This window comes from Anarhichas minor, unplaced genomic scaffold, assembly GCF_050575085.1.
Source record: "Anarhichas minor isolate MPS153535 unplaced genomic scaffold, ASM5057508v1 ptg000011l, whole genome shotgun sequence".
Taxonomy (NCBI): domain Eukaryota; kingdom Metazoa; phylum Chordata; class Actinopteri; order Perciformes; family Anarhichadidae; genus Anarhichas; species Anarhichas minor.
Genome location: NW_027466457.1, coordinates 1,245,664 through 1,367,559, shown reverse-complemented (window position 1 = coordinate 1,367,559; position 121,896 = coordinate 1,245,664). Strand labels below are relative to the sequence as shown.

General features: G+C 43.4%; 2 protein-coding genes across 2 annotated transcripts; one reads left to right on the top strand and one right to left on the bottom strand.

Annotated features, from left to right (window-relative positions):
* Window positions 1-2,393: 2,393 nt before the first annotated feature.
* On the bottom strand, window positions 2,394-20,090 carry LOC142947319 (SITS-binding protein). Its single transcript, XM_076088823.1, has 10 exons — window positions 19,620-20,090; window positions 18,287-18,458; window positions 9,646-9,853; window positions 9,282-9,432; window positions 7,260-7,457; window positions 6,606-6,874; window positions 6,324-6,460; window positions 5,650-5,771; window positions 3,625-3,804; window positions 2,394-3,530 (listed from the first exon to the last, which is right to left on the bottom strand). The coding sequence occupies exons 1-10, from the start codon at window positions 20,088-20,090 to the stop codon at window positions 3,357-3,359; spliced, it is 2,082 nt and encodes a 693-aa protein (XP_075944938.1). The 3' UTR covers window positions 2,394-3,356.
* A 6,605-nt stretch (window positions 20,091-26,695) lies between these two features.
* mrpl23 (mitochondrial ribosomal protein L23) lies at window positions 26,696-57,785 on the top strand. Its single transcript, XM_076088822.1, has 5 exons — window positions 26,696-26,828; window positions 27,560-27,682; window positions 36,290-36,372; window positions 40,555-40,628; window positions 56,798-57,785. The coding sequence occupies exons 1-5, from the start codon at window positions 26,809-26,811 to the stop codon at window positions 56,960-56,962; spliced, it is 465 nt and encodes a 154-aa protein (XP_075944937.1). The 5' UTR covers window positions 26,696-26,808; the 3' UTR covers window positions 56,963-57,785.
* The last annotated feature ends 64,111 nt before the right edge of the window (window positions 57,786-121,896 follow it).

Here is a 121,896-nt window from a genome sequence, read left to right as displayed (position 1 = left end):
TCAACACCAACCATATGACAAAGTCATTCATTGCACACGGATTAAATGGACATTATTTTGGAGTCTGAATAGACAATAACATTAAATCATATAGTAGTGAAGGTCACATAAGGCTCTCTCACCTCTGCTGTTCTCTGAAGCAGAGTTCCTCCAGGACTCTTAACACTGTAACTTCATCACCTCACAAACCATGGAGCCACACTGGGCTTGTGAATTTTATCTGGCTGAGAACTGCGCCCGGATTTAAAAAAAAGTGCCACATGAATCGAAGTGATTTAGGCGAGGATGTAAACGGAGATGGGTGAGCTCGGTGACTGGCGTGGAGGCCTGCCACCAAGGCTGGCCTGCTGCACCTGTCTAACTGCCCTAAAGGAGCAGGGCCTGGGGCCCCCAAGGTGGAGCCCAGCCAAAGGGGGGCAGCAGGAGAGAAAGGTAAGGAAGAGAAGCTTAGCGGAGGTTGAGCTGAATGTGATTCCCCTGAAGATCCTTCCCCCTGCGTGCTCACCGAATCTAAAAATAACCTTTGTTAGGTTTAAGTGGAATTAGTGGAGATGTTAGTCGTCAGCATGTTCACGGATACATAGACATAGACTTTCTGACACGGAAGAGTGACACGGAAGAGTGAGGGGTGTTAATAATAAGAGCCTTGCAGACACACACACACACACACACACACACACACTCACACAGGAGCGTGCACATGTGCAAGCTGGCACGGACATGGATGCAACAAACACCACAAATGAAAAAGACGATCCTCATGTATTCACTTCCCATATTTCTTTTTAGGGTCATTTGTGCGTGTTGGAGTCTATTCCACAATCCATAGCATAGACGGTCAAACACACACAGAGGCATATTTGGGCCTGGGTAAAGAGTAGATAAGAGCTTAAACCGTAAGGCTGATTTCTCCACTTGAAAACTGGTCTCCCTGCTTACCTGTCCACCCTGCTGCCCCGTTGTGTTCACTGTCTTGAAATAAGCATGAACTGAATTACTCCAAGTGAAGTAAGAAAATGTAAACTTTATTGCAACTTTGTCATTCTAAGTTCTCTGATTTACAGAAGAGAAAAAAAAACACTTGTAATGGCACAGTCATCGTAATATGTACATTACTGCAATAATCCAGACACGCGTGTTGTCCAGATTTAAGAGTGGCATATTAAGGCGCATGATTCGCTCAGTCTGTAGAGGGAAGGAATTAACACGTCAAAGCTTTTCCTGCAACTTATACGTGAACATACCGCAGCATGACTTAAAAGCATTCGAACGGGAACTAGAAAAGCTCCTCGCACGAAGGGCTTGGTTGGGAAATCACAGTTTGTCTATTGTACATTCAGCTCTGGGAGAGATTAAGACGTAGATGTGTTCACAACATACTGCGTTGCACTAAGACATTTGGTGATTTGATAAGCTTCAGTAGACCTGAGTGTTCAAGTTGATACAGTAAACGTGTTCGATCAAAATTACACAATTCATTTAGTGGTAAAGCATTCACTAAGGTTCCAGAGTCTGTATCATCACTGCTGGCCGGTTAAGATTGTCTGGTGAAGAGCAAATCAATAAAGAAAAGCCAACTAGCTAATTAACTCAATGCATCATGGTGGTAAGTTGGTTACATTTCTCCATGGGCTAGTTTTGAATATAGTCGTTATCTCATTCATATACAATTTGATTAAAGCATTAATCATCGTTGAAACCAAATAAAAAAAAATATCTTCCATAAGTAATCCTATTGAATTTAGGCAAGCGATGGACGTGAATGTGATTACAATTACTCATCAAGGTTCATGTGCCCAATACATCTCTGTGGCCTTTTATTCAATTATCAAGTATTCCTTTCTGATGAATTCAAGATGGCTACAATAAGATGCCTTACATAGAAGAGCATCTTATTTATGTATTTAGTCTGAAGAGCTCTTTCCCCATGTCGTCCTATTAGAGGAGTAGTTCGTCATTTTGGGAAATGCATTTATTCGCTTTCTTGCTGAGTCTCAGATGAGAAGATTGCTACCACTCTTGTATCTGTATGGTAAACAGAAAGTCTGCAACCAGGAGACGGTTAACTTAATATAAAAAACGGAGAAGTCACTGCCTCGGCCCAAGAAATAGTCCATCACTTAACCCCTCGTGAAGTCACAACTCTTTGTTATTTTGTACGAATTAAATAACCGAAATATAAGCTGTTTAGTTATTGAGTATGATTTTGTTAGCTTTGGACCAGACTAGCTGTTTCCCCATGTTTCCAGTCTGTACACCGCTGATAAGCCAAGCGGCTCCCTGCGCTGTCTTAATATTTACCATACACATGTGACAGCAGTATCAGTCTTCTCACCTATCTCCCTGCAAGAAAGCGAGCGAGTGTATTTCAAACTGTTAAAAGTCTCATTTCGAGCTGTGGCGTCGTCAACAAGGCTTTCTTCTTTTCTTCTTCAACTTCATTTTGGCACTGACTTATGAAAGAGCCTACCAACACAACATCCGACAGACTTGGTAATAAAAAAAAGTGCGGCCCATTTAAAAGCCCTTACTACAGCAGGTTAGTAAAATGGTAGCATCTAATCTAAATTCAAATATAGCCAGAGTTACAATTACAGTGGCTTGGCCTCAAGTTCATCTGGCCTACAGTACTAAAGGACATTCAGAACTGTCCAACAGATATGATAAATTAAGTTGAACTCCTCTAAGAATAAGTGCTAAGGGTAAGTTTGTTGTGTCTGATGACAGTAGTGAAAATCCATAATATGAGGTACATTCAAAAAACATCAGCCCGTTGGCCTGATAGGTTCAAGTACAAGTACTCTCTGACGAGTGAGCAACACATAGGGTACCACGGTGCGTCACTTTCGGTACGAAGCTTTCTGTGAGCTAATTTCCTCCCAACAAGCCTTTGTCCTTTGTCCTTTGTCCTTTGTCCTTCTATATCTTCATTTGGTCTTCTTGAGAGATTATTTTTAAGCAACAAGGGGCTTGCTTTGTTCCTCCTTATCAAGAGAGCCAGCAGCGATTCAAAATTTAAAGACTGTAGAAATGCAGTACGTAAACGCAGAGATTTCTCCGGAACTTACATACAAAAAAAGCAGAACAGATCAAAAAAAAAGTCCGGAAACAAATCAGCAAAGAGGTAAAACCGATCATTTTTTTAAAAAGGAAGAAAAGAAAAAAAAAAATCATTTTGAACTGTAAAGTGCAAGTATAAAAAAAAAAAAATTCTTTCTACATATCATCTCAAGCCTTGAGACAGGGTCAATGGTCTTTAGTGGAAAAGTGCAAGTTGAGAACAGCACGAGAAAAAAAGAATCTGATTCAAAACAGTAACGGGATAATTCGGGTGACTCATGGATCAGTCATGTGACTCAGCTTCTCCGTAAGAAAACAGCCACCTCCTCCAAGGGCACAGGGTAGTCCTGTAGGAACGTCCCCCCATCGAACACCTGAGCATTCTTGCTGTCCTGCCACTGGAAGCCCCCGTCAGGTAAATATATATCCCTCTGCACTGCCCCCTTCTCCACCACCGGTGCCACCAGGACCTGGAAACACACATCGGCTTGGTTAAAAACAAATTCGGATGCCAAGTATATATTGCAACTTGATTCCTTCCCATTGAGAACATCATTAAGTCACCTCGTCTCCGATGAGGAACTGGTCATCAATGGTGAAAGTCATGGGGTCACTGGGACTGAGCCACCACATCGGCCGGTAGATGGGGTTGCTCGTCATCAGCCACTCCTCTGCATACTTTTCTATCAGTGGGATCACATCGCTCTGGTGCTTTGCTATGTAGGCCCGTGTCAGGTTTAGCACCTATGGGTCACCAATGGAGAGATGAGCAATAACGTAATGAGGATTAAAAGTATTTTTGTATAATCATGCATTTTCATAATTAGGAGTGTTTCCGTGTCCAAAGTATGCTCAGGAAGAAATCTATTCAGAGTCATTGTCTTCCCTGTTCGGGAGCCTTTTTTTTTTTCCACTCAGAACCACTTCTAGAGCAACAAGCTGAAACAAAAACAAACCTCTTTCCCGAACTAAATCATCTGCCTCGAGGATTCACGACAAGAATAATATTGACAATGCGCTCTGCTAAAGCCATTTGTGCCATCTCTACACCCAGACGTGCAAACAGAACTTAAAAGCATCTCACTGTTGACTTAGTGGTTTAACACTGTCCAAGTCTTTCCCCTGTCACGCTCCGTCCAAACCACTTCAGCATTCCTGGAAAGGTCACATCCTCTCCGGTGTCCCATGACAAAAACAAAAACTTGACCGCATCTATAAAAAAAAATTCTTTTTATGAGTTGGGATTGAGAACATTTGTAGGAATGAGCCTGAAGTCACAGCTCGGGTTTGAGTGGACCTCTCTCTAATTGAGAAGTCGTGTGTTGCATGTGTGTGGGTTTGAGGTTTCATTGCTATTTGACTCCAATGCGGTCACTGCTGTGACCTGTCTATGACTTAAGTATCACACATTCTGGAAATAAAGGTGCGCCAAATTTAAAGTACACCCATTAAAAAAAAAAAAAAAAAAAGACTCATTCATCATTTTTAATGCAGCGGTCTACTTTCCTCTAAAATTTCTTCTCAGTCTCACTTAAGCCGAGTTTATAAATTGAAGGCCACGCAAGAGACCAAAATGGAAAACATTGCTGCTGTCAAATGTCTTGCTGTCCAAAAGGCCTATTTTCTATCTTTGTCACGCAACACAAGTCACAACCAATATATTTTGCTGCCTCCGACCTCTCCTCGTGGAAAAAAAAACAGTCGATCATTCCCACTCCGTCACACTTGTCAATTACTCATGGAAATCTTAATTGCCACAATAAAGTATTTTTCCAAGACTTGTCCTCAAATTCATTATCATTCCGGCTCTTGAGAGTGAGAGTGAGCCATAAATCTTGAGGAGAGAGTGTAATTCAGAACAGATGGACTCTTAACCACAGGTGAAGTCGGGAGGGAGCCAGGCAGTCGCTCCTATTGAGGAAAGAAGGGAGGGGAAGCGAGGGGAGCGGGGAAAATAGCCCCAAATCTTCTTGATGTTCAGGAACCTGAGCCATGAAAAGTCACCTGTATCTGTCACCGTACTCTCTGAGATGGTAGGCCGTGTTTTCTCGCCGTGCACGGTGAACCGTGCATTCCTGATTTCCAGCGGAGAGGGACAGGGTTTAGTCCTATCTCTCCTGCTGCCAGGTCTGAGTTTTGATAGACCAGGTCTCAGCAGCCCTCATGCTCCTCTGCAAACACACCGGTGGGAACTTCTCCGCACTGACCCTCAAAACTGAGGAGAGGCTGCTGGGTCAATAAACTCTCCTCTTTTCATAAGCAATCTTAACCACTGTGCAAAGAAGGAGGGATAATCCAGCATTCACACATCACTTCACTTGATCTCTCCACTGCAAATCTTCACAAGTGAAAATCTTGTTATCCAGTCTGCAAAAGAATATGCGCCTACTTGGTTGCTGCTATTGTAATCATATCTAATGGGGATGAGGGCTGATGTAATAACAGCGCCTCAGCCTGAGGCTGCAGGGTGGGCCAAAGTGTTTTCAAGAGGAAAGAGTTGCCGGGTTGGAGCGGCTACATGAGGGGCACTAACTGCTGTGTAATGTGGTTTTGGTTGTGGTTTTTCAAAATATAATTCTAGTTGTATACCCGGTCCTCTCCGCAGACCCAGGGTGGCGTGTGGAAGCTGATAACGGGGAGGAAAGCCGTGATCTCCAGCCAACGAATGAACAACTCCTCATCTGTGACCAGGTCTCCAGACAGAGAGCCACCTGAGGGCGGAGAGAGAGATGGACAGAAGCAGAGAACATTAGGATATGTTAGTTTAAACAATTGATCCTTTAGTCCTTTTCTTGCTTTTGGAATTGGCAGTTTCAAAATATATTGCGAGAAGTAGAAAGTCCACATTTTGTTTAGTACAGCACAAAGAGAAGCTTGGGAAAAGACTAACTGAAACCTGCAAAGACAAACCACATGTAAAGATTGCTCCCACCAACTTGAACCGTTCTTTTAGTCTTTGCACTGAGAAAAGATCTAAAACCTTACGGCTGAGTTATTACACGAGACAACACACTGAGTGACCGGTATCTGAGTATGAGTATCTCCAATCACAGCTTGAGAACGACCTTTTTAAAGGTGTATCATATTTTCTTGCAAGCCAATCAGAGAAGACTTGGCTTTTTTTTGGGGGGGGGCAATCAGATGCATTCTTTGTCTTGTTTTTTTGTGTGAAATAGTGAAGAATTATTTAGTTTTCATGAAACATTAAGTACGGTAACGTACTGTTAGAGGTGAGAAAAGTGACCCATAGGCTGTGGTATTACCTACTGCATCAGGAATGAGGAAGTTGTATCCCAGCAGAGTGTGGTGCAGCAGGGAGGGAATGATGCCCTTCAGGCCCATTGGGCTCCAGTCGGACTGCATGGGGGTCATCCTCACAAACAGAGGCTTGTGGTTCGACCTGAGACACAAACCGCACCACAATTATAAGACGCAATTTAAAACATTTAAATAATCCCTCTCTATAAACAGTGGCAGTTGATATTAGGTAAAAAAATAACCGTCGATGGAGCGTACAAACAAGATAAAATGGTTGAGGTCGTTACCGTGTCCCTGCTGTCACCATGGTGGAGTCTCCTATCCTTGTGGCCAGGTCGGCCAGCAGGCTGATGTACTTGTCTCCCCCGAGAGTCTGCGGCGGCCGCAGGACTTGCTCCTCAAACAGATTCCCTTCGCCCCCCTCCAGCATGACATACTCCATCCCCAAATGGGCCTGCAGGGCTCCCACCCTGTCCAGGAACCAGCTCACCGCTCCTGGGTTGGTGATGTTCAGCTTTACACAGAACTTTCCTCGCCACTGACTCATCACCGGGATCTCAAGGACAGAAGTAGAGTTCATTTTATACAACTATGATTTTCTATTATTATTTCTATTTATCCTCCGCTGTTGCAATGATAGATTTTTCCGGATTAGGCCATGCTCACACTGCTCTGCTTTTTATCAAACTGCAACCAGTGAATGGAGACCGGCTGCAAGGCAGATGGAAAGTGTTTACTTTTGGAAAAAAGTTTTTTTTAAGTGTAGGGAAGTTCAATTTTTTAGACGTGGAATAAGTTTTCTGTGAATGGACCGATCACAATGCAGAGGAAGTGGACTTTACTGTGTCCGAAGCCAACTCTTTACCACAAGGATACCCTGGGTAAAAGTTAACATGTAGAGGACTTTGCACACTGCTAATTGAGCTCCACTCAGGTCTCACCAGCTGTCCCTGAGGGGCTGAGGGGAGACTGAGCCAGTGGGCCTCAGTGCCGTCCATGAGGGAGGTGTGGAACTGCGTGGTGTCCACGCCCAGGAAAGGGGACAGGGTGATGGAAATGTTGAGAAGCTTGACAAGTGGGAGGTCCCTGGTCAGTCTCTTGGACATCCCCCTTTTCCTGCTGTTGAGGTAGTCATGGTCCTGCAGAGAGACAGAGAGATACACTGTGATATCTGCATTAACAATCATGAAATGTCAACACTTTGCATTAGTGAGGCAGCCGAATACACTCAAAAGTAATTTTCTCAATAATTGCTTGTATTGTCTCTAAATAATTATTATACAATATGATGCACTAATGGAATAATTCATTATGTTTATGAGCTGGAATGACAAATATCTTTATATTAAGAACGCTTGCTTTAAATTTGACCCATTGATCTCCCCTTTGAACTATATGACCTCTGTCAGAACGTGTATTTTAATCCTTTGGAATTGACATGGTCAAGTCAAACAGAGATTTCAGGTTACATAACTATGGAACAAAACCTTTTAAGAACACAAAGACTGACCCCAGGAGATCAACCCGCTGTGTGAAGAAAGGGTAGATTAGCACATTTTATGTAACTTCTTGGAAAGTTTTTCTTTCTGATGTTTAAATTTTGTTCTGCTTCTTTCCTGAATTTGAATCTTACATAATTGTCAAACATAGAAATGAACACAAAGAAGACCAAAACATAAGTTAGCATCTGCTCTTTTTTTTAAACTGGGGTTGCAAACAGCTGCATTATTTAGTGTCTGGGTAATAAATTTAGAAATGTGGCAAACTTATTAATAACCCAAATTTTCCACCGCCTGCACTTCCAAACTAATATGGAAACTGGGGGAAAAAAAGTGTGTGTTGCAGTGTGACTGATAATTTATGAACACTTGTAAAACTGGAGTGAAAGAGAAGCCTAGTTTTTTTAAATTATTTTATTTTACAGAGGATCGTTGTTGCCGGTCACACTTCTGTGGAGCCTCAAACGTCACGGACAACTACAAGTTCCATACGTTTCCATGCAGCGCTGTTCATTTGGCTGATTCTATATGGCTTTTATGGGGGGGGGGGGACTGGGTGACAACAAAACTGGCATAATATCTTTGATGTACAAGAAAACGTGAGATTGTGGGTGAGGGAAGATCAAATGACATCCATCAACTGACACGTGTTATTCCTCCCATTTCCACCCCCTCTTTTTAATCCTTTCACACCTTCTGATCTGGTAATGGGAACGTACTGTACGCATAATAAACTCAGTCTCTCTGATGGACAGATTGTGTGAAAGTCCCCCCCACCTCCTCGTCTGTTGCTGCAGCATCAAGCCAGTGTCAGGATCACCTACTCAAGTTAGTCTTGGCTGACATCCCGTCTAATCTCAACACACCCAATTCTTTCCCATCCCTGCGGTTACCACACTCAGAGCAACCTGAGATCAGTCGGGAGAGTCTCTGTCCTCTCTCTGCTATATGTTGTTTGTAATGGAATATCACCGGGTATTGACTTAGATCCACTTGACAGTAGTCCTGGTGGTCTTGTTTCCCGGCAGTTCCCGACAACTTTCAAGGACTTGGAGAACTGGGTAAATGTGAACCAGTGATAAACACCACCTACACCTTTTTAACCAGATATCGACCAAATCATGAAGTTTAGAATCCCTGAAACATATTACGTGATACATCACATTTACATGGTTTAAGGCAATTCAAAATGCGGCCTGCAGGTAGTGTGGTCTGCACTCAGGGAAACTAATTCATTCAACATGAAGCCCTAAAACAATCTTTTTTTCTACGTTATGACATTTCTGTGAAGCTGTCCTCCCTCATCCGCTCCCTGCTTGTCTCCAGCGGCCCACGAAAACTCTTTCATCTCTACCCTTGACGGGTTTTGAGCAGGTCTGCCGTTGAAAGATTCCCCAGTCTGCTAAAGACTTTGAGGCTGGTGGTACAGAGACGGTACGGTGAGGCCCAGTGATGAGCTCGTACCATGTCGGAGAGGAGGGTGGTGGAATGTTCATTGAGGCTGATGACTCCCTCCCCTAGCTGGTGTCTCCTCAGACGATTAGAGAAGGTCCTCAGCTCCCTCTCCACCTTCGGCCCTGAATCCACGGTGGTGAGCAGCTTCCAGAACGGCAGCCTACAGCACACACAGAGGGATCATACAAAGTCTGCTGATCTCAGGAACCTGGATGGATGATAGTTTATGAGTAACTAAATACACACAGAATTTCAGTCAGTGCTCATTGGACCCAGAGATGCACCACTGTTTGACTTATTGCTATTAGGACAAAACAGACATTCCCCTTCTGACAAGGAAATCCCCGCTAATCTCAATCTAAACGGAACTAACCACAGAGCGTTCATGTTGGGCAGCTCCCTGCTGTGGTGGAAGAGTTGTTGCACGGCTTCCTGGTGAGCAGCTTTCACATTGTGGGCCACACACACAGTGTACTGCAGAGGGAGACGCTCCATACTGGGCAGCGACTGCAGGCAGAACTGCTGTCTGCTGTCCACCCCCAGCTGCAGGGGAATATCGGGAGACACAAACACGGCAACACCTGTGTGGTGGGAAGCAGACAGGAGAGGGAACAGGATGTTAGTTTGTCAGCATTTCATTAATTGTTGTCTCAGAGAACCAGATGATAAAATGTCTCACTTTAAACAGATATCAAGTGGCCCTTGATGTAAAGCAATCAAAAGCAGTGTAAGCATGAGACGGCCCATTGCAGATTCCTCTTATATGACATCGTGCTCGAGTGATACTGAGACCAGGGCGAGTGTGACGGATGGAGTATGGGGAGGTAGAGTGTCAGCTGATATTGCGCCACTCAGATGTGAGAAAAACACTCGCTAGAATGAGATATAGCAGTATGCGGTTAGATGAGTTTACACCGGGACTGCTGGCAACTTTGAAGTAGGTAGGTTACACTGCACACCAACGAGAGATGGCTGGGATACATATCCAAAGTCACATTGAAGACAAACACTTTTTTCTCCTTCAGATTTACTATGAAGCACATCTCTTATTCAACCTCAGTGTGGAAACCAGCATTTCCTGTCCTACTGTATGTATATGCTGCCTTCCAGAGGCCGCGGGAAATTATAAGATTATGCGAAGCAGATAATTGTGTCTGCAGATGTAGCTGCCCTGCAAGGAATGCCCCGTCCCTCTCAGGTTACCCCCACCCCCTATCCTCACCACCTCTCACCCGTCGTGACTCCCACCTTCTCCCTCCCAGCTTTAACCACCTTCCTCTCCTCTCCGCTCGGCACCGCTCTGGGTCTGTCCCATCTCGGGTCAGCAGAACCCAGGCCAGTGCCCCCCTGCCCAGACTCTGACCCCGGGTCTACCTCGCTCTGCACAATCTGCTCAACAATCAGCGCAAAGTAGCCACACTGGGATTTGGTAGCTGATCAATGAACAGATTAGTGTGCAAGACCTGTTTTCAAAGCAGGCAGGCAGTCTGAGAAACCGGGCCTGAGAGCTTGGCTCACTTCAGCCACCCTCTCTAGTTTCAATGGGCTTACTGTTTTCCTGCAGGCAGGGGTACCAGGAGCAGGCAGCACACTCACGTAGCGGTCCATAATCAGATTAATAGTTTCAGAGATCAGTATTAAAGTGCTGCAAAAAGCCTAGTGAAGATCCTTCAACCACAGGGTACTTATCACGTGTTTGCAACGGATAATGTCAAAGAGATACTGTTAACTCCTCAGCTGCCCCTCACAAGGTATTAGGTCACCTCCCAACTGCTTGTTATAGATTCATAATGGCAGATAAATGTAGATTTTTGCAGAAAACACTGTTATATATTCGAACCGCAGGGGATAAAACTGCTATTGTTAATATAGCAAAGGTGCCGTGAAACTGTGCACGTCAATAATGTACTCATACAGTGGAGTAGAAAATGGGGCAGCGGTGAAAATGTTATAGCTTTATGGAAGGATGGAAGTGGAATGCAGGCAGTGGAAATAGAGGCGTCCAGAGTACACCAGACACCGAGCAACCTCGTAGAATGATGTGCAGATACAGCAGGCTGCAAACAGTGTGTTTTACCAAAGTGCACACAGGGTGGAAAGTGAAGTTTAAGTTTGCAAGCATGACTTCTTGAGTCATATTTAATTTTTTATGGGAAATGACAATGCAGGGTCTCAAGGAAATGGGACAATCTGGCTGTACCTTCCATTCCATCTTTGAGTAATCATGCAGATTAGAATGGTAAATATACTAAATCCCGTCTCGTGTGTTTATACAGTTCTACTCAAAGCACTTTGCATGTCCCGGGATGCCTTTTCAGTATGGAAGGAACTTCTGATCGAAGAGGAACTTCTAACCTCAAAGTTCAGCGCTCAGAATGACACGGACTAACATCTTTGACCGAACAGTATCTCCAGATGCATGTACCATACAGGAGCAGGAATCAATAAGTGTTATTTAAAGAAAGTGAAGCAGGTTTGAAGCCTTGAGTTACAGCCAAGGTGGGGTGCACAGGAGTTAAAGGGGAAGCGAGAGGAAGGACCCTATTTTTAGAACAAATCCTAAAACACTCCAAGCTTCCCCCGAAATATTTCCCACTAGCTCTCAAAAGCTAAATTATATGCCTGACCGACCGTATCCACTCACCTTCAAAGCAACAGATACGCAAAGGTGAAAATGAATGAAAGTTTACTGTGCAGATTTGAATGATTTGATACACACATGCCTCAATTTTTACAGCTGTTGAACGAATGCACAAATCATGCAACCTTGGGTCGCCTCTTTACACACGTATACAATGCATTCTCACACACACACGTCCTTTAATGGGAAACTGTAGACTTCCAAGAAAAAAACAGAGCAGGACTTATAGGACCATAAAGGTTCGGCACTTCCTCTGGCTCAGCCCGAGCTGAACGTTTGGAGGTGGCAGCGGAGGTGACCCCCATGCACCCTTTGATGGGTCAGGAAGGTTTTGATGTGGCGTCTAAGCCCTCGGAGAGTGGCTGGTCCGGGTGCAAAACGCCGCCGCCTGACTCCCTGCTGCTGTTGTCCAGATGGGCTACACTCTTTTACCTGTCATATTTATACTGTTATTTATGACACCTGTGCACATTTACAGACCTGACTGGGGTTATAAAAGGTGCATTCAATCGCGAACTATGTGTGTGCGTGCAAGTCTGTGTGTGTGTGTGAGTTCAGGCATGCATTTCCTTAACAATGGAAACTTAGTTTCTGTGCCCAACCTCAAGACATTGACGGCCACAAAACTGGGATCTTGCCATGGTAGTAAATTTCCAATTCCACTTATAATGAAATAATGAAACACTAATGAGACTTTCTCTGCTTCAATTCCTATCATCAATCAGTTTTATTGCTGCAAGTGTGAGACGCTGTGTTCTGCACAAATGTCCCAAGAAGAAACATGAAAATAGATCTGACAAGAAGATCTCACATTTGAATACTTTGATGTAATATCAAAGTATTTATTTACCATTTACTTCAGTCTCAGCTGGTGAAGTAAGCATACTGATAAAGCAATTCAGTTCTAGTGTTTTGCAGACAACTTCCTTACTAGATTGTGTTTTATTTTAATTTTAAAAAATGCTCACTGAAACAAGGATTTTTTTCAGAGCATTTATAAAAGGTATTCAACAAAGGAAACACAGCTGACCTGAGCGACCACAGACTGTTGATGTAGACGGCTGTGAATGAGCTGATACACACTGTAATTACATCAGTGGACAGACGCTCCATTTAAAAGGGTCAATCTCTGCTGTCTCTTGCTTGTTGTCCTTGATGGAAACTATAGATTGACTGTGGAAAATCTTGCGGGATGATTTTCATATATGTGATAGGCCTCTCATACGGGAGATGACAGCTTGCTTTTAACAAAGCTTGAATTGGCTAAGTGAGTCATTGTTAAAGTGTTTCACCTCTTGCTCGTCCTGGAAGAGTAAAGGTTTCGGGGCAGCTGCCCAGGGACCTTCTGGGGACCGATTGAGTAACAGATGAGCAGCTTGTCTTCCTTCTACATGCAAGCTGGATTTTTTTCAGCATTTATTTCTGTATACCTGTGACTCAGTGATCTTGGGTTGACATAAAGACAAAGAAAATGCGAAGGAAATACTCAACCACGAGAAAAAAACCACTGTAGAAGAGAACAAGCCTTCACTTCACCTGTGTTTTCCGTTATTATTTGGTACTAAATCTTAACTAAGCCGCCTCAATTATACTTTAGGAGAAAGTGTTGGTATTTAGTCCACCAGGCCTCAGCTTTGTGCATTCAAACAGCCAGAAGAGAAAATGCTGGGACTTTTGAATCAAGGTCCACTTAACTTTCCCTGCAAAAAATATGAAGTAACGGACAAAATGATTGCTTTTTTAGAACGTTTTGTGCTCAGATTTCTGTGTAACAGTCACATTTTTCTGTAGTTATCTAATCTAATCTAATCTAATCTAATCTTGCTTCACTATTGCTCACCAGTACGCACCATAATGGAAATGCGTTTTCACTTCTTGCTCTCATCCTTGTCGTTATAAGATCCAGTTACTTCAAATAAAGCTGATTAAGTATCATTATCTGAAAGAAAAAACAACAACAACATGACGGTTACATAACTTTTATGCCTATCTGTGTGATGTGGTTGGCCGGGCCCTTCGGAGAGAGACAGAACAACAAACGAGCAGGAGCAGTAAAGTATTGTTTCTTTGGATCCCGTACGGAAAGACTGAGTCAGAGATAGAAATAAAAGAAAAGGGGTGGGAGATGGTGAGTGGAAGGAGAGAGAAAAAAAATGATGCTCAAATGATCGATGGAGAGACCAGAAGCATAAAGGGAGAGAGAGAGAAAGAGGTAATGTGTATGCACATCCGCATATGGACTTGTGTATGTGCGTGTAGGAGGTGGTCTTAGATCTTAAGGAGATGCTGTCAAGTCTGGCAGGAATTGTATTTGATTCTAATCTCTGATGCTCAGATATGAAGAGACAGTAGATAAATTACTTTTATTGAATCCAGAGCTGTTCAAGTTAGAGTATCACACTCTCATGTATTATAACAGCTGGCTGTGAAAACAAATAGTATCTCTCCAAGCCCTTATTTGTAATGATGAGTTGGGGAAAGTTTGATGAGAGCCAAGGTCTGATGTAAACATACAGTATCTGTTTCTGTATGCGAATGAGGCCCTCTGATTATGAATAACGCTCATATTAAAAGGATATTAAAAGGATTTTAAAAGGATTTTTACACTCTCGTATTTTTTACCTTCAAATATAAAAATATATTTGAGGGTAAAAAAAGCAAAAAAAAAGTTATTTACCAATATCCCAAATAGGATGATACAATGAAATATTAGCATTCAAATTAAAACGATAATATCTGTGTGCGTGTGTGTGTGTGAGAGATACAATAGTAATAAAGTAGCCAGAACTAAAGCTCAAATTGGTACTGTAAATATATATATTATATAGTACAATAATAAACAGCAACAACTTCTCATTTTATTTATTTATTTGGACTTAGTGAATTTAAATTGAAGGGTTTTAAATACACTAGCTGTGATTTAATAATAAAAAAAAAATCTAAAATACATTATTGATGAAATGTTAATCCTTATGTAAATGTTAATATTTGTATATGTATTGTCCCTCCAGTATTGTATTAAGTCAACAGGCAGCACCTGGTTACTGTCATGTGATTTGACCAAGTGCACTAATAATTATCCAAAGTATAGCCACCTACTGTATATCTATACTATTTCTGCTTACATGTGCTCACTGAAACTTTGTGTACATTGGATCCTTAAAACTTCCAGTTGAGTAAATGTAGGCATAAGCTTTGGGACAACTTAGTCCCCTCTTATATGTTTCATGCAGGATGTAGCTTCAGTGATATCTAATCTGTTCTAAGTAGCCCAGTTGTTTTTGTATGGATAAAGACAGGTGGGGCTATGATAAGTTCCTCCAGTTGGCAACACTCTCAAATGTCACTCTACCGCACAGCTGCATATATCTTCTCCCCTTGACTCTCCGCTTTACTGTTCTACCTCTTCTTGAACTTGTTACTTTTTGCTCTCTTTGCGTAGTTATGTCGAATCTCAACTATCACAGTACAGTATGCATTCATTCTGTTGCTCTGTGGCTCCATGTTTCACTCCGTTTGTCTTGCTCTTTAACCGTCCCCAGGAGTCCCCTTAGCTCAGTCAGTCGTCAGTCACAGCTCCATGTTGCCTAGCACATTCACAATGTGCTCCTATGCCTAACTAGAGTCAGTGGAGACAGGTCACATGCACGCACACACACACACACACACACACACCTGCAACTCATTTAGAAATGGGGCGGAATTATAATCATAAATGGAAATTGGTTTGGTTAGTATCAAACATGGTCAATCGCTTCTCTCTTTTGGTTAAAAGCAGCTGAGATATTATTGACTGAGAAGTGCAAAGTCTCACATACAAGTATACAGTGAATGTTTTAAGTTAAATACACTTTTTGCGGACACATTGAAAGCCCAGCGGCTGTGCTTTCTGTACAATTTTACTTGAAAACACAACAATGAACACGAAATATGGCGAATAAAAAAACAGTTCATTTTGGATGTTGTCTTTATTTTACGTGCTGTACGTGATTTTTAGTTCTGCATTCAATTCGATGTGGTCGGTTTACATGCAAAAATAATGGAGGATTGTTTTTCTCCACAAAAGCTGCTGTAATTGCTTCCTGTCCCACAACAATAACACAGTTATGACTCTACCACATCGTGCTGTTTGTCGCATATTGCAGCTTATTAAAATGAGATTCTGCGAGTCGCTTTTGTCAGAGCTGTTGGGAAAAAGAGGATGGCAAGTGCAGCTAAGTCTGGTATTGCAGTCTAATATTCTGATGTTCACAGATGAAGGTAAGGAGAGGTAATGGTGTTCCAACCAGTCCGATGTGCACAAGAGCACAGATGCGTGTTTTTTTTTTTTTTGCAGGAGCCTGGAGCTGCTTCTACAGAAGTTTATCAACGATGAATAAATTATGATAAAAACTATTTGTCTGACTATGAAAGGTGCACAAGCAGCACAAGTAAATTTTGGTGTCAGTCTCAATGTTACATCAAAGTAGCGGTACATCATTGGATTGCACAGCCCTCTATCTATTGAGCTTATCTTCCCACCGAGGCTATTAGGGAATCATACCAAGATACCAGGTTTATGTCACTGCAGTTCAATAAAATAACACTTTTCTACCTGCAACACAAGACCCTGCAAGTCTGATGGTTAAACACTTTTGTTAGTGGTGATTAAAGATTCTTGACACATTAGCTAAATCTGAAGCATGGCAGTCTACATTGTTAGGTCTCTTTAATATTTAACTCATGAGCTGCATGCATGAGAGAACAAAGACTGTCCAAATGCATTAAAAAGATTCGTCTGTAATAATTTCCACTGATCCTAGGAATAGGAAAGCAGCCAAGTACAAATTGCAAAATGTCTTCAGTTGTGAAAAACTATTCTCATGAGGCACATTATGTAAATATCAGAGGCAAACAAAAACATCCTTGAACTTTAAAGAGAGATATCATATTAAAAAAAACTTTAATGATCCAATAGGCATCGCTGTCATTGCTGAGCATCAGTTTCTCCGTTTGGGCTATGTTCAGTGTGTGTCTGTGAGTGGTTACTTGGCAACGTTCAAACAGTTGTTCTAATCGGGATCTCATCTCATCTGTGTTTTTTCTCTCTCTCTCTCTCTCTCTCTCTCTCTCTCTCTGTGCAAAGCTAAACGGAGAAACAAAGGGTTACCGGGTCCTGGTAATTACTGCCGTCCTCTCACAAGGTGGAAAAGGGATTTAAGTCATGTGACTCTCTTGTTAAGCCTGCCACCGTGTTACATAACATTCCAAAATGTGTATGGGTGTATGTGCGCGTGCATGTGTGCATTTGTTTCTGTCAGTATGTGAATGAATGTGTGCGTGAGACTACTGCAAACAATCAGCGAAGTCATAATAGGTGATTGTTTGTCTCACCGTTTCACCCTGATCTAGACGCTGTTTGGCACCTTGACTTTGTAGCTACACACTGCACACACATGCGTACACACGGTATGCACAGGGTTCCCGAACACACTGACGAAGAAGTACATGTTGCAATGTGCATGTGTGTAAAACTGGATTTGGAAATGTCTGATTGTAAAAAATTGTATTGCATTTATCCAAAATCTTTCAAGAATGAAGAAGCTAAGTAAGCAAACTCCACACAAACACAACTTAAGCGCATAGTCCCTCGAGGTTGCAGTAATGCTATACCCGCTAGCACCCAACATTCATGTGCACACACACACGACACGTTCCTCATCAGTCACATTAACCATTCATTCACCCCCCCCCCCCCTCCCCCCCTTTGGTCCCAGGATAAAATCAAACAACTCCAAAATAACCTGATGAGTTATAAGAGTCAGCAGCGCCATCATCCAACTTGCCCCTTTAATAGAAACAAAAGGCAATTACCTCGGTATCCCTAAGAGTTAATTTAAGATGCTGAAGGTGGTTTGCTTCCCTTTGTAGTCTAATCTCTAAATTAATCAACTGAAATGCCACAGACAGTATTGTGTTACATTCTATTAGCGGGATGAACGTCCTGTCCAGTCAGTGGTGTGTGTTTTTTGGGGATGCTGGTTCGGGAGGCGGTCGAACCATTTTTCTCAGCTCAAACACAAACAAACGTGCACGAGGGGGGTGGTAAGAAAACACGACAACATCCACAGGGCTTCCCTCACACCCTGGGAGTCATGCCACACATCGTATACCCACTGATGTGGGGTCCAATTTCCAAAAGCCCTTGTGCTAACCCTGCACCAATGGCAAGTGTGGAACAACAGCTGACAATGGGTCATTTGACATATTTGAGAAGGTCTTTCTTACTGTAACGGACCAAGGTGTGAAGAGGAACTTACTGTAAATGAGATAGCCTCCAATAAGAGTAAATATCAGCTGATGCAAATAATTGTTTGCAACAACGACCTCTCACCTGAGGAGCCCAGGAAGTAGCGTTCCAGGGCAGAGCCAAAGCCAGAGGGATTGTCCTTAAGATCGCTCACAATGAAGGGCTGCGTGGTGGCGTTCTGATCGTTGATCGGCCAGGTCTGACCCCGGACACTGGCGCCGCCGTACCAGGACACGTTGGTCATGGAGAAGCAGTCCTGAAAGGATGCACAAAAACAAAAAAAGAGAAAGACACATAAGGAAAGGAAAGAGGTAGAGGAAGAGTTATAATCCGAGGGAAGACAGCAACTGAACTAAAATTGATGCTGACTGGATAAAATAGATATGTGTGGGATGTTTGAGAATTAATAGAGCTGATAGAAGAAAATGCAAGTTCAATTTGATATAAGATCATTTAAATGTTTAAGCAGACTTAATAAATCCTACTGCACATTTAATTTACGAGTGGATATAAGGTGAATTTAACTGTAGTATGTTTCCAGTGCCTGATTTCTTGGATAATTCTGGGTAAATGTAATTGACAATTAGTGCAAGTTATAGTTATTTAGTGCAGAAATGAAGGGCACAGGTCGGTATGCGATGGCTGGCACACAAGAGTGTCTCAGAAAGCATCGCACGCAGAAGGGATTGAATGGCAAGAATGTTAAGAGAAAGCGTGTCCTTCCTCAAAGCGTCTGGGAAACAAATGCGCAAACCGGCACCTCATTTATTTCACAATCAGCAAATCTGGGCTCTGCTAAGGAGCTTCATAACAGGTGCCAACTGGTCACCTGAGAGCCGCCAGGCAGGATTTTGAAAATTGGAAAAAATAAAGGCGTCTTTAGTTTGGAAAGATTTTCTGTGAGCAGTCGCGCCACATGACAGGGAGTTATGGGGAGGAATGCTCCAGTGGGGACAGATTAAACAACCCAATAGTTAAATGCCTTTGATAATTAAGCTGGGGGGAAAGTACAGTGTGTACGTAAAAAAACCACAACAACTGTGACGAAGCAGATTTTACACGAATGTCTGCTCAGTGCAGTTCAATCGCGGGTGTAGAGAGGGAAATGATGAGGGAATCACGCACATCTTTTATTTTTTTTTCATTTGGTCTGTGACAGCATGTCAGCTCAAACGAGTCGCTCAAGCGTCATCATTGTATTTTGTTTCAAATGATTTAATATGATGTCGTAGTTTCTTCAGAAATTTAATTTAAACAATTCCAACTAAATTAAATTGACCGAACATAATTACAGGCTTATTTGCTTGTATTTTTTTGTATGCAAAGTGCAAAACTACTGTTTTTGAACATAACATTGCGCGTAAAATGGCATTTCATTAAGTCTGACTGTGTTTAGTGCGACTGAGAGAAACCCTACCTTCAACTCCACTTGACAGTGCACCGGCGTCCAAGTCATACTGTAACACTCTGTCTCCGTCTCCTCATTCACCTCCAGCGAGATTTTCACCTCGGCCACCGAGTCCCACGTATAGCAGAACTCCGTTTTATTCAGCCAGCACAGGTTCCTCACGAACGGAACCTCGATGTCGGGGTTCCCCACGTTCCCGACGTCTATCTCCACATAGGTCTTGTCCTCCGTTAGGGTCTGTATGACCAGTGAGTGGGTTCTTCTCTCCCAGATCAGTCCGCTAAAAGTGCCCCTAAGGATCCAGTTCTTGTTGGGCTGGTCCACCACCTGCCAATATATGATCCCGATGGTCATGACAAAGAAGACGGCCACCCCGAGACAGGCAATAGCTCCTTTCCAGGTCTCGTTCATCTCCTTCAATCCTGTGTCCCATGTTACCTCTGGGATGGGGCTAGGGTTCCTATTTCGAGCGTGGGGCATGTTGTCTTTGAGATCAGCAAAGAATCAAACACAAAAAATGCTGTAGAAATCTCTGTGCGTAAAAAAACTCTGCTGCTTCATCATCACGTCATGGTGTTTTCAGTAAGGCTACGGGGTAAACCAGCCTACTCTTTATCTTTACACCGTTTACACGCTTGTTGTTTTGCGCAATTGTGCCTGCAACAGTGACCTGTCATGTGAAGAAAGCTGTGAGAAAAAAAAATCCAAGCGAGTAAATAAAACAGTATGAATGAAGAAGTGACTTACCACATACTGCTGCTGTTTTAAAAGAGTTGCATTTGTAAATTACATTGGCTGCAGTGAGCTCGTGAGCAGCCCCAAGCCGGGTTTGGCAGCAATGCCTACGAATAGCTCCTAAGACGCTGTCTTGCTTGCCCTGCACTTTCTGACGTAATGCCGGGTTGTTTCTTCAGAGGAAAGGTAGAGAGAGGGAAACGGGGGATCAGGAGGGTTTGGCTGAGTCTTGGAACAGCCCGCCGGGGCGAGGAGGCCACGGACAGCCTGAAAGGGAGGGATCCCCATGCGTGTTTGCAAACTCTCCGTGCGCTCTCCGTGCGTAAAGACTGTGGAGACTTGACATCCGGTGGTTTGGTAGACGGCCAGGGCGTCATTTGCCATGCCCTATCCAAGTTTGATCATGTGGTGTTCCATATTTTAATAGCAAGCGAGCAAAAGAGTGATGTCTGAAACTGCTTTCAAAATGACAAGTACCTTAGCAGTGGGGTAGTTACGTCCAGGGAAGTCTTCATGCCATGTGTGTTTAAATTAGTTGGCTACATCTAAGGGCGTATTAATCAAACTGGCCAAGAGGTGAATAATACCATGTCCAGTGTTTAATACATTGTTTTTAATAGAATTAAACAAAAATGAATCAGATAATTTAGTTGGTTATGAAGATTTGGTTTGCATACCGGGGACTTGGTTGCATGTCGAGGTTAAAATGGCTTTGAGACGGTTTGCGTTGACAGTTCTGCTCAGTTTACAAAGTGTGATGAACCACCTGTCATCCACCAAACGTCCATGCTGAAGCTCCAGGGTCAGTGCTCCCTAATCACCATGACCAAGTATCTACTGTATAACCATAACTAAGTATTATATTTGTCATTTTAGATTACTTTTATTCAATTTCACTCTTAAATCGCTTCGTTTGAATCCCGCAAAAAACACTCAAAGAAATGTCTCGTTAAAAAAAAAGCTAAACCTGAAAGAAGAGCTATGAGAATAAATATGCAATGCAGGTGGACTACTGTTTGACAATAAATGTGCTGAGTCAATGTATTGATGTACAATACAAAGCATTGCTCGACTCTTAGCTCTCACAGAATCATATCCTTTGTGATGACTTTCTGAAAGCTAAACTGTATGCAGATTATGTTGTCTCATTTTAATCACTATCCATTTATTTCAACACAGTTCTTCCTGTAACATGGTCATGGCTCTATTGGTATCCAACAACAACTCTATCAGACCCAAAAATAAGACAAGAGGAATCATGGCTTGAACAATGTTGTTATGTTTGTAGGTTAAGGTCTCTTCCGCGGTGCTGTGCACAAGATATCCCAGTGCCGAGTGTCGGCTGACATTCCTTGAAGATCAGTTGCCCCCATCCCCGTTTATGCATGTCAGCCCCCCCCCCATCCCAATCCATCACATAACTCTGGCAGGGGCAGAGACACTGGATAAGGCTGTGGGAACCTGTGAGAGCACTCTACCTAATCGTCCCACTCTGACTGCAGTCGATTTCAAAATCTCTGGAAATCAGTGCGTAATCGTGTGTGACTTTGAGGCGATTTATTGACAAACTGTCAGGATAGAACGAGACAGATGATACTATTTTTACTTTGAATCTTGCAGGAAACAAACTGTCCTTCTATCTGCACACCGACTAGTTTGAGAATGTCAGTTAATGTGTCAGTTGTCATATGATAAGAAGGCGCAGAGCACTGAGCATCTTTGAAGACATATTTATACAGCTCTTTGCCTCCAACTGTTTCTGATGTTGCATTTATGTGCATATACATGTACTATACTCGATTATTCAGTGTTTGCATGTGTTTGGGTGTGCATGCTTGAATTCGGACCCATGAAATTCAAGGTCATATGGGCTTGTGGCAGCCATGCTCCTGGGTCAGAGGTCAGGCCTATGACATCAACGGAACATCCAGGAGGGAGGGTCTAAATTTACCCGCCATCCAGATTGCTCCCAACTCCATCCCTCGCGGCTATTAATAGACAGAGGACTTCTGCGTGGCATGCACCGACTCTCTCCGGGAGTGTGAACATGGCACATGAAAAAACAGAGGAATCTGACCTGAACTGGCCACTACCTCTGACCACTCATCTAGTGTTGATGGCAAAGGGGCAAGGGTTTAATTAGGTGTGGGGTAGAGCAGCTAATGGTTTATGTTTTAGTGTATCAAGTGGACTGCTTCATTAAGCCAAGAGAAAGTTCAAAATTGCCATGATTGAAAACTTGGAATTAATTAGTTTGGCGTGTTACTATGCTAATATTTGGTAGTACAACACATAGCAGAGGATAAAGTCGCTCTCCTTTTATGTGGGTTGTTATCAGAGCTTCTCTGTGCTTTGTTTACATAGCTAGGCTGGCCGTGCATGCATTTCAGTGCATGTGAGTCTCTCTGGCTAGCTAATGGCCGACGCTCTGCACTGAGCGTTGCTGTGGAAGCGTAGTGCCCACCGTTGTGGCAATTTATCATGTGGTTCTTTTTGGATGTAACTTGTATCGCTGAACTCTGAACATTGTGGCCTGAACCTGGCCATGGTGCCTTGGCGCTAATCTAAAAGTTTGTCAGTTTGTGTGAAGCATATATATGCTCTGTTATATATATAACACCCCCCCCCACACCTGCTGACACGCTTTGGAATAGGTGTCTTGCACATAAAAACTCAAGTTATCAATATCACATATCTTAGCTGAGCAACTATTTAGGGAAAAGGATTCAAGGCGTCAATATGGTCCATTCCTCATGGAAGGATGAAGTGGATTCACAGGGAAACACTTTAACAGCCCCTTTACATGCAAAACTATTCACTTCAACTGACAAACTTTTCCATCTTCACGTCTGGATCTTCAATTTACTGTTTCCCTTATTTGTTTTTTTTCTTGGATATTCAATACCGACAACTTCTCCTCCGGCAGCCTGAAAGTCGGAGGGAGAAAGTTTCCATGTGGCCCCAGCACCCGCTCTTGGCGGGACAATCCCGCTGTAGACCGAACTGTTTCCGTCTATCACCTCTGCTGTTAGAGCACTCCCTTCTCCTCTCTCACTTTCTCCCTTTTTATACTGTGACACAAACAGCCACTTTCCACTGCCCCAGACCTGAACCTTCATTCCAGTTCTCTCTCTCTCGCTCTCTCTCTCTCTCTCTCTCTCTCTCTCTCTCTCTCTCTCTCTCTCTCTCTCTCTCTCACACACACACACACACGTGGTGTGAGTTAAGTCTCACTTAGTTGGAAGGATACTGAGGGCATTGATGAGTGTCTGAAATAAAATGAATAATTGATTGCTGATGGAACTCAACATTATCCTTACATGTCCAACCGAGTATAGATGTGTGTATGACTGTGGTCACACAATAAGTACCGTAACTATAAAGGCCAGGCCATTGACCAGAATATGACTTCTGCAAAACAGAATCATATGCAAAAATAAAAAAAATTCACAGAGAGCAAAATAACGAGAGCAGCAGAGCTCTAACAGGCTTTTGCCCCCGGTCATTTGAAAAGCAATACAACCTCTCTTACCAACTCTGTGCATTAACAAACAGGCTTGAATCACATCTATAAATGGCAGAGTTGGATAACAGTGTGAGACCGGACTTCTGGCTGAAGGTTGCACTGGTTCATGTTGCTTGCCCCCTCCACTCCCCTTAGACCTGGCCTGGACTGCACTGGCTGGAGCCTTGCTAAACATTGGCACCCTGATGGAGGTAATGAGTGCAGCTACTGCACCCACAGCAGTTGCCAGGCTTATGGCCAAGGTAGCATAAGAAGGGTCATAAGAACATGGAACTCAACCATACCCTTAATTGTGTACTTAAATGATAACTCCTGTTTCTTATTCTAAATGATCGTTCTCCCAAAACAAAGGAGTTAAATCATGTTTGGCTGTTTGATAATGCATTTATCAATGTATAGATGCTTTCAAATAGCCCCTTTTCACAAATCATGTCTTTCCAACACAAAGAGACATTTACATAGTCACAGGGGGATTAACCACCTAGTAGGCCTCGAGACAATAAATAAGCTGTGGGACCCTATTGAACCCCAGTGTTCCCCAGTTACTTGTTTATTCAAGAGTGTCAACACATGATGTCAACTGGAAAATTAAAGCTATTAGATTCACACAAAGGTCACTAGTCATTAGTAGGAGGGTGCCCTAGTAGCCTGGGGGTTTGAAGTGCCGACCACCCCAACATCACCACTGTGATGTCACCCATTGGTTTGTAGACTGCCGTTTTAAAGCCTTGAGTTCTGTATTTCGGCCGTCGCCATCTTGGTTTTTGCCCGTCGCCAATCTTGACTTTTTGTAACCGGATGTGACACTAGAGGGCGGAGCTAAGTACAACCAAACACTGAATAAGGCATATTTAGGTGACCAAAATGTTACAATTAACTTTCATGAACTGAAAAAAACACTCTGAAAGGGTCAAAGTTTTAAGACGAAAACACGGACAACACCCAGCCCTGACAACGCGTGGTAGCGACCTGTCAATCACAAGGTAGCCCCGCCCTAAAGCACACCCTGTTTTATGGTCTAATTCACTCTAAATGGGAAAATTATTTACAAAATAAACATCATGCTGTATTGAATAAGACTTGAAGCAAGCGACTGAGACCATAAACTCATGTTTACAATGTTTACTGAGGTAATGAATCAAGTGAGAAGTAGGGTCATACAATCTGACTTCTTTTTGCAACCAGAGAGAGTCGCCCCCTGCTGGCCATTAGAAATAATGCAAGTTAAGGCATTTTAGCCTTCAGTCTCACTTTTCAGACCCGGAGGTTGAAACCTGGTATTGTATTTGTGTAGGCTGACTGAGGAGGCTCTTTTTTATGTTGCTGTTTTACACTTAGGTATGGTATGCACAGACAATAATCATGAAAGAAAGGGAAACTATATTTCTGGCTGATCCACAACAAGTCATAAATTACTACTCGAATGTCATGCGTAAATGATATTTTACTGGAACAGCTTGACCGTTACAGGTGGCACTCTAACAAACACTCTACATGTATATCGAATCATCGATTTCAGAGTTAATCAAATTCAATATAACTTAATACTTTATTTTATAGAACAATCTAATGTTTTAATGCATAATATGCAGTGGCCAGTACACATTACATTAGTTTTGAAAGAAACCTCCCCACCTACGCCTCACCACCTTTATGAATCTCCAGTAGCGTATGCTCTCATATCAGCTGTCAGATCAACCAGCTCCACAGCAACAAACAAGTAAACAATCAAGGAACTGATATCAGTGAACATTTATTTTTCTTGATGCAAAAAACAAAAAAAACCTAAACTGGATAACTGTAGGGATGACATGACACTCTGATACGGTGCGATACATACCTGTTCCTACTGGTAAACATTACAACAACTGCATAATGATCAAATGACTGCCCTCCAGCACCGTCCACGCACACATACACACACTCAATGGCATCTTAACGGATGGAAACTTCCCTTCCTGGCACAGTGTGGGCTGTCAGTGTGGTCCATTTCCTGCCAGGTCTGAACCGGCTGAGCCAGGGACTCATGTTCCACTCAGGGGGCCTTCAATCACTCTTACCCCCGGCCCCGCTGCAGGCACGCCGTAGTGGCTGTGAGGTCAGACGGCGGGGCAAAGGGACTGAAACGAGAGATGGGACGAGGTCTCCCTCTGCTGCTGTCTCATCATATGTGCCCTGAGAAAGTGCACACAGGCACTTTCCCAAAATGGAAACCCATTCTTAAAAAGAGTATGAACTCTGCTGTTATCCAAGGAGAAGATGAAAGGAGTTGATCCAAATGGGAAACATGTATTTACAGGACAATTATAGCAGATTTCTGATTTGTGTCAATTGAATATTTTGCATACTAAGGCACTAATTTAGTTTCATTACCACTATCTAAATGACCATTTATGGATAGCTCTCCATCTATCAAACTGTACACAGGACATGCGCTTGCATGTGATACAATGAAACATGCCTTGATATAATCTGTATTTGCATTTGTATAAAACACTTTTTGCACGTGTGTTTATCTCAAATGGCAAGATTATATTGAAATTGCAGAATTAATATTTAAAGTGTGACAAAATGTGGAGGAATTAATAGATTTAGGAAACATTCAGGAAATTGATTTAATTGGTATTAGATTGACTCAACAGGTTAGTCTTTAATAACAAAACAACTTCTCACTGGGTTATCATTATTGTAACTGTTTATTGTTCGTGCTATAAATACCCACAGTGTAGTTTGAATTCGTATTCCAAAGCTGCAGGTCATTAATACATCCATGCTGCAGACTTGGGAAGTTTACTTCAAGGGCATGGTGCACATCCACTGCGCCTGCGCGGTGCGAGTACCCCCGGAAGTACTTCTATGCACGCGTAGATTTTGACAACCTTAAAAAGACTACAAAACAACTACCTGGCAGCTGTGTCGGAACAAACCTCTCCAGTAATGCCAGTAACAAGACTACTGTAAGTGTCCAGTTGTTTCTCCTAATCTCTAGGCGTGAATGTGCAAAAGGACGTCCCAGATAGAGATTAAATCGTTGCTAGTCCGCTTCGGTAAACTAGCAAACCCAGCTAACCTTAGCATGGCTTGGGCTTCCAGCTGCCCCCCCCCCCCTGTATGTCTGAAAGCAGCTTTTTTGCACACGTTTTTTTTCCATTTGTTGTACGCCACGTTGGAGTGCTTAAATCACTTACCTAACCTAACACTGTCTCTGTTAAAATGACGTTACGCAACAAGAACCTATCCAGCATTAGCCAGCTATGCTAAAAACATACTACTGTAAACACGTGACCATGACATCCAGTTCGCTTAATGATCTTTTCTAAAAGAAAATAAAACGTGTTTGACCAGCTGCTGAACATAGTGGAGCGTTTATCAGCCACGTGTTTCCATACGTCATGCCATATGTCACATCAAGGCGCAGCGTGTGGTTTGTGTGATTTGGATGGCAAACCGCAAACAGTGATCACATCCTGTGGGCTTTCATTACAGAGCTCTCGTTTGAAACGGATCTGTTTTATTGTATTCCTGCTTTTTATCATTTTTTGACAACAAAAGGCTACAGATAAATGTCACCACACAAATCTAGACGGTCACTTGTTCTCTCATATCCTCCCAGTTGTTAGTGGGGTCGTATCGGATACAGGATGTCTGGGAATGATACTGGAGATGATGCAAGTGTGCCTCTCCTCAGATACCCTCTCTACCAGCTGGGAAACCCTCAGCTGAGGATCTTCAGACCCAGCTGGTTCCTGACCCTGGTGAGGCCCGGGAAGGAGCAGCCTCCTGACACCGTCCAGTTTCGCATCCCAATGGAGTAAGTCTTTTGTTACAGCATTGGAGAAATGCAATGATTCTGTTTAATAACAAAGTAAAAAAAAAAAAATGGCCACCGCATTTCCCCCATCACTGAAATGATTAATTAACAAAAATGGTTGCCAATTTAATATTCTGTTGATTGTATGGCTGTTAACCATATGGTGTAGTGGTTGAATTATATTCCGTTTGAGTCATCTATTTGGTATATAATCTCTTTAGGAAGTCAAACTTTATGTGTTGTAAGCTATATGTATGTTACACCTTCCTCAGGAGCGTGGATGGTACTACTGTACATATAATGCCACCGAAAAGCCCTGATTGTCCATCATAAATGTGGCTAATGTGTGTGTGTGTGTGTCAAACTTCTTACACGAAGGTTAATAGATGTTACATTTTTTAAGCCTAAATGAAAAACGGATGGTTTGCAGATCATATTAGTCAGTCTGCAATCCTTACTGCTTCCTACTATTAACATGCATTTGTGACACAAGTGAGGTAAAATGATTATATGCTCGTGTAAGTTTACTGTGACTTAAAATAGTTTGCTTCAACTTGCATTTTGGTATTCTGATGCCACTCTTTATGGCCCTCGAGAAGATGCACAATCAGTGTATTGCTTGTCTGTTATATAATAATACTACATTACTTCTGCTGTGATGAAATGGAGATAAGTAAAGGTGTATGTGTTGATGTACATGTATATAAGAAACGTTAAATAATCCCATCATTTGGTTGTCCTGTTATTGCCAAATCATACTTTATTTACTGAGTTCTTTCTTTGCCTCTATCACCTTCTAATAACCTCCGCTTTCATTTTCAGAATACAGTTTTCAGTCCAAATTTAGCTCACATTTCTATTTATTGATAATGTCTATTGTTATTCACTACTACTTATTGCAAATATCAAATCTGATAGCAAGCATCTGATCTAATGCAATTTTACATCATGGACAATATCATTCATGGTATCTTTCTCCACTTTCCATTGAGCCATACAATACATACTGCAACATATATATATTTAAAGGCTTACTTTATCATATTTGGCCTTTTTAGCAGCTGGTATGGTTTCAGCCCCGCATGTTCGGTTAGATGATGATCATCACAGCAACCTGAACCTGAGAATGAAGCAATTCTACTAACTCTTATAGCATAATCTATGTTGCTTCTTAAGATTAACAATATAACAAGCCCTGTGTGGGCTGTACATTGTAATATTACCAGACTGCAAAATCTGTTATTTTATTTGGCATTAAAGTTATTTCAGGCTATTACTTTTGTTTGAGTGTTGTGTGCATATGGTTCATGTTTTAGGCTGCATTGATTTGTTTTTTATGGCACTGTAGCAGTCCTGCTGGACCAGAAACTGTGTAGCTGGATTTGGGCATTATGGCCACCAGGTGGCGTGACCGCCTCAAGAACAGGAACCGGTGGCTCAGTCCCTTAACAGTAAAGTCAGCTCTTACCGCCTTATGTCTTCAATGAGCTCAGTTGCAATGGTGAGGTGAGGTCAAAAGAGCTTTTATTTGGTGCTGCAGTGGAGGTTTGAGCCATGTTGTAAACAGAAAGACGCCATCTAGAGCAGCCAATATTAATATCGACACAGAAAATGAAAGCAAAATGTTCTTGTTCGTTTTCCAAAACTTGTGTCAAATAGGGTTTACTGCCTCCTTTGCTATACATATAGTGTGTGTGTGTGTGTGTGTGTGTGTGTGTGTGTATGACCACTTTATTAGGTACACCTGTTCTACTGCTTGTTACTGCAAATATCTAATCAGCTAATCGGGTGGCAACAACTCGATGCATTTAGGCGTGTAGACACGGTCAAGACGATCTGCTGGAGTTCAAGTCAAGCATCAGAACGGGGAAGAAAGACGTTTTAAGTGACTTTGAACTTGGCATGGTTTGTCGGTGCCAGACGTGCTGGTTTGAGTCTTTGAAAAGCTGCCGATCAACTGGGATCTTCACGCACAACCACCTCCAAGGTTTACAAAGAATAGTCCGAAAAAAAGAAAATATGCAGTAAATGGTAGTTGTCTGGGCAAAAACGCCTTGTTTATGGCAAATGTCAGAGGAGAATAGCCAGACTGGTTGGAGCAGATAGAAAGGCAAGTAACTCAAATAACCACTCGTTAACATCAGGAAAATGAGGCTACAATTGGCACTGGCTTTCCAAAATTGGGCAATAGAAGATTGGAAAAACGTTGCCTGGTCTGGATTTCTGCTGCGATATTCAGATGGTAGGGTCAGAATACGGCATAAACAACATGAAAGCATGGACCCATCCTGCATTGTAACAAGCGGTTCAGGCTGCTGGTGGTGTCATGGTGTGGGGGATAAGTTCTTACTACAAATTGAGCATCATTTAAACACCGTAGCCGACCCGAGTATTCAAGCCCATCCCTTTTATGACCAACGCCTACACATCTTTGGCTACTCCCAGCGGGATAACGCATTATGAGTAAAAGCTTTGTCATTTCAGTTGACGAACACATTTAGTCATAGTTTTCGTTAAAGAAATGAACACATTCTGTCATGAAACTCAACAGGAGGCCGTTACCAGTCGTCACTTGGCAGCGATGAGCTGATTTCGACTCGGTCACCGAGGTTAGCACTGCTCCTCAGGTGATGAGAGCCGCCAGAGCCCACACTGGGAGGAGAAATTGAAGTTTGAGGCAGATCATCTGTGTGTCTCTGGTGGGGTTTAGACCATAATCTGTTCATCCAGGTGCCTGGCCTCCCACTCTGATTCTTGCCTCCTCTCTGCCAAACTCCTAGGGTGCTTATGTAATTGTGAGTGTGTGTGCGCACGCGCTTGTCAGTGTGGGTTAGTCAGTTTGTGAAAATGGTGTGTGTGTATATATGCACGAAAGTGGGGTAAGTGCAGGGTGCGTGTGTGTTTATAAGGGTGTGTAAGGGTTTTTTCCTCGCAGTCTTTGATGCCTGGGAGAGGTGCATGGCTGATTGATATGCTGCTGGGTCCTCGGTGTGCACTTGAAACACTGTTATTTTTTTAATGCTTTTTCGTACACACAATGAAGTAAATGGACACCGATGGAGAGACGGTGACACATAGCAAATATCACTCCCACTCCCGGCGTATTGATGAGCTGTTATAGTTATGACTCTCGAGGGTAGGCGGCGTCGGCGTGGAAAAGTTGTATTACCGAGCAGCTGTTAATAACGATTATAATAACAGGTAGTGGCCTTTATCTCGTTGACACCTGGGAGCTAGATATAAATGGTTGTCGGTCTCTCTCTCTCTCTCTTGCTTTAGTTTTCATGCTTGTTTGCAGTATCGCTCATCTGCGCATGTCTCTCTCTGTCCCACCCGGGGCTCTGCTGTTTATTGTGCTTTTTCTTAAAACACTTTGCAACGCATCCAAAACCAATCCCTCTTTGGCACACCTTTTGAGACACCTGGACTGTGTTCTCTCATACTTCTCTTTCTACCTGCTGGAGGGACATACTTGTTTGTCTTTTTGATTGTTCTCGACCCTTTTGTGCTATGTTAGTATTCCCTCTCCGCTCTTGAAGGAACATCATCAAGTTTCTGGGTTTACACCCACACACACACACACACACACACACACCTCTTGTGCCGACACACACACACAAAGAAAAGAACACGCTGAACGTTGTGTTTGGCCGACTGCTCGGTCACATTTCATGCTACTATGCTGTCTAATAACTACGAAACCCAGACCGTGCTGCGGTTTCTCATCGTAGTCGAACGTGAACTAAATGACCCCCGCTACACAACAGTGTCTCGTCGTCTCTCCATCTGTTGGATCCAACAGTGTTATGATCACCATGGCCATCACTATGTTACTGCTCCCCCGTTCCAATTCGTCAACCCCGGGCTCAAGTTGGAAACTGGGTTATTTTCCCCGCTAATTAAACTTGGTTTATGTCACAGGAAGTCATTCAGCGAGCCAGTAGAGGAGTGTAACTAACTGTCCACGCTTTAATGACCTGTCTCTCTGTAAGTAGTGAAGTGACGTCTGGTGACCCGCTCTTTGATCTATTTCTCTTCCATTGTCGGACCAAAACCCGAACAATAAATCTAATCCATCACACGCTGCTCTCATACTCTCAACTTCTCAACTGTCTCCTCTCTCCCTAAGTCTCAGGTTCCTTAATGGCTTTCCCTCTAAACAAAGTATGCTATTATGATCTTGATACTTAGTGTTGAGCAACTTCTGTGCATGCATTGTCTCTGCAGATGGGAGGGTTAAAGTAGTGAGTGTGCGTATCTCGACCCAAACCCGACAATGGGGCAGGCTGACAATAAGGAGCGGCTTTCTTTTGCCTTTCATCTGCGCAGAAAACAACTCTCCTGTTTCATTCTCACCACTAAGCCGCTCTGACACAATGTACTTTGATGTTGTGTGTGTGTGTAGACTGGTTGGTGTACCTTAGATGTTTGTTGTGTGTTAATAAAGTTTCCACATTAGTCGAAGAGGCTTATTAGAACACACAGCGTTAACATATCGGAGGGACAATTCATCTGTTTGTTACTGAGGAATGCTCCTGCTCTTTTAAAGTCGTTACCATTGTTCGCTGTTCCTATTTGCTGATGCATTTTTCCTGTTTGGCGTATATGTCATCATATTTTTCTCTTAAACCATTACATCATTCTGCTGTATTAGCTGATACAATGGCAATTCAAGCTGAAAATGCTGCCAGCAAATTACAAAAATAACATCTATGTCAAGCTTGATGGCGGTTTGGCAGTCACTTAAAGGATTTTTCGGGGTAACGTGAGGTAAATTGCATGGAGAAAAAGGAGGCCACATAGTTGATGACATGTTGAAGGGTTGAGGCTCCTCTAAACTGCAGTAAGCGCCTGCAGCTCTAAAGCCCAAATGTAGATGCAGCCCACTTTCTATCAAACAAGGAACCACATTAAAAGCGTTTCAGTGGTTTGCCAAGTCAAGTAGCAAAAACAAGCAACCTTTCCGAGGAGGATTCATGGCCGCCACAAGAAGCACCAATGGTCACTGAATCATCCCTATACAAAGTAACTTGGAACAAGGAGGACATGTCAACAGCATTCTTTGGATCAAATGTTGTTATAGTGTTTGCTAATTTACAAGGACTGTGGCACGGCATTCAGTTTACACAGCAGAGTACACACTCCATTGTTGAAGCGTGACTCACCATGATGACCGAGATGAAACTGCCAGATTACCAACGTTTTTCACATAATGTTTTTTTTTTCAGTTACCCACTTTCCCACCGCTAAAACCAACTGTTTGTTGTTAACCTGAGAAAAGGGTCTACGTCGGTATGTCCTCCCATACTACATGTTAGGTTATTCTGGGTCATATATTGAGTACAGCAACCGTGCTAACATGTTTGTACCATACGTACACATTTGATAACGTTACCAAATATAAGACATTGAACCTTTTCTTTCTCGTTTTTGTGGATAATGTGAAAAATCGCCATAGTTGAGTATTTTGCAAATACGAAAATGTCACAATTGACCGACCGTTTCTCCTTTTTGTGGATTTTATCAACTTGTTTAGGTCACAATCATAGTATAGTATGATACTATAAGTAATATAGTATCATATATAAATAGTGTTTTCAGTCCATATTGTGTATTATTTGTGAGTGGGTGGACATATAGGGCATCCTTTATGTACAAGAGAGACGCCACTCATTCACTGGGCAGATGTTCTTTTAGCACCAGCGCATTAAAAGACAAGTGGCATGCAGTAGTCTCTGAGCTGTCAGAATACATTCACTATCCTTATTGTCAAACATGGTCAAAGCCGCCTCTGTCCTGTCATGCACGTTTTCAACGGTGCCCTTTCACCTACTTCTCTCATGTGCACAGGTGTAAATTGACTTTCAACTACTGGAACTGATACTCACAATCTCCTTGGCTCAGTGTGAGTTAGCCCTCACGTTTCAGAATGGGAAATATTCAGGAGCACGTAGAGTCACTGCAGAGGGAGGATCACATTTGAGAGCAGCTGATCGAGGTGTGCGGCTTAATCTGCAGATTCACAAATCTGCTATATTGTCGCACACAAACCGCTATGTCACAGCGGGGCGAAACGAAGGCATCAGGTTTACCCTGTGTCTTCATCTGTGCCCGCATCCCTTCAGAGACCTCCTGCTTTGAGCACTACTTGATATCAGATTTAGGTCTTAGGTCTCCCCTTCACACCTCCCCCTGAACAATGCAGAACAATATCACTTTTTGAGTTGTTTCCTAACAAGGATGTTCTTGTTTTAGACCTGCTCGGTAACAACGTACCGTAATTGAACCTAATCCGTCGTCTGCGTCGTCAGATGCCCTTCTATGTTTTGCTTTCGGAGTTCTTTCATCATCTTTGGGGCGAGGGATCTTTGTAGCGCGTGCGTTTGCATGTAAACATACACACCGGTTGCTGAGGAACGATGCCTTTTTAGCCCTGGCAGTTGCTAGAGGCAGGTTTTCATACTTCCTGTAAGGCAGAGGTGTGAAAGGTTAGCTTGTGGAGAAAGATGGGTGTTTATACTGGGATGATGATCAGATACTGCCTGCATCACTACTGGAGACACCACGCCCTTTGTCTAAGTTTAGCCTTGCTTATGTACCCTCTTAACTTGACATCTTCTCCTCAACTTTCACCCCAAGGCTTTGTATGGGACTGGATTACAGTTTCAGCTGAAATGGGGGTCATGTATTGACTCAGGTCAGAGAAAAATCTAATGTAACCCCTCTCAATCTAGTGTTCTGTATGTGTGTGTGTGTGTGGATGTATTCATAGTTAATCTCTAAATATAGTGTTCTATGTAAATTAGTAGCCGGTAGGTATGTGTGTTTGTATGTATGTTGCATTTTCTATTTCACTTACTACTGATAAAGATAAATGATCATTTATCTTTGTGTCGTGTATTTGCAGCTAACGCCGGTTCATTAAGCCTATATGTACATGCACAGGCATCTTGTGCAGAGTAACTCTACCATGCTAGTGCATATTTCATATATCTCTGCGTTTGTGGTGATTGGATCATTTGAGTGTTGAAAGCAGCAGGATTTAGATTCTCCCCATTAATCAGGATCAGTGTTTCCTCTGCTTATGATCCAGACGAGACGTCGCAGTCCCCGAGCCACTTTCCTTTCCTCCAGTTCCTCGCCCCTGCATTCTAGGGAAACCTGTCTCTCAGCGCTATCACTCTCTCTCTCTCTCTCTCTCTCTCTCTTTCTTCCTCCCTTGATCTCAAGTACCCCCGGTCGGGCGGCTCTGCTTCACTGCCCTCCAGCACACACACACACACACACACACACACACACACAGTGAGATGGGGGGGAGGCGGGTGCAAATGGAGCAGAAAGGCGCATCTGCATGCCGCATCAGAAACACATTTCTCTCTTCTCGACTGGGTAAAGGGAGCAAAATAGTTCCAACGGGACGTTAACAAGTTGGTTTACAGCTTTCTTCACACAGTGATGCAGCAACTCCCTCCCCCTAACGCCGCCAGTAGTCCTAGACCAGAACTGGGTCTGAGAGGCAGAGCTTATTATTATGCTTAGTGGTCTTGTCTCTCAAAGGCAGCTGCCTGAAGGTGGTGTTTGGTAGAAAAACCGGATCACACTCAAGAGTCACCACATCAAACCACCCTCCTTCTGTAATGGTGAAATAAAATGTGGAAATAGTCAATTAAGTATGGTAAATATATGCCGAGCTTGTTTGATAAACACAACGCAGCAGGTCAAATGGAAGTGTTCCAGGTCTACATCAGTGGAAGCTTTGCCGACATTTATCGTATTATAGAGCACAAGGAAGTTGTTTGTACGGCATGGAAACGCATATTACATCATTCTCAGGTACAAAGAGTCTTTGTGTTCACAGATGGGATTTTCTCACACAAATGTTTGCTTCACCTAATATTGTTACAGCAGCTCAAGGTATTGTGCTGTTCCCTCCCTCCCGAACAAAAATAGAGAATATTACTTATTATTCTGTTCTATCAAAGAAACGAATGAGGTGATAGAAGACGCCATATCCGAGGCACTCATGTCAGACCACAGCGTCGCTATTAAGCACTTTGTCAGACGCATTTGGGAAGTGCTCTCCACCAGGCTAATCCAATTGGCTCGATTGATTAGCAGTTAAAAGCCTTTCTTCCTCTGTTCTGAGCAATCCATTCCAAATGCTGCCCAGTGGGCGAGCTCTGGTGGGGCTGGCCCGCCGGATCAGTTGGTGCCAGGTCCACTTCCTGTGTAGGGTTTCACCGGGCGCGATCAATACATGCAGACGGCTAATTGGATGAACACGGACACTCACATTTCTCTTCTCTCCACTTTATGGTCCAGAGAATAAAAGCTGAATATGGGTCTATACAGTAGGGGAGCGTCCTGTCAGTTACAGTCGGTAATATAACGGCAGAGCTTATGGGAATGCAGGGTGGAAATAGGCTGTATCATCCCTATGTAGGTGGCAACTAAGTGAATGTGGTGTTATTTGCTGGACAGTGATCCAGCATTGTAACCTTACACTCACTCAAATCAGTCCGCCTGCAAACACTGATGCTGGATGCCTTGTTTGACTCCTGGTCTCCTTTTGTGTGTTCTTTCTCTTCTCTGCTCATGTCTGGACAGAATGACCAAGTGTGACGTAAAGAACTACCTGGAGAAGATCTATAACGTCCCCGTAGGAGCAGTCCGCACCAGGATACAGTTTGGTGAGTGTCCTCACTGCTTTGCACATGCAGAAAGCCATTACATTTACAGAACTCAGAGTGGTTGACACTACCTCCATGCAATTATTTCTCATAGACTAAAAGTACTATTGGACATAGCTCACAGGTCTTAATAAACTGAGACCCGACCTGTGACCCGAGTCAGGGCCAAGTCCAAATTGTATTTTATCAAATTTAATCCCGTTGTATTGCCACCAATCTAGGATCTGGCTGCCAATATGTCTAATACCAGAATGCATCCATGTGGACTCACAACCATATCTGACCAGAAGGTGCGTCGTCATCAAAGGAGAACAATTATTCTTTGACATGAAATGGAGATTCGGAAGTGAAGTGCCGGAATAATTACATATTGCTACATCTTTTATTTATCTTGTACGTATCCCTGTAAGGCCAATTGTATGCAGCAAATGTTTTGGTTCTTCAGGCCTGAAGTGATAACTCATTAACTGGAGAGGTCTGCGCTATCACATGGGTTTGGCTTTATCTTTCTTTCCCGGTATAGAATGTATTCTATTTGTTGCATCACATTAAGGCGACTGGAGAATAACAACAACAATACACGCAGGCATTATTGCATGAGTCACTGACCTCATGACTAGGAAAGCTAGGGGTTGGAAGAACATTACACACATCATAACTGTACATCTATGTAGGGACGTGGAGCCCGTTCAAACTGCTGAGAGAGGGTGTTAAGGCGGTGGTGAAAACACTTGATTCATGGTATGCAATACCAAGCCGCAAATATTTCATCCAAATTAAAATCCTAAAGTTGTACTGCAGCTGTTGTGAGTAAATCGAGCAAGGGGTGTACGCACACACACACAAACACACGCGCACACACACTCAAAAACAGTCTCCGTGTGCTGAGCTCTTAACTTCCACCGTGTACTAACCTCTGCCTCAGCAAACACTGTGATGTAAATGAATATTATTGATTTGATAATTTAATGAAAAGAAAGGTAACTTTCAAGCAATTTCCTGCAATAACAAATTATTATCCGACATCGATATCAAACTATTTTATATCAAATTCTGTTGGAATTTGATATAAAACTATTTTATACAGTTATACTAGACGACTCACCACAGCCCAATATTGAAAATATACTGTTAAATAAGTGTTTTGTCAATGCGTACAGTCCCGTCTTTATTTAAAATGTGTCTTTGAAGTATCAAATTTTTAGTAGCTGTGGTCAACTTCCATTCATTTTACAGCCGATTCCAGCGATGAAAAAGTTTCACAGTAGAAAATAGAAGCATCGAGTCAAACATCTCAAACTACTCCAGCAGCATAATCCCCCGATCACTATCCATCCGAATGCTCAGTGACACTTATTATCTCAATACAATTGCAATTGCCTCGGTCTTCCCATTGACGTGCAGCAGCGGGAGTGTTTTCCAGCGGCTAGCTGCGGTAGTTGTTAGCGTGCCTGACTCTCCTTTCCCCCGAACACACACACAGCTGCTTATCGGACAATCTGCTGCAGCAGCATTCCAGCCTCCAGCTGTCCCAGGACACTCCACGCTCCCTCCACACAAACACGTACCATTCACTTACAAACTTGCAGCTTCAGGGCTCTAAGTGCCCCCCCCCTCCCCTCCTGCCCCCTTGTCGAGGATGATCACAGAGCCAACAGTGTTATATCATTGACTTAATATTCCTCTCTACTTTTTATTGGGCGAGGAAACTGCTTACGTTTGCATGGACTGATTTTAGGGTCCCTTCTAGTCGTAAGATTTTTGTAAGTTCATGGGAGAACAGAAGTAGAGGACATATAGGTGGCTTGATGTTGGAGAGTCGTTGAAGGACGTGCTGAGAAGAGCAGGCACAACAGCTCCTTCTGTGCTGCGCCTGAAGGGCCACGAGGAGCCCCCTCTACCTCTGGAGGAGGGAGGACGAGAGAGAGAGGCACCTAGCTTAGCGTAGCCTACGGTTCGGAGGACCCATCAACGCTGTTTATTACAGTTGTGTCATTAAAAGCGAGGGGGAAAAGGAAAGCAGTGAACTGTGGGGGGACGGAGAAGAAGGCGGCTCGGGGCCCTCGGTGCTCCAGAGGTGCGTCAGAGAAGGTATCCCTGTCTGCGTCAGGAGTTCCACTCCACTGGCAGCACAAAGACAGCAGCGGGCGGAGGAGAGCGGAGGAACGCAAACGACCCTTTCTTCCCTCCATGGGCGGCAGGGCTATTTTGGAAGGAGTTGCCATGGTTACCCCTCCGGCCTGGGATTTGTAATGTGATAGCCGGCTGCCAAACCGCAATCTCAAAGTGGGAGAAATTGTGCTTGCGTTTGCGAGTGTTGCATGAAAGCTCTGTCTGTGTGTCTGTATGCGTTGGGAAAGGCCCATCATGTGAATGAAGAGAAACGCTTCTACTTCTGAGTGTGTGTGTGTGTGTGTGTCTCGTGTGTTTGCGGAGGGACAGGTCAGTGTCCTACCTTGCTCATTCAAAGGTTGTAGCAGTTCCCTGTGGATTTCCTCAGGAACACACAGACACACACACACTCTTCGTTACCTTTGTCTCCCACCCACACATGGCCTCCTGTTAGCCAGGCGGGCGTGTGGAGAGGGGGGGGGGGGGGGGGGGTGTTTTACAGCCCAATGCTCAGGGCTTTCCCTGAGCATTGGGCAGCCTGGCTAGTGATTACTAGCTACATATATACAACACACAGACGCACACAAATGACTCATTACAGTGGTATGGTTCCCTTGTTTTTCATGCCATAAACTGTTCCCATGGCGATGCAGTCACAGAGAGAGTTGACTTGACCACCAGCGTCTCTTTGAGATCCGAGTTCTGAGGCAGAGATGAAGCGTTTGATGCTGCGGTCGGTAGCCATCGTTGATGGTAGCGTAATGTAAAGATTGAGGCACCTGTGTGAAGTGCTTTTAAGTTTATTTGAAGCCAGACTCCTAGCCTGTCCACACACACACACACACACACACACACACACACACACACACACACACACACACACACACACACACACACAACAGCTCCCAGAGTCCCCTGTCTTCCAGACTTGCAGAGGTCTGACAGGAGAGAAGATGATGTCATCATCCTCTCCAGCTGGGGAAGAGGTTAACCTGCAGTCAACAAGATCACGCTCAAGCTTTACCACACGTACACACAACGTATTCTCTGTTCTACAGGGAGATTAACAACAATTAAAGAGGAATTAAACATAATGTGATTATTGCACAGATAAATAGATGTCATTTTTAGATTTATTCATTTGGGCTTAATGACATCAGAAAACAATGACAAATCAGTATTACCTAGAGTCCTAGATGACATCATCAAAAGTTCAAAACTCGACTACCCAAAATATTCCGTCACCGTTAATGATGGGACAAACGCTGGAACGATCAAATGTGCATTTTTGCTTGAAAAATGACAAATGAGTACTTAAATATAAAGTAGTTGCCATTTATGTCCTGTCATGCACGTTTTCAACGGTGCCCTTTCACCTACTTCTCTCATGTGCACAGGTGTAAATTGACTTTCAACTACTGGAACTGATACTCACAATCTCCTTGGCTCAGTGTGAGTTAGCCCTCACATTTCAGAATGGGAAATATTCAGGAGCACGTAGAGTCACTGCAGAGGGAGGATCACATTTGAGAGCAGCTGATCGAGGTGTGCGGCTTAATCTGCAGATTCACAAATCTGCTATATTGTCGCACACAAACCGCTATGTCACAGCGGGGCGAAACGAAGGCATCAGGTTTACCCTGTTTCTTCATCTGTGCCCGCATCCCTTCAGAGACCTCCTGCTTTGAGCACTACTTGATATCAGATTTAGGTCTTAGGTCTCCCCTTGACACCTCCCCCTGAACAATGCGTCTAATCGACTGATTGCAACTCTGATAGTAATAATGAAAAATGTTCATAGATTAAAAAAACCACTGCACACTCATTTGGAACATCATCCACCGAGACCCAAAACAACTAGAGAAGCTACCTCAGTGTAGAAGCAGTGTAGCAGTAAAGCTCCAGTTGACACTTTTCCGTCATCATCACAGTATATTGGCCAACCCATATTCATAAATGTCACCATCGTCACTTTGTCCCGCTGTCTGCTGTCTCACAACCAGAATTTGCTCATGTGTAGTCATTCCTGTTTACCAACAAGTGCAATACCTGCTGTTCTGTGTTTCTCAGGCTCCAACAAGAAGAGGAATCATCTCAACCAGAAGGTGAAGCAGCCTGACTATAAAGTAGCCTACGTTCAGCTGGTGAGAAGACACACACACACACACACACACACGTACACTCATCCTCTCACTCCCAGTCTTTTCTGGTTGGTGTGTTGTTTGAGTAGCGTCGGCTCAGTGACTCCTGTTCTGTACACAGTGGGAGGTGGAGACCCCCCCCTTCCACAATCACTTTCTCTCTCCAACACACCCAACCCTCTGTGTGTGTTTTTTTTTCTTATTGTGGGGGCGGCATTATTAAACACAACACCCAGGGGGAAAGGGCATTTTAGGGGCCTTGAGCCTTCAGCTTTTGTGTCATGAGCTATTTTTGAAAGGGGGACTTGCCGGGTGAGGAAGGTGAGACGGGTTAGTTGATGTACGAACAGACGAACGATAAAAGTGAACATCGGTGTGCACACACATGCTCCAAACATTTTTAACAAGCGCTGTTCCTTCACCTTCCATTTCAAATGTTCTCATGAGGGAATCCTCTCATGCACACACGCATACGTAGATGCACACAAATCACCCTACCTCGCGTCTCTCTCCTGTGTGGTTCACACACTCTGGCTGGCCCCCTTGAGAAAGGGGAGAAAGGGCCCGAGGGTGAAAGGTCGTCTTTGGTTACGTGCCAGACTTATTACAGGAAATATTGAGATATGTTTATCATCTGGTGTAGCTCTCCTTTCTGTGCTCGTGTGCAATAGAAGGAATGTGAGCAATCATGTGCACTTAGTGTGTGCGTGCTTGCCTGTGTGTGTGTGTGTGTGTGTGTGTGTGTGTGTGTGTGTGTGTGTGTGTGTGTTTGTGTTTCGAAGGGACACCCAGAATCCCTCATTGCATCACAGCTGTTGCCTTCACACCTGTGTTTGAGGTGAGCGTTGGGTCAGGAAGGCCCATTCCCTGCACGTCTTGACAAATGTTTGAAGTCTGTTAGTCTTTGAAATCAAACAAACCTCCCTCCAAAATGTCCAAAAAAAAGCAACTGTTTGATGCAGACGTGAAAAGCAAGGGGCCTTTGTTTTGGTGCCTGCCGTTTTGATCTCGCCCAGACAAATCAACAGCGGTGTAGACGCTTGTTTACGCCGCGCCGCCCACCCAGCCATCAATCTTGAAATGGATGAATAATGAAAATTGTCTAAACACGACATTTGAAAGAGGATACATAATTGAAGCAGCCATGAATCTTTGAACGGGGAGACTTCCTCTTCTCTGACACCAAGGAAGTGGCCTGTGATTTTTGTGTGCGTCTGGAATTCCTCGCGGAGTCAGCAGTGATGCTTCGGTCTCACCAGATGCACACGACGATGATAGGTGTGAGGATGCAGAATGACACAGACACACGTTCACACACACATCTGTGACATGTGTGCATCATTCATGCATGCACATCCCCAGAGGACTTGTGTCATTCGCTCTGTAGTCGCAATCACGTCGCGGTTTTCTGAAGTCGTGCTCATTTGATGGTGAACAGTGGGTAGAAATGCTCAGATGCAGGCTCTCTTTGTGCTTAAAATGGCTTGATATAAAACCGAATATCCAGCCTATTTCTCTGGCAGGTTTTTGGAAAAAAACATTCTCTCGCTCAACTCTCTTTCCTACCTCGCTCTCTTTCTTGTGTAAGCACTCACACAAACTCGCGCACACACACAGAGCCCCCAGAAAACCCTCCTTTCTTTTGCAGCGGTGGGTAGAAAACAAGATTGTTCCTAATTGACTCCACATGTGGGAGAGTGTTCTGTGGGTCGATGCTCACACCGCGGTCCCCCCATTCTACCCTCATCCTCCCCTCTCCCGCCTCTCTCCCCTGCTCCCTCCATCAGCTAATATTGCAGCAGTAATACTCTCCCTCTCCCATTCCTTGCTCTTTGTTTGTGGTTGAAGGGAGGCCTCCCGTTAGAGGGGTTCCGTGACTGCCATTTTCCTGAGGCTTACAGGGGGGACCCCAGTAACGGGGGAAGAGATAGCGTCTGCATGTGTGAAATGTGCACGGTGTGTGGGAAAGTGTGTGTGCGTGTGTGAGGGGATCACACGGGGCCGGTGGGTGGGGGTCGGGGGGGGTTGACTAAGGGTATGATGGAGTCATGCCAGAGCAGGGAGGTCCAGAGACGGGGCAAAGCGATCAGTGGGAAGGGGAAGAGGATGTGTGCGTGTGTGTGTGTGTGTTAGTGTGTGTGTGTGTGTGTGTGTGTGTGAGTGACGGAGGGGGGCTCAGGGTGCTGGTGCAGGTACTGGGGTGACAACAACAGCAGTACAAAATGAAAGTCTATCAGACTGCTTTCAGGTCTGGCTGCACATCAATGGGGCTGGTTTCATGCACCGCTAGGACAGGCTGAGTCTAAAAGGGCTAACTCCAACCGCTACGCTCAGGGTAACACTTGTTTTCCGATTTTCGCAGTCGACTCATACTGCTCCATCTGTTTGATGCTGTAAAGGGCTGATGCTGGAAAATCCAAATCTGCATTGCACTTTCTGACCTCTGTTGTAGACACTACTTCACGTACAGTAGGTGTAGTTACGTTTCTTGACTGGTTCGCGATGCCTTTCCGTCATATTTTCCTGAGGTTTTTAGGAATATTCTTGTATGTACAAAGTCACATAAAACCAGTAAAACCTGCGCATTTTTTGCAGCGAATCCTCTTCCTAAGTCGACTTGCATGTGCCTGCTAGAGAAGAAGGCTTTTTTTTTTCTGCAGCTAACCATGTTCATAACGCATGTCAGACCCTGTGGTTTACCCTCATTAAATTATCTTGGCCCATCTCACAGCTGAAGTGCATCGTGCCACCATTTCCAGTTAAACCTTGCTTCCATCTCAAGCCTTCGAAACCCAATCTGGTGCTTTTCATAAAAGAGAAAGCGGTGCACTTCTGAAATTATAGTCATTTCTAAATGTTTTCAGTCATTGTTCTGCAACATTATTATCATTCAAACATTTACGATACAGTACTTTCCGCCTGGCATGCGACTGGAAATGCTGTGGTGAGTTTTGGTCAGAGGAGGAGTTATTCTCTGTCTGTTGGAGTGGCAGCTAGTTTGCGAGCTTTGCTTTGCTTTCTGGTGCCAGCTGCAGCACTTCAGTGGGCTGAGTGCTCAGAGTGCATGTTGAAAGCTCCCAGAGGGCGACGCTGTGAATATATGAATGGGATGCCTACCGGTCTCGGCTTTTCTGAATGATCCAGATTAGTGCCACATTGTGCTGTAAAAGTAAAAAGCATGCTGTAAAAGTAACGACGTCCAATCAGCAGATTGTCTACAGCTGGTCAAATCTGACGGCATGCTGTAGTTCAACATTGCTTGCAGGATTTTGTAAAATGTTAATGTCATTAGCATTTCTTTGGTTGAACCGCCCTTGCATTACAGTGACGGTGTCCGTGTAAAGAAAGGAATCTCAGACATTTTCCCGCAGTTGCTTTCTGAAGAAGGTCAGTGAGGAGGAGGAGGAGCAGCAGTTCGTGTTTCTTTGTGTGTTGAGCACTGCATGGCACGTCCAGGCACCTGTGGAATGCTCGCAACCATTTAGCGTAAATATCCACGCTAGTTAACCGTTGTTTGACAGTCCGTATACACCTCGCTTGGGAGTCTGTAAGCATCGTCGTAACCTTTTGGGCTGTGGTTGCAGCGCGGTTGAGTTCGTCTGTGGACGAAAGTTGTCCTCATATGGTCTGCATGAGGGCGAAAGTAGTGAAAGTAGATGATGGAGGGAAAACTTTGCAGCAGAAGGGACAGCAGGCACACAGATGGCCCAAGGTTTTTGTCACGATGCCGACCTTTAGTTGTCATGAAGTGAGCAGCTAGTTTTGTTTACACATAAATTAATGATGTCATTATTTTGGTAGTAGTCACGATCTACCACCCAGATCCATTTACGCATATTTTAAATGCTTTAAATATGCATTTTAAGAAGTTGTTTTATTTACTTAAGCGGCAAACAAACTTAAACTCTGACATTTTTTTTGCATTTTCTGTTCTTGTGAAGACGGTTCGTTTAGCCACTAGTGGCTCTTTATTATTAGTGTCTGGTGGCCAAGTTTTCATTAAAAATAGTAAATAAGGTGTCAAGATTTCTATCTAGAGCCCTGACCACTGACAGCGATGCAGCAAACCAGTTGCACCAGTCAGATTGCTCCGTGCCCCAAAAAGCAACGTCCCGACCTCAGAACAGAACAAGATATGGGGTTGGACCAACAGTTGTAGAATAAGTGGCAGCTTCATTGAAATTGCTCATTTCCCGTGTTTCTTTCTGCTTCTTTCTCCACCCCCGCTCGATCCACAGGGGAAGGCATCACTCTGAGGGATCGAGAATGGGGAGAGAGAGACAGACAAACAAACAAACAAACAAACAAACAAACAAACAAACAAACAGAGGGAGAGACTGAGTGGCAAACATGGAGGAGTTGTGACACAGCTGAAAAGGGGGGAGAGCGCGCGAGAGAAAGAAACAGCTGTATTGAGAGTGATTATGAGAGGGAAGCTGTGGCCAAGTCTGGCTCTCCTCTCTGTTTGACTGACACTAGATGGCAACGTTTGGCTGTTCAGCTTCTCTCTCTCACCTCCCCTCATCTCCTATCTGTTATTGACTCCTTGTTGCTTAACAATAGACCCTCCGGGGTTGTGTGTGTATACGTGTGACTGTTTGTCTATGTGGCTAGGCTGAGGGGTGGTGGTGGAGAGGGGTACAGGAAAAGAGGGGGTGAAAACCCCCAGGATCCCCCTCATCCTCCCGATCATGTTCTCCACATGTTCCGACCCCGGCTCTCTGGAGCTGGAGGTGCTGAATCAGGTGGTCGGGCCGAGGGGGAAATCTTGCTTATCTGTCTGGAATTTTATTATTTTTCAAACCGTATGGATCATGAAGGCTCCCACTCTCCTTCCCTCCCTCCCTCCTTCACACGGGCTTTCCTCACAGCATTTTCTGTCTTGTTTGCCGCTCTGCTTCCTTCCCTTCCCCGTGCTGCCTCACCCTTGCTTATCACGCCAATTAACATTTTTAACTTCTGCCACAATTCCCCCAGTGCTTTTTATTCTCCTCTGTGTCTGTCTCGCATTTCTCTTTAACATAGAGCTGGACAGTTAAACGCGTGAAATTTGCTATTTCATTTCATACCACTTCTCCTGTATGCACGGCTGCTTGTCAGTAGTACATTTCAGTATTTGAAACTCTACTTTTCACAGCAAAGGGCATCCTCTTATGCTATTCCTTGTAGTTAAAATAAGCTTTAAACGATTATAATGTAACTATTATTATTTATTGATAACGTGAGCTATCATCTTCAAATAACGTGTGTCATGTTCATTTAAACAAACCGCTCTGGACTGTTGGTGACGTGACCCTGTGATGCTTTTACAGGAGTGAGCCGAAACAAAAACATCTAATATAAAAGAGAGACATTGCAGCAGTGTCATGGTGAAAACAAACAAACATTGAATTACATAAAAATAACAATATCAACAAAACCATTCAAAGAACATGTATCTAACACCAGCATTGTGCTCATACTTGATAACGGGTCATGTTTTTTCTAACTATTAATGATAGAAAGGCGCTGAGTCAGAAGCACGTACTGCACATTAAAGGCAAAGTCCTGCTCCCCAGTGAATCCCCTGAGATATCATCACAAAAACACAATGTGACGAAGCTATCAAGGCCAAGTACACTTTATCAGAAGATTGAACAGAACATCTCTGCTCTCTAACTGCACAAACTAGAGCCTTGTCTTTTGCAACACTATGTCCAGTGAGCGCGTGTAACACAGTCGGTTGCAACATTTTTATTACATGTAGAATTGTGAGAGAAAAATGAAGCACGAGTTCGAAGTGAGAAAATCCTGATTTCTCCTTTTTATCCAGAGTCATGCAGCCCGACTTTCACTTACATATATCTGTCAGCATTCGAGGCGTATAAATCTTCGGAAGGAAGGAATGGGCTGATACACTAATTAGTGTGTGTTCATATATACACACGTGTGGGCGTGTGCACACACACGCATGTATGCCGGTGGTGAGCCTAATAAAAGGAGAAGCTTTTCCTGGCAATCAAGCTTCGCTGAAAGCCCCCCCCCTATCTCCCTGTGTCTCCTGATTTGGAAAATTCACTCCTAAGTAAAATCCTGTGTGAGAGTGTATGTGTAATGTTTCATAAGAGCTCAGTGGAGAGAGAACATGAATTATAGAGAGCAGAGCAGAGCAGGGTCTTAACCATCCGGTTTGGAATCTCACACGCAAACCCTTTCTTTTTTGAATGGCTTCAGCCGAGGCTCTGTGTTTCTTTCTCAGGCGTTTTGACTCTTTACGCTTGCTTCCGCTTTAATGACATGACGTGACTATTGCCGTGGCAAATGTTGATCAGAGATGCATATCAAGAAAAACAAAGCGGGACAAGTGTGTCTGTCGCTACATCTCTTTCACCGTCTTTCCTTTTGTCGCTTTCGATTGATTCTTACTTTATCTATCTGCAGCATCTTCTCTCATCACACTCATTTCCTCCCACTTTTCGTTCAGGTTCCCCCCCTCTATTTAGATAGCCATGGCAACACACACGCATTCCAACATACACACACACACACACACACACAGCACGAGTGCATGCTCGTAACCTTTCTTGATTACCCCTGACCTCCTGTAATGACACAGCTGCCACTTTGATCAGCCAATCACCGTGCGGTGCCACCCAGGTTCTAAGCAGAGCTGCCACTGGCCTGATAAAGCCCTCTGATAGGCTCCTGCTGATGCATTTCCTGTTTTGGTATGCTTCTTCATTTTTTTATTTTCCCCACCAGCTGGTCCCCGCATTCCTCAGTCGGGAAGGGGGCAGGGGCAATGCCTGCATGTTTATGTTGCATGTGCATGTAGGGTCAAGCGTATGTGTTTTTGTGCAAGGGTCTAAGTTTGTGTGTGTGTGTGTGTTTGTGTTTGTGTTTGTCTTTGGTAGCCTAGATAGTTGGGTCTGGGGACGAGAGGGGGCGGGGTAGGTGGAGGAGATGCTTGAAATTGGGGGGGGGGGGGGGGGGATGGTACGTGAGGGTTGTTTACATGTGTTGGCAGAGAGAAATGGGGTGCATGGGGGGTTGGGGGGGTGACATAGATGGAGGGGATAATGATGGTGAACAGCTGTTTATGTGTGTGTAATGGGGGTGGGTGGTTAAGGCGGGCGAGATTTAGGTGTGATTTAAGGTACAGAGGTTGTGTTGTCGTCGAAGACAGAAGGCGTAATGATTCACCATTTGGTATTATTGTTAATATGGGCAGATTTGGTCGTGTTATTCTTGGCTGTTATTGTTTTTGTTGTTGTGATCCTCAGTGTCCAGTTCAAGACCAGATGGATGTAAACGTCTCTGTGGGTGGCTGGGTGTGTATTTAGATGGTGATGATCTTTTCCTGCTCTGTTACAAGGGTCCAACGTCTCCAGTAGCAGACTGGGAGCAGACATGTCCAGACATGAAAACTACCAAGCACACTTTCTCACACACACACACACACACACACACACACACACACACACACACACACACACACACACACACACACACACACACACACTCACTCACACCCTCTGTTTGTCTCTGGGCAGAAGTATGTACATATGCATCACTGGACGCCCTGCACTAGTATGTCAGAGGGTCCCTGCAAAAGATCCTAAAGTATTTTCAGTTGACACCAGAGCCGGTGTTCGCCCACCTGCCTGACTCCTGCTCCTTGCTCTTTGTCACAAAACGCATGTACGCATTAGGGCTGGGAATCCTTAGGTACCACACAATTACTTACGAGTTTCTGTGCATCTTAATGCATCTGAAGTTAAGTATTTTTTCTCAATGTATGACCACATTTCAATATCTTTCATAAAATCTGATTTAAAAACTCGCTACTCGGATAAGGTATTGGCTCATACTAAATACCAGTACAATGCAGTACTTCATTTTAAAACAAAGTGCACTAATGCTTCACTGCAAGGAACTGTTCCTATGTGAAAGGCTGTAACTACACATCCCTTCTTTGCTAAAAGTGGACACACACACACACACACACACACACACACACACACACACACACACACACACAGTTAAGGCAGTTTGATATTGTAATTATATTGTAAGGTTTAGAAAAGTGCGCTGCTTTATTTTTAGAACAGTGACTGAGAAACGGCGTTTAAAGGTGTAATCCTCAAAATATAATGAAGTCAAACTCCAGTTCTGATACTATTTATGGTCTGCATTTTGTTATGCAGTATCCATTTAATTTATTTACATTCTGTAATTACCTTTCTAGATTGTAGTTCTTATTGGTAGTGGCAGAGTCCGCCATTCCAGTGATGGATTCAGATTGCCTCTCTAAGCACGAGGAATTCACAGGAAAACAATGCATTCATGTTATCCAGTGTAATTGACCCATCGCTAAGCCTCGCCCCCGTCCCCCCCGTCCCTGCTCCATCAAACTGTCAGAGCTACCATGGAGCCCACACTGTCACTAACTACACTCACTGCACTCACTTTTGGAAACACCAGAAAGTGATTTCAGGTCTACAATATGCATTGGTAGGATGCCGATTGAATCAGCAGTGAAAAAGATAAAGATAGAAGCTAAAGCTTCCAGATCACTGTGTAAAAGTGAACCTGACGATCGAGACAGAAGACAATGACATTAAGGAACAACACTGTTCCCAAGAAGCCGGGTAGGTCTTTATTCACTGTTACAATCATTAAATATCAAAAGCATGTGTGTACTTCAGTATACCTTCAGTAGCTATCGTAGCATAGAAGTGCTAATGCTAGTTAATGAGTGCTAACGTACTCTCCGTAATATTTTAGAAATGTATACCTCCTTCCAACTTCTCCAGGTCCAGAGTTCATTCACAATCCACAAAACCAGCCTGAAAATGAATAAAACCTGAAATGATTGAAGGAGAGTCTAAGGAGCAGAGCCGGATATTTGCTGGTCCCTGGTCAGAGCTGACCAAAGCTCCGCTACGATTGGCCAGTTTGCGTATGAGGGCAAGACTTAGCAAAGGGTTGCTAATGTGTCGTTGATGACAGACTAGTTTACTGTTGGCATCTTAACATCGAAGCAAAGCTGTATTGAGTTGATGCCAATGCAAACGGAACATCTTACCGCCGCTACTTCACAGTAAAAGCATTCAACTTGCAAAACACTACTTTTTATTGTGAAGCAGCCACAGAAAATGCAATTTGGTTATCAAAAATGCATCTACAAACAAAATTGCTATTTCTTTTTATGCATCAATGCTGACTCAAGAATCACACGGCAGGCAGTTTATTTCCCCATGTGCACATGTATATTGTCCAAAATATTGTCTGTCTCCCTCATGTGGACCAAAGGCCATTCATGTGAATGACATGGAGACACACTGAAACGAACACTGCTGCAAGCCAAAGCTGACCAAGTTATTTGGCTGTTGCCGAGCTGTGTAGGAGATGTCCTTGTAATTGGAGGGAGGACCGGGGTCATGACCCTGAACGAACCCACGCCAGGATGCTATTGGTTAGCGGTCTACTCTCTCTGCCACTTATCTGTCTTTTACAGAGGGGGATGATTTGTCCTTTCTCTCAGCTGTTATTTTGCTAAATGCCTTTCAGGCTCTCAAGTGATCTCAACGGTTTGACTTCTTCACCAGACTTTTTAACAGATTTTTTTCATTGTATCCTCTTACGTCTTCCCATTGAATCATTGTCACCTCGCTGTCTTTCCTGAGGGAACAACTGAAATGGTTTGTACCAGGAGGTCTGGACGGAGGGACAATAGGGTAGAGTATTGTGTGTGTGTGTGTGTGTGCGCGTGTGTGTCAATGAGATAAAGTGAGAGTGAATGTGTGGCCCACCCAGGGGCCTGGCAGAGGGAGCTGTTTACAGTCATCAGACTAGTCATCATCTCTTCTCTTCTGCCCTCTTCCATCGTCTTTCCTGCCTCTCCCAGTTTGCTCAGACTATTTATTTCTCAGTGATTGCAGATAGAAAAGCAACCAGAGATTTTACAATATTAGGCTAAGAAACTGTAAAAGGTAGAGATCAACAATACGAGCACAGGATTCTCTGCAGGTCTAACCTAAGATCAATAGTTGGACTGTGTTGGAGTGGACTGATATGTTTGTCTTTTAGCCTTTCAGATAGGGAGTTAATACTGTGTGTTTGTTAGTATACACGACACAAGAGTTTGAGCTTTCACACATCACCAAACATAGCGAAATTTTTGGGAAACGCTCTGTTGGTTTGTTCATCTCATCAGTATAGTTCAAAGCAAACCTGGTAGGTCCACTTCCAAGTCAACTGAGGTACAATTTGTTAGAACAGAGAAGATGATGTCAACTAACTACAAGAAACAGCCCCGAAACCATTCTCATGAACATGTCCATTGTTTGGGCATTTTTTTTCTATGATTTTATGGGTACAAGGAGACGGATGTTGATATCGGATAGCCAGCAGTTACTCATGCTTGGAAAGGCTAGCATAACAAAGTGAACCAAGGGCAAACCACAGCCTGTACTGATCACTGTCAGCCATTTCCTTCTTATCTGGTATGAAGACCAGAGATGCTAAATTATGTCAGAAAGTGCAGATAAGTTCCAAATGCGTAGTTAAACCTAAAGGAACTGGAATCAAAGTAGTTCCCCCCCCCCCCCCCCTTGCTCCTTGGCTTCCAAAATCTGTAATCTTGTAGGATGACAGGTTGCCAAAACTCTGTCCTATAAACAAGCTACTTGTGAGTCCATCTGACTTTCATTTGCAAGCCCCGGTTCACTTGTAATTGGGCAGTGTGAACTTAAATGAACCAAAAAGAAAAATGCACAACATTTTCATCTGTGGTTAAGACCAAAGAAAACAGGCTCTCAAAGGTGTGATCACACCTTTTTGAAATCCGCGGTCTGGACTGCTCAGGCCTGTTAGGAAAGAGTGTAGTAAATGCTCCACCCTCTGGTGGATTTGAGGCGCGTAACCACCTCCAACTGGTCAAGTGGAGCTGGTTACTGGCCAACAGTAGGAAAATGGTGGCTCTTTTAATGAGCAACTCACAGCTTCTGGTGTCGATGTGTACAACTGCATGAGTTGCTGAAAAAGTGCATGATGCGTGCTGCAGTCAACATTTCCCTAGTTAAATAGGGTTTGTTCACACTCACACACACTCGCACTCAGCAGGGGGTTGCCCTCAGCTCTAATCCTGGTAACCTCATCGTGTGGTCTGTCCCTCTGTAGTCTGCAAGGTTTGCCTACCGTGTTGCGGTCATAATAGATTCTACCACAATGTGAACACCTCTCGGTCTCTTTTTCACCACCACACACACACACTTTCACTCAAGATGTCTCTGAGCTTCGCCACGGTTTACCCCACCGCACTGCCACCGCAGCTGCCATGAGCCACGGCCTCATGAGATTTCTCACCGCGTCGTCAACACCTCTCCGTTTCAGTGTGCGGTCCAGATTTGGCCGTGCCCCCACGGCCCCACCAACATCTGGTTGATTTTTACTGACTGCTTTGTGAATGGCACTGTCCTCCGATGCCTTCTGGATTGTCCATCATCAATAAAAGGGATATGTAGTTTGTCTGACAGTCTCGTATTCTCAGAACACTTGAAGCCTTTTCAGTCTCTGCGACCACATTGAGAGCTCCTCGATCAAGTGTGGTCATCCAAGAAGTCGGAGCACTTGGCCCCGACCCCTCAGTCCCATCTTATTATGCCCCACAATAACTCTAGGTTTCGAGAGAGCACAAAATAAAAGAGTCGTTAGAATGTTTTTTTTCTGATGGATTCATTTTTTTAGGTTGAATAGATTATCTGAATAGAAGTCACCATTTGACCTCAAGAGTAGGTTTACGTCTGTATAACGGTCTCTTAAGTAACATTCCAGAGGACATCAAATCTGATGCCATGGCAGCTGTCCTGTGGATTGAGGATATTGACATATTAGGTCCAAACCTACTACAATGGGGTTGAGTAATCATCTTTGAAAGCCTCCTTTTTGGTTTGTTTTTTTTATGTTCAGATTTGTAGCATAGTTCTTACTCCGTGCTTACTGTGCAGCCCATTCAGAGGCATTTAAATGCTAATGTGCATCTCATCTGTCACGTGGCGATGTCTGGTCCCGGTCCCGTCCAGTCATGTCCCGTATATATTTTAACTCTCGGAGCAGCAGGTTGAATCAGCCTTTTGTGTCCTCAGCTGCCGAATGCAATAACGATCTATTCAGCTCCAGGTCGGAAAAGCACGTGAACCGGCACCTTCCCGTTTTCATCAAAGACATTTTAACACATCAAGCCAGACCAACCATGGCTTTCATATTTTATACTTAAATCCAAGCTGATGAATAACAAAAGAGTCGCCCCCTTCACATTTCCCTCGTATTGATTTCACATGCATTCCAAGGTTACCGGACACATTCGCCCATTCTTTCAACATTCTTCTGTTTTTTTTTTCTTCTTCTTTTGTGAAAAGAAGTCCCCCCCACGGCTGTTTTTGACTCACAACTGTATGCTTAGTTTGTTACAGATCAGAAGCAACGGTCATTCAGATAGAAGGCAGTCCTTTGTGAGTCTCTTTCCACCTCTCGCCCGGTCTTCTCTCTTTTCACTCTGCTCTTTACCCTCTTTCCCTCTGGGGCTGCAAACAGGATAACTTGGTGCTTGTGTATGACTCCACATACACATACACAAAAGCAGGGTTAATTTAGGGGCATTGCACTGAATTTCGCTTGCACCATAGAGGCTTCCCCCAACTATAAGTGAGCAAATTAATACCAATTAAGACGCAAACCACTTTCTGAATGTAGCTGCTGTAAAAACAACACGGGGACACCGATCGTTGCCCCCGATTTGACAGATGTCCCCAATCAACTGGTTCAAAGTCCGACAGCGGTCCCCAAATGACACAGCCCAGACCGACATCCTAAATACACACTTCCTGGAGCAGAGCAAGACAATAAATTAGAGCGTAATAAGGAAACATAGACATATACACACAGATGGGGAAAGTGAGACGGGTTGGTCGTGAGTCAATGACAACATTTGCCTTCCCCTCTTAACCCTGCCCCCCCCCCCCAGTGTTTCTCCTTCTTTTCCCATTGAGAGGGAAACTGTGGGTGTAATGGGTTGTTCATGTGCGTAAGAGAAGTATGTTTACATCACGAGCAGTGTGGGGCCTCGTCTCAATATTCCTGGATGGCAGCTTGATTCAATTGGGAGCATGGTGAAGACGATGGCCTTACTGTTTTTCTCCACTTTTGTCCTTTTTGGCCAAAGCCCTCGGTCTTCTCCATAAATCACTCAATATGCACTCATACACAACCCCCCCCCCCCCCATCCCCTCCCCTCTCTCTCGCACACACACATTCAGAGGCACAGGAAAGAGCGTTTTTGCTCGGAGACCGAGGGGTCATTGGCTTTGCCTCTGCTTTGGTGCGATGTATATATTTCAAACAAAAATAAGAATGCACTCTGCCAGCACTTTCTCTCACTGCGGAAATGTGTCCAGCAGACGCTTGACACACACACACACACACACACACACACACACACACACACACACACACACACACACACAGGGTGCAGCCTGCTGCCAACAATAAGACTTGTTTAACGAGTCTCGGCGCTTTTGTTGATTTCAATCTCAATCTTCAACCTCTTTGTTGTTTTTGTGAATCGCCGCTCACTGAGGCCGATATCAATCTTCGCCATGTGTATACACGAGGTGTCCAGTGCTACGCCGTGTAACTGGGAACTGTCATGCGACAAGGTTTGGTTCAAATTGGGTGAAGTCATGTTGGCTCACTGGTTCGTTGTTTCCCCCCCGTTGCCAGGTCTGCTGTTTATAGTGCTTCGGTAGATCCTTTCCTCCTCTCCAGTCACGTCGCTCGCATCGCTTACCCCGATCTTTTTCCCCTGCTGCCACCTCCTCCCCGCTCCTCGTACTCCTGCGGCAAACGTCCCTTGGCCCAGTGCAGTGTTTGTGTTCTGGATTATGTGTTCCTCGATGACAGTGTGTGCGCGAGTGCAGAGAGACACAAAGGGCCTTGGCAGGGGCGGTCGCTTTCCAGGTGCATCGCTGGTGTTTGGCAGCCCTCTGGCCTGTGCCTCCTCACTGGGTCTGCACTCTTGTCTCTCTCTTCCTGCATTACTGCGCTCACTGGAAAAACCTCCTGTAGTTTGCAATACAGGCGTTACCGCAAGACAGCAACACAAGAACAGTGTTTTTTCTTTTGATTGAAGGTTGTGCGTGTATGGCTGCAGCTGCTCCTCAAAGCTGGTATCAGAGAGTTTAGACTGTAATGGCCCGGTTTTAGAGAGTAACATGAATTCAGGTCTGTCTAAAGTATCGTACCAAAATAGTAATTTTTCACAACATTTCTGCAGTCTTTGCAGGCTAAGACCCAGCCAGTCTCTCCCTCCAGGGTGTATTGTTTTTCACTGATAACCTCTATTTAGGATTAGTAAGTGACTAAGAAATACGGTGGAAGGTGGACTGCAGCCTCTCAACAATTTTTATTTTATTGTTTTGTTTATTATTGTCTTAAATGGACAGGAACTATTCAAAATCTAGAGGGAAGTTGGAATTAAAAATACCATTTGCAGCATGAACATTAGGTAGTTTTATTGTTTATTTATTATTATGCTCATTTGCATTTACTCCCCATTTAACTCTTCACTTCCTGTTATCTGAAGCATATTATATGTTATACGTTTCACGTGAAGCTTCTGCTGTTATCGGTGTTCTCTGGCTGCAGCAAACTACACTCGTTGGATGCATGGGGACATAAAACTAAAGAGTGATTTTAAGTTGGAGTTTAAAAGTGAGCGAGTTTAAAACCGGTCTGCTGCTTCTAAAAATCTGAGAAGAAATTCTGGGAAACTATGACCTTTATACCGAAACCAAATTTGGTGCAGGCTCCATTCGGTGCTTGTCAGTCTTGTTTGAAGTATGGAGCATCTCATAACGTGTGTGCGTTATAAAGCTCTAACCAGCGTATATACAGTCACCAAGCATCCATTCCCTTATTTATCTTGTCTGTTATTTAGCTTTATAAGGATGTTATAATGTTCTGACCTGGTCGAAACATTACAAAACACATGCAAATATGCACTTGAACACAGACATTTATACATGCACGAGTACAATAAGGATCCCTAAGACTCCTGCTCTCGGTTGTGTCAGTCGAGCATGTTTTGGAGTAGACGCGGCCAGCTCCATTCTGTTTCTTTGGCTGAGGGAGCTTCATGTTGTCCCCCTCCTTTGGGAATTAAACCATGCTATGTGGTAATTATATGCATGTTTTTCTTGGTATTTTGGGGGTTGGAGGCAGACAAAGTAACATTCACATCAGAGCCAGACCATTCCTTCACGCCTACACACTGACCCTAAACAAAATATTTCACATATTTAAACAGAATAGTTGATTGACAATTGTGTTCATGCAATTCATTTCATGAGGGTAGGCCCTTTTTGAATGAATTCAGAAGTGTATGAGTCACATTATGACATTTGTCACTATCAAGTGGAAGCTGCTGTTTAGTGTAAACTACCACGTTAGTAATCATGAATAACTTTTATTCGCAGTTTGCTCAAAATCCAAACAGAGTGATAAAAACGACACATGTAAGTGCAGTTTCATCATCAAAAGTTGAGTCATTTAAGGACAGCAATGATTTGCCTCCAGTTGAGACTGATAACAGTGAATTCTTGCTCCCAGGTGTCCATGGGAGAGGCTGAGAGGGATAGGCCATGGGTATGTGTGCATGCCTGCACCCACTGACCTGTCCGTGGGTGTGCAGGCACGCATGTGTGTGTGTGTGTACTGTACTCTACGGCGGCCTGACACAGACTACGGTTAGGCCAGTGATGCATTAGCCATGGCCAGAGATGGGTTGGTATGGAATAAATAATGGATACCATCCTTTCCCCCTGAATAAATCAAGACCAGAGAAATGAAGAGAGATGAGAGATTAAATATGGGGGAGAGTTGGAGAAATTGAATGCCAGAGAGAAAGTCGGCGTATAACTGGAAATAGGGATATCAAGGGAGAAACAGTGTCCTGAATTCCAAATCTGTATCTCACTTCTCTTCCGCAAAGAAAAGGAAACGGTTTAAGGAAAATGCAGTTTGACGCGTTTTGAAATGATTTAAAATAGAAAATAAACAACAAATTCCTCTCATTATTAGGTAGGAAAATGGTGGTTCCTTTGCTAATCTTTCTCTCTTTTTTTGCCTCCCAGGCCCAGGAACAGACGTTCACCTTCCCGGACATCTTCCCAGAAAAGGAGCGGGCGGCCTCAGAGGGCTCCATGGACGAGCTGCAGGAGCAGTTCATGGAGAATGAGAAGCAGAGGCAGAAACTCGACCCCAGGAGAGGAGGGGTCACGGAGTGGTTCGGACTGTGAGACGGCCCCCTGACCGTGAACTCTGAGCTCATATGGTGTGGCGTGGGTGTTTCATTGGGAGCAACGTGTATTGATTCACGCCACTGTTGTGATGTCACTTCTATTTCTGTAAGAAAGAGTCACAAGTGTGTAGTAAAGAAGAATGAGCATGTGTGTGGGAGACTTGTGTGTGTTTGTGAGGCTTCGGTCCAGTAACCCGAGCCAGAACTGAAACGCAGGAAGGAGAGTGGCCCGGCTCCATCGTTCATGAAACCAGCCCATCGTACAGAATCACCATCACCTCAGATGACCTCCTCTTCTTCCTCCCCCCACCCTTCCTGTTCCACATCCTTCTACTTTTACCCCTCCTCTTTGACAACAGTACCTCTGCACCTTTTCTTTCTTTTTCTCGTCTTTCCTTGGGAGTTTCCTTTCCTCCTCGTGTGTCTCCTCTGCTGTCCCTCCTTCACTTTGTCCCTCTCCTACGCTCCTCTTCCTCTACCACGCTGGGGAGGGGTATGCGGTGGCATCCCTAGTAGCCCTGACTCTCAGCCAGTTGGATCAGACTACCTGGACAACCCACATCCTTTCCTCTTTTATGAGTTTGCCTTGGATTAATTGACCACTTTAGGTAAACAACAATTGAGTTGTTGTTTCAGCAAAGCAACGACATGGAATTTGCCGGAGTGTTTTATTATTTTGCGGTAGCACCTCTTGCCATCAATCTTGAGAGATTGTACCCAGTGTTTATGTGTGTTCGCCTAGCATGCAGGACTTGCCAGTGAATCTGTCTAATTGTAAGTGCTGTTGGAATAAGAGCTAATAAATGGTCAGTTGTCCAAAAGGGCTCCGCTTACTTTTTTCTTGTCTTCGCCTCGCCTCATCTCCCACGGCTGCTGCGCTCAACAGCTGGCACTTCGAGACGCTTTTTGCCACACAAGCTGGCCTTGGCGTGTGCTAACGTGGTCTGGTAGCTGTTTTGACAATGTAATGATCTGTGTTTGAATCGGGCCACTGGAGGACTGAGCTCTCTTACGGTAATCTGGCCCATAAAGGGGAGGGACCTCTCCTGGGCACGCTCAGACCCTCCATTATGCTGAAAGGCCAAGGTTACAGTAAGTGTCCCCCAGCCGTGACCACTAATGCTGGCTGGCTAGTACAAAGGTCCAGTCCCTGACCTCACCCAGCCAACTCAGCTATCACTAAGGAGAATGTCAATATTGATCCTGTTGGCCCATTGTCTGCTGCCTGGAACCACTCGCCCCCTGCGTCGCTATAAAGCGATCTGATTCAGAACTGAACAAGCCTCCTGTTACACAGCCACTCTTCTCTGTCTCACTCACTTTCTCGCTTTTCTTCTTTCTCTCTCTCTCTCTCTCGCTCTGTTGCTCAGTCCGGACCTCCAGAGAAACAGCTGCTTAACCAACAGAGAGTAAGACCAAATTCCTGTTCTCACTCTCCCCCGGCCTGAACAGGCCCCACATTAAAAGTTGAGAAATCAAATTCTGGTGTTTGCAAAGCAATAATCTGTCCCTGTTCTCCTCCTGCTCCTTGTCACAGGGATACGCTGTGTCTTCTGAAGTCGGATGCACTACTGTCGACTGGCATTGATTAGTTTGTTTGGTGTTTTGGACATTTTGGATTGTCCTGGAGCGTAGACCGACACTGAGACACACTTTGCTAATGAGCTCATCTGTTGCTCATGCAGATGAATATCTCTTAGTCATTTTAGCTCTTTATGAAGAACCAACTGATAAAATGTTTGAAGGTTGAAGAAGAAAAACAACAAATGAAGTCATAGATGGAGACATCCAATGTAACACAATGTTCTTTTGATGGACACATTTCTGGGTGATTCAGGTTTATTATGGAAGTGAATCATTTATATTCCACAGAAAATAATTTAATGAGTTAGATTTCTACTCGTACTGATCATTTTGCCGACAAGATAATCTGGCATATTATTCTAATCATTGACAATGTTACATTGGTTACATGAGGATCGACTTTCCTTTTTAAAGTGATAACATCTGTGGAGGACCTGCCAAAATTGCGTAGTGTTTGGATGTGAATAAAACAGATGATTTCTTTCCAGAATAGAACACTGCTTTACCTCAAAGTGCACCATTTACATTAAAAACGTCTGAGGCGGAATGAATGCCAAATCACAGTCCTTAAGATTTGGACGCGAGCAGTTTACATGTTAAGAATATGGTTTCTAGTTGTTCCTAAAGAGGGACCAGAAGTCGGCTGACCCCCATCTCACTGCGCACATCAGCAGGATGCTCCTTAATTACAAGGGGAGGTAGTCTGATGGGATAAGTGTCTCCCCCTTTAATTAAGTGAACTCTGGAGAATAAAGTCACTTTGGAGGCAGATCATGGATCATCCTGGCTGCAGAACATGAAGAAAGACTTGAGGACCGTCAGGTGACTCCTCATGTAGCAGCCCTTTGATTTTGAGATCTTTTACAAAAAGGATGTGAGAAGAATGTGTTTAGCAGACTCCACAGAGGTAAAAAAAACAAACATATTAGAGATACTTAAACAGTTATTCAATCACATTTGAATTGATTAGCTACTCTGACTTTCAAATGCACTTCACTGTCCTACGTGATCCAGAAGTAGCCAAACCAGACCCAGGTTATTCCTTTTTTGGAGATGAGAGGGATTGTAATTCTTCCTAAGAGGAAAATGCATTTTTGTTATATTTTTCTGGCATTTTTGACATTTTTGGCATTTTGGCATTTTTGAGAGGTGATGGGAAATGTGGGGAGATAGAGGCTTTTAAGCACTCCTGAATATAAATGCATGCTAAATGTGGTATGTGTTGAATGATGCATAACCATATTAAACTATCAAGAAATAGATTAATAATGTCAGTGATAAGATGAATTTGCTACAGTTTATGTAAGCAGGTGTTTGGAGCTCCTGTGAGAGCAGATCAGACCGGTCCTTGCTGGCAGAGACCGGTCATCGCTGTCTCCCGCAGAGGGCTCAAACCTGAAGTCACAAAGCTGTGTCACAAAGTGCAGGCTCGTCGGGTTTTTTACACTTTTCCTCATGTAAGTCTATTCTAGTTTTCTCCAGTAGAGCCAAACCTATCTGCTCTGAAAATATCTTGCACCAAATCCACCGCCGTAAAAAATAATGACTACTTCAAAGGAAGGTTGTGTGTGCCTGAGCTATACACTCCTCCTCTCGATGTACTTCCCATACCTCTCCCTTGTCTTCAAACCCAATAAAAAGCTGCAAGCACAACATGTCCGCGCCACCCTCCTTGTCCGGCCTAGTCCATGCGGCTAGCAGCCTTTTCTCTGTTTGTTAACACACAGTGTTCTCCCTGCTTGTCAGATGATGCTGCATGGCTGGAGAGTGAAGGAACAGGAGGATAGAGAGGTATGCAGCGAAAGCAGCGAGCCCCGCATATCCTATTCCAGCTGAACTCGGGATGACTGTAGGTAGCTCCAGATTTATAGGGATCCGTGTGTGCTGAACATGATGCATCGTATATTGTAATGCAGCACACGTCGAGTAAGTGCAGAGAAGGGGGGGGGGGGGATCGAACATGTGCGTGCGAGACGAAGGAAGCCCAGGAAGGATGGACAGGGAGAGCAGATGGAGGTGAGGAAGAAAGTGAAGAGGGTGAAGTGAGAGTGAAAAAGAGATGACATCACTGAGAAAATGCTGAGCTGGATTCAAGGGATGAAAGAGGTCTACTCCCACAGTGCGCCATCTCTCTCTCTCCCTCTTTTCTTCTCTCTCTCATGAGATGTACAGTGCAGGCCGTGTTCCCATCCTTACATGGTTAGTTAATGGAAGGGGGGTTGAATATTTTAAACAGACCTTCACTCTCCTCTTTTTTCCCTCCTTATTCCTCTCTCCCTCCAGTGCACACATGACCCTGTTTCTGCTACTGCAGTCCACACTTGGAATCTGCATGACATCATGCTGTATTTTTGGGATGAGTGGCGCTATAGTGAATGTCCATCCTCCCTCTCTGTAGCCTCCCTACGGGGGCACATCTCCTCCTTGCTGGCTGTAGTAACTGCCCACTTGCAAGGCAGCTCTTCACCTACAGATGCTTCTCTGCATCCTGCAGCTGTTAAGGAATTTAAATCAAGTATCTTACAGGAACACTGCCCACCTTATGGCTGTGCTTGACTGTATGCTAGAAAGAAAGAAAGGGATAGATTGTAGTCTGCTTCAACTAATAACAAAAGGTTTAAATTAAAGGCTTTCTCACATGGATTCACACAATTCATCGCCAACTGTAAAATCACACACTCACACACACACACACACACACACTCATATAGTTACTCAATTACTACCCCTACCAGCCTTTATGTGCAGATGCACACACTCCCACACACTCCCACTTGTGTTCACAAGACAACCGGGGTTGCCTGCTGAGGATTCTGACGGCCTCTTTTGGACTAGCGCCATACACATTCTTCCTTCCCCAGGTTGCCATTGGTTCATCTGAGCTCAGCCAGTGCACTCTGTCACCCCATAAGTCTGTGTATATATGTGCATGTGTGTGTCTGTTTCAGTGTGAGTCCATGTACCCTCACGCACTTTTACATAAAAATAAAGTTTGCATCCTCAGTTTTTCCAAGAATTTACTACAAACGCACACATGTACACACATGTACACGTGATGTTCATGTTCAGGCCTCATCGCGAACACTCGCACACACGGTAAGTGTACCCTGATGCGGCCCCTCGGTGTGTGCGTACACGCGGTCATACTGTACTGACATCCATACGCCTGTTGGCTCAGCACCAGGAGCAACAACTGAAGGGGGACGCTGTAGGAAACATGTGGACCGGCTGTTTATTGTTGCTTAAATTACAGAGAATCCGAACGCTTCACTCTCAAAGAAGGCTCTTCTAATATTAAGAAGGAATGACAGATGATCTTCTATTGTTTGTATATATAAAGCACACACTGATTTCTTTCCAATTTGCAGCTTTTTGTGAACGAACAAAGTCAAATCTAGTGTTTCTACACTGCAATTACACATGCTGACTGTCAATGAACTGCATTATTCGAAAGGTTGAAATCAATGGGATTTAGATTAAATTGAAGTTCATAAACAAGGTATTTGGCAACTTTTATATCATCTCATTTATGACTTAAGGACAGTGATTATTATAATTTTGAGGTACCTGTACTTTACTTGAGTACAGTGGTGCGGGAAGTACTCAGAAGTAAATATATATTATAATATATATTACATTTTCTTTATTATTAGTAGTATTCATGCATTAACATTTAAACAGCATTTTAATATTGTAGATGTAATATAGTGTACTGTTGTATGTTGTGTGTAATGTTCACATATGTCTCCAATGTAACTAGTAACTATAACTATCAGATAAATGTAGTGAAGTAAAAAGTGAAATATTTGCCACTGTATTGTAGTTTAGTTTAAGAATAAAGCATGAAATAAAAACAAGTACTTTCTTTTCTACAGTAAAGTACTTAATCACTTTCCACCATTGCTTGAGTATTGCCAGATTTCATGAAATACTCCACCACATTTTGGACGGCAATATTGTACTTTTTACGCCTCTACATTTATTTGACAGCTACTTGTTGCTATGCAGATAGAAATGTTATTAATAAAGCATTGATGCATTTGTTTGACTTAAAGCATCCATCGGGATATACAGTAGTTAAACCAGCTCTATCTCAACCAGCTGCACCATTAAAATTCACCTTACATGGAATGCATCAATAATAAATCACTGTATGATGAAATGACACCGCTGACTGGGGAAATTCTGTAATAATATATTATTTTATTTTAGTATTTCTACTTTAGTTAAAGATCTGAATAGTTCTTCCTCCACTGTTTGTAGGATATGTTAACATCTTGTCCTGGTCTGGTTCGTGTGAAGCTTCTTATTGCTTCCATGCGCGTCTACACAAAGGATTAATCAGTCTTGTCTTATTCTGGTTTCTTCAGCAGTGCTGGTGCTTAATAAAAGCTGAATGCTGTTTTCCAACTTTGCGCTCCTCCAGAGACCCTACCCCTCTTCGCCTGTCACAACATCAATTAGGATCAATTTGAAGCCCTGACAATAGAAGATGGCACGTGCCAGCCTTCATCACTAAACAGGCGGTGGCGGGATCTTTGATCTATGTTTGTGCTGAAAGATTACTTTGTGGTGACCAAGAGAGAGAGGAGCCTTCGGGCAAATTATTTTGTGGCACAGTGTTTGTGAGGCTTATGCACAGACGTCTGTCTGAAAGAGGGGAAGAATTTCTCCTGACATTCCTGCTTATCTGCTATTAACACAATGCTCCTCTGCTGTCACTGCCAGCTGTTCAACAACACATACATTAGCATTTCAAACAACTTAATAATAGTGAGGCGTACGTAAGAAGAGCAAAGCAGGACAGGGGAGTTGGTTTGGTGCATTCAGGGTTACTATCCAGAGAAAAAGAAGGATTCAGTGGTTCAAATGAGTTCAATTGTCATAACAGAGTAACAGAAATCAACTGGGGCCGGGCCACCCATCTGGACTACACAGCACTGAGCCCTGGTCTACACACATACACATATGTGCACTGGTGCAGTCAGCCAACCCCTCGCTGGTGGAATCGTACTGGCTGGAGGCTTTGCCAAGTCAATAACACACACTGATCCCTGATGCTGAACTTCCTGGAAGTCCCGGCTGGTCTCAGCGCTTCATGTACCTGCTCAGCGCTCCTGCTACCGCCTGGCTGCACGGTGGGCTGGATAGGATCAGTGGGTCTATCACTGCTCTACGCCTGCCCGCAGGTCACTCCGACTTGAAACATGCTTCAGAGGAGAGGAGAGATGGGAACAATGAGCCTCGGAGATTGGGAGAATTCATTTCCTCCAAGCAATGAGATATTGTGTACTTTAACACAAGTCTCCTCTCATCATGCACAATCAAACCAGGGTCACTAATCTCTTTATATCACCCGGGGAGCAGAACCTCGAGGTTAATTGTCTGACATCCCGATGGAGACAGAATGTAACATGACGGGTGTTGTGGCGATAGTGTGTGTGTGTGTGTGTGTGTATAGGGCTTATCCAGTACATGCTAATAAGATATCTCAAAAGGGAGATTCTTTAAGGTCTGAGAATGTTGTGGTTTACCGTACAACACAAATCTCTGCCTTAGCTCTCATTGTCAAACAGACACTAGTGGAGCATCTGCAAAAATGCTGCCCGAGTTTTAGTACCCCTATTGTTTACACACAAACACAGTTACACAAAGACATTCTCAGACGTTGATCTTGGTCACCCACATTGAGCACGTTCGTGACTGATGTTCAAGAGAGGTGTGAGAGAAGGGTGAAAGTGTGGTAAAGCAGAAAGCGGTTAGGTAGAGTAGCTAGGAAAATATTTGGGAAGGTGTACCGGCGAGAGACGGATGGACAGAGAGAAAAAGAGAGCGAGATTTAGAGGCTATATGTTTGGGTTTGGGGATCAGGAAGGATGGATGACGTAAGACAACTCGCCGAACTCATCCAGGGTCTAAATGGCTGTCGGCCACTGGATGGCTCTTAAAGCGTCTTCTCTTCTGTCTTGTTTCACTGCCAGCCCTCGTTTCACTGCCAGCCCTCAGCTACGCAGTGCTTACGTCAGAGCATCCCACTGTTAGGCAATGCTTAGCCAGCATAATGACAGAACAGCTCACCCAGCCAGAGACGGATCAGACTTTTCTGGCTTGATTTCAACCGGCGCTGCTGGACTTTTTGTGGCCTGGGTTCACTAGATGGGGCTCGACTTCCCCGGCCTAGGTTTGACCATCAGGGTTTGATTAGAGTGGTCTGGGTTGAGTAGACACTGAGCTTGAAGAGTATGTTCTCATTGGCTCTATTTCAACAAAGGGTACTCAACTAGTGCGACCTGGATTTGACTGTCTGGCTGCCACTAATGTGGCCTGGGTTCAGTAGACAGAGTTTGACTTGTATGGCCTGAGTTCATCAGATGGAGTCCAACGTTTCTGGCCTGAGCTTGTCAGATGGGGCTCAACTAGTGTGGCCTTGGCGGATACAGGCCCTGAGTGATTAAGGATGTGTTTGTTTCCCAGGCAGCAAGCAGGCAAAGTGGCGGCATTGCTCCTGCACAGCCAAGGACTTGGTGTGGGGGTGAGAGATCCAAAACAAACTACTGTGATTGCCTCCCATATGCCCCCCTGACCTCTACGTTTCAATTGCCAGGCAAAGAGGAGTTGAGGTTTTGAGATGGGGGGAGGGGGCTCATGTGTCTGCGTGTCCATGGTAAAAACATTAACCATCCATCTATCTATCTATCTATCTATCTACCTAGACATTTTATATTCCATTATTATTATTGTTGTTGATGATGAAATTATAATTGTTGATAGCAGGCTCGGAGACAGAGAGAGAGAGACAGAGAGAGACGCAAAGAGGAGCAAAAATGAAAAAAGGAAAGGAAGGAATAAAGGGGGAAATGGACAGGGAGTGAGAGAAAGGGAGTCTTGTCGTCTGAGAGGTGGTGTGGTTCGGGTTAGGTTGTGGTTGAAGCCTTGAGAGAGATGGGAGGGGAGAAAGAGGGAGGCGCAGGGGGGCGAGCAAGGCAGCGCATACCCGCAGCATTCAAATGGAGCTCCCTTTGGGAGGTTTTACGCTTCAAAATGGTTTCCTGTGACGTGGATTGTGTGTTTGATTTGAGCTTTGAGGGGTTTGTGTTATTCTCGGGAGGGGAGAATCTAGCACGCTCTCATTTCCGCACTACCAACAGCCAGCAGAAAGTTGGCAGGGTGAAACAGGGGGATTGTAAAGACAGATTTTTCTCTCCCTCCTCGCAAGAACCACATTTTTTTCTGCTTTCACTTTTTTTGCCATGTTTTTCTGCTGAGCCTGCTCCAGGACTTGACCTGCATATTGATGGATTGTTCTTAATAATTGGACCTACCTCAGACCCGTGTCCGTCCATGGTTGACCCAGGCTGCCTTGTATTCTGCTGATTATAAAATGCACAAAAAATAATAATGTGTTTATGCTCAGATGTGTGCACACATTTGCACCCTGACACAGATGTGCATGCCTGCAAAAATGTACAAGCAAGTTTGCACGCATACAAACAGGCATGCTGTCAAACACATGCCCTGGAACTAATTGCAAACAATGGATGCCAGCTGGGCAGTAGGTGTAGCAGGCAACACAACTGGGCCCAGGTTGATTGTTTTTTCAACTGTGTCGGAGGGGAGGGAAAGAGAAGAAATGGCAGACGTGTGAATGAGGAAAAGTGCGGAAGAGAGAGTAGAAGAGAGGTTAGGGTCACCACAGAGGGAGGGAAGGGGCATACGCTGAGGCAGCGCGAAGCCACCTCTAAGACCATGACAGCCAGTCATACAAACCATCAGAGAGCTTACTGTTCTGCCAACTACTGTACTTCACAGAGCCAAGAAAATGACAAAAATCAACACTGGATGTGTTTTTATTGGGGGAATATCTGTGGAACCCCACTCTCTTTCCTGATCAGCAGTTTTCTCTTTCTCTCTCTCTCTCTCTCTCTCTCTCACTTTCCCTCTCTCTCACTTTCCCTCTCTCTCCCTTTTTCCTCTCTCCCTTCCATCCCTCCCGCCTTTATTTTCTCACTGTAAATACTGTACTGTGTATGCCCTCTGCTCGTGCAAGAGGACAATTATCGTAACAGCGTCTCTACTGTATGGCGCACATGGAAAAGCTGACTGCTACGGGCCAATTTTACTCCATGGAGTTATGTAAATAGTTTTGATGGAATGACTGGGCTTTCCCCAGTATGTGGGGGCATAGCCGGGTCTGAGGGGTTCCACTTCCGTCTTCTTAATCCCCATCCTCGACATCAGTAACCCCTTTGTCAACCGTGCTAGCAGAAAGCTTGTGCTTATTGTAGTAATCCCAACAGTTACGTATCCACACAATAACGTGTTGCAGTGCAAGGCCACCAATTAGATGCTTATGGGACTGTAACTGTTTTAAAGAGTCTATTGATACCTGTGCTTCTGTTAGAAGTTTCGGTTCATGTATGTCTACCAAAGCGTTCGGTACAGGGCTTAAAATTCACTATGTCTTATGAAACAAACAATTTCAGCCTATGTCAAGGGTGGTAGTGTCACTACCATTATTCTGTTTTTGCCCGTAGAACATGTTTGTACACTCGCTGCCCATCTTGATCAGGACTAAGATATAATGGTGCCTTTCCGGTTATATATATAGGATAAATACATTAGGATGCATGTGCATTGATGGCGGATGCGCTATACAGCCAGAAGAAGTAGTCAAAGTATCATGTCCCAGCCTGGGGAACATGCTTATTTTTGGGTAGTTGAAGTGTGTCAGTGCTGGAGTGATGTCCTTAAGAGCCAACAAACATCTTGCACATGCAAGTGCACCCAAACACTCACATTATGTGTGTGTAATCTTCTCTTCATCCTAGGCATTTAGGGGCAGTAGGCTGCTGTAAAGCGCCCCAGGGAGAAACTTAACTTGCTCAAGGACATCTCGTCATGTAGACAGGAGCCGGACAGCCAGCTCTACCCACTGAGCTACAGCCGTAGCAAATGCAAACAAGAATCCATAATAATCCACATGTGTAAGAATGAAAACGCTGAATATAAATTCATGCTGAAAGTGGTTGTCATCCGATTTCTCCATAGTGTGATATTTCCATTGTTGCTGTACGCGTGTCCATTCTTTTCATCTAACACCTATTGCATGTGTGTCCGTCTTGGAAGAAGGATTCCTACTCTGTTCCTCTTCCTGTGGTTTCTTCCTTTTTTTCCCTTGATAAACTTCTTCTTAAGTTTTTCATTATCCAAATCGAGGGTCTAAGAATAGAGTGTGTCGTATGCCGTACAGATTGTAAAGTCCTTTGAGGTCAATTTCGGGCTATTAAAATCAAATTGACTTGACCCTCCTTCCTTTACATACACATTATTTTGGAGCTTCAATTAGACCTATACTTATGATATATTGTCTTTCTTGTTTTACATTGGTTGTTGCTCTAGTGACATTATATCAAAATGTGACCCTAAAAGTCATCAAACGTTTTTTGTGCATCATTATACTTCTCGTTTCTGTTAATGTACAATGAATATGCATATGGGCTGTATGAACTCCCAATCCCACATTATGTGTGTTTGGTGCATGTTATGTCTGTTTAGTCGGTCTGTATTTTCCCTACACATTTCTTTTTAATGTTTTCGACTGAGATAGGCCACAATGTTCTTGTGTACATGTTGGATAGCCTCTAACATCTCCTTTTGGCCTCTTGTGGTGGCCAATGACACACAAGAGGGAGTGAGCATACATTGATGTCTAACAGTGACAGAGACCCGGCACTCGGACACGGACAAAGAAAAAGAACAGTCTCTGGCGGATCTCCCATTTCGCCTCTTAGCAAATTGATTGTTGATTGTCCACAGACATCGTTGCTGGTGCTCCCCTGTACCAATAAAGCCCTGCGTAGAGCAGAGCAGGGGCCCTCCAGGTCTTGTTATTGCAACAGGAGTCCGTTTTGGCTGGAACTTCTGTTCTCAGCACGAAAAACAACAATAACAACATCAGCCCACAGCTCTGGGAGCTGGACCTGAGTCAGAGGCAGTCCGAGGGTAGGAGGGGATGAATGCCTGTTAATGTTGCATGCCGTGGTTCCAGTCTGACACTTCATCGGTGGCTCTGAAGTGACTGGTATTGGCGCCTTACACAACGCTTAAGTGTACAGTTAGTGTAACACTCTGGCCAGTCTCGCCACTCAAAAGTGCAGCCGAACAGAGCTGGGTATATCTGCCTTTCCCTTTCACTCCTTACAAGCTTGGAACGATCAGCGAGGCAAACTTAACTTGAGATCTTTATCCTCTGTGTTAAAAGATTTAAAGTATACTTTTACGGCACGATATTGTTGCCTATTTTAGCCTCTGATTCCACTATGTTTTGTGTCTGTTGCTGTGTTTTGGTATGTTTTTCATTGTGATGTTGTCTGTCCCCGTTTGTACTTGTATTGTCATGGTGATGTTATCTGTTCGTGTTCGTGCATGAAACATTTTACTCACTGCCCATCTTGGCCAGGACTGTCTGGCAGAGGAGATATTGGGGCCTTTCTGGTTAAATAATGGACTGACCAGTCTCAAAACAAAATATTGAGGGAGATCACTCAACAACATCACAGTGTTCAAATCTATTTGTCATTAAAAAGTTTGTCCTCATCCAGACAAGAGCAAATCCATCTTGCCTTGTTATGATCGAGGCCTGCTTTCCCCCCCTCCTTTACCCTTCTGTTCTCGGTTGTTGTTCCTGTAACATAATATCTGTTTGCGTGTGTGTGAAAGATCCCTCTGTTGTGTTGATGACATCTTGAGAAGGCCGCCTACTAAATAACTCATAAAAGAAGGACTCGTTTGTATTTCTTACCCCTTTTTATTATTAGTCTCCAAGTTTTTAAATCACACAACAAATAAAAATCAAAAATCAAAACAAGGTTAATTTCCTGGAAGTGCTCACCACCTTGGCACAAAGGACAGACAAACATCATGTTCTGTGTGTTTTGATTCTATCTATGCAGAATTACAAAAGCCCCTGGTTGTATCTCTGGCCCATTTAACGGTGGTACAGTGCGTGAAAGCAGATTCTCCTGTGGGCTACATTATGGATCCATTACAGTTTGTACATTTGCAATGAAAAAAATCAAAAAGCCCCCCCCCCCCCCCCCTTTTTTTTTTGGCTTAGCTTTTCTGTACTCTGCGGTTACCTCCAAAGGCAGAGTAAAAAGAGATGGAGAGAAAGAAAGAAAGAAGACAAAAAGAAAGATGGAGAGATAGATGGAGAGAGCCGGAGGGCAGAGGCGGGCTCAGGTGACTCAGCTTTCCCCCTGGAAGCAGATTGAGGGGAGCTGTGGGTTTGAGCCCCCCAACGTTTTACTAGAACACAGGCTTTTTAACAGGAGGGAAAAACAATGTTATAGCTTCTTCCTGCACCACCGAGTGTTCCCCACCAGTAACAGGGATTGGGTCATAATGTTATGGTCTGGCATCAGGTGAATACAGCAGCCCCCCCCCTCACCTCCTCTTCTGCTCTTTTCCATGTGGAGGAATCGGCTCCAGTGTTAAAGAAATATCAGTCATCAACGTTGTTATTGCTCACTCACTTGCTCCATCTGCAACACTGGTGCTCAAACGCACTCTTTGTGCGAGTGAACGTGGTGGCTGTTCTCCCTCTCCCTCTCTCTCCGTTTCATTTTGTTAAATGCCGCTTATTATTTGCCAGTGAGGCGGACTGGAGGAAACTCTGATGTAAAGAAACCAGCTTACCTTCTTACTGTCAAGAGTGTGTGTGCATTTGAGTGTGTTTGTGTGTGTATGTGTGTGTTGGAGGAGATGCCTTTATTAGCTGTCATTAATGCACAAGTATGTACATTTCCATTAGTTCAGGTGAAGGTGTGTATTCATGTGTGTACTGTGCACAGTTTGTGTGCCAGTTTCATGATACAAAGGAGCTCTGTCAGGTTCGGCAATATGAATCAGGTTGCAGGGCAGCTGAATGTTTGACAGTAGCAGTAAAAACAAACAGAAGTTCTCCACTCTGGAAAAATCTAACGCTATGAAAATGGCAACTATGGCAATGATGGGAACCGATCCATGTTGAGTTTCCAAACTGTGTTGCGTTTGGCCGGGGAGGAAAATGGCAAGGGGTAAAATAACATGGGTATATCTGTAATGGGATACTTGCATACGTAGGGTTTATACAGTATGTGCGGGATTCAGAAACACATGTGCTTGTGTGTATTCTCACAGTACATACTGTATAACTTGTAATGCATTGTAGGCCTACATGTGAGTATTCCACCCTTGTGTGTGTGGTGACTGAGGCACGAGGATCCATCTGAGGTGAAATCCAATCTATTTGTGAGATCTTAGCAGCTGCTCTGTACTGTACAGCAATCCAAAATATCTTGACATGCAAGTGCTGTACTGCATCAATTATGGATATAACTTCTCGTTAAGTGTCATGTATGTGGAAATGGGGCTTTCCCTTGGCATAACACCAGGATTCCAGTGCTCTTCACGGAATCCACTTTCATACGCCTTTCCTCCACCTATATGAACCCATTCGACCAGACATTAAACATTACACAATACTGTGTCAGTGCATTAGCCTGCAGATATATGACTTGTTTTGTAGGCGGGTGACAGGATGTAGTGCACTGATTAATCATAGATAAACAGTAAATGAATGGATGGCATGTGTAAATTTCCTTTCGAGCATATGCAACGGATCACCCGCACGCCTCATGTGATTATGCCATGGAGCTGGGGGTTGTTTGTGTACTGCTGAGTTTGTGTAAGTTGTGTGTGAGAAAGTGTGTATGTGACATGGAGTAAGGAACAGGGGGTCGCTTTCCTTTGGTCAGGCAGACAGTCATCATTGGATCCACGTTATCTCATGTCTGGAGCTTCCAGATGAGAGTTGAGAAGGCAGCAAACACATTCTGCTGGCCTGACTCATACAGCGTGTGTGAGAGAGAGAGAGAGAGAGAGAGAGAGAGAGAGAGAGAGAGAGAGAGAGAGAGATAGAGAGAGTTGTCTGTGTGCATGTTTTCTGTGTGTATTTGCTGTGTATGTCTGTGGAAAGTGTGTATGTGTGTGTGTGCGTGTGTTTATTTCAGTTACTAAAATACCAGCACATCCCTTGCATGAAACACGCTGACCTCATCCACGGAGGGGTCTAATAAATTCCCTGCAGGTGACGAGTGCAGGACTGCGCTCTAAAACAGCAACTCTAAAAAACAACTTTGCCATTTGGTTTCATTGTGTAGGTACGTTTTTGACTGGCGGATTAACTGGTTGATTTTTTAAATATCAAAGGAAATCTCCCTCTGAGGAACCCTGTATGGTTCAGACCTTAATCGTTTTTGAAACAAAAACAGACGCTCCTACAGTGCATTTGGCGACCAATCTGTAAATGCATGATGCTATCTGAACTAAGTCAGCAAAATAGTGTTCCTCTTTTGACCTGGACGAAAGAGCTGCATGCTGGAACGGAGGTGTCAACATTCAGGAATTCCAGGAACAGCAGGCTCCTGTCACGATAGTCTAATTCCAAAGAAGAACACAACCTTCCCACAACCTTCTCAGTAAGTGACCTCATCTCAGCCTATCTTTGTTTTTCAGAGCAGATTTCCCTATCGATGGTGACATGGCAACAAAGACTGTCCAAACGCTTGTCCTGTTCCTTTCTATTTTACTTGGCTCCTCTGAGTATTCGTGGCTGTTTGGGGGGGGGGGGGGGCAGGCGAGAGGAGCTGACTGGTTGACATTGGTCAATCCAGTATCGCACAGATCATGTATTCCCTGAGGTTGTGTGTTCCTGTGAAGAATGAAAAGGCAAGACGATCAGTTCTCTCGTCCAGTGCTCACCTTTAGTTTAGACAAATTTCTGGTTAGTGACAGATTTTTGGCCACTAGGTTTGAGTGTTATGTCTCTTCATGCCAAAGGAGTTCAGAGCCCACTGTGGTTATCGAGGGCAAGCAAAGCAATATGCTTCCTCATACTCTCAAATGATTCAACTGTAAGCTACATAAAATTGAAAACATAAAATCTCAAAGTATTTTGCTTGTAATTGTGTTAATCCTTTGTATGTCCCATTCTTTACAGCCAGTAAACAAAAATCTAATAACTAGACAGTTAGAAATATGTAATGACCTGGAAATGATGAAAGTTTCAAAATGCAAAACAACTTTCAACACTAAGAGGCACTAAACATTGTCTGGCCCTCAATCAAACTGCAGCAGCGAGTCTCAACAAAGTCGGCAGGCAGCCATAGTATCCACAGGCTGAAAAGCACTGAGTCTGCTGCGAGTATTGTAATGCTACAGGAACGAATCTGACCCCAAAGCTCTCATAAGTCTCTTTGGCATTCTTCAGTTTGGAGTCGAGTCAGGTCAAGTCGAGTTGAGTTTACTGAACGGTCTCCGCAGCGATCGCATATGGCAATGGTAAGCCCCGAGGTGTCAGTCACCACCCACACGATCCGAACTTTGTCACACAGTATTGACTGAGTTTGTGACGCAGTACAAGGTTGTAATACTTTCATTTATATGGCTGGCAGTTAGTTTGGTAGAAGCTTAACATTAAGGCCTGGTAGTGGGGGGAGCCGGGAGCCTTTTTCAGAGTGGAATAGTTACATTTACCCACGCTACTGTAACAGAGTCTTTTCTGAGTATTCTGAAAAAGTCTGTAATGCTTCAGTACTATATATCACATGTATTCTACATCATTTCAAGTTGCATCCATATCAGAGTAAAAGCAAAAGTCACCAGAAAAAGTCCTGACTAACTGTGTGAGAAAGGAACAGAAGAAAGGAGAAGAATCAGCAGCATCAGGCTGCTGATATTTATAATTAAGTTGTGAGTTGAGAGAGTGCTCATACAGTTTCTTGTTGCTGATGTTGTCCCACTTTATAAGTTCACATTTAGTGCAATCTATTTTGTAGCCTACTCTTTAATTTAACAGTAGTATCATATATCCTCATCCCTTAACATTTTAAAATGTAACACAGTTAAGTTTACTCAGAGTACGTTTTAACTGACCTACTTTTTACTTTTACTTAAATGCCTTTTTACACAAGTACTTGTGTAAATGTTCAAAATATCTGTACTACTACTCAAGTACAACATTCTAGTATTCTTTCCATCTCTGCAGTCTTACAGTAGAGGAAATAATGACAACAAGTAGATAAAGTCAGTTTAAATAACTTCTCGCCCTGGGCACCACACAATCAGACCAACCACTATTTATAGACTGATGTCTGGGCTCCTCCAGGCCTCATACACTATGGCAGCCAGGTTGTATTCTGTTTGTATGTATGTGTGTGTGTGTGTGTGTGTGTGTGTGTGTGTGTGTGAGAGAGAGAGAGAGAGTGAGTCTACACAAGCGTGTTCGTGTGAGTTGTGGGAAGCCCTGGCAGAGAGGAGCTGAGTGTTTGGGAAGTTGCCATTAAGACACAAAGCAGAGACGTCCGAGGTGGGCTAATGACCTTACATGGATCTGTGTTTGGCAGAACTTTCCAAAATGCTGGGTGGAACACACACATATACACACACACAACTCCTCAAACAGATCTTTGACAGAGTTTATAGTGGAGTTGTGGGACTCTTTGGGGTTTCTGTGTTTGATTTGAGGCCTTGGTCACCCCGTGTCCCCATCTCAACTCGATTGTAGTGTGGCCCACCGCTCAGTTTGCTTCCATTAATCAAGTAAAATACTAACAAATGTATACAGAGCATGTTTAATGTATGCATTAAACATGTGCCAAACAACATTTGGCACATGCTTCATTTATTAAATATGTTTTTTGGCCCAGATTTCTTAATGGCCCCATTGGCGAGAGGAGCAGGATTATTAGCCTTTGTGTACGTTCTAATACCTTTGTATATGAGAGTGAATGTGTTTGCATGATATAGAGCAAATGGATAGTGTGTGGATAAGGAGAGCATTAGTTGGGTGGATACTGGCATCTGGGTAAAAGTTCAATCCCCAGTTATCCTGCGTCAACCCTGCAGATCTTGTGTGTCTGTGGTTTCTTACTGTATTTATCTGGCTGACGATCCGACTCTTCATCCGTCCTGCCTTGGTGTGTCTTTGTGTGTTTCATCACTGGGAGCATGTGTGTGAGTCTCTCCCCGCTGTCCTCTGTCTTGGGAGAAGCGTGGGCAATGCATTGTTAACCAAACTGAAAGAACGAAAAGAGAAACCGTAGGTTTCCAGATCGGCCATTGTGATTTCAATATGTGGATGGGAGATGCAGGGAGCGCATATCTGAACTTGATTTCCGATGCACTCCTCCTGTGTCTTCTCTGAAAAATGGCACTCCTCTACATCACTTCCAACACAGAGGGAATAGGGCGTATCACACACTGCAGATGATGGGCATGACTCTTAGATTGTTTTTTTTTTGAAGGTTATGTCATTTTGGGGCAAAACAGAACCTCCTGTTCAAGCAATATTCTCAACTTTCAGACTGCCAAAATAGCATTTTTAAGAGAGTGTACTACAAATTGGCCTTTAGGGTGCATTTAGTCCAACAATAGCACCATGTTAACACAATGCAAGGGGCTGAATTGTTGTGGGCATGTTGCACCAGGGTATGGTAAAGGATATCAAATATGCAATCGCCTTAAACCTTATGATTGACACCACAGAATTGTTTATACTCAGGATATATATATATGTATGTATATTTGTTCAGTATTGAACAACTCTAGAAAGTTGTCGTAGCAGCAGTCATTTTGTCATCTATTTCAATGCTAGAAAGGTAGCACGACAATGATGCTACAAGGCCTTTTCATTGGCATATACACTTGCATGTTTCTGGTTTACTGATGCCAGACGTTGCTTGATGATCTCACATTTACTGTTGACAAAGCACCCAGAGAGCTTCTGCAGCTTTCTGGGTGCTTTGTCTTCTCTCCTTCTGCAGCGGCACCCAGCTATGCAAATTAAGTGGTCTCATTGAACTGAATGGGGAAGCCTATATGCTTTTTTGTCGCCGGGCCATTGTCAGTCTGAAAGAGCTCATCTCGCATGCAGGCTTGTGCTATTTTCTTTTTTGCTCAGACAGTCTGATTTCCCGTGGCTATTAAAGAGGATTTCCGCTTTGCAGACATCTCTTTGGTTAAAGTGCGGCCCAGAGGTTAGAGGCCCACCTTTGGGCCCAGCTGCGTCCGTTCTCTGCTTCTCCCTCCCTGAGCATACTCCAGGATGCCAACCCTGACACCAACATGCCTGTTATTCGGGATATACTTTTAACAGCTGCTCAGTCAGTGAGGTTTAAATATGAGGCAGGATGTGTTTTTGTCCCCTTTCTAAAACTCTGAGCTTTTTTTTGCTCCTATCTGTTGATTGGCTTTCCAGGATTGTTTTTTTTTTCTTTCTAATATAGATCTATTGTGAGGATAGGCGTTGAGTTTTCCAACAGGATGTGTTTACTTGTTCATGGCTCTGGATTGTCACGTAATTACAGAAGTGGCAGCTGTGAGACGGAACACCACTGCCAAAAGGAAATTTATTTTTGTGACTTTCTGGCATGCCCCTGTGTTCCCTGTTCAGAGCAGGGTCATAGGTCGAATGGAAAATCACAGAGTTGCTGAATTCATGTTGCTAATATTGAGCACTTAGCTTCCACTTCCTCACAGCGCCCTGGTCACCTTCCCCCGGCCTTGACAAGTTCAACTTTTCCTTGAAAAGTGCAACTTTTCTCCAGATATTGTGGGTAAACTGTCCCGCTGCCTATACAGTGGCATGTTAGCTCCAATTTGTGCCTCCTTTTTATTATCATTATATTCGAGTCGCATCACTAAGCATCAGGTATCTGAAAAATAAAAACCAGGTGTTCCTTGTTCTGAAAGTATTTCCAGAATCCTCAAAGACTCTTCTTACCATCTGTATGAAAAATATGTTGCACAGTACAAATATTTTTCCAAGTTGCAACTTCCTCCATGATAGTCCTCCAAATGAGATCAAATATGTCCATGCCGTCTGGCGTCCATTTGCAGGACAACATCATTTGTTTGTGCCTTCCAAGACCATTAAAAATCACTGTTGAAAAATGAATCTGTTTTATCATGTTATCTGTGACAATGCTGCAAATAATGTTGGGTTAGTTTTAACCACAAAAATGAGTTTGTTTAGGGAAACATTGTGATTTTAAATATGAGCGCTACTTTGTTAAGATTAAGTGATCTTTATTATCATGGTTACAACAATAAAAACTTGGTGAAGGTTATGGAACGATTGAAAACAACCTTGATTTTCAGTTTAAAACAGGAAACTAACATCTGTCTCAGGTGTTACACTAATGTTTTGTTGACCTGTCCATCTACTCGTCATGGTGCTCTATACCGACTTCCCGCTTTGCTTCCATCATAATTAATACGGCTGCTAGAGGGCTTTGTCTCTTGAACGTAAACATAATTGGGAACTTGCTGAAACGGGAGGGCGAGTGACTTTGCAAAATCAGCAGTACTTGAATCTGTTTATTTGTTTTTCTATAACATTTTAATTTTGTACATTATTTTGGCTATCATTTATTTTGTGCCACACAAAACGTTCAAAGAGTGATGTCATCTCCGGCTACCTGGATAGGAAATAGAGTCTTAACTTGGGAAACTTTTTAAAGATCTTTTTATAATGGAGTTTTTGAGGAATCCAGTAATACCTTCAGAATTTAATTACATTTTCTGAGCATTAGTTTAGCAGCAAACAACTTTTTGCAAATAGTAAAGATATAGTGGAGTAAGCAGACAATGAAGTCACTCTCCTTCTGTGTGTCTTGTAATCTGAGACTAGCTCGCGGACGTTGCCCTGCATTGCTCTCATAGTTCCAGCTGATAATGCCGTCCTGACCGATGGCGACGTCGCGGAAGTGTAGCATCCGCCCTCCGCTTGCCCCCTGCTCAGCCGTTGCGGTGTTGAGAGCCGTTTAGAGGCAATAAAAAAGCTCTCAATCTCGTATTGAGCACTTTAGGATTAATTGATTGTTGCTTGTAGTGTTTTCACTAAAGAGGCTGAAGTTCTATCATTCTGTTCCAACCACTGTGAGATCCCTGCTTTAGAGCATCAGCTAAAACACACTAATGAAAATGTTTGTTCAGTTATCATCCTGGTGGGTTTGTTGGCCTACATAGGACCTGTGTTGCATGCTCATTTCCAGTCAGTCCTGTCTTGGGGACGACTGTGGCTCACTGGGTTAAGAGGGTTGTCTGGTAACGGGTAAGGGTCAACGGTTCGATAAAATACACTAATGAAAATGTTTGTTCAGTTATCATCCTGGTGGGTTTGTCTGGTAACCGCAGGGTCAAAGGTTCGATCCTCGACTGGGACGTGTCACGTGTCGTAGTGTCCCTGAGCAAGACACTGAACCCCCGGCTCCCCGGGCGCCTATCATTGGCAGCCCACTGCTCCCGATATACAGGGATGGGTCAAATGCAGAAGGCAAATTTCGTATATGTATATGACAATAAAAATGGTTTCTTGGTTTCTTTCCATAAAGGATCAGGAACAAACGGAAAAATCTAAACCATAATGTAAATGTTTAGACTTTTCCATTTAATTGCTGCATTGGTTCAAAACCTTGTCCGAGAAAAACGGCATCCCTGACTGAATAAATCTCATCTAAATCAATAACAGCAGTGTTGTGACACCAAAATAATGAACAGCCTCTGTCTTTTTTGTGCACACACTCAAACACACACCCTCACTCACGCATACATCATACCCGTGGGGGACTCCCTCAGGAAAAAACACATCTTTCGCTCCCTGACGATCGGGCTGTGTGACGGGATAGTGGCATGGGTTCATGGGGGTTGTTTTTACAGGAACCACATGTTTTGGGGATGACTGGTGACTGCTGAGTATCTGTTAACATAGCTCCCTTCTGACAGCAGCCTCCAGTTGCCACATCAGGACTCACTGTTTTGTACTTGCTCTGATAAAATCCTATCCTGCTTGTTTTTCAGGGGAAGCTGATGGAATTTAGGGGTCCCCCCCCCTCCAGCAATGAGCTGTGAGAGCCAAGCTGTACCTCTCTCTCTCCTTCATATAAGTTCCCAGTAACGCTTAAATACTTTCATGGGACCCCATAAGCCACGCATTACCAGAAGATCCCACACAACAATGTAAGCATGAACTCTGTCGAACCCACAGATTCTCTCCTTCATGTTTGTTGTGGCTTTAATTAAAAAATTCTTTAATATTTTAATAAAGAAAATCAAACAACAAATAAACAACTTGTAACAAATTATAGCTCATTTCACATTTTTTAAATGCAAAGACAAGTGATATACAGCATTTTTGACAGCTAAACACTGGAAATACAATGTTTTCCTTTTACATGTAATCTTTGTCACAACATATGCTATTAAAATGTCTTTTTGCTTTTTTATCTTTTTGCTTTTTTATCTTTTATGTTTTTTTGTTTATGTTAAAAATTGCTACATTAACCTAATTTATTATTGATTTTATTACCACATTATATGCTTTAAATTCAACACCTCCCGACCCATTTTGTCTGTGTCTCTATTGTTAGACTGGACATTGGGCCAGTGTGTTTCTCCAGATAGAGCTGCTGTGGTTATCAGGTAGGAGGGCTCATGACCCGTATCACCCTGTACCCAGCAGGCCTTCCCCGGTGGCCCTCCCCCAGCTCTCCACCTTCCCCAGGGGCTCTCCGCTAGGCACTGGCGGGCTACTGTTGGTGGATACGGTATCTATGGATGGCAGGCCCTGGAAAACATGTCTCAGTGAGACAGATGGGGAGAGGATGATGAGAGCGAGAAAAATAAAAAACAAGGGAAAGAGAATGAGAAAGATTTAGGACATAAGTGAAATGGAGAGAAAAGAGGGAAAGATCACAGGAGGGAGGATGAAAAGAGGGAGGCTCATTCAGGGGAAGATAAAGTTCTCCCTTTTTCCCCCTCTTGTTCTTGACGGCCCAGTTGATGTTTTTTTCTTTCTCTTCCCCTCTTTTTCTGACAGTTGAGACTGGATCACCGGAGTGAAACCTCCTGGTGTGTCGCCCTCTCTTACTCTACCCCCTTTTCCTCCCATACATGCACTCAGTGACCATCTCCATCCCTGGCTGCACGCCAGGTCACCTTGGCAACCCCGCCCCATTAGAATGTGAGAGGAAATATTTTGCCCATTTTTATTATCTCTTTATTTGCTGCTGACGCTGCCCTATTTAATAATGTCTCTCTGTCTGTGTGTGTATGTGTGTGTGTGTGTGTGTGTGTATTTTTCTAAACTTTCCTTGTATCCCTTTTTCGAGGCAAGAGCATTAACATACTGCGTATTCCCCTCCTCAGCACAGCGCGGGAGAGCAGAGAGAATGTGCAGCTTGCTTTAAGTGGAACTTTAAGAGTCACACAACATGCAGCTGGTCTTTATTACTTCCCCTTTGGTTCATTGAAGCATAATTACATTCTGACTTCATCCCAACCTTAGCATGACCTCTGCTCTCCTGTCAGACACCCTGGCAGCCCCACGCACACACGCTCACATATATGCATGCCCACCGCCGCACATGCAAACATGGAAATCACACGTGCACATTTTGCATGCATGCATGCACACATGCACATTAATGCAGGCGCATTTGCCCACTCACACACAGAAACTCAAAATCCCACCTACAAACAGACAGACACAGACATTAACCTCAGTCTGAGCTGAGATCATTCTGGACCAATATAATAGTGTAAGTGAGCCCAAACACAAATTGGGCTCCTGCTGGAAAACTCTGCTCCATGCGAGTTCTTTGTGAGCGTGTGTCTGTGTGTGTGTGTACGTGTTTGTTTGTGTGTTTGTGTGTGTGTGTGTTTGTTGGATGCTTGCCGAAAGAAAATGAACCTCAATGACCTCGTCCCTCCCTCCCTCTGGTTTTCCTGTCCTCTGCTGTTCTAATTGAAAACGTTTGCTAATCAGTCCCAAATTATGACTGTCAATTTTCCATCCTTCAACTCTTTTTGTCAACACTCTTTGTCAAAGATGTGTCCACTTTCTCCTTTTCTCACTTTGTTATGGGTCTTCCAGTCAGTCATTTTTCTTCTTTTGTAATTATCAAACAGGGTTTCCCCACATCCAAACAGCTGAGCTGTATCCTCCAGTAACGCTGAACAGCACCTCGCCTGCCGCCTTGTGAGAGGTGGGGACGTCTAAATGAGGGTACAAAAGCTTGCGCATGACCGAGTGTCTGTTTTTGTTACCTTAAGGCAACGTGGAGGATGGCCAGGTTAACTGGGAGATTGGTCCTATTGTACTCCAAGGTACTAAGGGTATATAAGGGTTGTTTATAGGGTGATGCTGGACTGGGTGGGCTTGTTAAACATCATTAAGGCCTCCTGACATCACCGGCCTGATATTTGGGAAACACAAAATGTCCCTGTGATGTACCGATAACATTCTACTCACAGCAAATATTTACCAGCACAAAAGCCGCACCGCTGCCAAGGCCAAGACAGTATAGAGCCAAGTAATCTGCTTGATTACTCCTGGTTTATTCCAAGACAGCCATTACAAAGATGTTCCTTCCTTCATCATATAGTTTCACTAAAAGCAGCCATGATGCATCTATACTGAACTGTACATACAGTGAGACTTATGCATTCTGATAGGAGCCCTGCAATGAAACCCTTGCTTAGATCCATCAATGCCATGTGATTAGTGAAAGAACTGGCACCAAAAATGGCGCCGTGGAGTCATGAGCTGACATCATGTGGCATCCCCTTCGCCAAGTCTCTGTAAAATCATATCAGTCAGTGTTATGAGATTGTTATCATGCATGACAGAGACGTTGGGGTGTCCTGCCACTGTATTGTATTCCAAAGTATCCATCAGGGTTTCCCTCAATTTTAGAAATGAGATCATTTTCATATGGCAACATGATTCTAACTTTAAACCAGGTTTGGTCCACTGTTTCCCACTCCACCCTTCAACCACACAAGGAATATCACTCACTCGCCCTGTCTGAGAGCACTTACCATGTGTGAGTGTGCGCGAATGTGCACGTGTTTGTGTGATTGCACATTACGCCATAAAAGAGTGAGTGTGTGGGAGTAAAATAGAGTGCGAGACTATCACACTCTCCAAATAAAACAGTGCTCAGTTTTTGAGATGGAAAAGCCTCGGTGAGTGATGTCAGACAGATTTTACGTAGGATTCAGCTGTAAGGTCACTGCTTTAGTCATGGAACAGAGCTCAACACACTTAAAAACCTTTTCAGTGGCTCTTCCACCCTCCTCATATTTCTATCACCACATTAGAAACAGCCAAGCGTTGACCATATATCAATTTTCACATAATTTTCGTCGCTTTGAATGTCAGTGTTTTTGCGAGGTCCGTAACGGGATTACAAGGATTAATATTCATGATGTTCACTGCTCCTCTACCTGACGTCTTTGTGAAGATGGTTCTCAATGCACGCATGTCCAAATTTAGCCACCTGCTACGGTTGGCTGATAATTTTTGATGGTGCTTTGTTCCTGATAGCGGGTTACTGTGAGAGTGAAGCGCCGCTACCTTGGGCTGGTAAATGCATCTGTAACTGTGTGTTTGCCTTCTCCTCCTCGTCTTACTCCTCTCCTCTTCGTTTCTTTTCTTTCCTTATTCTATTTCGAGCCTCTTACCGCAGCCTGGGCCCGCTACTGGGAGAGAAACAGCGGATGAGTGTAAAGCCGGATATATGCGTCTCTGTCAGGGCGTTGCAGGGGCTACATGTGAAGTGCTGCTGGAGCTGATGCACTACACCTCCTCAGAAATGTACCTACATGTAGCGAGCAACGAAGATACCATGCCGTGACCACAAATTGTGGGATTGGTCAAGTAAGGCTGTTTTCCGCCAAGTTGTTTGTTGGCAGAGATTGTTCATGGTGAATATGGACAAAGTTGAACAAGTGTTTACTAATCCACTGCCAATTTGATAACATAATCACATTTTGTGATATACAGCAGCGATGACTTGATCCTGGCTCTCTATCACAAAGTGGGGGAAAACATTGAATCACAATCAACTAAATAAAGAAGTTGTAGCTCATTCAGTTTTTCAGTGACTGGACAAATTTGTAAGTTGTGATTCAGTGGAATTTCCAGAGCAAACCCACCTTTCCCACTGTTGCTCTTTATCACAGGGCACAGTGGGCGTGGTTTCCTCACCAAATGCCACTCATGACGTCCCCAATCGATGGCTCCGTGTGGCATGCAAACAAACTGCCACGTGTAGCAACAGCTTTCTTAAACAATACAGACTAATAAACACCTATTTTGCGTGGCTTGTTTGTGGCTTAAATCCAAGTGAAAAAAGGAACTCTGCCATCACTTGAAATCTATGAAAATATTCAACTAAAGTTTACCACAGTGTCTCCACTACATCCTCCTCTGCTCTTGCTTTGGGTGTATATTAAATGCACATCATAACCTGATAATGTGCAATGCTTCCACCTAGTACTGCGCTTTAATATGACTGTGTACGTGGGTATGTGTGGGTGTGAAGCGAAGACTGCTGGCTTGAAAGGAGTGACGTCATCCTATGTGAGGACATGATCTAAACTATACCCTTTCAGATATTTCCCTTGCTGCAGTAGTCACCACAACGAAATTACTTGTTGGCGTATGCTCCCTCGGCTAAGTTCAGCAGCATGAGTCTACAGTATGTCACATGGTCCATAACATGCTCTGTGTATGTCTGAATTTCTCCACACCTACAGGACAATCTAGGGTCTGTGCTCCTTTCCATTTCTCGATTGATTTATTTATTCATGTATGTACTTGTAACTGTATGTACATATGTACTTCCGAAAATGCATCACACTGCGCTGTAAATCTATAGTATCCACATGTTACTACGTGAGAAACTGTATAAGCACCTGAGTGAGCGTATCGTTGTCTGCTTTTTAGTCTGCAGGTCCAGGGGCCTTGAAGGGAGCTGCAGTTCAATCCAAATGAATGTGGGGTATTATGTTAGAGCTTACAACATCGAGAAATGATGTAAATGGCTCAGTTGCTATACAACAATGCTCCTCCTGTCAAAACATAAACAACATTGTACAAATATGATGGAATTCGCCCCTGGGGTGGTATACATGATTGTACACAAGGGAAGATTGGCTGAGTTTACAAAAGGCTCCTCTTTGAAAATGTATGAATCATGGTCTGCTCCTATGAGCGCTGAACTTCAATAAAATTAACTTTTTGGCCGGCACCCACGGACTTCCATGGAACACGTTAAGAAGTATGTGTTATGAAGATGTATAAAGGGCTTCAAGTAGTTCCTAAGTGTTTGGAAAAGGGCTTGATATAGGATTATGAGTAGCTGGTCTACTCAGTTTATCTCTAATGCTGTATGTGACGTGGGGAGGTCCAGCTGTGAGCCATCGTCAAACACAGTGCTGTCCCACCTCATGCACCCTTTATGCGTCACTGGCTGTTTGAACTTCCCTGGCTGTTTTTATTTGGTTATGCATCTAAATCATCAGGGGTCAAGTAAACAGCTCTGGTGGAGGTAAACAGCCGGAGGGATAGGCTTTCCTTTGGGGCCTTCAGCAGCTGAAACACACACACACACACACACATACACACACACACACACACACACATATGCGCACACGTACGCCCTCGAATCTGGGTGCAGATCACACTGCCCCCTCCTATTTTGCACTTATGATCGCGGGTTCAGCTCCGTGCTTTTCTCGGCGCTGGAAGATCCAGAGGTGCCGTGCGGGCGCCAATGGCTGTTGCAGTCGGCGAGATGGTGTTTCCAAGGATTCACAATGAACTCTGCTTCTCATCGCACACTCACAGACCCACACAACCACCTCCTCACCAGCTCAGGGTAAGCAAGAGAGAAAGAGGGGCAGAGAGGATCAAAGCCAGTGAGTGGGATGGGTTCTCTGAAATGAATAGTGCTCGGGGATATTGCTTTAACCTTTGTCTAAAGCGCTGTGCTCAGGGACCTCCCTGTTTGTTTTAACAGCTCCAAGTTAGCAAGGGTCTCTCCAGCCGCAGAAGGAATCGAGGCTAACAAGACAAATTCACTAAATTTTAGCCGGCGTTTCATGTCACGAGATGTTGTTCATTTACAGACTGTCCTGTCTGCTTCTTCTACTATGGATAACACAAGATCCCAAAACTGACAAGGCATTTTTTTGTGGTCAGCATGATATGTTTGACATTTAGTCAACATCAAGGGGTTTGATCATTCGCTGAGGCAGATGTACAGTAGTGTTTTATTTCAGGGGTAGATCAAAAGTCTCCTCACGCTGTGTTTAACCACAACTAGGATTATATTAGGATTTATTTGTTTTGGGCCTATCCGCTTCACAGGGAGGCTAGGCCATCCACAACTCTTCTCCGCCACTCCCTTTTTTCATCAAAATCTCACAAGACTGTAGATGAATGTGAATGCATGTCAAACTGCTCATGTCTATTGCATTATGCACTTATCACTGTGGGGGCAGCTCCACTCTCGTTTTGGCGCTGAAAGGTCCCGCAGTGCTGGATCGGAGCAGGGTAGTTGTGGCGGGACCCCTCCTCTCCTTTCATCACCATCTGTGTCATCGCCCTCCGCACTAAAGGCACCAGTGGAAGGATGTTTTTACACACATTATAGAGCATGGGGAGAAGAGTGCCTATTGTCATCTGGTGGACCAACAGATACAAGACTGTGTGTGTGTGTGTGTGTGTGTGTGTGTCTGTGTGGTACAAGCATGTTGAGTATTTGCATTTTTTGAACGAGACATTGAGTGAGAGTTTGCGATATTTCAGCTGCCTGTGACTACTTCAATATCTTCAGCCTTGAAGGATCGTCTGCTTGCATGCTATACTAATCATCATAAAAACATGAAGGTCTTATTAAATATTTCCCCACATGTGCGGTTTCCAGTGGAGTTCTGTGGGTAAATGACAAAACCTTTTCTTGAAAATAACATTCTCGTTTCATGTCATACACAGCAGCTGACCTTCTAAGGGTAAAATAAGTGAGGCGGGGGGCGGGATGGTGTGCACAAAGGAGAGTGGGGAGGGTCTGAGGATGCTGGTGAGAGTGGGTAGTTGGAATAACAAAATGTGAACGCAGCAAACGCAAACACTCTCTCCTTATAGTGGACTAAATTGGTTTCTCCGACTCACCCTGTCCAACTTGAAATGCTATGGGACATATTGAAGCCCTTAGTTCTCTCTCGGTCTTACTAATAACCAGACAGTTCCCTGCCCTTCTCTTCTGGGCCTCCCTCACGCACAGCTGCACTGCAGCACACATGATGGGAAGAGGCAGATGGGGCAAGGAGGAGAGCATAAAATCTATAGATGTAAAGGTAGACATGTAGCAGGAAGAGGGATATCTGGGGATTGATAGAATGGATGAGAAAATGAATGCCGCACATCTATGGCAAACAGATGGAATACTGCTATTTGATGACAAGACAAGCTGCCTGGTTGACTTATGATCAGTAATTACGTTGTCATTGATATGGAGGCATTGCTGTTCATATGCAGAGTCTTCTCACACCCTCCCTCTTTTCTGCATCCCTCAGAGGATACTGCTCATGCCTGTGGTCATGGCTTCGGTGACTTTGGTTTCTGAATGCTAGACAGTTCATTGACCTGCCCCGTGTAATTCTGCCTGGGTGGGAAACGATTTGCGGCTGATGACATGTTCCTTACCTTCATTTGTGCACATTCGGCACACATACACACGCCCGCTGGATTCACATATCAACTTTATTCACCTTATCCCTGCCCCATAACATCTCAATCCCATTACTATACTACAAGTGCTTTAACCCAACATGTGAAGAATGTGGGACTTTATGGTTTCATATAAGTTCACCATCAACCTTGGTCTCAGAGGTTAGAGAGCGTGTATGTTGAGAGGCCTGAGTAATAACTCACCGAGGTCTCACACTCCTCTGAAAACAGCACAACAAGCTCCACATCAAGGGAGCTTTGAGAAGGAAATGAGCAAAGAAAGAAAAGCACATAGCAGGAGCCGTAGGAGCCACATTTCCAAATTATTAATAATGTTTTTCAAAGTAATCCAAACACTCTCAGGGGATTAGGGGAAGGGGGCAGAGAGAGAGAGGGAGGGAGAGGGAGAGAGGGAAGCAGGTAGATTATCTGTCTCTGCGCAATTTTTTGATTCAACTGAACTGTCAACATGTGTGAGAGAGAGAGAGAGAGAAAAGTCAGTAGTGGCCTTGGTTATATAAAGACTGAAAGCTGAATGAAACACTATCTTTATGGCAGGGTTACAGCAAGAACTGGAACTGGTGCTTTGGCTGTAGCTAAAAAAACATCCTCAGCTCTGAGCTTGTCGTTTTCATTCAGACTCTTGTTTTCTTTCAGCTAAAAGCAAGCTCCCCTGCCCAGAGAGCTGGCTAGCACTGGACACACAGTCACACAATGTGTTCCTCATTCTCCCATTGCCAAGCTACACTCTGCTCGGGCTTCAAATAGCCAGAACCAGACACATGCCGCCATGGTACTGTACTAATGGCCATAACATTAGCCGACGAAGGAAGAGACGAGGCTCAAACGCAATGCAAATAATGTAACGCAGGAGGAGAGGCTGATGTGGTAGTAAATAGCAGTCTGGAGTTGTTTCAACAATAACATCCCTCTGAAATCAGAGGGATATTAACAAACCCCCTAGATTTCCCTCTCTGAGGGGATGTTTTTCTCCCCGGTCCGTTGGGAAACACTGTTGTAGTGATAGGATAAGTTGTCACATTAAGCCAGTTGTGTACAACTTGGAGGTCCATCTTGCTTCAATTAAAAACTCCAACGCGTCTGGTTTGGATTAGGGGTCCTGGCAAAACCAAGGTGATTCCTTTCTTAATTAAAACCACTAGAGAGGCTGAGCGGTGCTAAAAACTGGTTAACAAAGAATAATAGCTGAGCGGGGAAGGTATCTCGCTCTCATCCTTCTTCCCCTGCCGTTTCCTTCCTTTTGGCCTATATAGCCCACATACCAGATGGACAGACCTAACCTTGGAGGGTTGCACAGGGTGGTGGGGTGGGGGGGGGGGGGGGGGGGGGTTTATGAAATCAATCCCTCTCCCCTAACACTTCTTTATCCACTATAAACCTTTTTTTTCTAGCTCCCTGCTTGCTTGTTCACCTCACTCTCCCTTCCCGTCCCTTTGCTCTGTGAGGATTTCTGTGAATCCGGCCTGTCTTGGCAGAAGTAGACTCATGTTTCCACTCTGAGGTGCTGAAGGTTTACTCCACAGCGGAGGCCTGTTTGCTGTGATTTGACGTTGAACCATGGCTCCCCCCTCCCTGGCCGCACAGTCACCAGTCACCTCATCCCTCATCTTGAGACCAATGGTATTTATTATTTACAAGCGCACTACATCTTATCTTGCGACCTTGTCACATTGTAAGTTCAAATTCCAGATAGATTGTAACCACAGATGCTGACTTAAAACAATTAGTGTTGCTCACATTGAATGTGACAGTGGTCTTCAGCCAGGAGCGTCAGTGGGGAGAGAGGAGCGGGGCGACTGACAGTGACAATGAAAGGGACATGCCTCTAAACTGTCATCTATGTCACAGAATACTTCAGTAGCCACAAGTGTGCCTCTCTCATGAAAATGTGATGGTCACCGAGAGTGCAGGGATGCATAAAGTGAGAGGAGCCAAATGTAGAAAATTTGGATGGGAAAGACACACAACACGCGCTGGGCGTTTCTGAGAATGTGGTCCGATCTAATGAGCGATTCAGCTGGTGACGCAGCGATTGCCTCCTTTCATCTTTTCATCTCTTTTATTTTCTTATCTTTGATTGTCTCTCGTTCCTTCCTCTCTGTGATCGGGTCCTCTATGGGGCAGCATATCTGTGTCTCATCCCCCCCCCCTCCCCCCGCCTCAAAGGAGAGGAAGCCTGGAGGAGACAGGCCAGCGAAATATAACGATGACAAATACACAGACAGGCTCCATCTGATAAAGAGTATTTCCTGAAAATGTGCGTTCATTTTGTGTAAAAGACAGAAGTGGAAAGATGTATCTTGCAAATAAATAGTTTTAATAGCACACATGAAGGGAAACAACATGGAAGCAATGTTGCTTCCATGTTGTTTCCCTTCTGTGTCAATGGGAGACAGCGAGACTCAAGTCGCTTCTATTGATGTTTTCGAATGAAGCTGGGAATGTGATTACAGGTACTTACCTCCTTTTTGTGAGCGCCTCGGCAAGCGGGACAGCAAACTGTGTTTTGGCCACAGTTGTAATGTTGTTTTTGAAAGTCTTTACAACAACAAATATTGATTGAAGTAGAATATTTTATGAGATAAAATTTTGGAAATTATTACATCTATCTTTTTTAAAATATATTTTGACTTTTGGACTGAAGACCGAGACAATCACAGAGACAAGGACGCCCGCTGCATACGAGAGAGGGAAAGAGAAAGTGAAAGGTGGACTTGTCACTATTGCACACAATGTTTCTGTCAGGCTGAGTGTCCATTTTGCATTTTTTCTGGAAGAAAAGCACTGGCAGGGCGCCAGGGTGCGCAGCATCTTTCTGAAAAGTTTTGAACTAGAAGCGTTGGGAGCGTACAAAGAAGTCGGAGCGCTGTCGCTCTGAAAAAAATACGCTGACGCAGTAAAAAAAAAAAAATTATAATTAGGCAGAGGCCAATGTAGGTTGTTTTTGCATCAAGTGAATTATGCCTGCTGACATTTTACTTTAACCCGGGTGTCATAAAGCTTTCTGCCTGCTGCCAAAACTAAACAGCATTTTCCGTTAGATGTTTGTCCTACATACACAAATATAATAAATATAATGTTCTCTTGGTCTGTCAGTAAATGGAATAATGTTTATTTCACAGAATGTGTGAAAAGTGGCTTCCCTTTTGTGGCAGGACTGTGTAAATTCTTATTTCCTATAACTATTTGTTACGGTGCCTTCTTTCAATTTTAAAATCGGTTAAACATTTCTTTAGACTCATGGTTGGGTGTCTGTGTGCATTTGTTATCTGTTACACGCACACAAATATAAAAACACAATTTTTGTGCAAAAGTCTCTGCTTCATAACCACTTAGCCTATATATTTATCCAAAGCAAGAAAAGTATGTATTTTTCTCAGTGGCATTTTACATTTTATCTTTGTAAATTGATATTTATTTTTATCGGATTCTACTTAATTATCATTGCACAGAACACAGACACTGAGACAACAACAACATGCAGTTTAGCATCCAACCAGAAGTGCAAAAGGTGCAGTGAATAGTTATATACTGAGGAATATGGAGAATAAATGGTAATATATAGAAGAAATATAGAAGAATAAACAGTAAGGCGTAGATACTAATACGCTACTTATATACAGTATATATGAGCAGTATGAACAGTGTGTCATGAATACGCTAAATTACATTATATGAGACTAAGATTAACATTTGGTACATGAGAAAATTAATCAGATTTTATGGAATGTTTAATAATAAATTATACCAGAAGACAGTGTTCTGCCATATAACGTCTCCTTAATGGAACAGTAATGATCAAAACCGCCCAAAATAGAAGTTGGGAAAACCATGTTGACTTTGACTTATACCTGTGGTGGCTACTGGTGCTTTTAGGGCACTGTTCTTGACACGTTCACGGACATCATTGCTTAGCAGGGTGGGGGGAAATCGCGTGAATTACCACAACACAGAAAGAAACTTTACTTTGTGGGAGTATTCTGGCTGGACCCCGACTTTTCCTTGTAGGTTTTTTAATTTGTGTTTTTTGTGTGTTTAAATGTTTATTTTATAATAACATTGTGCTGGCTACACAGCAAGATGTCTAATGTTAGCTCTTTTTCTCTCAGTGACTGGCTGCTCCAAGAGCCTCTTCAGACTTTTCCCGCCTTTAATAGATGTACAGCATTTATTTTAGAGATGAGCACAAGGATTTTGTTCACATCAAATACTGCTCGAATTGTATCGCACATCCAGTCCCTCATTGCTGTCTGCTGCAATCGCAATGGCATCACATCTCAGTTTCTTCCTCTAATGTCCCAGATAGGTTTTCCTGTGATCTCTGATTGAGGAGAGTGGAAGGAGTTGCATCACATCCAATATTGGAGTAAGTCCACCCATTAACCTGGAATGGTATGAATCCTGATTGCATGAAGCATACCAGGCTCACTGTGCCCGTTTACTGACCGAAACGTTCATTGCTATAGAAGGCCAAACATGAATCCTGACCAGCTTATCTAACTCTCAAGGCGACGCAATGCGTAACGCTGCGGGATGCTCAGAGGAAATGAATGATCATGACAAATGGTTCGTAGAAGTATACAAAAGGGTTTTTAAAACTTCCTTTATTTCCTGCCGGTAGACGAGTGACAGCTGTTTGCAGTGGAGGAATAAAGAATTGAAGCTGAATGCAGTGGAAGGCCGCTTGGCTCCAGGGGACAGGAGAAAGGTTCCTTATGAAATATTAAAGGAGATTGGAGATGCGGCCAAAGCACGTCTGCCCTTCCTCCTCAGCTCCTCCACCAGCCAACAATGTGCTCGCCGTGAACGGGATCTCACAGTCCTGCCAGCTAAGGTGAGTGGGTTCCTGTGAGTGTGTCCAATTCGGTGTCTATGTATGTATGACTGGTTTATATATATATATATATATATATATATATATATATATATATATTTAAGAGCAGGTCTGAGTGTGCATGTGGGATTGTGTGTGGCCCAGAGTGAGCTGCTTCACTTGGATTTCACTCTGCTGAAATAGCAGCAGAGGTTGGACAACCAGTGAGCAGAAAACCTGATTTTATTCCAATACAGAAAAGATACACGGAAAGAAAGAGAGTAAGCGGCAGATCCTGAGAGACGGAGCCAAGCGGACACATTGCATACCAGCAAGCTGCAGTATTTTGACGTTATGGTTTCATGACTTGCCAACAGTGCTGGCAATATAGCAGTTGCAGGTGTTTTTTTGCTCACCAAAATGTAACTGTATGCTTTGACAGCAAGTATGTAATGTTAACAGCCATTTATCAAATCAAAATGCTCTTTGTCCATTTAATCACTGATTATGAATAAGCAGAGGGAAATAATATTAGTTTTGCTCTTGTACTAAGTTAATGCCCTCCAGACTATAGCCAGTGTTGTTCGTGCTTGTGCTTGCCGAGGCTTAATACCAACATGAGTATCTTTTCTTATGTGGTGCCTGGAATATGAATCTGTTACTTTTTCACATATAATAATAATAATAAATAAAAATAATATTAGTAATAAGCACAAGTGTAAAAGAAATAGAGGTGGAATTGGCGAGTGGGAAATGTAAGCTTTCTATCCTAGATCATATATGTTTGTTTTTTTAAATATAATTTTGGAATGTTGAATCTAGTGATTTTATTGATGACGATACAGGTTTGAATTATGATGGTTTACATCAAGGACCACAGTGGAAATAACTATTATATGGCAGTGTCTACGGCAGAGTGATGTTACAGCACAGAACACTAATACTGGAAATATCTCCTTTTAATAATTAAAGCAACTGATGGTACTTGATTAATAGACCATTAACAAATGTACAGTCTCTCAATGTGTTACAAAGCCATTAAATGAAATATTTAAAAAATCATTAGTGTTTCATAATTGCTTGGTCTTTGTGGGACACTCATAGTTACATGCATCTAATATCGTCTGGTCTTCTCATGTTTGGATGCTATCGCCAACACAATTAAAAAAACAACAACATCTCACCCAAAAGGAGCGAGCTCGACAACCATTATTGTCGCTAATTGCTCATAAACATCCCATATCAACACTGGCACATGCAATGCAATGAACAGGGAGAATAGAATCAATAGCAGCAAAAGGCAGGCAGATGAAACCCACAGGGATAGAGGATGTATTTGTTTGGGTCATTAGGAACTCGTGGTGACCCAGTGAGCCGCAACATTATAGCAGCGTCAAGGCCAAGGCTCTTCCTTGCTGTGCGTGTCTGTGTGTGTCTGTGCGTGTCTGTGCAGGGCCAATTGGCCTGCACTGACATCCCCCTCTTCCTAGAATCACAATTGTTTGCATGCTCCAAAACACCAAATAGGAGAGGCAGGGTGAGAGCAGTTGGATACCGATGGCCATAATTGGTTATGTGTGTGCTCATTGCATAAGTGGTTTCCGTTAAATAACCTAAAAATGTCTGGACTCTGTAAACTGTCATCATCGCACTCTTGTGGAGGGCCAAATTAAAGGTTGCCGCAGCTTTTGTATTTCTTGCTTGTTTACAAGGTCATGGGGGCACCTAGGTGTGAATAACAACCTTTTTGTCTTTTACAGCAAACAGAACTTGTGAGGCCATTATCTTTGGTGTTAATTAGGACGAACAAAAACTCAGCATTGGACTTATTGTTTCCTATTCCCTAAAGGCACTTTTTTCAAATGTCACTCGTTCATGCTTGAGCTCAAATGAGTCACAGGGAATACCTTATGTTCTCTCTGAAGTGTGTATATGTTAATAGGGTGTGTTCTAGCGAGCTCTGATTCTGAGTAAACATAGGGAAGGGAAAAAGTAAATAATTTAAGGGCAAGGGAGTTCAAGAGAGGAGATGCGTATGTAGCAGAGCACTTTATCTCGCTGTGCTGCAGAGGATTCTAAAGCCTGCGGGAGCTCATCAGTCGAAGATCATTGGAGCTTTCAAGGTTAGACTGGAAGGCCCATCGACCCTGTTGACAAATCCTCGAAAGTAGAGGAACTAAACAGGCAGGACGAGTAGGCGGATGAAGAGTAAACACAGCGTTTTGCTATCCTGTTACACATTGTTGGACGGATACACTATTCCCTTGCAGCTGCACTGCCTTATAAACACACGCACTATTGTTTTCGGTTACCTCAGGTCATTGTCGACTGGGAAAGTGGCCTCCGTTAACCATTGAGGCTTTATACAAGAGTGCGAGGCCTTAACTTTAGTGTGAAAACTGAGTACAGAGGGATAGACCCTAGCTGACGGAAACCCTACACCTCCAACCCAGCGGTAGCACTTTGACAGAGGAGGTCGGTGCAGAGTCAGATATAGCTTATTTATGTTTTTTTAAAATGTTTTTCTATTACTCCCTTTCATCAATGTCCACGGCACAGCAGATAGTATCCCCACTTTGCTTATTTACTCAGAGAGCCCTACCTCTGGACAGCTCTCATTCAGCACTTAATGTCCATAACGCCTTGGGTAATTGTTGTTTTCCTTTGCCTCTGAAATCTCACCGCTTCACATGACTAAGCTCCTCTGTTCTCTTGTTTATTTTCAAAGGCCTCAACCAGGACAAATACCCTCAGGTCAACTTCAACAGGCTAGCGGCCTTGTGTGCGCCTCAAAAGTGCCCCGAAAATCTGTTGAGCTGGCATAAATTTGTTCCAGTTGGATGAAGGAGCAAGAAGAATGTGGATGGGTATGAGGGAGAGGGAAGAGTTCTGGTAGCGGGACTGACTCAGGTCTTACCCAGACTGGGGCTTACAGTAGGGATCACTCAGCTTCAGTCAGCTCTTCCCCGCTTCAAAGGCTGGGAGGAGAGGTTCTGTGAAATCATACAATAACAGGGGAATATAACCACCCTTTCAAAACACAACTGGACTAAACTGGATAGGTGGGAACGAGACAGGAGGAAGGGATGGAGTTTCACTGCTGATACAAGGAAAGATAGAAACATATTACTTCTGTGCTGTGGGAACATATGTAGCGGGTGCACAAATATTCTCACTCGCCGATTAAAGATGACATTAAAGAACTATATTTGTCCCAGACAACTTAGGCTGATCGTGCAATCCCCTTTATCAACAACGCCCTGCCTCACATTTACACATATTCTCACATGGGACCTGCCCGATTAAACTTCACTCTCTTACCGTCGGCAGCTGAGCAAATGTAGGCCGAGGTTATTTCTGAAGGGCACCTCAACAGTAGCTGTTAACTGATAAGTCTGCTGATATTCTATGTTTCTCCACCGCCCACAATGAATTGATCCTACTGTCAAGTACTGTCTGTGTATCCAAAGCATGATATAGCTTATTCTTCTTCTGTGACATAGAGCTCCATTGTCGTCCAAAAACAATTAAAAACACATCAATGAGCCACACAGCTGCACTGTGTGACATGTGCCTTTGTTATAAGGAACATGGGCATTGTAGTAGTAGTCAATCCCAACATCTGGCTGCATCCTGCTGTTGTACAAACACACATTTTGTGTGGCTGAAAAAGGTCCTCAGCGTTGTTTACTCCTGATTGAGTAAGGTTTGCTAAAAACTGTAGTGCCAACCTGTTTTGGGAAATAAATCTGGCTTTATATTTTTTGGAGAGACAGTCTAGTTGGTTTTGATGTTTTTTGGGATTATTGTTTATATGAGAGAACATTTTCAGATTTTCTGAAAAGTACTGAATTGTTTGAAGTAACCACTGGGCTGTGTCTAATCAAAATGACAACCCAAGAGAGGGAGAGACAATTTTGAGAACGATTGCAGAAGTGCAGACCGACTTGTATGGTCCACAGCAATATTGTGTTTCCCACCGGGGTAACCCATACTAAAAATGCATGACCTCATCTCACTGAATGGTTTATGGTTTCTCTTTCTATGGTGGCTTTTATGCAGGAGACATTTTGGGGGATGCCACTGTGTCGGGTTGCCCTTCCTCTTCCATGGAAAAGGTAATTCTCACCACCGATACACAACACATGGAAGCCATCAGCACGGACTGGAAGCTTGTGATGTGCCGACTGTTAGCAGGAGCCTGCAGACTCACACACTCATATAAAGTATATGGATAAATCAAACTTTTACAGAGGATACATAGTGCACAAATAACAGTGTGTGTTTGTGTGAGTGGGTGTGAACGTGTGCGTCACAGTTTGAAGTGGGTTTGATGTGTGTGAGACGCGCTCCTGTAATTCTCTCTTTGACAGCTAAATCACCCCCCCCCCCCCCCCCCATCCTCCCTTCCTTGTACGTAACCTCAGAAGATGATTAGTTCATATTTTCCTCCAATTGTATGGACTAGTCCCTGGTGGCGGGTCTGTAATGTGTTTTATAGATATGCTACAAGTCACCCCGTAAATAGGTCAGCTGTCTGAAGTGCGATGTGTCATGTGGTCCTTTCCAGCGCTGAAATGTCTTCTCTAATGAGCCCTAGTGATTTTGGAGAGGAAAACACCACAGCCCTTTTTCCAATAAAGCCTCTCTCCGCCTCTCCGAGCCTCGCATGACAGAAACAAAAGCTGTTTGTCCTTTTGGGGATTTATGTGTGTGTGTGTGTGTGTGTGTTTGTTTGCACTTTATGTGCCATTCTTTCTTTCAATTTGTGCTTCTCTGTCTTGCTCTCCTTAATCTTTTATCTCAATAAAATATTTCCTCATGACGTGGTGCTTTTAGCACTGGAGGGGGAGACTGCGAGAACCTGCTCTGGTCGGGGTCATATTATTGTCACAGCATGCCTTTTTACCATTTAGATAGGATTGGATTCGTCAAAAAAAAGAAAAGAAAAGCATCAAAGTCATTTCAAAGTTATTTTGAATCCTCACCAGTATTCTGTCAAATTATCAGCCAATTTGTAGCCTCTTTATTACTGTTTCCACCACTCGTCTGTTTTTATATCCAGTGAGAATCTGTGGTCAATTATATTGCAAACTGCTTTAGACAGATCGAGAGGACGTTAACCGTAGCAATACAAAGACGGCAATAAGAATAAAGGCAGCAGATTTCATCTTGCAGACAAACAAAGAACAGAGAATAGGAAAGAACAGAGAATAGGAAAGCACAAACAAATATTTCTGGGGTCTTGCATAGTTCAACAAATGGAGCACTGACACTGTCAATAGGACGTCATGCCTATTCGAGCTAACAATCAAGAAAATGTAGGCATTGTACCACACTGTAGTGTAACCGTGGCCACTTAGCCACCTAACATGCAGCACGTTTCTACTTCATTCACGGACTGAACTGTGAGGATTTCAATAATCAACGCACAGCCCTGATTATCACCACGCTCTCTTTGCTGATGAGTAACATTTTCTTCTTTCTTTTCCCCCTCTGTGCCTGCCTTCTGCTGTGCCATGGATTCTCAGGGCCCCATTCCCTATCTCTGCACCCGACACAGCCGGGGAGGGCACAAAGGGGGCACAGTATCACTCCAGCCCATCACCATATCAGAGTGAACACATTTCCCTCAATTTCTGTGACTCTGCAGGCCGGTATGCTCTATCTCTAACAGCTTTTGGCATGAAAATCTCATAAAGCTCATTATCATTGCCAGTATCATGGCTGCTAACTTGTATATCCTGCATGTGATACATGACTATCATTGGCCACTGGTGCTTCTGTATCGAGCGCGGTGTCGGCCACTGAATCATGACTACCGGCTTTACTGCGGGACTTATTTCCCAGAACTCTTACCATTGGCCTGTGACAGAGAGGATGATGATGGGAAATCTTTGTTTTCCTTTTGATAATCTGTGTTTTCGTTTTTCCTCTGACTTACTTTCTTTTGGGAAAGCATGCAGTATCAATCAGTGACCCACGTGTGAGCAGGGCTCCCTGGAGCCTTTAGTTCAATAGTCCTAGTAAAAATATTGCAGATTTTGTTATGATTTGCATGGAAATTTAGATAAAAACAATCTTACTGCTACAAGATTAGTCAAACTGAGTAGTCTTCATTTTGAATACAACACCTCTGAACGCTTGAGCGGCCCTTTGGGGTTCCTCCTCTCTCTTACATAATGCAGCCACACTTTATAAACGATGTAAAGATATGAATTGCTCATCATCTGATTAACAAAAACAATGTGACTCAAAACTGCTTATTTCAACATGCAAAATGTTGTTATTAACACTTTTAAAGGATTTGTCATTAGTAAGCACTCCATCTGTTGCTAGAACGTATTCTTTTACCCCAAGTTTGAAAGACATGTCATAAACAATGGAGCTCAAGGAATGGACCTGAATAGGGCTCGGTTCTGCATGATCGAGTCAGAGGAACGTGTTTGAAGTTCATGTTGAGTCATTATGATGCGGAAGATAATAAGGACCCTGCCTCTGTCATAATGACCCACTAGATGTATGGGCACATAAGGTTTTTAAGCTTTCTTTTTTTATTAAGCTCTTAAGCACTGCCCACGACATGAGATGGATGCCAAGCCAGTCAAGCAGCACCCCTCTGCCAGCCTCTGCATCATGTAAAGAACGGAGATAATTGGAACTGAGTATACGTTGCATAAAAGTCACAAAGGCACTGCCTACATTTACAAAGAGGGCACAGCAATGGTTCATTAACCCTTTCATCCCGTCAACCTTTCGTTTGCTCATCTCATTCTCATCATTCTTCAACCCTAAAGGCAATCATCTGGTGTGAGACAAAATCCTGAATTTTGATCCCAGTTCATTATCTTATAGGACGGAGCACGCATGGCTGTAACGCTCCACACCATCCTAGGCGCGCAGCCATGTTTCGGAGGTAGGGCATTTCCAGTGTCCTGGGGTTCTCACCTCACAGCACTGTTGAGCTATGCCCATTCAGTTCATTCACTGACACATTAACCTCTAAATGAGCTCTGCCGTGGGGACCTTAATCTGTCTTTGGCCACACAGACACTTTAATTCCCTCACACACGCTCACAAGCAAACACGCACACACACAAACCCACACACAGAGACTCAATGAAAGGCAGCGGAGGGGTCAAGGGGCAGGGTTTGACCGTTAGTGCTGCCGACACTGAACTCATTTAACTCCCCGTTGAATGATGTGTGCATTGTGTGTTTGTCTGCATGCATGTATGTGTGTGTGTGTGTGTGTGTGTGTGTATGTGTGTGTGTGTGTATGTGTGTGTGTGTGTGTGCCGGAGAGGAGAGGAGAGGAGACGAGAGGAGACGAGAGGAGAGGAGAGGAGAGAGGGCACTTTTATATGGGTGGGGAATTCACATATAAGATGCTGGCAGTTCCCATAGTGTTGCAGTCAATGGAATTTTTGGTTAATCCTCATTGAAACTGGGAGCTCCTTTCATGTTAGGACGCCAAAGTGACCCACCATGACCTTTTGTCCTCTCTTTTTGAGGCCTCGCTTTAACAATTAGCCCACGCTCACAATGCCGACGCATGGAGAGGCGGGGACCAGTGTTCCTACAGCTCCAATACCCCTCCAGGGTCTGCGGAGCTCCATCCTCATCACCAAAACTGGCACATCCTGAATCAAAACAGGGTGCAAGAAGAAGAAAGAGCGAGAAAAAGCGAGAGGGAAGGCAGAGAAAAGGGGGGAAAAAAACCAAGTGAATAATAGAGGAAATCCTTGAGACCGGTGATGGAGGGAAAAGAGGAAGGAGGAAGGGAAAGAAAGAATGAGAAACAGAAAATACCAGAGCAGCAGTCAGCATGGCGGATAAAAGCCACTCTTAAGATAAGGTTGGCACAAATATGTTTTTGATCGCGTCGCGGGGTCCACAGCAAACTTTGGAGAGGTTGCCAACTCACAACTACAGACGTCCGTAGATGCTTGAGATATTAATGTTCACAACAACCCACATCTAGGATGGGTGAATTACCCTACATGGTTGTGTGTCTGGCAGAAGTCTGCAGCCATATGGGCTAAATAAACCCACACACAGACACACGCATCCAAAACCCCCACTCACACAAATGATGACGGTATCAGCGTCCTGATCAACCTATCAAAAATCTTTGACCTTCCTATTTAGAGATTACAGTGGCGTGCTCAAAAATCAAGACAAATTGCCCAGAGTGTTTGTGTTTGTTTGTTGAATTCGGTGTGTGCATAGGTACGTGTAAAGCACATGGACAAAGAGAGAATGTGTGTGAAAGTGAGTGTGTGTCATTGTGCAGACGCTAACACACAGGCATTCATTATTCATGAATGTGTGTGAATGCTTGCCAAAAACATATCGTTCAAACAAAGGCCATTTCTCAGTGTGTGGGTGTCTGTGTGTGTACACTTCAAAAACACACACTCACTGAACTCCCGTCATACCCTTCCAACATATGCTATGAGTTTGGCCTGTGTCCCGAGGAGCACTGCCACATGACTGAGAGCCCAGACAGCCCCGAACAATCAAACAATCCAAACGCTGAATTGCACTCGAGCACTGGAGTCATTTGAAATGTGATACGGGGAGTATAGAATTCAACCATATAGACGCAGATCTTTAGATTTAAAATAGCTCCCTGGTCCGATAGCTTTTCATCCTCGTAGCTTGAATGCCGGGAGCATATTTCAGTCATTGGTGAAAGAAACCTCAACTTCTCCCCGGTATCAATCGCATTTTCTCTGAATACTAAATCTTTCCAAGAGGCCCTGAGGATGCTTCCAAGTAGTAATGCACAGGGTTACTTTGTTTTACAAATAAACAGTCTTCGAACACTGTTTCCTCTTCTTGCTGTTGGTGAATTGGTGTTAAAAGGCAGACGGATGCATACTCACTGTGTGCACATACTGTAAGCACACAGACATACACGCAGCAAGAAAACTGCATGAAATTTGAAATATACTGCATCCAACTTATCCTCACAGGTAGTCTTTTACTCGGCAAGGTACGATAACTATTTTCAAGTTTTTTTCAATTTCAGTATTTGAAAATATATAAATAAAGTAAATTCAAATTAAGGAATTTTCTCAGAGTATCTGTCTCAAAACAAAGACAAACCACAAGCGAGATTCAACTCATATCAAGAAAATTTGTAAAAGTTGATTTGCAGAAACTGGCATTATCTCAGCCCAGTGGCAGTTTGTTCAAATGTCAAGAGTGAATTGACTTGTTGGAGTGTATGTTTTTATTTCATTTTGCACTGAGCACACATTGGATTGGGTTAATGAAGCAGGTCTCAGAACAGTATCTCCTTGCTCTCCCGGTCACGATACTTGATACTTGTTTTCGCCAGCAGAAACAATGAAAGTATTTTGTCAGATGTCACGCAGGGTGAGTTTGTCTCTTTCGCAATTTAAACTTTCGTTCATCATGACACACACACACACACACACACACACACACACACACACACACACACACAGACAAGCACATGGGCACACACATACACACACACACTGCACCTTCCCTTGGTAACTGGGCTCTCTGAGTCAGTGCTCTCTAAGGTGTTTTCAATTACGCGCCCTCTGAACGCCCTCTCCTCCACTGCAGATCTCAGTCTGTATCCTTGCTAACGGATATGCAGCCATATTATAGGTGGAGAGAGGAAGGGAAGGATTAGAGAGGGGCTGTATGGTAATAAGGCCTGCCAAAAAGCTCTCTCTCTCTCTACCTTGCATTAACACACATGTGCACAAAGGAGCTGTTGTTTCCTTGAAGTGTAGTTTAGCAAGTAGTAATAACGCTGTTAATAACAATACATCTCCGTGTATGTCACATTTTTCTGACATAACATCAAACAGACACAAGAATGCGTGCACACACGGAAAATAAGTTGAATGGGAATGCACCTCCATGCACTTCCCCATTCACCATTCACCATTCATACCTTTCTCTCTTTCTCTTGTTTTCTTTCATAGCTTGTGAATCGCTGTATATCTGTCTCACTCGCGTCAGGATAATGTTTCACTCTTTGAGTATCTCGTCTGAGACTTCAAAGATCTCGGCACACCAAATCTCCTGTAATCGTGGCTGAGGAGCCATTTTGTTGATGATATGGTTATAACATTTATGATAAATCTCATCAATGCCAAAGACAGTTAAGACTAATCCAATGAGCACACATGCTCAGCAGCATCACTTAACTCCCTCAACAGCTTAACAAAGCATGGCCTGTCTCACTTTGCCTGTGTTTTCTAGCCTTAATGAAGGGTTACTGGCGCATCAAGGAGGCCCGCGTGTGTGTTTTTGTGTGCACTCACATGCACGCAAATAGAGGCAAGCATGCGCACAAGTTCGGATCTGCATTTCTGTGAATGAATCTGATGAATGCGCTTTGTTCAGTCCCTGGATGTTAATCAACGGCTATTATCTGAGTCAGTACAGTTTGTCTGAGAAGGAAAAAAAATGTCTAAATGTTGACTGAGCCACTTAACGTCGTTTAGAAAAGTAATCTTCTTAGCCAAGTTAAATATCTCTGTTCACATATTCAGACAATAATATTCAGCTTCGGTTTGGAGAGGCTCTCTAGAAATACATGGGCAGGAAAACATATTGTTTTCATCTACCCCTCTGCTGATTCCTATGAGTACTTATCTGTGCAGCACCCACTCTGGCTGACTCCATTGTACTCTGTTCTCCCCCTAATCCTGAAAAACCAAGTTGAGGAGTTGTAATCTGGAGGAACACCTCATTCTGCCTCATTCACAGGCCCATGTAATGAAACCCCCCTGTTGATGAATACGTCTATTAGAAATCTCTATTTATGGTAAGTTATTCAAAAGGAGTTTAGGGGGTTGAAGGGATGACTTGTTCTTAAAAGCACACACTGTACTGGGTGTTTAATAGCCAGGCCTCCCCGTCTTCTCTGTAGCCCACCCCCCCCCCCCCCCCCCCCCCACTCCCCCGTTTTCTGTTCTGTTCTCATCTTTCCTCCTCCATCAATTATTTTATGAAACCTCTTCTGACTGTCTTTATGACCTCCCCCAGTCTGCCTCTTCCCTCTCCCTGTTTGTCCTCCTCTTATCTAACTCTCGCCCCGGCAACATTGCCAAGTGAGAGCACCAAAAAACTGATTCGCGCAGTGGCCATCACAAGACAGCAACCATTCTTGACTGTGGCCGGAGAGAGATAAAACCACACCCTAAAGATGGCATTGTTCCCACTCCTGAAAACAGCCACAAGTGGGATAAATAGCGTTGCCTTTTTTCACAGCGTCATGTCATTTCCCCAAAAAGGCTGACGTGAACACTTTTTGTTCGCCTGCAGATCATGCTTTGATTGAAACCAGAGTGTCATGATAAAGTAGACTTATATATAGAATAAACCACAACACAATCTGCATCACTGTTTGTGTGCTGTATTCTTATGGCACAGACAGTACTATGAAATATTCCTAAAAATGTGCAAACATTGTAGAGAGCAAAGCCATTGTTTTAGATGGAGGACACAATTGTTTTGTCCTTAATAGCTGTCAAACGCATTGCCCAATCAATCTCGCATAGCAATGCTGATCACTTGCTTGAATGTGAGAAATAGTTGTGAAAGGCATAAACACTAATGGAAAAACAAAAATGTTACTTGAGCCTATACGATTGAACAACAGCCATTCTGTTTGAACAAGTAATATAAATAAAAAAATCCATATTTCCACAGTGTCAAATCCATCAATGCAACAACATACTCATGTCTTGCATCGTGTCTTGTTGTCTGTTTTTAACACAGAATTATTTTCACACACTTTCAGTCAGAGATCGCTTTCATATTTTACAATAAAATCCCTCTGAGAAAGGGAAGTATTTGTGTGTCCCCATTGGTGGTTTTAGGAATTTTTAACTGGGGTGCCCAAGAGATGTCTAGATGTGGTCAGTCTGTTATGAATGGACATAATTGAAGGCAGTGCAAAAAGCCTGCAACCATACTCTTCTCCTGTCTGAATGCCACTGCATCCCTGATCTCTCTCTCTCTTTCTGTGTCTTTAGCATGTCTTTGTGGTCTTGACATGATAAGTCAGTCGTTGTTGTATCTAGAACTAGAAAGGTGCACTCAGTAGAGTCTCTGCCAGGTGTGTCTGCAACGACCACTGATGTAATGTTTGATTGAATGAATACAAACCACAATTGTCTAACCTACCCACCGATTCTATTGTCAGAATGGATTTCAGACACTGTTCGTCTTTTTGCAACAAGCCCAAGTTAATGAGGCCTTAAGTATTATGTGACAAAGAAAATGATTTAATTGTCTCGGTAAAATGAAGATTGCAGTTTAAATAGGGGAAGCACGTTTTCCCTTTGCCTCTGGGAGGGGCATTCTGGGAAATTGACATTGGCAATGAAGCTGCCATACCAACATTGTACTTTAGGATTACACAATGCAGAGTTATAGAATAATCTCCAATTACTGAACAGAAAATTGCAGAGGAAATATGTTTTTTTTGTTTAAATGAAAATGAGCAGGACAAACAGTAGCTTATAAAGTTAAATACTTTGTGTACTTTGCCCGGTGTCTTGATTCAGATGAGTGTAATGACTGGGCTTCCTGAGTGCTGCATGTGTCTGCTCATCAGTTGATTGAGGTTCATAATGATGCGACCTTGGAGATCTGCCATGAATGTAAAGAAAATGGTTGGTCCACTGGTAAGGTCCGTAAAATGATTCTTTCCAGAAATCACCAGCAAAAAATGGTTTAGCCTTTGTTATGATGTGTCATTTGTAGCAGGGATGATTGTTTTCCTCTGTCTTGGATACATTATGTTGTCTCTGGTCTATTTCTGGAGGTGTGGTCGGATCCGGTCAGTTCCGGCTTGGTCAGTTGTGTGGTGTTAATCAGACCTCTCGGAGGCTGCAGAGGTAGACAACAGATGCTGGTAGGAGTGAATCACTCAGCACTGAATGTACCACATGTCTGGAATACAATGACCACTCAGTCCAGACACAATACCCACACATAAAACATGGCAAATACGCCAACTCACTGGCGGCACTCTGGTGCCTGATCGAACGCACACACCATGTACACACAAACAAACAACAGAGAGAAAAATAGAGGGGTTGCCCCATAATTTCATCGTGATTATGACATTTGTAGATACCAGACATGTATTGGTTTCTCTGAATCATCTTACACAATGCCAACTATGTCATTCTTTCTTTCCGTCTTTTTCTATTCCTCTCTCTCTTGTGTTCCTGGAAGCTAATTTGGACTCACAGCCAGACAGAAGTGAATCAGTGAGACACGAAGCCATAAGATAAATTCCAACCCATAGTGGTGTTTTTGTTAGTCAAATGTTGCTCTTGCTGGATGGGTGGGGGTGTTAGGTGGTTGGGGTGTCGTCACATTGATGTCTGCCAACACGGAAAAGACTGTTACCATCACTGAGGGGGCTCTAAGTCATTTCCAGCCCCACTAGGAACATTTCACACATTGGTTTAAAAGGGCAAAGTCACTCGCACACTAATGGAGACACACAAACACAATTGCTAACATCTTGCATCTCACTCCCCCCAGCCCTCCCTTACACACACATACAGACTTACAAGCACACACACAAACAGACACATGTGCACACGCTCACAGACATCAGCCTAATTATACACAGAAGTTGCTAAGGCCATTTCCAAGAGGCTATTTACACTTGTATTTATTTGTCTTTTTTCAAAATTCGATTTATGTCTCAGACTTACTGGAAGCGCATGCTGGCAAATGCCAGGGAAAGCATTTGGGTCCACTTTAAAAATGATATGAGGCCAGACAGACTGGGAGATGAAAGGAATCACAGGAAACAAACAAAACAGAATGAATTGCCATAATACAGATCAGAATGGGGAGGGAATACACGGGAAGGAGAGATGAAGAAAAAGGGAGAGGAAGGAATAATTTGCTGTAAACTTCTTTGGCAGTAAATCACAACCAAATGGTTGGAGAATGAGTGGCGCAATGGTGAAAGTGCTGAGAGATCCTTTGCTGTGTTGTCTGCATGGATGGATGAGAGGGAGCTGCGTGAGACAATAAACTGTAAAAAGCTTGCCCATTGCTTTCCAGGATTTAGAGCATTCAACAGTCTGGCCAAGAAACGACAGTCATTTGATAGGCTTGAATTTAGCTCAATATGTTGAAAGCGATTAAGTGTATGTGTGTGTGTTTGTTTTATCCCGTGTCCAAGCCACCACTACTAACTTTGTGTGTACTGTATTCTTGTGTGCTGTACGCTGGGTGTCTACAGCAGCGAGTCGGGTGAGTCCCGTGGCGCAGTCTCTCCCCCTGAGCTTGGCAGCGTACACACACACACACACACACACACACACACACACTCACAGGGGAGGTTCAACAGTGGCTAGAGGAGGGCAAAATCCAGCAGCATTTTCCTATTTATGGCCTATAAAATCCCATGTAATTTGGTGGTTAACTTTAATGGGTAATGGGTGAAATCCCTCTTTGTCTTCCCCTTTAATCGTTTCCACATTAAATGGGGCAACTGTCAAAATAAGATGATGTCATCATTAGGTCACCACTTGTTGCCACCGTCCAACACTTGACTTTAAGTACTTATACAGTGTGTGGCTTTTTGAGAAAGAAAGTGAGATTTTGCCATTTCTTTGAGGGATAATTTTTACAGGTAGGCTTTAGTGTTCACTGCCAGATTGACTGATAGAGAGGGCTTTAGTCTTCCTTCTGTAAAATAAAGACTGACATACGCAGCCTGTCTGCTGTGGCATTACGGCTAATGTTATTTTTCTCCATCAAACTGGGATGAGAGCGGCCCTTAGCTCGATAATGGTAACTTATATGTGGCCAGAATTCCACTGCTTGCAAGTCTGCTGCAATGGTAATGTGGTGGACAATTTTATTCATAGAGACATTCAGGAAATACTTCAGCGCAGAATTTAGTTGTTCCATCTGCAAATGGACTTTAGTATGCTAATGCTGCAAGCCCCATAAAAAACATCTGAGTGCTCTCTCCAGTTCACCGTCATAGTTGCGTGGATCAAATGGCCCGTGCTCAGACAGGTCTAATGATGAGTGTGTGGACTGAGCTATTGTATTAGACTATTGTACAACTGTCAGTTTCTGTGCTGCAGTCTACCCATACTATGGTATTGACAGTCTAGTCTGACTTTCAATCTGCAAAGTTGAATTAGTATGCTCATCAAGGTGACGCTATAGGGACACTATAGATCAGGGGTCACTAATAGGCGGACCCAGAGTCCGGACCCAGACGCCATTGTATCTGGACCCTGGACTTTTAACCGATAGATAATTGAGAATTATGACATTTTCACGGACCGCTTCTATTTTAACTGGCGCAGCTTTTCTAGCCTTTACGGCACTCGTTCAGCGGTCCAGGAAGCTCACCAACCAATTCTATGCATAGTAAACCATCTCACGTGATGCTGCAGGCAATCACACATATGTATTCCGGTAAGCGTCGCCCTCGACTCAAGTGCGATATTCACACACACAGCAGAGACGGGTCTTTAACCAAGAATGGACAGACTCTTATATGTTTATTATTCCCACAACCAGTTCAAAAGCAGTATGTCTCAAATGTTCAGAGACTGTGACGATTATTAAAAGCGGTAACGTGAAGCGCCACTACAAGACAAAGTACAAATCTTTTGAGCAAATGTACCCATTCAAAGCCGAAATAAACCTAAGAGCCCAATATGATCAGAATCCTAACACATTGATTCACTGTCCATTAATGATGTTAACAGAGAGAAGAATAGAGCTGAAAGAAGTGGTTTCAATAACCACAGATAAAGTCCCTGCACACACATTTCTCTTTTTAGAAGATGAGAATATAATACTCCGGCTCTTTTGATTGACATCACTTCACACCTGAAAAAACTGAATCTAAAGCTGCAGGAAAATTCAGTTAAATTATTTATTTAAGTACTTTATTTTAAGAGCCACATTTTTCAAAAGCTTTCTGTTATGTATCGTTTTTTTTATCCAGCCCTTATTTTCGTGAAATGAGAGAAGAACATTCATTTATTATTAGAGTATGTATTATTTATAATTAATACAGTTCAATTTGAAATCCGTAAGAATAAATATTGTTCAGATATTATTCAATTGAACTTTGACTACATACAGACGTTCATACAACTGTTGGCTAATTCAGTATACTGTATATGGGACTAAATCACAGCGCAAATTAGACGTTATTGTGATGTTCCGGACCTTTGCATGAGGAAATTCTCTCGAAATGGACCTCACTGAATTTTAATTGAATACTCCTGCTATAGATGTTAAAGCTCCATCATTCAATATTTTTATATAACAATGAATCAAATGTTTGTGTGTTAACTCAAGTGAGTATCATCTTATTTATTTTTGAACTGGAAAATCTCTTCTACCTTTTAAAACAAAAACAAATTGTTGTTAAAACAGACTTAGTGCTTCAGAGAGCATTACAAACATCACAAACAGTGAGAGTGGTTTTAAACAAGCCCAGTTCAACATCTTATTTGTAAGAGAGCATACAGGGCAAACATTTAAGTCTATTAGATCTTCAAAAACTATTTTCTTACATGCGTTCTCACCGAATGAATGCTGCTTAACTGTTTGTGGGTTACGGCACTCTGCTCTGACCTAATAAATCTCTCGGACATATAAGCATAAGGGCAGAGTGTGGTAACATTATCATTGAGGTCATCCAGCTCCGTGTAGCCTACACTTGACCTTCGTGGCAGCCATGAGGAGGCATGCGTGACCACTCCTGGGTGCGTCTGTGCCCATTGTTCCAAGGCACGTCAGCGGAGCAGGTTTTTTTTTTGTGCTCTCTCAAGTCTACATCTGAAAGAGAGAAAGAGTTTTGCCCTCAAAGTATTTCATGAAAACTGGTTCTTATAAGGGCTGAATGCATTTCATCCATTTATCAGAGAGGGAGAGTTCACTGTGAATCATTATATTGACCTATTGCAGATGCATTCCAAACTACAGACGCTTGATGTGGCCTGTGGGCAATTAGGCTGGACAATGGCTCCCTACTCACCATTCACCATTCAACATTCAACATGCACTAGTGACAGGACACTTAGGCATGACATCTGCAAAACATCCTTCTGTTCTGACCATACACATATTTACATGTGGTAGTTTTTTAAAACAAGATGTAGATACATTATATGAATCATGTGACAACAGAAGACAAGGCTGGTTAAAAATGTAATCATGATTACTGTTTGCTCTTTTTTGGGTCATAATTCACCCCATGTTTTTTACCGGGTCTTCGTATTTTCCAAGGGAGTGGAAACATTGAGGGCAATTTCAACAATTCACCAGCTTGACTAAAGACGGGTTTAAGAAAAAGACAAAACATGATTGAAGAAATGCTTTAGCTCAGTTTGCACAAAGTGGAATCAAAATTCTTCAGTATTTTCTTTACTTTTAGTTTTAAACTGCTGTGGGTTCCCATAAGCTACGGCCATTTTATTCGTCATGACAAAACTTCAGAAACCTCCTGGGACATGCAAACAAAATTCAGTGGTAAAGTGTAACTAAGTACTGTACTGAAGTAAACTTTTGAGGTTCTTCTACTTTGCATTGGTATTTTCATTTCATGCTTCTTCATACTTCTTCTTCACTTCATTCACAACAAAAAGAGAAATATTTTTACTCCACTACATTTATTTATTTGTTTAGTTTTGCACATGCAGGGCTGCTTCTAGTGGCTGTAGTTAAGACCTGAGTAAAGGAGGAAGTCAGTTGAGGTATAAAGACAGATATAGGACTTTCACTCAGGAGACTGCTGTGCGTGTCCCATGTGAAGTGTGTTATTTTACGATATATATGTTAACTTACATAACGTACTTAACTTACATCAAGTACATAATAGGGATGATAATAATTAATCAACCATCTATAATTTGGTCATGAAGAGTTTGATCGAGCATGTGAAATTTAATGAATCTACTATCAAATAAAGATCTGAAATATAAACAATGTGTATTATCCTATGAAATTGAAGATATTAGTAGAATGGTGTATTTTAACAGTATGTTTCAATGACTCGCATTCGTAACCAGAGGGCGCTGGGAAAGGCACTGGAGGTGGCCACCCACAGGGTGAAGGTTGTGCACCTGTCAGAGATGCTCACATGGCAACAGACTGTATAAGTCATCGTTGGGAGATTCCTCCGACTGGCGAAGCTGGCATACCAGTATGTCTGCATACCGGCAACATGTCATCTGAGTGGGTGTTTTCTACAGTGAGCGACGTGACGCTCAGTCTTGTCTCTATTATTGTATTAGTTCTTAGTCCAAACTTACTGAAAAAAGATAGTACAAATGAATACACAAAATATTCTGCTTCTATCCGTATGTTTTGGCTTTTAGACTTCTAGACAAATTAGCAGCAATCTAACAGCACCATAAATTCCATTTATGTAGCCACAATAATCTTTTTAGGGTGATAGCATCATCAAAGCTTCAAAATGTAAAATAAAGCAGCTGCTGGACTGATTGTGACCAGGCTGCTCTCCTCACCATGTCGACATGCCAATTTTTTTCAACAAGAACAAATAGGCGGTGGTCGGGACACTGAGATATTTGTTAGGTTCTATTCTTTTGCTGCAGCCAGACCAGATGAATCATGTATTCAACCTTCGCTTGACATACATTGTATCAAGTGTGCAGTTTGAGAGGGACAGAGAAGGAGAAAGGGAGAGAAGGAGAGAGGGAGAGAAGGAAAGAGAAGGAGAGAGGAAGGGAGGGAGGGAGAGAGGGAGGGAGAGAGCTCTGTCCCGTCTAGACAACTGTAGATGGCAGCATACCAATATGGCCTTTGAAATGAAGGAGGCATTTCACCAAGCCTTCAGTCATGCATCAACAGGAATGCCATTAATGGATTCCTAGTATTCCACTCTGACACATCATATTGTCTCTACTTTTACAAGTAAATGTACAACCTTTAATGCTGCTGCTGCTGCTGCTGCCTGTACAACTCCCACAAGACTTCAGGTCACTATGACCCAGACAAAATCCCCAGAGGCTGCCAAAGACGACACAGTCTGCATGGAAATCCTTTGGCACTTCTGTCATATTTCATAGTAAGATGAAATCCTCTCTGATTATCATTCCCTCAACGCCGACCAGCCTCAGGAATGTCTGGGCATCGTGCAGGTGATAGCAATTATGTCATCCGAGCCGCTTGAGGTCATATCCTGCGTGACATCATGAATTCATGATCCTTTGGCTGAACAAATATCTTCAAGTAGTACTGGGGGAAAGGATGACTTCATCTTTAAATATTGTTGTAATACACTCCGTAAAAGAATGAGGGCATCGATGGCCTGTGAATGACACAAAACCACAGGTGACTCTCTTCATGCAGCTGAGGTCTGTTGACGATTCTTCTTATTTGAGAGAAATTTGACTTCTTTGAATTCTTCCCAAAAAAAACAGTAATCTGATTTGAAATGTAACATTTCCAAAAAGGACTTCCCATTGTATGGTTGTAAAGTCTTTGAAATTAATTTGATTTGCTGCAGGGATCGCCAGAAGAAACCCCGACAATAAATAGAAGTGACAACAACTTCTTTAATTGGTGTTTTTTTATTCAAAGCACAGTGACAGTAAAGTGACATCATAATGAAAAAGTCTGTTGATCTAAGAACATTTCTTTCCCAGGCCATCTCTGAACCCAAGGTCCAAAATCTAGCAAATCAAACAGAGTTATCTGCTGAAGGACAACCTGTGCTAAGTAAAGTTTTTTGCTCCCTGCCTGGAATTTAAATTCACATGAAAGTGTCTGTTTGCAGTGGAAAAGTGTGTGCACGAACGGTGTGCTGATGTACGAGATTGTGTCATGTGCAGGTATTCTAGGGGTCTTTGTCTGAGTTTATGTATGAGTGTAAGGGACTTTGTGTGCATTAGACATAGAGTGGTAAGATAGAGAGAGGCAGGTGGAGGTAGAGACAGTTCAGAACAGACACCCCACTGAGTCAGTTTCCCTTTTTCAGTGTCACGCGGGTTTCGCCACTGCCCCGCCTCTTTTGCAGACTAGCGGCCGGTCCTGAATCGATTAATTCAAATGGGAGAAGGGAATATGAACCCAGATTATTGACTGATTATTTTGCTCAATAGTCACTAAATTAAATATTGGACCCATTTTCCATAAGCCACATATCTTCCGAACATTCTGGCACTAAAACAACATTTTTCGGACAGACAAATCCAATGAAAATAAACTTTGAGACTTTTCTCAGGCTCAGCACATGCTCGCACGAGATCTGGCAACTAACATTTGCGAACGCCCTAGCTAACTCGTTTTCGTAATGGCTGTTAGGTGCGTAAATATGTAATTTTGGCAAAAGAAAATACTACAGAATGCAAATATGACTAATCTATTGTCATCATTCCACACAATGCCCACAACACTTCCAAACAAGGTGAGGGGGATGGAGCTGGGGGGCAAACACGTCATGACCACGCCCACTTAGGAGACAGGAAGTGTTTACAGGTTCAAACTATTGTCGGCGCTTGTAATGCGGCATCGTCCCACAATAAAGTGAGTCCAATCACTTTATTTACTTAATTGACAATGTGGTGCCAAGATCTTTATTAGGTAAAATGAATTGTGATCAAATACATTTGAATTTGACCCGATAAAGGTCTGAGGACCGCAACACAGTTACAAGTGATTCATCGGTGCTTTTGATCTGATGCACTTGTAATGTGAAATGTGAAGGATAAGGTGCACTAACAAAAGTTTATACTTGGAAACCATCTAATAAACAAATGTATTCGCACAACGTTTGAGCCAAACGTAAGGCGCTATACAGTGTTGTGCAAGTTCACACTTTACAAGAGCTAGCTCGAAGCTCAGTTCACGCGTGTCCACAAATGCGGTCTAGCGAGCACGGGGCTGTAATGATGGTGATCTCGACCCTCCCTATGCAATTGCAACTATAAGAGTCACTTGTCAAGTTGACTTTTGACACTTTGGAGGCGAGGATGTTATAGACACCCCTGAGTTCCCCACTCCTTTGATTGCACTTGTCATGCCCAACTCCTGACAGTGCGCTCACGTTCACATTCATCAGTTGCAAATGGATACATTCAGTTCACCAAAAGCATGAGCATGTTCAATTATCTTGCTTTTAGCTTGTTGATGCACAACACTGGCAGTCTGTGTTACTAGCTCACTGTCAAATCAGCACTGATATTGTCTCTTAAATCAATAGTAATATTCAATATAGCAGAAAATGTAACTGTTATTACAAAATTTTGTCTAAATGCACAGTTCTGTGCTTTTGTTTTGGGAAACTTTTGCGGTCAAATTTGTTCAGATCTTTGTATCTTTTTTGCATATATTGAAAGGGATTTCTTTTTTTGAATAATGATATTTAAAACATTTATAACAAAGACCTTACTTCATAAGATTGTTATGCTTATTTTTAACAATGCACTTTTACTGAATTTATGAATGAAGGCTTTGGAAGATCTGATCAAGATCTGATCAAAGACCTAAGTCATCCCATTGGGAGGGAAAGTTGGAGAGTGGAGTATGGGGTTCATGGAGTCTATGACCGCGTCCTCTACTCTCTGCACCAATCATATTTAGGGTGGAGTTTGGCTTCTCCCTCTTCTGGTTGGTTCTCTGTTAATCATCAGCCCCACTGACAGCATCTCTGCTTGCACTGCTCTGCCATATGTTCTGTTCCACCACACGTCCTCTTCCCAGGAATAACAGCCAGGTTTCTGGTGTCGACCTCAGTGGCATGGATCCAGACCTGGAAATGTGTGCCATGGCCTGCAAGGGCAGATCTACTCAGTGTTTTAGCACAGGGCCAAAGAAAGTTGCCGACGGAGATGAAATGGTACAACATGTGTCAATTCTAAACTTGTTAGACCTGCTTAAGATTTTCTGTTGAATTCCAAAAGAGTTTCACAAAGATGTGGATTGGTTTAATACATTTTTTTGGTTGCCTACATAAAATGAGAAGTTGGTAATGTCATGTAGCTATTTGTACTTTGCCCATCCCAACATGCCCATTTATACAGAGTTATTTCCACTAATGTCCATCCTGGCCATGATTTAGATTGCAATCATGTTAAGAATTATGGCCAGGAAAAACAGTTGCAGCAGTGTACATATGGATATTGTTTAGAGACAGACCTGAAAAAAATATAAACCTATCCTTTTAGCTTTTTTTTATAAACCTCTCCCCATTCATTACAAAGATGGAAGTTGTGGTACTACTTTAGTTTACAAAAGGTCTCACTGTGGTGATTTCTGTTGATTTAAAAACATTATACAGTACTCTGGCAACCACATGGATACCACATCTACTATGATAGATAAACGTAGTATGTACAAACTATGCATTCTTTTTTGGTGCTGTTTACAGTTATTTTAGTTAAAAGCAAACATACAAAACATGACGTTTGTGAATTCAGTTTATAAGTGACTATCGTTCTACCATCTATGCTTTCATCCTGCATCCCATCAGCTCCAGTATTTTGAATTATGAAGTCAAATGCTTAATTTTGATCAGGCAACACCTCTTTTGTCCAGTAAACAGAGAAGCCCCCATCTCTATTTTTGTGCAACTTGCATCTTCTGATTTTGCAGAATTGACTCATGATACCAGGTACCATTCATATTCTGGTAAAGGTTACTGGATGAGAGCAATGGTCAGGTAGCATATCTCACAAAGCGAGAGAGAACCGGATCAATCAATCAACCTTCCACTTCTGCGAATAGGAAGCATTGGAGTTTCATAATGGTGTGCGATTGTCAATGATCTCCTTTTGTGTTTGACACAAGAGGCCTTATCAGCTCAGCCAACAGATCTTATCAAGACTCTGTTAATCAGTGATCAGCCAGTTGGAGCTTGTGATATCGGACGAGTCACTGCTGAGCATTTTTATTCCCTTTAACGATGTTCTTGAAGAACCCCGGAAATCAGCTAAATTCAGAGAGCACTCTGAATGGTTAAGGTTTAGAGGAGGTGTTTGGTTCTTCCTAAGAAAATCATCTGAGCGTGTGTACAGTATGTGCCTCCATCTGAGCTGTGTTCTCAGCTCAGATGGAGCTAATTGATCTAAACACAAACTGAGCTTCTGCTGACTCATGTTTCCTCTAGTGTGTAAATTGTGTGGCTGTGCACGTGTTTAAATGTGTTTGACAGTGAAGGAACAAAGGGAGGTTGGAGACATGTAAAAATGGAGGATGGTGGCGATAACACTTGACAGTAGACTTTAGGGACACCCGGTGGCTTCCTGTCTTCCAAACATACTATATCTGCACTTCACATCATCACACAGTAGATCTCTAGCCAGTCGATTGTCATGGTATATCTTACGTAAAAGGAGGATCAGAAAAGCAATGTTACAGAGATAGACTGTATATAAGAAGTGGAGATATCAACGTGACGTCAAACATTGACGTGTGGCCTACCATTTTGAAGCTCCAAGTCTTTTGTTGGAGCCAACATTGACTGTATATGGATGAGAAGGTTCAGCTTGGGAAGAGCGAGGCCAGGAACCATTAGCATAACAAATGCTAAGTTACTATCTAGCAGTACCTAGCTAGCTTGGTTAGCAAGGTGCATCTGTAATTCATGCTAACTGTGATGTTAATTGGGAGGCAAATTTTGGCAAGCGAAAAACAGGCTTGTTTGTAACTTACCTGGAAGAAATTAATAACCAACTCCTTAGAGTGTCTTTTAGTACAACCTTTGTGCTAACATTTAAATTATGTAGAATGTACTAGAATTTCACACACCAATACAACTGGAGCAAAGACTTCTTGGACAGTTTGTTAATTAACTGCACGGACAGCTGTCCGTTATTTGCATGAAAAATTCTCCAAAAGGCACCAACACCAATAACACAACTGAGCTAGCGGCTATTCTATAACAGCACCCACCCAGTCACTCAAAGCGGCTATGCCTTTTATTAATATGCATAACTTTAAGCCTTAATATAATTTAAATGGGTGAGTTATAAAGAAATTCACCCCCAGTAAAGTTGCCATGAACGGGAGACCAAAACCGTTTTTTGTACCAGACTGTTAACACGTTTATTTCTGCTGTAAAGTTAGGCATTTTGTCATGAACGTCTATTGGGATTGACTCACTTTTGGAGACGGCCTCAAGTGGCCGTTTGAGAAACTGCAGTTTTTCGCACTTCCGCTTTGGCAGCATTTCTCAGCACCGGAAGTTGCTGCTTAGTTACAGACTTAACTTTCTTTCAAGGTTTTTTTGATTAATGATGTCAGTGAGTGACTGGAGTTTAGACAGCCTGTCAGCTATACTCACTGAACAAGATCAAATGAACAGTTCTCTTGAGCTTGGACGTCTTGCCGAGGAAAAACGCAAAATCAAAGTCAAATCACATTTCTGTCACATCGTATTGAGTTTATTGAGGGTCGGGAGGACGGAACTCTAGAGACTGGGAGTCAAGAGGGGAACCGAACTCTAGAGGCTGGGGATCAGGGGAACTGCACTCTAGAGACTGGGAATCAGGGGAACCGAACTCTAGAGACTGGGAGTCAAGAGGGGAACCGAACTCTAGAGGCTGGGGATCAAGAGGGGAACTGAACTCTAGAGGCTGGGGATCAAGAGGGAAACCGAACTCTAGAGGCTAGGGATCAAGAGGGAAACCGAACTCTAGAGGCTGGGGATCAAGAGGGGAACTGCACTCTAGAGACTGGGAATCAGGGGAACCGAACTCTAGAGACTGGGAGTCAAGAAGGGAACCGAACTCTAGAGGCTGGGGATCAAGAGGGGAACTGAACTCTAGAGGCTGGGGATCAAGAGGGAAACCGAACTCTAGAGGCAAGGTTCAAGAGGGAAACCGAACTCTAGAGGCTGGGGATCAAGAGGGAAACCGAACTCTAGAGGCTGGGGATCAAGAGGGAAACCGAACTCTAGAGGCTGGGGATCAAGAGGGGAACTGAACTCTAGAGGCTGGGGACTAAGAGGGGAACTGGACTCAGACTCTCGGAGATGGGGCTCCGGGGAACAGGATTCAGACGGTGGCCCAGCGGGGTCCGGAACTGGAACCTGCTGCAGCTCGGAGGCGGCGTTCTTAATTATGTGCAAATCGCATTTGTCAGTCATTTCAAAGGAAAAATTCCATGGCATATTTTTTCAAACACAGAGGTTGTGTAAAAAGATTAGATATTGTATTTTCTCTGCCAGGAATCATGCTATCACTATGCGTGTATGCGGGCATCCTTGAGTGTGCACATCTGTGTCTGTCAACGGCTAATCTCATTTTCTGCTGCAGCAAACTGCGTATTATTTTGGAAAGCCAATTATGGCTGCATGCTCAAGAACCTCTCGTGGTTGCAGTGACTCACACTTGTTTTATTTACTGCCCTTGACTGCCTGTTGACTCCTCACTAACTACTCTTAACTGGCCTCCGGCTGGTCGGGGATAACACAGCTGAGAGCATCGCTGACCCCCATCCACTACTCTGCACCCACAGTGGGGGATAACATTTTGCATTGTGTTTGGCTGACAGCTACCAGCACAACCAGTAGACACACTGCTGTACCTCGCCACAACTCCGCCGTTGCTACACAGGCAGACAGCTTAGTGAGTTTAATTTAGTTTTTGCAAGATTGTATAACGTGTCTTATATGACAACTTTAAGCCGATTGCCTGCAATCATCGCTGCTTGTTTTTGAGTTTGAATGACATGTGTTTTACGACAGGCCATTGGTGTCTAGACGGGGTTAGCCAACGGTGGGTTGTATTCATTCAATCACACAATACAGCAGTGGTTGATGCAGACACACATCGCAGAGATCTGCTCTCTACTGAGTGCACCTTTTTAGTTGAGATTGTATTCATGTCACGCTTCTCAATCAGCTGACTGAGGGTGTTGACACTTTTCACTTCGGCAAATCAGATTTTTCCACAGCCTCTGTGCACCAATTATCTAATCAGATTATTTTTATGCTGCTGTCAGTGTCTTATTAATGTGATCAACACTTCCAACCCATTAATTTCTTTTTCTTTCACTGGGCTGTCTAACATGTCCTTCCAATGAGCTCATCTGGAATCTTGCTCCATATCAAATCCATCTGGATCTTCAGCTGGGCTTGTTTTTCACTCCTTCTTCACCACCGGCGTCTAGACTCCATTAAAGGATTATTCCTGTACGAATAACCTGAAGCCACTATCGACTGGACATTGCTGTTTTAAAAATAAAACGGTTTCCTCATTTTACTCTGCTGTGGTTAAGGTTTGTTTTGGTTTAGACACAAAAACAACTTTGTTAGGGTTAGGGAAAGGCCCTGGTTTGAATTAAAGTTATTACTTTGTTGAGGTTACGGGTCCTTTGTTGTCCTATTTAGATTAATAGGGAATGACTGGGGTCATGGTTAAACAAATAAACGTTAAATGTCAGTAGGAAACGTTTATTGACCCATCCATTCACCCGGACCTCCTCCCTCTGGGGACTTTGTGGCTCTATAACAATGTAACTCTACTTCCTCCTTTGCTCCCATGGCAAGAGTCATAATTCCGACTCCTGTCACGTAAACATAGGTCGTATTTGTGCAATTGCTGAAATTGCACAAAAAAAAAGAATAGAATAATAATTAAACATTCCACAATCATGTAAACACAAGAAAAATAACCATCACAGAACTATCTTTTGCGCTATTAGTTTTTTCGGCTCAGTGGGTGTGCTTTGTGCTTCCTAGGTTAGCTCGCTGAACAAATTAATTTCAGAACTGTAGGTTTTCTTTTCTTCCAACATATTGGCCAACAGTAGGTATTAGAGTAGCGTAAAGTAGAACAAAGATCATTGAGTTTGTGTTAGACACGAGGAGTGACTTCGAGTGAGGTGGACCTTATTAGGGGGCAAAGGTCAGGAGCTCACAGCAGGATCTTTCTGGGTTTATGGTCTGAGGCTCGAAGTGAGTAAGACACATACGCACATCCGCAGCAAGTCACAGGCTCCCTGTTAACATCAGCACTCTGTAAAAACCCTGAAAAATGTGTCTAATTAACAGATCCAGTTTAATGTGTTGGTTTTTAGCAGCATAGTCTGTACCCTGTTAGCTCATATTTGTATTAGTCACAGTGGCTGGCAAGATGACTTATTTACAGCATATAATTTATCTTTCAGAAAGCAGGATGTTTCGTAGATTCAAACCCTTCCTGTTGTGGTGTTTACTGAGGATGTCTCCTCATGCATTATGTGAGTGAACGCAATTTGAGTGCTCTGTTCTTCCTGGCACACTTACTTCTTTGACATCTCAGGAGAGCTCAAGAGACGGTAAAAACAAAGGAGGATGGCATGCTCAGGCGAGAGGAAAGGACAGAAGACAGTGGGAAGCTGAGGCAGATAGTGATCTAAAAAGATACCTCTGTTTACATTACACTTTTTACTTTTAATAGTTTTTCAATTTTCACGAGATTTGAAGTGAATACGCACATCCCTGCTCTCAGGTACAACAGCCAAGTCACAGCAAGTATTTCTACCTCACTTAAAAGTGTCAGATGTAAATAAGTACCACATTTATATACAGCAATGTAATTCTGTGTTTAAGACATTAATAAAATCTGAAAGACTTGCAAATAATGCCATTTCACCCATTTTTTTTGGGTGCAACCAAATACATATTTTTTCAGATTGCTAACTGCTCCTTTCTTGCACTTAACCTCTGTTTGGGTGGCATGTTGATAAAATGTCTGGTCAGGCTGTTCTACTTGCTCTAGGTCTACGGGTGTAGATGAGTGGTTCAGGACCATGGACAGAGACCCAGACAAGCGCACAGTCTGTTATTGGATGTTCTGCTGCTGGAGCGTCCCTCTTCCTCTTATCATCATCATCATCATCACTAATGTCACAATAGGTGATTAGATTCAATAACAGGGGACTCTAAATCTGCTCAAATTTTTTTTGTGATTGTACAGAATCTGACCAGAGTCCAATGTTGTATGTTGGCCTTCACATTTAGTGTGTGTCATGGCGCCAGGGAGAGTAATGTTCACATTTTCCCAGACAGTCAGGCAGACAGTTTGAAAGTGGAACAGACTAAGATAAGATATTATTTCTGAACCCCAGTCTACCTCGTCATTTTGTTTGATAAGCTCTGCACCAGGTCAAGGTTTGTTCCCCAAATGTTTTGCTCTGTGCTGTCATTCAGACACTTTGCTGGTTTGCCTGATTTTCTAAATTTGAGAAAATCATGATTTCACAGATTGTATCAGATTCAACATTTTTTTGGGAAAATCTTACGAAAGCAGCAATGGATTGCTATGCAACAAGCAGGACAGGATTTAATCTGAATCGACTGCTTGATTTCATTCTCTCACATGATGAATCACTGGACGGCAAACACTATCTTTAGCTTGATCACTTGCACCATTGCGGGGATGAGTTTACAGCCTTTGGGGAAGTGAAAACACTTTCAAATGGCCCCCTCAATAGTTACTCAATAGTTTCACCTTCCTGAGGAAATCCTGCAAGAATTTTGCTGATCTCACAGTTAAAAAGTGCAGTTGCAAAGTTAAAAAGAGGATATATTTACTTGGAAAAACAAAGTCATGTCTCATGTGCATCCAGTAAAATATGATGACTTTCAGCTCTTTAACAAAAGAGTAATGCCATTTTATCTTATATACCTTAACTCTTTTTACATACATAATAGTGTGAGAAATGTTTGCAGATGTGTAAAAGGTAGGTTCCCTAACAAGTGATCTTTGAACCCTAGAGCTTGATACCAGCTGATTGTGCACTCAATCCACCGTGGTGAGCACTGTATCACCACGTCCATAAATAAGGAAAGAGTATAGAGTCACAACAAACTCTCAAAAGATTTATTTCCTTTTTCTTAAGCTATTTTCTCTCTCTTTCTTTTCTCTGTTTCCCCTCACTTCTACTCTTGCCTGTTTCATTCATCTGCTGGCTATTACAAATCCTACCCTTGCTCTTACCGGGGAAATGAAAAGTCACATCATGGACAACTACACAACTACACAACGCAACTACGCCTTGCAACAGAATACACACTGCACACTTGCCTCTCTCTCTCTCTCTCTCTAACAGGACACACATGCACATGATCAAACCCGACAGACAGGCCTTGGCTCGGCTTCTTTTATAGTTGCCGTCCTGGTATCCAAGAAGAGGAGAGACACATATCCTACTTTAACCCAGGTTCTCCCGAAAGGCGCTGGATATAATTTGTCCAAAGGGTGTCCAATTAGGCCCACAAACAGGCGTAAAGACACTTCGTGCAACCTGTTGCAGCTCTGGCTGACATTTACAGCAGACAATCCTCTCACGCACTCACTATTCATATTTGTAATTAATTGTTTTGCAGTTTGAATAATGAAAACTGCTGGGCATTAGTAAGCAAGACATTTTAGTGAAAACAGCAAGTGAAAAATAATTGTCTTGTGTTTTTAGAGGTCCCCCAAAATGTAGTTGTCGAGGCTTTCAGGGGTCTGACCTGCCAATCTCAAACTACGTCAGACCATTCATTTATATATAAAGTTAGGCTAATCCACATACTCACTAGGATGCCCAGTTATTACAGCAGAAGATGCTGTTACACGGCTCCACTGAGAGCTCACAGGTGACTGTCAACAACACGTTCTGCACCTGCGAAAGACCCTTCAACTCCTCATCTCCCCTAGTCCTTAAACAAAAGACTCATCTCATTCAGTTTATACATTTCACTCTTCATCTCTCTCTTTCTCTCTTCTTCCATGTCTGCGCACAGCACAGCCCTCTGTTCATCACCGGGTAGTCAGTGCCAGAGCCACTGCTCATTACAGCCCCACATCTGCACTCAATAACAGGCCACACTCTGCATGAATAACGGCAGTGTTGCAGACATGAGCAAAATGTCAGTGGAGGGCTTTATTACTGGTGGGCAGAGAAGTGTGTGTGTGTGTGTGTGTGTGTGTGTGTGTGTGTGTGTGTGTGTGTGTTTTTGTGTGTGTGTGTGTGTGTAGATGTGTGTTTGTGTGTCTGGTAGGCCTCTCTAGGTCCTCGCTGCTCTAGTGCAAAAGCTGGGAGTAACCTAGCTTAACCTCTAACCCTGCTCTTCCCCCTGTGTGACCCTGCCCCTTGCCCCTGCCTGAACTCCCATTTACCCCCTGTGCCCCCTCAGCTTCTGGCAGAGATGGATGAGAAGGAGGCCGACAAGAGATCACACACATTCTGCACCCCTCCTCAATGAAAACAAAGCGTGTGGCATTTAAGGAAGCCTGGTAGACCAAAGCTTTAATCTGACAGGCTGACAGGCCACAGTGGCCTCAGACAGACCTGGGAAACAGCTGAAAAACACAGCGGTGCCACACACAGAGGGGAAAGAGGATGGTGGGGGGTGAGTAACCTCTGATGGAGACGTCCCTCTGCATTCCTCCAAGTGAGCCGTAAATATTTGCCAACGGCCCACAACATGCCTTTACCTTTCTTTAGCGTTTGCCTTTCCCTGCTGTTTCTGTAGGATGAGCCACATATAAGAGATGCTTGTCTAAGCATCATGACCTTCAGTGTCTCAGGTGTTAGCCCGAGTCCCTTTTTAGCAGTGTTTGGTTTCCCCAAAAGCACCTCCGGCTGCTTGTTTGCCCTTCAAGAAAAGAAGTAAAACATGGCCTTTCACTTTTACAACATGAAATTGTGGGAATAATGGAACAGAGGCGGAGGAGGATGTGGAGTGGTGACCCGCCTGTCAGGACGTCTAAACAAAGAGGGAGTGGAGGGTCAATCAGACAGACGCGACCTGATAAGCCTGGCTCAGGGCTCCGTCAGCCACTGTTTACTTTGTAGACATACCACTGACTCACAGTCACTTCCTTCCAAGTTGGTCTCAGAGATGGAGAGGGATGAAAGGGAGTAGTGACGTAAAAGG

Excerpts from the sequence above, each read along its gene's own strand:
- LOC142947319 (XM_076088823.1), bottom strand. The coding sequence starts at position 20,090 with ATGCCCCACGCTCGAAATAGGAACCCTAGCCCCATCCCAGAGGTAACA. Across the intron at positions 18,459-19,619 it reads ACTGTCAAGTGGAGTTGAAG|GACTGCTTCTCCATGACCAA; the intron begins GTAGGGTTTCTC and ends GCATCCTTTCAG. Across the intron at positions 6,875-7,259 it reads CAGCCCCTCAGGGACAGCTG|ATCCCGGTGATGAGTCAGTG; the intron begins GTGAGACCTGAG and ends TCTGTCCTTGAG.
- mrpl23 (XM_076088822.1), top strand. The coding sequence starts at position 26,809 with ATGCCAGTAACAAGACTACT. Across the intron at positions 26,829-27,559 it reads ATGCCAGTAACAAGACTACT|ATACCCTCTCTACCAGCTGG; the intron begins GTAAGTGTCCAG and ends GCCTCTCCTCAG. Across the intron at positions 27,683-36,289 it reads CAGTTTCGCATCCCAATGGA|AATGACCAAGTGTGACGTAA; the intron begins GTAAGTCTTTTG and ends ATGTCTGGACAG.